Source organism: Myotis nattereri, assembly GCF_964212035.1.
Source record: "Myotis nattereri genome assembly, chromosome: 18".
Classification (NCBI taxonomy): Eukaryota; Metazoa; Chordata; class Mammalia; order Chiroptera; family Vespertilionidae; genus Myotis; species Myotis nattereri.
Genome location: NC_138093.1, coordinates 293,374 through 434,677, shown reverse-complemented (window position 1 = coordinate 434,677; position 141,304 = coordinate 293,374). Strand labels below are relative to the sequence as shown.

The 141,304-nt window shown below is 49.7% G+C and overlaps 8 protein-coding genes across 8 annotated transcripts in view; all 8 read left to right on the top strand.

Moving 5' to 3' along the window:
• The window catches only part of LOC308533889 (butyrophilin subfamily 3 member A3-like), a gene marked incomplete at its 5' end in the record, with an annotated part of 19,634 nt that extends 19,568 nt beyond the window's left edge, over positions 1-66 (top strand). The window contains one exon of the mRNA XM_081112083.1: positions 1-66. This exon is cut by the window's left edge and continues 1,657 nt beyond it.
• A 5,982-nt stretch (positions 67-6,048) lies between these two features.
• LOC308534675 (butyrophilin subfamily 3 member A1-like) lies at positions 6,049-22,296 on the top strand (the record flags this gene model as incomplete). Its single annotated transcript, XM_081113243.1, has 8 exons — positions 6,049-6,158; positions 8,311-8,444; positions 8,663-9,004; positions 10,591-10,872; positions 17,617-17,817; positions 18,026-18,052; positions 19,641-19,667; positions 21,584-22,296. The coding sequence occupies 8 exons, from the start codon at positions 6,049-6,051 to the stop codon at positions 22,294-22,296; spliced, it is 1,836 nt and encodes a 611-aa protein (XP_080969369.1).
• Positions 22,297-29,008: 6,712 nt separating this feature from the next.
• LOC308534674 (butyrophilin subfamily 3 member A1-like) lies at positions 29,009-40,258 on the top strand (the record flags this gene model as incomplete). The annotated part of the gene is given in 12 exon segments (XM_081113242.1): positions 29,009-29,071; positions 29,073-29,119; positions 31,540-31,566; positions 31,568-31,668; positions 31,887-32,228; positions 33,825-34,106; positions 35,605-35,826; positions 36,016-36,042; positions 37,212-37,235; positions 37,629-37,655; positions 39,597-40,123; positions 40,127-40,258. Coding segments are annotated over 12 exon segments (1,821 nt in total).
• Positions 40,259-46,482: 6,224 nt separating this feature from the next.
• On the top strand, positions 46,483-57,470 carry LOC308533888 (butyrophilin subfamily 3 member A1-like; the record flags this gene model as incomplete). Its single annotated transcript, XM_081112082.1, has 9 exons — positions 46,483-46,592; positions 48,979-49,112; positions 49,332-49,673; positions 51,272-51,553; positions 52,812-53,075; positions 53,266-53,292; positions 54,460-54,483; positions 54,880-54,906; positions 56,809-57,470. 9 exons carry the CDS (start codon positions 46,483-46,485, stop codon positions 57,468-57,470), a joined length of 1,872 nt encoding a protein of 623 aa, XP_080968208.1.
• Positions 57,471-67,095: 9,625 nt separating this feature from the next.
• LOC308534673 (butyrophilin subfamily 3 member A3-like) lies at positions 67,096-86,075 on the top strand (the record flags this gene model as incomplete). The annotated part of the gene is given in 9 exon segments (XM_081113241.1): positions 67,096-67,208; positions 69,423-69,556; positions 69,763-70,104; positions 71,703-71,750; positions 71,753-71,983; positions 81,543-81,692; positions 81,817-81,837; positions 81,922-82,164; positions 85,414-86,075. Coding segments are annotated over 9 exon segments (1,944 nt in total).
• A 7,899-nt stretch (positions 86,076-93,974) lies between these two features.
• LOC308534516 (butyrophilin subfamily 3 member A1-like) lies at positions 93,975-107,257 on the top strand (the record flags this gene model as incomplete). The annotated part of the gene is given in 12 exon segments (XM_081113034.1): positions 93,975-94,136; positions 95,475-95,608; positions 95,827-96,168; positions 97,765-98,046; positions 102,663-102,857; positions 102,967-102,987; positions 103,066-103,092; positions 104,254-104,277; positions 104,673-104,699; positions 106,596-107,122; positions 107,126-107,215; positions 107,219-107,257. Coding segments are annotated over 12 exon segments (1,758 nt in total). The 5' UTR covers positions 93,975-94,086.
• Positions 107,258-113,235: 5,978 nt separating this feature from the next.
• On the top strand, positions 113,236-132,489 carry LOC308534494 (butyrophilin subfamily 3 member A2-like). Its single transcript, XM_081113010.1, has 12 exons — positions 113,236-113,290; positions 115,735-115,854; positions 118,912-119,045; positions 119,264-119,605; positions 121,447-121,728; positions 126,357-126,548; positions 126,658-126,678; positions 126,758-126,784; positions 127,958-127,981; positions 128,373-128,399; positions 130,526-130,701; positions 131,600-132,489. The coding sequence occupies exons 2-12, from the start codon at positions 115,805-115,807 to the stop codon at positions 131,807-131,809; spliced, it is 1,485 nt and encodes a 494-aa protein (XP_080969136.1). The 5' UTR covers positions 113,236-113,290; positions 115,735-115,804; the 3' UTR covers positions 131,810-132,489.
• A 4,296-nt stretch (positions 132,490-136,785) lies between these two features.
• LOC308534492 (butyrophilin subfamily 2 member A2-like) overlaps positions 136,786-141,304 on the top strand; it is a 5,920-nt gene continuing 1,401 nt past the window's right edge. Inside the window, exons 1-5 of the mRNA XM_081113008.1 lie at positions 136,786-137,128; positions 137,919-138,197; positions 138,494-138,694; positions 139,232-139,258; positions 141,225-141,304. The exon at positions 141,225-141,304 is cut by the window's right edge and continues 1,401 nt beyond it. Of these exons, the coding sequence (XP_080969134.1) occupies positions 136,822-137,128; positions 137,919-138,197; positions 138,494-138,694; positions 139,232-139,258; positions 141,225-141,304 (894 nt within the window). The 5' untranslated portion in view covers positions 136,786-136,821. The remainder of the gene's footprint in view (positions 137,129-137,918; positions 138,198-138,493; positions 138,695-139,231; positions 139,259-141,224) is intronic.

The following is a 141,304-nucleotide window of genomic DNA, read 5'->3' as shown; positions in this document are numbered from 1 at the left end:
CCACATTTTCACAAAATCCTTATTGTATCAGCTCTGTAAGCTGCTGTAATAAAAACCACAAATTTCATGACCTAATGCATCACAGATTCCTTACTGCACATGTCTGTAGGTGGGAAGCCCAGCGTGGCTCTGGCCGGGCTGACATCCAGGTGTGTGCAGGCTGGCTCCTTTCTGGAGGGTCCAGGGAACGGTCTGTTTCTTGCTAATTCTGATTGTTGGCAGAACTGAGTTTCCTGCAGTGGTGGGACCCAGGTTGCCATTCCTTCCTGGCTCAGGAGAAGCTGGGGACACTCCAGGCTGGGAGCATCCGGAGTTGTTTTCCCAGGAGGCAGATGTGAGGGAACAATTCAGGTGAAGGGAATGGGGACCAGAGACCAGGCCCGGAGTCACTGCTAGTGGGGCTGTTGCTCCTGTGCAAACTGGTGTCAAAATTAGTCAGAAGGTAGTGGAGGCTCCAGAGAAAGCATTTAGGCACAGGTGGGGGTGGTATGAAATGTGCATTGGGAAGGTTATTCTAGAAGAAATGTACACAGTGGCCCGATTGGGGTCTGTGGGCCCAGGAAGGAGCTTTGGGTGGGTGTGGGGGTGCTGGACCCACCAGAACATCCACTGGCAGGCAGGAGCCTGTGCCAGCTGCCATGGTCCTGTTTGCTGCCTCCTGAGAGAGAGAAAGGGCTTTGGCCTGTCAGTCTCCCAAGGACTCTGAGTGTTTTCTGAATGAGTCACAAGTGTCCATAACAACTGCTGTCTGGCTCTGCTCTTTACCCCACAGCCCCTCCTGGTGTCCCCCAATATCTTCCCTGCCCCCCACAAGTCTAGCAACTTGAATGAAATTCTTTACCTTTCGGAAGAGGGTACTTATGTTCACCTCAACACATGCCTGTCCCCAACCCCACTCACAAACACACACACACACACACACACACACACACACACACACACACACACATTACCAATTCCTCCCAATAGAGAAAAAGGAAATAAAAAGGCCAGATAATGTCAAAAGGCTATTAACAGTGCATTTTTTCATGCTGAAACAAGTTTTTTTTGTCTTCTACCTAGAAATTAGTCAGGAGTAGACTTGGCCTGGGGATCTAGAAATGTTTTCTCTGTCAAGCACCGGGTGTTAATACTTTGGCTGTGCGGACCCCGGGGTCTCCTCCACAGCCCCTCCTGTAGCACAATCATCGATGGGAGGGTTGGCTGCTTCTAGTAAACCCTCATGTATGGGCTGCCATTTGAATTTCATAAGATTGGGACATGTCGCCCAATGAGTTTGTTTCCCCGTGTCTCTAGAACAGGAAAGACCACAAGGAGGAGGGCTGCAGAGTGCTGCTGCCTCCTAAACTTGGGACTTTTTTGTTGACTGAGAAAATTGTTATTGTTTAAGCCAATAACACAATCTGACAGGACACCCCAGGGTGGTGGTTGGAGAGCTGAGGCCTTCAGAGCCTCAAGCCCATTCTCCCACACCTACCACCCTCATTAATGTCAGTCTTCTCTCTCCTTCACTCGTGTGTAGTTAAAATATGAAGTAAAACAACTCAGAGATGAGACTTTCCAGGGGTGATGGTATCACAGCTGAGTTAAATCCAGAGAGGACCTTCTCACTGACCACTTAGTGGGATTCCCATCACCTGCTGCATTTAGCAAGAACTCAGGGCTGACCCAGCTTCTTCTTCATGGGAACAGGATAAAGACACGCTTCTCAGGAAGAACCATGTGAAAGAGAAGGTGGGGACAGGGCTATGCTTCCACCACCAGGAAATGCCAAGACTGCCAGAAACCCCTGATACTAGAGCACAAGTCAGACCACCCTGTGGGGATCCAAAGCTCTGGCTTCCAGCCTCCAGAACTGAGATACAATTATCTTCTTTTGAAGCCGCCCAGTTGGTGGCACTTTGTGCATCAGACAGACCTAGGGAACAACGTGCAGCTGTACAGTGGGTGCCATGGGTGTGTGGTGTGGAGTGATCCATACAGAGATGGGGACAGAGGGGAAAGAACCCTTAGCCCGTGTATTTATCCTTCTGCATCAGAAAACTCCCTGCACTGCCTCATGAGCAGTGAAAGGTTCTTAAACATTAACATGAATAGAAGTACATGTTTCTCTTTAAAAATTATTTAACAATCCTTGTCAACAACTATAACATGAAGGTAAATGTTTGAGGGTCCAAGTCCTGTCTGTGGACAACAAAAGCAGAGCCCACAGGATGCGGGGCCTAATGTTTCTGCCATAAAACAACCGTCATGGAGCAGTACTCCTCCACTGCAGGTTCTGGGCCATTGATGGGGTATGAAATCAATATATTGGGTAAAAAACAAATTTAAACACAAAAATGGAACTATGAGAGCATACAGTATATATATACTGAGTGGCCAGATTATTATGACCGGCCAGATTATTATGACCACCCATCAGTACTTCATTGACACGTCCAAAAATACTGAATATTGAAAACTTCCTAAGCAAATACCCTCAAGGTTTTATTATTATTATTATTATTATTATTATTTGCATAACTAATTCACTTCATTGTACTGATGGGGTGGTCATAATAATCTTGCAGGTCATAATAATCTGGCCACTCAGTGTATGTGTGTGTGTCCTCAGTTACATTATAAAATGTATTTCTTACTGTGGATCACCGTTTAAAATAAAAAAACTAAGAAGGTTTTATTTAGTTTTTAAAAAATATATTTTATTGATTTTTTACAGAGAGGAAAGGAGAGAGATAGAGAGTTAGAAACATCGATCAGCTGGCTCCTGCACACTCCCCACTGGGGATGTGCCCGCAACCAAGGTACATGCCCCTGACCGGAATCGAACCTGGCACCTTTCAGTCCACAGGCCCACGCTCTATCCACTGAGCCCAACCGGTACTGGCAAGAAGGTTTTAAAAGATGTGGGAACTTGGTGGGAGGACCTGGTGGAGGGAGAGGTGGACTCCCTTCCCAGCTGCACAGGGTGCAGTGATGCGCTGCGGCCACTAGGGGTGAGAGGTCTAAAGATCATCATCTGAGAAGTTAGAGGAAGAGGGAGGAGGAGGAGGAGAAGGGAAGGGGGACAGGAACCTGAAAAGTGGGGAGAGATACTGGGATGGGGGAGTTGGAGGAGGAAGAGGACGGAGGGAAGAGGAGGAAATGAAGACCGTGTCCTGCATCTCCTGGTCCCAGAATGAAGAGACCTCTGGAACTGACAGGAACCCAACCTGCAGCCCTGACTCCAACCCAGTTAGCCAGGCCCAGGCAGCCCACCAGGACCAGCTGCACCCTGTCCCCTGTAGACTCACGAAGGAGAAAATAAATGTTGATAAAATCTCCTGAGATGTTCGGTGTTTGTTTTGAGGCATAATTGCTGTTTTGAGGCATGATTGTAATAGAATCCTGTGTAATACACACACACACACACACCTGTTACCCTCATAACAAGTTGGTCATTCATATTAATAATAGGGAAGGGGCAAAGGGGAGGCCAGACATAAGCAAGGTCATCTGGGCAGCCTCTCCAGGAAGCTGCAACTTGACACTCCCCAGGGAGCCAGTCTATTCCCTGGAAGTCACTGGGGAAGGGCTCCACAAAGGGAAGATGGGCACATGGGCAGTGAAGACAGGGACATGGTTGAAGGGAATGGGCCTGTCTGTCAGTCTAATCTGGGCACAAAGATTATTGGCTGAAAGGGTGGACCCAATGCAAGCCCATCAACTTTTGGGAATACAGTCACCAGGCTGAGAACTCTCTCTCTCTGTTGCTCTTGCTTGCTCCCCTGTTTCTTTCTTGCTAGTGACCCCTGCTCGGCTGCCATGAGGTCCTAGAAGCTGAATGGAGCATGGCCATGCAGACCCCACACGCCATGGACTACAGCTGGGAGCACAAGCTCCCCCAGCCAGATGCTGGACTGGACAGGACTGTGCAAATATGGAGCAGACACTCTGGGAATGGCTGCAATCCTGGTTCTTCTGAAGACAAAATGGGGCTTTTTCATGACAGAACGGAGGGAGATGGGCCCTTAGAAACTCAGGGGTTTAATTCCACAGAAATAAAACTTCCCCAGCACCTCATCCTCCTGTGGGGCCTCAGGGAATGATTGTTTCCCAGCACCCCAAGAACTCCATTCCCACTAGGAACAGGTGGAGACTTGTAGAGCACCCCACCTATAACACACCCAGAGCAAAGTAAAGGTTATTATCATTTTTTTCTAACAAGTCCTTTCAAAGAGGGACTTTGCACTTTTTCTCCTCCTGAGCAAGCTTTCTTTTCCCCACCCTTTCCTCCAGATCAGAGACTCAACTGCAATGAAGACCTAAGGAGGGCCTTTGTTCTGTGGTTTTCAGCTGAAAGTGCCAACTGTAAGTGGGGGGAATTGGTAAAAGCCAGGGCCCCAGGTCTCTTTAGGAGAAAGGCTGATAAGCTGGGTGAGCCTTCAGGTGGGGACATGGTGAGACCTCATTGGCAGGGCAAGGTAAGGCCTGAACTCAGAAATCTGTGGGAGGGAGACAACCGGAATGAATGAGCTTGACAACTGCATGTTCCTAAGAACTTACTGTGGTCATTAAGGCCTCTGACAGGTCATTAAGGCCTCTGACAGGCTCTCCTGCTTCTCTAAGAGATTCTAAAAGACAGGTTGATACTGAACCCAGGTGCAACTGCCTGCCACTTGAAAGACCACATAGAGATCATGGGACTGGTGGGAGGAATATTGATTTATTCTAGAGCCTGGAGCTTCAGAAGATGGAAGACTCATGGTACAAAGACAGTTGGATACAGGGAGGGGTTTTTGTGAGGGAGAGGAGAGGAGGGAAGAACAATCTATACTAATAAAAGGGAAATATGATAATTAGACCAGGAGACCTTCCTGACGTCCTTCTGGACAAAGCCATGGTGGCGGGGCCAAGGCAGAGGTGGTTAGGGGTGATCAGGCCAGGAGGGGAGGGTAGTTGGGGGTGATCAAGCTGGCGGTGGGGCAGTTGGGGGTGAGCAGGCTGGCAGGGTGAGGGCAGTTGGGGGTGAGCAGGCTGGTGGGGGTAAGTTGGGGGTGAGCAGCCAGCAGGCAGGTGAGTGGTTAAGAGCCAGTGGTCCTGGATTGCGAGAGGGATGTCCGACTGCCCTAAAGGGGGTGTGGCCAGCCTGAAAACAGCCAGCAGCCCCTCACTGAGGCTGGCCAGGCACCCTAGTGGGGACCCCCCACCCTGAAGGGGGTGTGACCAGCCTGCAAACAGCCATCAGACCCTCATCCAGGCTGGCCAGGCACCCCAGTGGGGACCCCCACCCTGAAGGGGGTGTGACCAGCCTGCAAACAGCCATCATACCCTCACCCAGGCTGTCCAGGCACCCCAGTAGGACCCCCACCCTGATCTGGGACACCCTTTAGGGCAAACCAGCCAACCCCCAACCATGCACTAGGCCTCTATCCTATATAATAAAAGTGTAATAAGCAAACTGACCCTAACAGCAGAACGACTGGGAATGACTGGTCACTATGACACACACTGACCACCAGGGGGCAGACGCTCAATGCAGGAGCTGCCCCCTGGTGGTCAGTGCGCTCCCACAGGGGGAGCTCTGCTCAGCCACAAGCCAGGCTGACGGCTGCCAGTACAGCTGGGGTGGCAGGAGCCTCTCCCGACTCCTCAGCAGCGCTAAGGATGTCCGACTGCAGCTTAGGCCTGTTCCCCACTGGCATGTAGACATCCACCGAGGGCTCTTGGCCTGCCAGAGGGATGTCTGATTGCCAGCTAAGGCCCAATCTCCTGGGGGAGTGGGCTTAAGCCAGCAGGTGGTCATCCCCCGAGGGGTCCCAGACTGTGAGAGGGCACAGGTCAGGCTGAGGGATCCCCCGCCCCCACCCCGAGTGCACAAATTTCTGTGCACTGGGCCTCTAGTGTACATAAAAGTGTAATATGCTAATTAGCCTGGATGGTCGAACAGCCTTATGAACGAAGCCAGGGCTGCAAGGGCTGAGGGCCAAGGCAGCCGCTGTGGCTGTGAGTGCCGAGCCCCTTGCACGAATTTCATGCATTGGGCCTCTAGTTTTAATATAAAAATATATGAGACAGCATACGTATACAACAGTTGAAGAATGGATAAACATCACATTGTCTGACAGTAGAGGGTTTCCAATCCATATGCCTGTTGGCCATCTGTACCTGCTCTTTAGGTAAATGTCTATTCAGGTCCTCTGCCCCTTTTTAAGTTGTATTGTGTTTTTTTTTTTTCTGTTAAATTGTATGAGTTTTTTAAAATAAATTTTGGATATTAACTTCTTATTGGATGTATCGTTGGCTAATATATTCTTCTCTTCAGTAGGTTGTCTTTTTGTGTCATATGGTCCCATTTGTTTATTGTACATACTCCTGCCCTTGCCCGAGGACACACATTGAAAACATATATTACTAAGTTGAATGTCAGATGTTCACTTCCTCTGTTTTCTTCTAGTTTTATAGTTTTGGGTCTCACATTTAATCTTCAATACATATTGTGTTTATTCTTAATTTGGTGAAAGAAAGTGAGCCAATTACATTTTTTTTTGCATGTATCTGTCCAGTTTTACCAGCACCATTTTGAAAAGACTGTCTTTACCCCACTGCATATTTTTGCCTCCTTTGTCATAGATTAATTGACCATATAAGTGAGGGTTCTTTTCTGGGCTCTGCCTGTCCCATTGAACTGGGTGTCTGTTTATATGCCAGTGCCATGCTGTTTATTAGTGTGGACACTTTTGTATAGTTTGATATCAGGGAGTAGGATGCTTCCAACTCTGTTCTTTCTCAAGACTTCTTTGGACATTAGGGGTCTTTGTGGTTCCATATAAGTTTAGGATGAGTTGTTCTATCTCTGAGAAGAAGGCCATTGGTGTTTTAATAGGGATTGCATTGAATGTGGATATTGCTTTAGGCAGTAAGCACATTTTAACAATGTTAATCCTTCCAACCCATGAGCATGGCGTATCCTATCCTTCTATTCATTTGTATCCTCTTCCATTTCCGTCTTCAGTGTCTTATAGTTTCAGTCTATAGGTCTTTCATTTCTTTGGTTAAATTTATTCCTGAATATTTTATGCTTTGTGGGTAAACTTGTAAATGAGATTTTTAAATTTTCTCCTCCTGACTATTCATTATTGCTGTACAGAAATGCAACAGGTTTCTGATTTTTTATCCTCCAACTTTACTGAACTCATTGATTGGTTCTGATGGGCTTTTTTGTTGGAATCTTCACGTTTTTCTATGTATTGTATCATGTCCTTTGCAAAGAGTGAGAGTTTTGCTTCTTCCTTCCTGATTTGTATGCTTTCTATTCCTGTGTTTTGTCTGATTGCTGTGGCCAGGACTTCCAATACTGTGAGAGCACAAGTGGTGAGAGTGGACATCCTTATCCTCTTCTTGACCTTAATTATTAGAGAATAACTATTCAGCTTTTCACCATTGAGTATGATCATAACTGCAGGTGTAGAAATCATGTTTTTAATAAAAAATTTTTGTTATTATTACAAAATTGGATCCAATTTTGGAATTTAAATTATATCTACATTTTGGTATTGTAGAATTTACTACAATGAACAGTGTTAAATATAAAACTTTGTGTTAATGCCTGATATTTTTTCTTTAGGAGAACAAAACATTTTAAGGTATATATATATATATATATATATATATATATATATATATATATCCAGAAACATATTTGCATTCATACGTAGCAAAGTATGTGGTTGCCATGATAAATTCTTTAAATTTGACTTATTTTTATTTTGAAATAGTTTATAATCAAGAAAAAAACAATAACTATCCCCCCAAATCAGTGGAAATATATTCCTCTCTCTGAGATCTTAAAATTTCAAACGTTCAGAAAACTTAGAAAGTGCAGGGAGCAGAGGACTCCAGCTCCTGCTCTGAGGGCAGTGGGAGCCTCTGGAGGTTGAGGAGAGGCGTGAAGTGAGGCAGGCAGGAACGGTCAGGCTGTGGTGTGAAGCAGAGACTGAGGGGCCCCAGTGGAATAAGGGCTCAGAGAAGGGGGCCCTGCGTTAATCAGAGTGAGATGCTGGAGGCACGGACAGGCTGTCCAGGACGTGTGGGCAAGTGGAAGCTTGTGAGCCCATTGGACACAGAGCCCAGGACTCCCAGGTGGCCAGGGCCAAGGGACGGACATTAAGGTTACAGACTTTAGGGTGGTTTTCCATGTTGGAGTCAAAGGTGAAGAGACTCCCAAGCAGACATTTCAGAGGAGGATCTGGGGTCACCAGTGATGGGGCTGCACCGGGACTCGGCCCTGGGGAGGCAGAGGTCTCATGTGGATTCTCCATCTTCCTCCAGGTCGTCATTTCTACCAGCTCCTTCTGGTGTCTCTCTGTCTGCACAACAGCCCACAATGGTGAGGCCACTGGCCTTCCATCTGCTCCACCTGCCTGTCTGCCTCGCCTTGGTCCTGCTGCTCACACCCTGCTCAGGTAGGGACCATCTGCATTTATGTACCTGGAGCAGTTACCTATAGTGCCCAGTCAGAACCATGGACTCCTCCCAAACCTGGGAGGCCCAGCCAGACTGTACACTTGTCAGAACTGAGTCCCTGTCTAGGTGTTTCTTACCTCACCCTCCCTACCTCGGACACCCCTTTACCTGCTGGCCTCCAGCTTCCTCTGACGGAGCACCCCTTTCTGCTGACCAGCTCAGTTTGCTGTGATTGGACCCCCCGAGCCCATCCTGGCCATGGTGGGTGAAGTCGCTGAGCTGCCCTGTCACCTGTCCCCGAAGATGAGCGCTGAGACCATGGAGCTGATGTGGCTGCGATCTGCCCTCAGGCAGGTGGTACGTGCATATGCACATGGCAAGGAAGGAACAGAGATAGCAGAGTATCGAGGTAGAACATCGATTTTAAGAGAGGACATTGCTGAGGGGAAGGCTGCTCTGCGGATTCACAAGGTCAGAGTCTCTGACAGTGGGACCTACCAGTGTTATTTCCAAGATGGCGATTTCTTTGCAAAAGCCCTGGTGGAGCTGAAGGTTGCAGGTGAGCCTGAGGTTGTTCTGAGCTCCTTCTTCTGTGGGGCCTGGGGACACAGGCTCCAAGCCCACCTCACGGACTTTTGCCTATACCCCATCAGCTGCCTCCCTCCCTCTGCTTCCCTGGGCCCTTGACTCATGTTTTCCTGCCGGAAGGGTTCCTCCTGAACCAAGTGAAGACGTCCCTCCTGCAGCCACCAGGGTCTCAGCAGGGATGTGTGGTCGGGGCAGGAGGCTGAGAAAACCTACCCTCATGGGTGGCACACAGTTCAGTGGGTTCAGCTGTGTTCCAGGCAGTGGACCTGGGCCCCCCAGGTGCTCTCTGCTGTGGGTCCAGGGAGGCTGAGCAGCAGGGACATCACCTGTGCTTCCAGGTCCTCCAACCAAGACCCCAGGATCACTCCTGCAGTTGAACAAGTTGAGCTCAGGACTAGTTCCAGTGAGGAGAACACACAGTGTGGAAACATGGGGTGTCCCCATGAGCGGGTGTCAGGGAGACTTGGTATAACTTTTGGGGTGATAGGGGCCTAGGAGAGGGTTTATGGAAGTAGGGCTTTGCTCTGGATCAGATGCTGTCAGGATGGTGTGGGGGTAACTGATCACTCACACGTAGGACAGGGGATGATTGCTCACTGCTGTGGTCTGGACACTGTTGATGTTTTATTCTGTGTTCAGATATGATGACTGAGTGGTCTTGATTTGTCCTGACCCATCACAGGGACAAAGCATCCTTGTCTGATGCTGCTGTTCCATGACATTGTTCACGTCCAACATCATTTCTCTTTCTCAGGGCACAGCCCTGCCTTGCACAGGAAGGAAGGAAGGTGAAGGTGGGAGGTCCTGGCTTTCTCCCTGCAGGGCCTCCTCAGCTGTATTCCTTCCTGAGACCACAGCTCCTCTTAAGAAACCCCTCCCTACAGGACTGGGTTCTTGCCAAGTCTTCAAAAGGCTTCCTCTCACCTCCCCTTGGGTTAAGAGTTTAGGGACTGGTGGTGACAGCTCACTGTTCCTGGCCCTGGGTCAGCTCTCTCCCATGTAGTCTTTCCCCTTCCACAACCACAAAATAAAAATTCCCCTGAGTCCAAAGATCCGAAAAGGAGGCTATAAACTCTAGACTCATGATATCAAGAGTTCACCACGGTGACTCTCATACCAGGAACAGCATGGGCTGCAGCAATAGAACGTGCATATCCTCCCCACCACTTGGCAAAGCCTAAAGCTCACAAGGGCAGGCAGGATAGATATGGGACTGGGGCATGACCCGCCCAGATAAGGGGAATGAGTTACATGCCTGGGGCGGGTGAGGGCCAGTTCCAGGAACCAGCACTGGGCAGGTGGAGGATCCAAGTGTCCCTGAGGGCATCCCTGGGAAGCAGTCTCTGTTCTGGCCCAGATCCAGCTGGATCGAGCACGAGGGTCCACGAGGGTCAGGCAGTGTTCATGTCATGGAACAGTCTCCCCCGCACAGCACACGTGGTAAACAGCTCCTCTGTGAGCCCTGCCTGCGTGATCTAGTGGAGTGAGCCCCCATTCCTGATGGACTCACCAACACAGAGGCCTCCCCATGACTCAGGCTCACTTTTCCTTCCCCAGCCCTGGGCTCTGATCTTCACATTGAAATGAAGGACAATGAGGATGGACGGATTCGTGTGAAGTGCACGTCTGCAGGCTGGTACCCGCAGCCCCACGTAGAGTGGAGAGGTGACGGAGCGGAGAGCTTGCCCACCATGGCAGGGCCTGGGGCAGCAGATGGAGACGGTCTGTACGCAGCAACATCATCTGTGATCCTGAAAGGCGGCTCTGGGAAGGGGGTCTCATGTGTCATCAGAAACCTCCTGCTCAGCCAGGAGAAGACAACCAGGGTCTCCATTGCAGGTGAGTGCCTGGCCCCACACTGAGCTCAGCTGTGGCCACTGGAAGAAGGAGGCCTGAGTGTCTGCTGCTGACCTGGGTCTGTGCAGCGAACACAAGGCTCAGAGCAGGGACCTGGGTACCCTTTGCCCCTTGAAGCTGTTGATGTCACAGACATTTTCTGAGCATCCCTGCTGCCTCCACCTGGGACAGGCGATGGGGATGGGCAAATGGTAAAGGTCAGCAAACACATGACAAAGTGGGGAAAGTGTGTGCAGACACGTCCTGGAGAAAGGGCCGATTTCCTCAAAACATGGAACAGCTCAGTACAGAAATGAATGGTTCCCAGAAGCAAATACCTTGGGGAAGGATGTCCAGTCTCACTGAGCAGGGAGACGTCTCCACCTGTGAGATGGGAAGCAAACAAACCATGTAGTTGGCATCACTCATGGCAGGACTGTGGGGAGACAGACACTCTTAGACGTTTGTTTCTATAATTTGGTATACTTTTTTATAAATTGACGAAGCTTATATTGGGAAGGGGGTGGAGTAGAACAATCTTAGTCCAAACTACTTATTTATTGACAATATCCCAGTTGTAGGAATATATCTGCCAGATAAGCTCAGGGTTGTGTGAAATAACTGAAGAACACAAAGTTATTTCCTTTTAAAAAATATATTTGTATTGATTTCAGAGAGGAAGGGAGAGGGAGAGAAAGAGAAGAACATCAATGATGTGAGGGAATCATCGCCTGCCACCTGCACGCCCCACATTGGGGACCAAACCCACAACCCAGGCATGTGCCTTTAACTGGAATCAAACCAGGGGACCGTTCAGTGCACAGGCCAATGCTCTATCCACTGAGCCAAACCAGCCAGGGCACAATGTTATTTCTTAGAGCATCAGTTATAATAACAAAAGTCACAGATAGTTCAGATGCCACCCATGGGGGCTCCTGTGCAGTGGAGGCTGCCCTGTGGGAGAAAACACAGACGTGCTCTCCATGCTGAGAGGGAAAGGACCCGGGACCCACAATGCACTGAGAAACGAGCTGCGGAGCAGCTTGCGTGGATGCTGCCTGTGGTTTGAACAAGAAAAATAAGATGTTTATTATATTGGCATTGACTTAAGAAGAATCGCCGCAGTATTGAAGGCAAAAGGTAGCCCAAAGAAGTACTGATGGGGTGGTCATAATAATCTGGCCACTCGGTATATATATACAAATATATATATATATATATATATATATATATATATATATATATATTTATATATATAAATATATATTTATAATATAATATAAAATATATATATGAGGTTGCAGTACAGGCATTATTATTATTTTAATGTAATGCAATTTCTTTTCTTTTTTATTGTCTAAAGTTTTACATATGTCTCCATTTTCCCCGATTGACAGCCTCCCAGCCATTCCTACCCTGGCAAACCCCCACCGCCCCAGTGTCTGTGTCCATTGCTTATGCTAATGTGCATGCATACAAGTTCTTTGGTTGCTCTCTAGCCCCCCACCTCCCCTGCCATTTGTCTCTGGATCTATTTTTGTTCATCAAATTATGTTGATCATCATATCCCACGTATGAGTGAGATCATGTTATGCTTATCCTTCTCTGACTGGCTTATTCCGCTTATCATAATGTTCTCCAGTTCCATCCATGCTGTTGCAAATGGTAAACGTTCATTCATTTTTATAGCAGCATAGTATTCCATTGTGTAGATGTACCACAGTTGTTTAATCCACTCATCTTCTGATGGGCACTTAGGTTGTTTCCAAATCTTAACTATTGTAAATTGTGCTGCTATGAACATAGGGGTGCATATATCCTTTCTGATTGGTATTTCTGGTTTCTTGGGATATAGTCCTAGAAGTGGGATCACTGGGTCCAATGGGAGTTCCATTTTTAACTTTTTGAGGAAACTCCATACTGTCTTCCACAGTGACTGCACCAGTCTGCATTCCCACCGGCAGTGCACGAGTGTTCCCTTTTCTCCACATCCTCGCCAGCACTTGTCCTTTCTTGATTTTTTGATGATTGCCATTCTGACAGGTGTGAGATGGTACCTCATTGTCGTTTTGATTTGCATCTCTAGGATGATTACTGACTCTTGGCCTTCTGTATGTCCTCTTTAAAAAAGTGACTACTTAGGTCCTTTGCCCATTTTTTTTATTGGATTGTTTATCTTTCTTCTGTTAAGTTGCATGAGTTCTCTATAAATTTTGGAGATTAAACCCTTATCTGAAATAGCATTCACAGATATGATCTCCCATGCAGTGGACTTTCTTGTTGTTTTGTTGATGGTTTCTTTTGCTGTGCAGAAGCTTTTATTTTGATGTAGTCCCATTTGTTTATTTTCTCCTTAGTCTCCATTGCCCTAGGAGCTGTGTCAGTAAAGATATTGCTACAACATATGTCTGCTACTTTGCTGCATATGGAATCTTGTAGGATTTTTATGGTTTTCCATCTCATATTTAAGTCCTTTAGCCATTTTGTGTTTGTTTTTGTATATGGTGTAAGTTGATGATCTAGTTTCATTTTTTTGCATGTATCTGACCAAATTTCCCAGCACCACTTATTGAAGAGACTGTCTTGACTCCATTGTATGCTCTTGCCTCCTTTTTCAAATATTAATTGAGCATAATGGCTTGGGTGGATTTCTGGGTTCTCTGTTCCGTTCCATTGGTCTTTTTGTCTGTTCTTGTGCCAGTACCAGTAAGTTTTGAGAACTGTAATTTGGTAATATAGCTTGATATCTGGTATTCTGATCCCTCCAACTTTGTTCTTCTTTCTCAAGATTGCCTATGGCTATTTGGGGTCTTTTTTAATTCCAGATGAATTTTTGGAGAGTTTTTTCTAAGTCTTTGGAATAAGACATTGATATTTCAATGGGGATTGCATTGAATTTGTAGATTGCTTTGGGTAGTATGGACATTTTAATGATGCTGATTCTACCAATCCATGAACATGGTATGTTGTTCCATCTGTTGATGTCTTCCTTTATCTCCTTTTTCCAATGTCCTGTAGTTTTCTGAGTACAGGTCTTTTACTTCCTTATTTAAGTTTATTCCTAGGTATCTTAATTTTTTTGGTGCAGTGGTAAATGGGATTTTTTTTTTCTTTCTCTTTCTGTGAGTTCATTATTGGTGTATAAAAAGGCCATAGATTTCTGGGTGTTATTTTTGTATCCTGCTACATTGCCGAATTCATTTATTAGGTGTAGTAGTTTTATGATGGAGTCTTTGGGGTTTTCTATGTTCAGTATCATGTCATTTGTGAATGAAGACAGTTTTATTTCTTCTTTTCCAATTTGGATGCCTTTTATTTCTTCTTCTTGTCTGATCGCTATGGCTAGCACTTCCAGTACTATATCAAACAGGAGTGATGAAAGTGGGCATCCCTGTCTTATTCCCATTCTTATGGGCAATAAGTTTAGCTTTTGCCCATTGAGTATAATGTTGGCTGTAGGTTTGCCATAGAAGGCTTTTATTATGTTCAGGTATGATCCCTCTATTCCCACTTTAGTGAGAGTTTATATCAAGAATGGGTGTTGGGTTTTGTCAAATGCTTTTTCTGTATCGATTGATTTGGTTATGTGATTTTTGTCTCTCAGTTTGTTTATGTGATGTATCACATTAATTGATTTGCAGATATTGTACCATCCTTGCATCCCCAGAATAAATCCCACTTGGTCATGGTATATGGTCTTTCTAATGTAATGCTGGATGCAATTTGCTAGAATTTTGTTGAGGATTTTAGCATCTAAGTTCATCACTGATATTGGTCTGTAGTTTTCTTTCTTTGTGGTATCTTTATCCAGTTTTGGAATTAGGGTAATGCTGGCTTCATAGAAAGAACTTGGAAGTGCACCTTCCTCTTGAATATTTTGGAATTGTTTGAGGAGGATAGGTTTTAGTTCTTCTTTGAATGCTTGGTAGAACTCCCCAGTAAAGCCATCTGGACCAGGCCTTTTGTTTGCTGGAAGATTTCTGATCAGTGCTTCAATTTCTTCAGTGGTTCTCGACCTACTCAGGTTTTTTTATTTTTCCTGATGGAGTTTTGGGAGCTTGCATTTTTCTAAAAATATGTCTATTTTGTCTAGGTTGTCCATTTTGTTGGAATAGAGTTGTTCCTTGTGTTTTTTCATAATCCTTTGTATTTCTGTGGGATCAGTTGTTACTTCACCTCTTTCATTTCTGATTTTGTTTATTTGGGTCCTCTCTCTTTGCTTTTTGATGAGCCTGGCTAGTGGTTCATCAATCTTGTTTATCCTTTCAAAGAAAAACCTCTTGTTTTTTTATTTTTTTATTTTTTGTTATTGTTTTTTTGGTCTCTATGTCGTTTATTTCCACTCTGATCTTTACTATTTCTTTCCTTCTGCTTATGCTGGGCTTTTCTTGTTGCTCTCTTTCTAACTCTTTGAGTTGTAGGGATAGATAATTTATTACTATTTTTTTCTTGTTTGTTTTGTCGTAGGCCTGTAGAGCTATGAACTTCCCTCTCAAGACTCCTTTAACTGTGTCCCATAGATTTGGATAGTTGTGTTTTCATTGTCGTTTGTTGGCATGATGCTTCTTATTTCTTCTTTGATCTCTTTGGTAACCCAGTAATTGTTAAATAGCATGCTATTTAGCCTCCAGGTGTTTGATTTTTTTTCATTGTTTTTATCGTAGTTGATTTCTAATTTTATGCCATAGTGATCTGAGAAGATGTTTGATATGATTTCTATCTTTTTCAATTTGAAGAGACTTTACCAGTGCCCCAATATGTGGTCTATCTTTGAAAATGACCCGTGTGCACTTGAGAAGAATGTATATTCTGTGGCTTTGGGTGAAATGTTCTGAAGATGTCAATTAATTCCATCTCATCTAGTGAGTCATTTAGTATTGATGTTTCTTTGCTGATTTTTTGTTTAGAGGATATATCCAGTGGTGTTAGTGGTATATTAAAGTTCCCTACTATGATTGTATTGCTGTCAATCTCTCCCTTGGTATCTCCCAGAAGTTGTTTTTTGTTGTTTTTTTTTGTTTTGTTTGTTTTTTTAATGTATTTGGGTGCTCCTGTGTTGAGTGCATATATGTTTACCAGAGTTATATTTTTTTGTTGCATTGCTCCCATTAGTATTATGAACTGGCCTTCCTTATCTCTTGTTATGGCCTTCACTTTGAGGTCTAATTTTTCAGATATAAATATTGCTATCCCAGCCTATTTTTTTTTCTTTTCCATCTTCCTGAAAAGCCTTTTTCCATCTCTTAACCACCAGTCTGTGTGAGTCCTTTTCCCTGAGGTGGGTCTCCTGTAGACAGCAGATATATGGGTCACGTTTTCTTATCCATTCAGCTACTCTATGTCTTTTGATTGGGGCATTTAATCCATATACATTTAAAGGTAGTATTGATAGGTACTTGTTTGTCACCATTTTATTCTTCATGCCTGTGTTCCTTCTTCCCTACAATTTCTTCTTCTTCTTTTTTTTTTAAAATATGTTTTATTGATTTTCTACAGAGAGGAAGGGAGAGGGATAGAAAGTTAGAAACATCGATGAGAGAGAAACACCGATCAGCCGCCTCCTGCACGCCCCCCACTGGGGATGTGCCCTTGACAGGAATCAAACCCAGGACCTTCGAGTCTATAGGCCGACGCTCTATCCACTGAGCCAAACTGGTTCTGGCAACAATTTCTTCTTTTGACAGCAGACCCTTTAGCATTTATTTCATTACTGGCTTGGTGGTAATAAACTCCCTTAGTTCTTTTTTGTCTGTGAAGCTCCTGATTTCACCCTCAACTTTGATTGATAGCCTTGCTGGGTACAGTATTCTTGGATTCAGATGATTGCTTTGTATGACTTTGTATATTTCATTCCATTCCCTTCTGGCCTGATGTGTTTCTGTTGAGAAATCAGTCAATAGTCTCATGGGAGATCCCTTGCAGGTAACTTTCTGTGTCTCTCTGGCAGCCTTTAAGATTCTTACTTTGTCTTTGGTGTTTGCCAATTTAATTATAATGTGTCTTGGAGTCGGTCTTTTTGGGTTCATCTTGTTTGGGATTCTGTGAGCTTTTCTGACTTGTGTGAATTTTTTCTTCCCGATATTGGGGATGTTTTCTGTCATTTTTTCTTCAAACAGGTTTTCTAATCATTGCTCATTTTCCTCTCCTTCTGACACCCCCCTGATGCAGATGTTGTTTTGTTTCATGTTGTCCCAAAGTTCCCTTAGGCTCTTCTCCTGTTTTCTAAGTTTTTTTTTCAGTTGCTGCTCTGCTTGGGTATTTTTTTTTCCTATCTTGTCTTCTAGCTCACTGATGCTATGCTCCACTTCTTCTAGTCTACTGTTGATACTTTATATTGTGTTCTTTATCGCAGCGATGAATAAACTCTCGCATGGCACTTATATCGTGTCAGGGACTTTAGAAGCATTAATTTAATGCTCTGCCTATTATGACACCGAGAACAGAAAGGCTAAGTCATTAGTTCAAGGTCACAGAGCTGCTCAGGCAGAAGACCCAACCCCAAAGTTCACCTTCTGAGTCAGCAGTGAATACACTGATGAGACATGATAAATGGGGGAGGGAGTGGAGAGGAGACTCCAATGACTGTATGTACATTATATTCTAACTGTTCCCATGTGAGAGCCAGACATTAGGACACTAGTCTGTGTGACAGGAAGAGTTCTGGGCACTTTGGGAAGTGAATGGTCACTTCCCCTCCTGGAGACCCTGCGCCCTTTCCGGCCAGTGGCTGAAGCTTTCCCTCCCCAGGCCCCTTCTTCTCCAGCCCGAAGCCCTGGCAGGTAGCCTTGGGGGTAACCCTTCTGGCTATGCTGGGGCTCCTGGCCTGGATGGTGATCTCATGGTGGCAACAGCAGAAGAGAATCTGGGCCTTGAGCCAAGAGACTGATAGGGAGCGAGCTGAGAAAGAAGCAGCGCTGGAGGAGAAGCAGCGGGAGCAAAGGGCGAAAGGTGAGGCTGGCTGCAGGTGGGGGGACCTTCCAGCCCCAGGCCGCCCATCCACTGCGCGGGTTCCCCTTCCATCCCCATGGCAGCACCTTCTCTTTCTGCTTATTTCCAGAGACGCTGGAGTGGTTGCTCAGTAAGTCCTGATCCCCCACCAAGCGGTTTCTGGGGTTCCTGGTTACCCGCTCACTGAACCCTCCCATTTCCACTGCAGGGAGGACAAAGGAGCAGATCATGGCACGTGAGTACCTAGACCTGAACCTGCCTCTGAGACTCTGCTGGGACCTGTCCAACCCCTTCCTCACCCCTGACCGCCCAGGGGAAGGAATGAGGACGCTGATGGGGGAGGTCGGCAGGATTTCCTCCCTGGAGAAAGGGGTCAGGCTCTCTCCACCAGGACGCACGCACCCGGATGTCCAGGGAACCCCAGCAAGGAGAGGGGAGATGGATTCATGATGTGAGTCCTCCCTCCCTGGCTCCTGTACAGAATCTACAGGCTGCTGAGAGGAAACCAGGAGAGAGAACATTCTCTTCTAAGGAGGAGGGACTGGTGTCAGTTGCCCCAGATTTATCATAACTGCTGAAAAGTCGAGTCTGAAATTTTCACATTAAGTCGCCGAATTCTTTTTGCAACATGGCAGGAAATCATGCAGATTGAGATGGATGGATTCAGCACACATATGCATACATGTATGCACACGGCAAGACTAGCCAGGTACAGGAGTAAGACAGTCACTTCATATGCCAGGTGCGTGGGATTCAAGACCCAGTGGGTGCCTGGCCCACGGATAGCACCACACCCTGTGCAGAGCAGGTTCCTCCTTCTCACTTAAAGGAAGGCTTCTCATTGCCACACCCCACTGGCCAGCGTCACTGCAATGATCGGTCATTATTGAGTAACATCAGGGGGCTTTCACACCAGCCCTGTGATGCTGAGGCCGATCTGACCACAGAGCCAGCTCCTCAGTGACTAAGTGGCTCATGGGAGGAACACAGGGTGGACATGCTGGGCACAGATGGTTCTCAGGTTGGCATGTCAGAGACGGATGGCACAGAATTTCATCATAACTATGCGGAAGGATGTGCAATTTAAAACTTATGATTTGCTTTTTTCTGGAATTTTCCATGTAATATTTTCCATCTGTGGGTGACAGAGGGTAACTGAAACTTCAGAAAGTGAAACGATGGTTACAGGTGACTGCTGTACAGACACGTACAGGACAGACCTGCAGGTGCAGCTGGGAAAGCCCCACTCGGTGCCTGCAGGTCACTAGGTGCAGGTGACTCTAAAGAGGAGGGGGAGCAGGTAACTGAACAGGCAGAGGGAGAAGAGGGTGAGGAGTCAAATGAAAGAGAAAGGAAAGGACTCAGAAATGACAGTGGAGGTGACCCTGCCTGTCTTCCTTTGCAGGGGGGAGGTCTCAGGCCTATGCTGGTGAGTGACTCATGCTCTCTGGTTCCTGCACTTGTGTACAAAGCCCTTCAACCCTTTCTGTGCTGGTGAGGGGTCATCAGACCCTGCTCAGAGCTCCTGTTCTGTGGACGACCACCCTGCCTCCTGGACACCCAGAGAGGACCTCCCAGCTCCAGCGTCCCCTCACCTGCTGCCACACATGCCCACACCTGGGCACAGCCTGGCCCCGTCACCCACAGCCCCACGTGATGGAGGGAAGCCCAACATTCTGAGAGCTTTTGTGCCTCCTCCTCAGAGCTGTGGAGGAAGGAAACTAGATATTGGTGGGAAGGAGAGGGAAGAGGCTCAGTGAGGAGAATGGTGAGGGGAGAACAGAGGTGATGATCTTTTCTTGCCTGTGTCTCCTTCCTTTCAGAGTGGAAGATGGCCCTTTACCAACCTGGTGAGTGAATCACTGTGTTCCCTGGGACAACAACTCAGGGGCCTGGATCCCTTTTTCTTCTCCATCTCTTGACTGGGAGACTTCTGGGTGGGTGGCATGAGGTCCCCACAGTGTGCCTATCTGCTGCCAAGAGAGCCAGGGACAGCTGCTGCCGTGGGCTTCCCCCGGTTTGTGTGGGAAGGAGGAGGCATGAGGGGTGGAGCTGGGGGCAGGGGCTGGAGAGAGAGGGAGGAGGTGACCTGGCCCAGCTGCTGCCCCTCCTGCCCTGAGCCTCCTCAAGGTGTGCAATGTCTCTGAGTCCCTTTGAGGTGATGGTGGTCATTCCTACTATGTGAAGGTGGAGGTAAGACTAGAGGAGATAATGGGTGTGTATTGGTCAAAACTCCAAGAGGGAAGGGATGGCCTGTTTATAAAGGGTGTGTGTCTAAAGGTAGTGACCACCGTCAGGAGAAGGTTCTTAAGACCTAGAAGTGATGTAGGCAACTCCTTATATTAAAACAGACTGTATTATAGAGTCATTTACTCACAGGGGTGTGGGGTTGGAGTGGACAGAATAGGTGTCAGTCTGCACAGACTTTTCACCACTCATGGACCTGTTACAGTACTTGTTTAACACACAACTCGGGTACTAATGGTTGTCAGGACAGAGGGACAAGGAGTGTGGCAGCACCAGCCATGCCTTCTGGGGGTCTTGTGGTGGAAGGTTCTTTATAATCGGTACCATCACGTTTGGTGTTGACCTCCTTGTCATGTCGTTCTAGTGTTACTAACAGAACTGTTTATGGCTACATTTTAAGGACCACACATCATCATCACCCTGAAAGCTTTGGTGTGCCTGCTGAGGACAGGGGGGTTGGTCAAAGGTCACAGCATGAGAAGATGAAGGAAATCCGGGCACAGAGATGGAGTTGGGTTGATTCAGCCACATCTGCCCAATGATTACAGAGGGTTTAGGGAAGGACCTACTCCAGAGGCAGTGGTGGCATTAAGGGAAACCCCAAGGAATAGCAGTGCCCAAGGCTCACAGCAGTGGGAGCCGTCACCCCCCCCCCCCCCAGGGCCAAGGCAGAGGGACAGGGAGCAGTCACTGAATCCCTGAGGAGGCTGTGGCTCAGGAAGAGGCTGCCTGAGAGGAGGCGTGCTCTGTTAGAGCCTCTCCATTGCAGGAAGTGGGGAAGTCAGGTCTGTGCCTCTCTTTCCTTCCTTCCAGTCTTCAGCCAGCACTGCCCTTGGCCAAAGCCAACAGGTGACCAGAGGCAAGAGAGCCCAGTGATGATGCCCAAAGAGGAGGATTCCTGGGCAAAGAGGGTGGGGCAGGTGGGGAGTGAAGATCACATAGACCCCAGCATGGCCCCAGCACAGCAGGGAGCTGGTCCCTATGATCACACCAGATGCTTCCTCCATGCCTGGCCTTGGGCTACATACCGCTCACTTTCTGTTTTATTCTACCCTGGAGTTGAGCATTTTTATTCCCATTTACAGTTATCACATTGAGACTTGCAACATTACATAGAGTGTGTGTGTGTGTGTGTGTGTGTGTGTGTGTGTGTGTAAAGAGACCGTGCGGAACAGGAAGTCATCCAACTTGGGAGGGTAAAGCAAGGGCTGGAAATGGAATCCATGTGACTATGCAGCATAGGTGGGCACAGTCATTCTGGGGAGGAAACAGGAGGAAGATAGAAGGAAGGTGGCCACTTGAGATGGCAGGTTAGGCAGACGCCAGCCCTCCTCACCCTCCCTTCCTCACTGAACAGCAGGCTCTGTGGTGTCTCTTGGCTTTGCTGAGGGTCACACTCAGGGCAGCTGGAACCCCAGGCTCTGGGCTCAGGTCTCACCAACCAGAACCAAGCCTTGGAGCCTGAGGTTCTCAGATCCTGAAACCATGGCTGACCCCACACCGTTGGAACTCTCTGCAGCGGACGTGATTCTGGATCCGGACACTGCGCACCCCAACCTTCTTATTTCCGAGGACCAGAGGAGCCTGAAGTGCACATACACAAGGAAGAGCCTGCCAGACAACCCCAAGAGATTTCATGATCGGTCCTGTGTGCTGGGCCGTGAGAGCTTCACATCAGGGAGACATTTCTGGGAGGTGCAGGTGGGAGACAGGAAACAGTGGAATTTAGGGGTGTGTAGGGAGAATGTAGAGAGAAAACTTCCTGTTAAAATAACACCCCAGAATGGATTCTGGACAATAGCACTGTTGGATGGGCATGACCTCCAGGCTCAAACCAATCCCTGGAGCAAACTCACAATTGTCAAACCTCCTAAAAGAGTGGGGGTTTTCCTGGACTATGAAAAGGGGGAGGTCTCCTTCTATGATGCCATCGATGGATTGCCCATCTACACCTTCTCACAGGCTTCCTTCTCAGGGCCTCTCTTGCCTCTTTTCAGGATTTTGTCAGAGGAGTCCACTGCCTTGAGCATTTGCCCAGCACAAGAAGGAGTGGGGAGTTCCCTTGTGTGTGACCCACTGCCTGACCCTTCCCTGGAGGCCCCAGTGGCCTCAGGCTCAGCTGATGACAATGAGGACCCTCAGGCAGAAGGAAGGTCTTTGCTTCCCTCTGCCCAGCCCTCAGCTGAGGGCCTGTTTAAAGGCCAAACCTCACAGCAGGAACATACTTACTAAAAACTCACTGAGTGAAGCAGTTTACTAGTTATCTTTCAACTTTTCCACATGACAGATGAGGAGACCAGGGTGGAGGAAGATAACTTTCCAAAGGTGACTCATCTCCCTGTCTGTAGCCATAACTCACATTCACAGGTAATATAGAAGGTGGTGGGTGCTGGGCTAAATGCTTCAGGTGAATCTCACTCCCCAATCCTCACAACACCCCTGTGAGGTGGTCTCATTGAAAGTGTGGAAAGGGAGGCAGGGCCCAGGGAAGTGACATATAATTCATGCAGAAACTAGTGCTGCTGGGAGGTGTTTGACCTCTGACCCTCCCTCTACCTCCAGTCTGTTCTTTTGCTGCCAGTTGTTCTTGTTGGGAAAGGTAATGGGCAGCCTGAGGTTCCCTTCCCAGGGCCCCAGGGTGAAGGTCACTGTAGGTGACTCTGAAGGCCACACCCACCTGGTTCCTTCAAGGGGGACTGTCAGAGCCATGGTCCACTCTCCATTGGCCGGCTGTCTATGATGATGTGGTCCACAGAACGAATTCACAGTGACCGCATCACATGGGGCAGAGAAGGGACTAGAGCAGGGGTGGGCAAACTTTTTGACTCGAGGGCCACAAGGGGTTCTTAAACTGGACCAGAGGCCGGAACAAAAGCATGGATGGAGTGTTTGTGTGAACTAATATAAATTCAAAGTAAACATCATTACATAAAAGGGTACGGTCTTTTTTTTTTTTTAGTTTTATTCATTTCAATCGGGCCGTAGTTTGCCCACGGCTGGATTAGAGCCACACTCCTAACCAGCTTGAGACCTGTGATCATGAAGCTGAACCAACCCTCCAGCTTCATCCCTAAAGCTCATGTGTGAGGCATGAATTTGGGGGAAGGGAGCCAGGTGAACTGCAGTGGAAGTTTTATCACACTGTAGCCCCATCTCTGGGAAAGGGACACTCCACGCTGAGCATGTGCTGATGTTCCCGGAGGTTCCTGTAACTGCTGGGTCCTGGGGAAAAGCCACTCCATCACCGTCACTGTGATCAGTCACCACTGTGTCTCCTTCCTCGGCAGGTGGTGGTCAGGTTACGTTTGTTAAATAAATTGGTTAATGGTCTTCACTCTGCATCTGAGCTTCTTCTAAATTTTCACCCCTACAGTTTATCCACCACATTTTCACAAAATCCTTATTGTATTAGCTTTGTAAGCTGCTATAATAAAAACCACACATTTCATGACCTAATGCATCACAGATTCCTTACTGCACATGTCTGTAGGTGGGAAGCCCAGTGTGGCTCTGGCCGGGCTGAAATCCAGGTGTCTGCAGGCTGGGCTCCTTTCTGGAGGGTCCAGGGAATAGTCTGTTTCTTGCTAATTCTGGTTGTTGGCAGAATTGAGTTCCCTGCAGGGGTGGGACCCAGGTTGCATTCCTTGCTGGCTGTCAGGAGAAGCTGGGGACACTCCAGGCTGGGAGCATCCGGAGTTGTTTTCCCAGGAGGCAGATGTGAGGGAACAAGTGAAGGGAATGGGGACCAGAGACCAGGCCTGGAGTCACTGCTAGTGGGGCTGTTGCTCCTGTGCTGACTGCAGTGTCCAACTTAGTCAGAAGGTAGTGGAGGCTCCAGAGAAAGCATTTAGGCACAGGTGGGGAATGGTATGAAATGTGCCTGGAGAAGGTTATTCTAGAAGAAATGTACACAGTGGCCGGATTGGGGTCTGTGGGCCCAGGAAGGAGCTTTGGGTGGGTGTGGGGGTGCTGGGCCCACCAGACCATCCACTGGCAGGCGGGAGCCTGTGCTGGCTGCATGGTCCTGTTTGCCTCCTGAGAGAGAGAAAGGGCTTTGGCCTGTCACTCAGTCTCCCAAGGACTCTCACTGAGTGTTTTCTGAATGAGTCACAAGTATCCATAACAACTGCTGTCTGGCTCTGCTCTTTACCCCACAGCCCCTCCTGGTGTCCCCCAATAACTTCCCTGCCCCCCACAAGTCTAGCAACTTGAATGAAATTCTTTACCTTTCGGAAGAGGGTACTTATGTTCACCTCAACACATGCCTGTCCCCAACCCCACTCACACACACACACACACACACACACACTACCAATTCCTCTGAAAAGAGAAAGAGGAAATAAAAAGGCCAGATAATCTCAAAAGGCTAGTAACAGTGCATTTTTCATGCTGAAGCAATTTATTTGTCTTCTACCTAGAAATTAGTCAGGAGTAGACTTGGCCCAAGATCTAGAAATGTTTTCTCTGTCAAGCGCCGGGTGTTAATACTTTGGCTGTGCGGACCCCGGGGTCTCCTCCATAGCCCCTCCTGTAGCACAATCTTAGATGGAAGGGTTGGCTCTTCTAGTAAACCCGCATGTATGGGCTGCCGTTTGAATTTCATAGGATTGGGACATGTCGCCCAATAAGTTTTAGTTTCCCTGTGTCTCTAGAACAGGCAAGACCACTGGGAGGAGGGCTGCAGAGTGCTGCTGCCTCCTAAACTCAGGACTTTTTTTGTTAACTGAGAAAATCTCTATTGTTTAAGCTAATGACACAACCTGACAGGACACCCAGGGTGGTGGTTGGAGAGCTGAGGCCTTCAGAGCCTCAAGCCCATTCTCCCACACCTACCTCCCTCATCAATGCCAGTCTTCTCTCTCCTTCACTCGTGTGTAGTTAAAATATGAAGTAAAACAGCTCAGAGATGAGACTTTCCAGGGGCGATGGTATCACAGCTGAGTTAAATCCAGAGAGGCCTTCTCACTGACCACCTAGTGGGAGTCCCGTCATCGGCTGCATTTAGCAAGAACTCAGGGCTGACCCAGCTTCTTCATGGGACACAGGAGAACCAGGTGAGAATGAAGGTGGAGACAAACCAGGAAAAGCCTAGACTGCCAGGAACCCCAACACTAGGGCAGATCCTGGACCACCCTGTGGGGATCCGGAGCTGAAGCTGAGAAGACAACGCTCTGGGGCTGAAGCCGCCCAGTTGTGGCACTTTGTGCACCAGACAGACCTAAGGAACCAACGTGCAGCTGTACAGGGGCTGCCGTGGGTGTGTGGTGGGGACTGATACAGAGATGGGGAGGGTGGGCAAGAACCCTGAGCCCAAGTATTTAACCTTCTGCCTCAGAAAACTCTCTGCACTGCCTCATGGCCAGTGAAAGGGCCTTCAACATGAACATGAAGAGAAGTATATTTTTCTCTTTCTAAATTATTTCACAATCCATGTCAAAAACTCTAGCATGAAGGTAGAGGTTTGAGGGTCCAAGTCCCATCTGTGGACAACAAAAGCAGAGCCCACAGGACGTGGGGCCTAATGTTTCTGCCATAAGACAACTGTCATGGAGCAGTTCTCCACCTGCAGGTCCTGGGCCACTGATGGTGCAGGAAATCAATATATTATGTAGAGACCAAACTTCAATACACACGAATGGAACTATGAGAGCATGCAGTATATATAATCGTGTGTGTCCTCAGTTACATTATAAAATGTATTTCTTACTGTGGATCACAGTTTTAAAATTTTAAAAAAGGTTTTAGATTAAAGGTGTGGGAACTTGGCGGGAGGACCTGGTGGAGGGAGGGAGAGGTGGGTTCCATTTCCAGCTGCACGGGGTGCAGTGATGCGCTGCGGCCACTAGGGGAGGAGAGGACTAAGACAGCGGTTCTCAACCTTCCGATTGCCGCGACCCTTTAATACAGCTCCTCATGTTGTGGTGACCCCCAACCATAAAATTATTTTCCTTGCTACTTCATCACTGTAATTTTGCTACTGTTATGAATCATAATGTAAATATGTGATATGTGGGATGTACTTTCATTGTTACAAATTGAACATAATGAAAGCATAGTGATTAATCACAAAAACAATATGTAATTATATATTCAATATGTGTTTTCTGATGGTCTTAGGGGACTCCTGTGAAAGGGTCATTCGACCTCCAAATGGGTCGCGACCCACAGGTTGAGAACCACTGTCTCTAAGATAATCATCTGAGAATTTGGAGGAAGAGGTGGGGGGGGGGGGGCGAAGGTGGGGAGAGGAGGGGGCAAGGGGGACAGGAACCGGAAAAAGAGGGAGAGATACTGGAATGGGAGAGTTGGAGGAGAGAGGGGTGAGGGGAGGGGGGAGGATGAAATGAAAATGTGTCCTGTAGCTCCTGTTCCCAGAATGACAAGACCTCTGGAACTGACAGGAACCCAACCTGCAGCCTTGAGACCAACCCAGTTAGCCAGGCCCAGGCGAGCCCACCAGGACCAGCTGCACCCTGTCTGCCTGTCGACCCACGAAGGAGAAAATAAATGTTGATAAAAATCTCCTGAGACTTTCGGTGTTTGTGTTGAGGCCTGGTTGCTGTTTTGAGGCATGATTGCAGTAGAATCCTGGGTAATACACACACACCTGCTACCCTCATAAGTAGCTGGTCATTCATATTAAAAATAGGGAGCAAAGGGGAGGCCAGTCATAATAAGCAAGGTCATCTGGGCAGCCTCACCAGGAAGCTGCAACTTGACACTCCCCAGGGAGCCAGTCTATTCCCTGGAAGTCAGAGGGAAGGGCTCCACAAAGGGAGGATGGCACATGTGCAGTGAAGTCGGGGTGACATAGGGAAGGGGCCTGCCTGTCAGTCTAGCCTGGGAACAGAGGTCATTGGCTAAAAGGGTGGACCCCAATGCAAGCCCATCAACTTTTGGGAATACAGTCACCAGGCTGAGAACTCTCTCTCTCTGTTGCTCTTGCTTGCTCCCCTGTTTCTTTCTTGCTAGTGACCCTGCTAGGCTGCCATGTGGTCCTAGAAGCTGAATGGAGCATGGCCATGCAGACCCCACAGGCCATGGACTACAGCTGGGAGCACAAGCTCCCCCAGCCAGATGCTGGACTGGACGGGGCTGTGCAAATATGGAGCAGACACGCTGGGAATGGCTGCAATCCTGGTTCTGCTGAAGACAAAAGGCGACTTTTTCATGGCAGGACAGAGGGAGATGGGCCCTTGGAAACTCAGGGGTTTGATTCCACAGAAATAAAGCTTCCTCAGTATCTCATCCTCCTGTGGGGCCTCATGACATTTTTGCTCCCGTGGCACCCCAAGAACTCCACTCCCACCAGGAACAGGTGGAGACTTGTAGAGGACCCCACCGATCACACACCCAGAGCAAAGTAAATGTTATTATCATTCTTTTTATAACAAGTGGTTTCAAACAGGGACTTTGCACTTTTTCTCCTCCTGAGCAAGCTTTCTTTCCCCACCCTTTCCTCCAGATCAGAGACTCACCTGCAATGAAGACCTAAGGAGGGCCTTTGTTCTGTGGTTTTCAGCTGAAAGTGCCAACTGTAAGTGGGGGGAGTTGGTAAAAGCCTGGGCCCCAGGACTCTTTAGGAGAGAGGCTGATAAGCTGGGTGAGCCTGCAGGTCAGGACATGGTAAGACCTGGTTGGCAGGGCAAGGTAAGGCCTGAACTCAGAAATCTGTGGGAGGGAGACAACTGGAATGAGTGAGCTTGACAACTGCATGTTCGTAAGAACTTACAGTGGCCATTAAGGCCTCTGGCAGGCTCTCCTGCTCCTCTCTGGGATGTGTTCTAAGAGATTCTAAAAGGCAGGTTGATACTGAACCCAGGCTCAACTGCCTGCCACTTGAAAGATCAAATCGAGATCATGGGACTGGTGGGAGGAATGTCCGTTTGTTCTAGAGCCTGCAGCTTCAGAAGATGGTAGACTCATGCTGCAAAGATAATTGGACATGGGCAGGGGGTTTTGTGAGGAAGAGGTGAAGGGGGAAGAACAATAAAGGAATAAAAAGGAGGGGTTGAGAGTTTTCCGTTGGGGGACTAAGTGCCAGCCAACACGGTCTGTTCAGATTACTGGTTGAAGGTCAGCAAATCTTCCGGAGATGGAATGTCTGGAGGTTGGAGTCTGCTATTCCTGAAGTTAGTTCCTAGAATTCTTAAGCGAACAGGCTGTTTATGTGCAGTCACATTTACAGAAATAATGTTAAAATAATGGTGGGGTAGGCTACAAGATGTGTGGCTTAAAGATTTATATGAAAAGATGTTCACTACAGAATTATATGTAATCTAGAATAATAAAAGGGTAATATGCTGATTAGACCAGATGACTAAACTACCTTCCTGACAAAGCCAGGGCTGTGAGGGCCGAGGGCTGAGGCAGCTTATGTGACTGCAGGTGCCGAACCCCTTGCACTAATTCCATGCATTGGGCCTCTAGTATTCTATATAATAAAAGGCCAACAACTATAATGACCAATCTACCAGTTGGTATGAGGTACATTGACCACCTCTTGGTCCTTCTCTTCAGCCCCCAGGCTCTGATCACTGGATGGCCAACAGGGAACCACAGGGAACTGGGGTGGGTGGCCGTGGGGCGGGACTGGGGACTGGCAAGTGGGCGGAATGGCCGACCTTTTGGTCCCTCCCTGTGGCCCACAGGCTTCGATAGATCCCCAGATGGTGAACTGGGAACTGGGGTGGGTGTCCATGGGGAGGCGGGACTGGGGACAGGCGAATGGGTGGAATGGCCAACCTCTTTGTATCTCCCCCTGCTCTGCAGGCTCCGATAGATCGCCAGATGGCGAACGGGGAACCGGGGTGGGTGTTGGCGGAGGTGTGGGACTGGGGACTGGCAACACATGAAAGATGGCCCTGATCGCAGGCTAGGCCTAGGGACCCTACCCGCGTATGATATCGTGCGCTGGGCCTCTAGTATTGTAATATAAAAATATATGATACAGCATAGCTATACAACAGTTAGAGAATGGATAAACATCACATTGTCTGATAGGAGAGGGGTTTCCAATCCATATGTCTGTTGGCCATCTGTACCTGCTCTTTAGATAAATGTCTATTCAGGTCCTCTACCCCTTTTTATGCTGTATTGTTTGTTTTTTTGCTGTAAAATTGTATAAGTTTTTTTAAATAAATTTTGGATATTAACTCCTTATTGGATGTATTGTTGGCTAATATATTCTTCCCTTCAGTATGTTGTCCTTCTGTGTCATATGGTCCCATTTGTTTATTGTTTATTTTCTTGCCCTTGACTGAGGACACACATTGAAAAAATATATTACTAAGAGGAATGTCAGATGTTCACTTCCTCTGTTTTCTTCTAGTTTTATAGTTTTGGGTCTCACATTTAATTTTTAATCCATATTGTGTTTATTCTTTTTTTTTTTTAAATATATTTTATTGATTTTTTACAGAGAGGAAGGGAGAGAGATAGAGAGTTAGAAACATCAATGAGAGAGAAACATCGATCAGCTGCCTCCTGCACATCTCCCACTGGGGATATGCCCGCAACCCAGGTACATGCCCTTGACCGGAATCGAACCCGGGACCTTTCAGTCCGCAGGCCAACGCTCCATCCACTGAGCCAAACCGGTTTCGGCTTTTTTAAAAAAATATATTTTATTTATTTTTTACAGAGAGGAAGGGAGAGAGATATAGAGTTAGAAACATCGATCAGCTGCCTTCTGCACACCTCCTACTGGGGATGTGTCCACAACCAAGGTATATGCCCTTGACTGGAATCTAACCTGGGACTCTTCGATCCTCAGGCTGACACTCTATCCACAGAGCCAAACCAGGTAGGGCAGTAAGGACATTTTAACAATGTTAATCCGGACTCTCATAGCCAGTTAGCCTGGAGGTCAAATCACCCCTGGTATTACCGACAACAATCAAGGCTTAACTACAAGACTGCGCACAAAGACCACTAGGGGGTGCACCAAGAAAAGATGAAAAAAATGCGGAGACAAAGAAACAGGACGCAAATGTCAGAAATGGAAGATATAGAGCTCAAAACCACACTTTTAAGGTCTCTCAAGAACTGTCTAGAAGCTGCTGATAAACTTAGTAAGGCCCTCAAAAAGACTGGTGAGACCGCCGATAAATGTAGTGAGATCCTCAAGAAATCTAATGAGACCCTCGATGTTGTGATAAAGAACCAACTAGAAATTAAGCATACACTGACTGAAATAAAGAATATTATACAGACACCCAACAGCAGACCAGAGGAGTGCAAGAATCAAGTCAAAGATTCGAAACGCGAAGAAGCAAAAAACACCCAACTGGAAAAGCAAAATGAAAAAAGAAACCGAAAATACAAAGATAGTGTAAGGAGCCTCTGGGACAGCTTCAAGCGTACCAACATCAGAATTATAGGGGTGCCAGAAGATGAGAGGGACCAAGATATTGAATACCTATTTGAAGAAATAATGACAGAAAACTTCCCCCACCTGGTGAAAGAAATAGACTTACAGGTCCAGGAAGCGCAGAGAAACCCAAACAAAAGGAATCCAAAGAGGACCACACCAAGACACATCATAATTAAAATGCCAAGAGCAAAAGACAAAGAGAGAATCTTAAAAGCAGCAAGAGAAAGAAACCCAGTTACCTACAAGGGAATACCCATACGACTGTCAGCTGATTTCTCAGCAGAAACTTTGCAGGCCAGAAGGGAGTGGCAAGAAATATTCAAAGTGATGAATACCAAGAACCTACAACCAAGATTACTTTATCCAGCAAAGCTATCATTCAGAACGGAAGGTCAGATAAAGAGCTTCACAGATAAGGAAAAGCTAAAGGAGTTCATCACCACCAAACCAGTATTATATGAAATGCTGAAAGGTATCCTTTAAGAAGAGGAAGAAGAAGAAAAAGGTAAAGATACAAATTATGAACAACAAATATGCATCTATCAACAAGTGAATCTAAGAATCAAGTGAATAAATAATCTGGTGATCATAATAGAATCAGGGACATAGAAAGGGAATGGACTGACTATTCTTGGGGGGGAAAGGGGTGTGGGAGATGCGGAAAGAGACTGGACAAAAATCGTGCACCTATGGAAGAGGACAGTGGGTGGGGAGTGAGGGCGGAGGGTGGGGCGGGAACTGGGAGGAGGGGAGTTATGGGGCGAAAAAAGAGGAACAAATGTAATAATCTGAACAATAAAGATTTAATTAAAAACAAAACAAAACAAAACAAAAACAATGTTAATCCATCCAACCCATGAGCATGGTATATCCTACCATTCCATTTATTTGTATCCTTTTCAATTTCTTTCTTCAGTGTCTTATAGTTTTCAGTCTATAGGTCTTTCATTTGTTTGCTTAAATTTATTCCTGGATATTTTATGCTTTGCGGGTAAACTTGTAAATGAGGCATTTCAGAGGAGGCTCTGGGGTCACCAGTGATGGTGGCTGCACCCGGAGTCGGCCCTGGGGAGGCAGGGGTCTCCATGTGGATTCTCCAGGTCATCATTTCTACCAACTCTTCTGGTGTTTGTCTGCACAACAGCCAACAATGGTGAGGTCCCTGGCATTCCATCTGCTCCACCTGCCTGTCTGCCTCGCCTTGGTCCAGCTGCTCACGCCCTGCTCAGGTAGGGACCATGTGCATTTATGTACGTGGAACAGTTACCTAAAATGCCCAGTCAGAACCTTGGGCTCCTCCCCACACCTGGAGGCCCATCCACACTGTACACCTGTCAGAACTGAGTCCCTGTCCAGGTGTTTCTCACCTCACCCTCCCTACCTGGGACACCCCCTTACCTCTGGCCTCCATCTCCCTCTGATGGAGCATCCCTTTTCTGCTCACCAGCTCAGTTTGCTCTGGTTGGACCGCCCGAGCCCATCCTGGCCATGGTGGGTGAAGTCGCTGAGCTGCCCTGTCACCTGTTCCCGAAGATGAGCGCTGAGACCATGGAGCTGATGTGGGTGCGATCCGGCCTCAGGCAGGTGGTGCGTGCATATGCAGACGGCAAGGAAGAAACAGAGATAGCAGAGTATCGAGGGAGAACGTCGATTTTAAGAGGAGACATTGCTGAGGGGAAGGCTGCTCTACGGATTCACAAGGTCAGAGTCTCTGACAGTGGGACCTACCAGTGTTATTTCCAAGATGGCGATTTCTTTGGAAAAGCCCTGGTCGAGCTGAAGGTTGCAGGTGAGCCTGAGGTTGTTCTGAGTTCCTTCTTCTGTGGGGCCTGGGCACACAGGCTCCAAGCCCACCTCAGGCACTTCTGTCTACACCCCAGCAGCTGCCTCCCTCCTCCACCTCTGCTTCTCTGGGCCCTTGACAGACACAGGTTTTCCTGCAGGAAGGGTTCCTCCTGAACCACGTGGAGACGCCCCTCCTGCAGCCACCAGAGTCTCAGCAGGGATGTGGGGTCAGGGCAGGAAGGCTGAGAAAACCTCCCCTCAGTGGGAGGCACACAGTTGAGTGGGTTCAGCTGTATTCCAGGCAGTGGACCTGGGCCCACCAGGTGCTCGCTGCTGTGGGTCCAGGGAGGCTGAGCTGCAGGGACATCACCTGTGCTGCCATGTCCTCCAACCAAGACCCCAGGATCACACCTGCAGTTGAACAAGTTGAGTTTGGTACTAGTTCCAGTGAGGAGAACACACAGTGTGGAAACATGGGGTGTCCCCATGAGGGAGTGTCAGGGAGACTTGGTATAACTTTGGGCTGAGAGGGGATTAGGGGAGGGTTTATGGAAGGAGGGCTTTGCTCTGGATCAGATGCTGTCAGGATGGTGTGGGGGTAACTGATCACTCACACCTAGGACAGGGGATGATTGCTCACTGCTGTGGTCTGGACACTGTTCATGTGTTATTCTGTGTTCAGACCTGATGACTGAGTGGTCTTGATTTGTCCTGACCCATCACAGGGACAAAGCATCCTCTCTGATGCTGCTGTTCCGTGACATTGTTCATGTTCAACATCATTTCTCTTTCTCAGGGCACAGCCCTGCCTTGCACAGGAAGGAAGGAAGGTGGGGGTGGAGGTCCTGGCTTTCTCCCTGCAGGGCCTCCTCAGCTACATCCCTTCCTGAGACCACAGCTCCTCTTAAGAAATCCATCCCTACAGGACTAGGTTATTGCAAGTCTTCAAAAGGCTTCCTCTCACCTCCCCTTGGGTTAAGAGTTTAGGGACTGATGGTGACAACTCACTGTTCCTGGCCCTGGGTCAGCTCTCTCCCATGTAGTCTTTCCCCTCCCACAACCACAAAATAAAAATTCCCTGAGTCCAAAGACCTGAAAAAGAGGCTGTAAACTCTAGATTAATGATATCAAGAGTTCTCCACGGTTACTTTAATACCAGGAACAGCATGGGCTGCAGAAATAGAACGTGCATATCCTCCCTCCACCTGGCAAAGCCTAAAGTTCACACAGAACAGGCAGGATAGATAGGGGACGGGGGCATGAGCCTCCCAGAAAAGGGAGAATGACGTACATGCCTGGGGCAGGTGAGGGCCAGTTCCAGAAACCAGCACTGGGCAGGGGTAAGGGTCCAGGTGTCTCTGAGGGGATCCCTGGGAAGCTGTCTGGGTTCTGGTCCAGATCCAGCTGGATTGAGCTCGAGGATCCATGAGGGTCAGGCAGTGATCATGTCACAGAACAGTCTCCCCTGCACAGCACACGTGGTAAACAGCTCCTTCGTGAACCCTGCCTGCGTGATCTAGTGGAGTGAGCCCCCGTTCCTGATGGACCCTCACCAACACAGAGGCCTCCCCATGACTCAGGCTCACTCTTCCTTCCCCAGCCCTGGGCTCTGATCTTCACATTGAAATGAAGGACAATGAGGATGGATGGATTCGTGTGGAGTGCACGTCTGCAGGCTGGTACCCGCAGCCCCACGTAGAGTGGAGAGGTGACACGGGAGAGAGCTTGCCCACCAAGACAGCACCTGGGACTGCAGATGGAGAGGGTCTGTACGCAGTCACATCATCTGTGATCCTGAAAGGCAGCTCTGGGAAGGGGGTCTCCTGTATCATCAGAAACCTCCTGCTCAGCCAGGAGAAGACCGCCAGGGTCTCCATTGCAGGTGAGTGCCTGGCCCCACACTGAGCTCAGCTGTGGCCACTGGGAGAAGGAGGCCTGACTGTCTCCTGTTGACCTGGGTCTGTGCAGTGATCATAAGGCTCAGCCCCTTGAAGCTGTTGATGTCACAGACATTTTCTGAGCATCCCTGCTGCCACCCACTGGGACAGGCGATGGGGATGGGCAAATGGTAACTGTCAGCAAACACATGACAAAGTGGGGAAAGTATGCGCAGACAAGTCCTGGAGAAAGGGCTGAGCTCCTCAAAACATGAAACAGCTCAGTACAGAAATGAATGGCTCCCAGAAGGAAATACCTCAGGGAAGGATGTCCAGTCTCACTGAGCAGGGAGACGTCTCCACCTGTGTGATTGGCAGCAAACAAACCATGTAGTTGGAAACACTGATGGCAGGACTGTGGGGAGACAGTCACTCTTAGACGTTTGTTGGTATCAGTTGGTATATTTTTGTATAAATTGGCACAGCTTTTATTCGGGGGGGGGGGGGGGAGGAGTAGTACAATCTTAATATAAACTACTTATTTATTGACCCAAAATCCAACTTCTAGGAATATATCTGATATATCACCTTGGGGTTTTGTGAAATAACTGATGGAAAAAGTTATTTCTTTTATAAAGATATATTTTTATTGATTTCAGAGAGGGAGAGGGAGAGAAAGAGAGGATCATCGGTTCCATAGTGTAATGGTTAGCACTGTGGACTCTGAAAGAGAGGATCATCAATGATGTGAGGGAATCATCGGCTGCCTCCTGATTGGAACCAAACCCACAACCCAGGCTTGTGCCTTTGACCAGAATCTTCTGTGGACCCTTCAGTCCACAGGCCAATGCTCTATCCACTAAGCCAAACCAGCCAGGGCACAAAGTCATTTCTTAGAGCATCAGTTATAATAACAAAAGTCAGAGACAGTTCAGATGCCACCCATGGGGGCTCCTGTGCAGAGGAGGCTGCCCTGTGGAAGGAAACACAGATGTGCTCTCCATGCTGGGAAGGGTCCCCACTGAGAAATGAGCTGCAGAGCAGCCTGTGTATATGATGCCTGTGGTGTAAGCAAGAAATATAAGAAGATGTTTATGTTTTTTGTTTTAATATATTTTATTGATTTTTTACAGAGAGGAAGGGAGAGAGATAGAGAGTTAGAAACATCGATGAGAGAGAAACATCAACCAGCTGCCTCCTGCACACTCCCCACCAGGGATGCACCAGCAACCAAGGTACATGCCCTTGACCGGAATCGAACCTGGGACCTTTCAGTCCGCAGGCCGACGCTCTATCCACTGAGCCAAACCGGTTTCGGCTATGCTTTTTATGTATATATACTACAGGCACGTTGCAGGAAGATTCCTGCAAGAATAGGGCTTCCTGCGGCCCTAGTATATGTAACGGGAAGAGTTCTGGGAACTTTGGAAAGACAATGGTCATTGCCCCTATTGAGAGACCCCGTGAGCCTTCGGGCCAACAGCTGAGACATTCCTTCCCCAGACCCCTTCTTCCACAGCACGAAACCCTGGCAGGTGGCCTTTGGGGTGACCCTGGTGGCTCTGCTGGGGCTTCTGGTTGGGTTGGTGATCTCACGGCGGCGACAGCAGAAGAGAATCCGGGCCTTGAGCCAGGAGAAGGAGAGGGAACGAGCCGAGAAAGAAGCAGCATGGATGAAGGAGCAGCTGGAACAAAGTGCCAAAGGTGAGGCCTGGCTGCAGGTGGGTGGGACATACCTGTCCCAGGCAACCCACCCAGGTGCGGTCCCCCTTTCCATCTCCTTGACAGCACCTTCTCTTTCTGCTTATTTCCAGAGAAGCTGCAGGAGGAGCTCAGTAAGTCCCAATCCCCTGCCAGGAGGGTTCTGGAGTCCCTGGTTACCTGCCTCACCAACCCCTCCTGTTTCCCCTGCAGGGTGGAGGAAGCAGCAGTACCTGGCACGTGAGTACATGGACCTGCATCTGACACTCTCTGCTGGGATTTGTCCAGCCCCTTCCTCACCCCTGACCGCCCAGGGGAAGGAATTAGGACGCTGATGGGGGAGGTCGGCAGGATTTCCTCCCTGGAGAAAGGGGTCAGGCTCTCTCCACCAGGCCACTCGCACCCGGATGACCAGGGAACCCCAGAAAGGAGAGGGGGAGATGGATTCATGATGTGAGTCCTCCCTCCCTGGCTCCTGTACAGAATCTACAGGCTGCTGAGAGGAAACCAGAAAGAGAGAGAACATTGTCTTCTAAGGAGGAGGGGCTGGTGTCAGCTGTCCCAGATTTATCATAACTGCTGAAAAGCAGTGTCTGAAATTTTCTCATTTAGGCACCCAATTCTTTTTGGAAAATGGCAGGAAATCATGCAGATTGAGATCAATGGATTTCAGCACACATATGCATACACATATGCACATGGCAAGCCCAGCCAGGTGCAGGAGGAGGACAGTCACCTCTGATGCCAGGTGCATGGGCTCCATGACCCCAGTGGGTGTCTGGCCCACGGATAGCACCACACCCTGTGCAGAGCAGGTTCCTCCTTCTCACTTAAAGGAAGGTTCTCATTGCCACACCCCACTGGCCAGCATCACTGCAATGATGGGTCATTATTAAGTAACATCAGGGGGACTTTCACACCAGCCCTGTGATGCTGAGGCCGATCTGACCAAAGGCCGGCTCATCAGTGACTGAGTGGCTCATGGGAGGAACACAGGGTGGACATGCTGGGCACAGGGATGGTTCTCAGGTTGGCATGTGAGAGACGGATGGCACAGGTGTCATCACACTGCTCAGAATGATGTGCATTTAAAGCTTATGAATTGCTTATTTCTGGAATTTTCCATGTAATATTTTCCAACTGTAAGTGACAGAGGGTAACTGACACTTCAGAAAGTGAAACAATGGTGAAAGGTGACTGCTGTACAGACACGTACAGGACAGACCTGCAGGTGCAGCTGGGAAAGCCCCACTCAGTGCCTGCAGGTCACTAGGTGCAGGTGAACTTAAAGAGGAGGGGGGATCAGGGAACTGAACAGGCAGAGGGAGAGGGAGGTGGGGGTCAAAAGGAAGAGAGAGGGAAGGACTCAGAAATGACAGTTGAGGTGACCCTGCCTCCTTCCTTTGCAGGTGACAGGTCTCAGGCCTATGCTGGTGAGTGACTCATGCTCTCTGGTTCCTGCACTTGTGTACAAAGCCCTTCAACCCTTTCTGTGCTGGTGAGGAAGCATCAGACCCTCTCAGAGCTCATGTTCTGTGGACGACCACTCTGCCTCTCTGGACACCCAGAGAGGACCTCCCAGCTCCAGCGTCCCCTCACCTGCTGCCACACACACCCACACCTGGGCACAGCCTGGCCCCGTCACCCACAGCCCCACGTGATGGAGGGAAGCCCAACATTCTGAGAGCTTTTATGCCTCCTCCTCCAAGCTGTGGAGGAAGGAAACTAGATATTGGTGGGAAGGAGAGAGAAGAGGCTCAGTGAGGAGAATGGTGGGGGAGAACAGATATGATGACCTTTCCTTGCCTGTGTCTCCTTCCTTTCAGAGTGGAAGATGGCCCTTTACCAACCTGGTGAGTGGATGACTGTGTGTTTCCTGAGACAACAAGAGAGGTGCCTGGCTCCCTATTTCTTCTACAGCTCTTGACTGGGAGACTTCTGGGAGGATTACATGAGCTCCCCACAGTGTACCCATCTGCTGCTAAGAGTGCCAGGCACAGCTGCTGCCCTGTGTTTCCCCAGTCGGTGGGGGAAGGAGGAGTCATGAGGGGTGGAGCTGGGGGTAGGGGCTTAAAGGAAGTTGGTGACCTCTCCCAGTTGCTGTCCCTCCTGCCGTGTACCTCTTCAAGGGGTGCCATGTCTCTGCATCCCTTTGAGGTGATGGTGGTCATTCCTACTATGTGAGGGTGGAGGTAAGACTAGATGAGATGTTGAGTGTGTGTTGGTCAAAACTCCAAGAGGGAAGCCATGGCCTGTTCATAATGGGTGTGAGTCTGACGGTAATGACCACAGTCAAGAGAAGGTTCTTAAGACGTAAAAGTGATGTAGGCAACTCCTTAGATTATAACAGACTGTATTATAGAGTCATTTACTCACAGGGGTGTGGGGTTGGAGCGGACAGAATAGGTGTCAGTCTGCAGACACTATTCACGACTCACAGACCTGTTACAGTACTTTTTTTTTAACACACAACTCGGGTACTAACAGTTGTCAGGTCAAAGGGACAAAGAGGGTAGTAGCACCAGCCTTACCTCCTGGGGGTCTTGTAGTGGAAGGTTCTTTATAATCGATACCATCACGTTTGGTGTTGACTGTCGTTGTCATGTCGTTCTAGTGTTACTAACAGAACTTTTTATGGCTACATTTTAAGGACCACACATCATCATCACCCTGAAGGCTTTGGTGTGCCTGCTAAGGACAGGGAGGTTGGTCAAAGGTCACAGCATGAAAAATAAAGGAAATTGAGGCAGAGAGGTGGAGTTGGATTGATTCAACCACATCTTCCCAGTGATTACAGAGGGTTTAGGGAAGGACCTACCTCCAGAGGCAGGGGTGGCGTTAAGGGAATCCACAAGGAAGAGCAGTGCCCCAGGCTCACAACAGTGGGAGCTGCCACCACCCCAGGCCCAAGGCAGAGGGACAGGGAACAGTCACTGGAGCCCTGAGGAGGCTGTGGCTCAGGGAGAGGCTGCCTGAGAGGAGGCTGCTCTGTTAGAGCTTCTCCATCACAGGAAGTGGGGAAGTCGGGGCTGTGCCTCTTTCCTTCCCTCCAGTCTTCATCCTGTACTGCCCTTGGCCAAAGCCAGCAGGTTACCAGACGCAAGAGAGCCCAGTGATGCTGCCCAAGGAGGACGACTCCTAGGCAAAGAGGGAGGAGCAGGTGGTGAGTGAGGATCATATAGAGCCCAGCATGGCCCAGCACAGCAGGTACCTGGTCCCTGTGACCACACCAGATGCTCGTCGATGCCTGGCCTTAGGCTAAATATAGCACAAATTCTGTTTTATTCTACCTCAGAGATGCGTATTTTTATTCCCATTTACAGATATTACATTCAAACTTGCGACATTGCATAGTGTGTGTGTGTGTGTGTGTGTGTGTGTGTGTGTGTGTGTGTGTGTGTGTTTGTAAAGAGACCCTGCAGAAAAGAAAGTCGTCCAGCTCAGGAGGGTAGAGCAATGGTTGGGACCCTTGGGATCCATGTGAGTAGGAAATGGAATCCATGTGACTATTCAGCACAGGTGGGCACAGTCATTCTGGGAAGGAAACAGGAGAAAGATAGAAGGAAGGTGGCCACTTGAGATGCGGGTTAGTCTGACCCCAGTCCCCCTCACCCTCCCTTCCTCACTGAACAGCAGGCCCTGTGGTGTCTCTTGGCTTTGCTGAGGGTCACACTCAGGGCAGCTGGGACCCCAGGCTCTGGGCTTAGTCTCACCAGTCAGACCCAAGACTTGGAGCCTGAGGTTCTCAGATCTGGAAACCATGGCTGACCCCACACCATTGGAACTCTCTGCAGAGGACGTGATTCTGGATCCCGACACGGCACACCCCAACGTCCTCATTTCTGAGGACAAGAGGAGCCTGAACTGTACAGATACAAAGCAGAGCCTGCCAGACAACCCCAAGAGATTTCAGCATCGTTTCTGTGTGCTGGGCCGTGAGAGCTTCACGTCAGGGAGACACTTCTGGGAGGTGGAGGTGGGGGACAGGAAAGAGTGGCATTTAGGGGTGTGTAGGGAGAATGTGGAGAGAAAACTGTATGTTACAATGACTCCCCAGAATGGATTGTGGACTATAGCACTGTTGGGTGGGCATGACTTCCAGGCTCGAACGGATCCCTGGAGCAAACTCACAATTGCCAACCCTCCTAAAAGAGTGGGGGTTTTCCTGGACTATGAGAGAGGGGAGGTCTCGTTCTATGATGCCATCGATGGATCACACATCTTCACCTTCCAACAAGCTTCCTTCTCTGGGCCTCTGTGGCCTTTTTTCAGGGTTTCGTCAGAGGATCCCACTGCCTTGACCATTTGCCCAGCACAAGAATGAGTGGGGAGTTCCCTTCTGCCTGACCCACTGCCTGGTCCTTCCCTGGAGACCCCAGTGGCCTCAGGCTCAGCTGATGGCAAAGAGGACCCTCAGGCAGAAGAAACGTCTTTGCTTCCCTCTGCCCAACTCTGAGCCGAGGGCCTGCTTAACAGCAAAACCTCACAGCAGGAACATATTTACATCAGGAGCATACTTACTAAAAACTCACTGAGTGAAGCACTTTGCTAGTTATCTTTCAACTTTTCCACATGACAGATGAGGAGACCAGGGTGCAGGAAGATAACTTCCCAAAGGTGACTCAGCTCCCTCCCTGCAACCATAGCTCATAGTCACAGATAAAATAGAAGGTGGTGGGTGCTGGGCTAAATGCTTCAGGTGAATCTCACTCCCCAGTCCTCACAACACCCCTGTGAGGTGGCCTTATTGAAAGTGTGGAAAGGGAGGCAGGGCCCAGGGAAGTGACATAATTCATGCAGAAATTAGAGCTGCTGGGAGGAGTTTGACCTCTGACCCTCCCTCTACCTCCAGTCTGTTCCTTTACAGCCAGTTGTTCCTGTTGGGCAGGGTCATGGGCAGCCTCAGGTTCCCTTCCCAGGGCCCCAGGGAGAAGGTCACTGTAGGTGACACCCCACCTGGTTCCTTCAAGGGGAACTGTCAGAGCCATGGTCCACTGCTCCACTGGCTGGCTGTCCATGATGACGTCGTCCACAGAATGAACTCACAGTGACCACATCACCCGGGGCTGAGAAGGCACTAGACGCCAAACTCCTCACCAGCTTGAGACCTGTGATCATGAAGCCCAACCAACCCTCAAGCTTCATCTCTAAAGCTCTTGTGTGAGGCATGAATTTGGGGGAAGGGAGCCAGGTGAACTGCAGTGGAAGTTTTATCACACTGTAGCCCCATCTCCAGGAAAGGGACACTCCACGCTGAGCATGTGCTGATGTTCCAGGAGATTCCTGTAACTGCTGGGTCCTGGGGAAAAGCCACTCCATCACCATCACTGTGATTGGTCACCACTGTGTCCCCTCCACCCGGCAGGTGGTGGTCAGGTTACATTTGTTAAATAAACTGGTTAATGGTCTTCCCTCTGCATCTGAGTTTCTAGATTTTCACCCCCAGTTTACCCACCACATTTTCACAAAATCCTTATTGTATTAGCTTTGTAAGCTGCTGTAATAAAAACCACACATTTCATGACCTAATGCAACACAGATTCCTTACTGCACATGTCTGTAGGTGGGAAGCCCAGCGTGGCTCTGGCAGGCTGACATCCACGTGTCCGCAGGCTGGCTTCTTTCTGAAGGGTCCAGGGAATGGTCTGTTTCTTGCTAATTCTGGTTGTTGGCAGAACTGAGTTCCCTGCAGGGGTGGGACCCAGGTTGCCATTCCTTGCTGGCTGTCAGGAGAAGCTGGGACCCTCCAGGCTGGGAGCATCTGGAGTTGTTTTCCCAGGAGGCAGATGTGAGGGAACAATTCAGGTGAAAGGAATGGGGACCAGAGTCCAGTCCTGGAGTCGCTGCTAGTGGGACTATTGCTCCTGTGCTGACTGCAGTGTAAAACTGAGTCAGAAGGTAGTGGAGGCTCCAGAGAAAGCATTTAGGCACAGGTGGGAGTGTTATGAAATGTGCCGTGAGAAGGTTATTCTAGAAGAAATGTACACAGTGGCCTGATTGGGGTCTGTGGGCCCAGGAAGGAGCAGGAGGTGGGTATGGGGGTGCTGGCAGACCATCCACTGGCAGGCGGGAGCCTGTGCTGGCTTCCATGGTCCTGTTCTTCTCCTGAGAGAGAGAAAGGGCTTTGGCCTGTCACTCAGTCTCCCAAGGACTCTCACTGAGTGTTTTCTGAATGAGTCACAAGTGTCCATAACAACTGCTGTCTGGCTCTGTTCTTTACCCCACCGCCCCTCCTGGTGTACCCCAATAATTTCCCTGCCCCCCACAAGTCTAGCAACTTGAATGAAATTCTTTGGCTTTGGGAAGAGGGTACTTATGTTCACCTCAACACATGCCTGCCCCCAACCCCAATCACACACACACACACACACACACACACACACACACACACACACACGCATTACCTATTCCTCTGAAAAGAGAAAGAGGAAATCAAAAGGCCAGATAATCTCAAAAGGCTAGTAACAGTGCATTTTTCATGCTGAAGCAATTTATTTGTCTTCTACCTAGAAATTAGTCAGGAGTAGACTTGACCCGGGATCTAGAAACGTTTTCTCTGTCAAGGGCCGGGTGTTAATACTTTGGCTGTGCGGACCCCGGGGTCTCCTCCACAGCCCCTCCTGTAGCACAATCTTAGATGGAAGGGTTGGCTCTTCTAGTAAACCCGCATGTATGGGCTGCCATTTGAATTTCATAGAATTGGGACATGTCACCCAATAAGTTTTAGTTTCCCTGTGTCTCTAGAACAGGCAAGACCACTGGGAGGAGGGCTGCAGAGTGCTGCTGCCTCCTAAACTCAGGACTTTTTTGTTAACTGAGTAAATCTCTGTAGTTTAAGCCAATAACACAATCTGACAGGACACCCCGGGGTGGTGGTGGGAGAGCTGAGGCCGTCAGAGCCTCAAGCCCATTCTCCCACACCTACCATCCTCATCAGTGTCAGTCTTCTCTCCCTTATGCGTGTGTAGTTAAAATATGAAGTAAAACAGCTCAGAGATGAGACTTTCCAGGGGCGATGGTATCACAGCTGAGTTAAATCGAGAGAGAACCTTCTCACTGACCAGCTAGTGGCATTCCCATCATCGGCTGCATTTAGCAAGAACTCAGGGCTGACCCAACTTCTTCATGGGACACGGGAGAACCAGGTGAGAATGAAGGCAGAGACAAACCAGGAAAAGCCTAGACTGCCAGGAACCCCAACACTAGGGCAGATCCTGGACCACCCTGTGGGGATCCGGAGCTGAAGCTGAGAAGACAGCGCTCTGGGGCTGAAGCCGCCTAGTTGTGGCAAGTTGTGCACCAGACAGACCTAGGGAACCAACGTGCAGCTGTACAGGGGCTGCCATGGGTGTGTGGTGGGGACTGATACAGAGATGGGGAGGGTGGGCAAGAACCCTGAGCCCAAGTATTTAACCTTCTGCCTCAGAAAACTCTCTGCGCTGCCTCAGGCCCAGTGAAAGGTTCTTCAACATGAACATGAAGAGAAGTACATTTTTCTCTTTCAAAATTATTCCACAATCCATGTCAACAATTATAACATGAAGATAAAGGTTTGAGGGTCTAAGTCCCGTGTGTGGACAACAAAAGCAGAGCCCACAGGACGTGGGGCCTAATGTTTCTGCCATAAAACAACCGTCATGGAGCAGTTCTCCACCTGCAGGTCCTGGGTCACTGATGGGGCATGAAATCAATATATTACATAGCAACCAAAATTAAATACACACGAATGGAACGATGAGAGCATGCGGTATATATAATTGTGTGCGTCCTCAGTTACATTATAAAATGTATTTCTTACTGTGGATCACAGTTTTAAAATTTTAAAGAAGGTTTTAGATGAAAGGTGTGGGAACTTGGCGGGAGGACCTGGTGGATGAAGAGAGAGGTGGGCTCCATTCCCACTGCACGGGGTGCAGTGATGCGCTGCGGCCACTAGGGGAGGAGAGGACTAAGACAGTGGTTCTCAACCTTCCTAATGCCGCGACCCTTTAATACAGTTCTTCATGTTGTGGTGACCCCCAACCATAAAATTATTTTCGTTGCTACTTCATCACTGTAATTTTGCTACTGTTATGAATCATAATGTAAATATGTGATATGTGGGATGTACTTTCATTGTTACAAATTGAACATAATGAAAGCATAGTGATTAATCACAAAAACAATATGTAATTATATATTCAATATGTGTTTTCTGATGGTCTTAGGGTACTCCTGTGAAAGGGTCGTTTGACATCCAAAGGGGTCGTGACCCACAGGTTGAAAACCACTGGTTCTAATATAATCAACTGAGAAGTTGGAGGAAGAGGTGGGGGGGATGGTGGGTAGAGGAGGAGGGAAGCGGGACAGGAACTGGAAAAGGAGGGAGAGATACTGGGATGGGGGAGTTGGAGGTTAGAGGGGTGAGAGGAGGGGGGAAGAGAAGGAAATGAAAATGTGTCCTGTAGCTCCTGGTCCCAGAATGAAGAGACCCCTGGACCTGACAGGAACCCAACCTGCAGCCTTGAGTAAAATCCAGTTAGCCAAGCCCAGGCGAGCCCACCCGGACCAGCTGCCCTGTCCCCCTGTAGACCAATGAAGGAGAAAATAAATGTTAATAGAATCTCCTGAGACGTTCAGTGTTTGTGTTGAGACCTGGTTGCTATTTTGAGGCATGATTGCAGTAAAATCCTGTCTAATACACATGCACCTGTTACCCTCATAAGTAGCTGGTCATTCATATTAATAATAGGGAAGGAGCAAAGGGAAGGCCAGACATAATAAGCATGGTCATCTGGGCAGCCTCACCAGGAAGCTGAAACAACACTCCCCAGGGAGCCAGTCTATTCCCTGGAAGTCCCTGGTGAAGGCTCCACAAAGGGAAAATGGGCACATGTGCAGTGAAGTCGGGGTGACATAGGGAAGGGGCCTGCCTGTTAGTCTAACCGGGGAACAAAGATCATTGGCTAAAAGGGTGGACCCAATGCAAGGCCATCAACATTAGGGAATACAGAGTCCCCAGGCTGAGAACTCTCTCTCTCTCTCTGGTTGCTCTTGCTTGCTGTCCTGTTTCTTCCTTGCTAGTGACCCGCCAGGCTGCCATGTGATCCTAGAAGCTGAATGGAGCCTGGCGATGCAGACCCCACACGCCATGGACTACAGCTGGGAGCACAAGCTCCCCCAGCCAGAAGCTGTACTGGACGGGGCTGTGCAAATATGGAGCAGACACGCTGGGAATGGCTGCAAGACCTGGTTCTGCTGAAGACAAAATGGGACATTTTTCATGTCAGGATGGAGGGAGATGGGCCCTTGGAAACTCAGGGGTTTGATTCCACAGAAATAAAGCTTCCCCAGAACCTCATCCTCCTGTGGGGCCTCAGGGAATGTTTGTTCCCCAGCACCCAAAGAACTCTAGTCCCACCAGCAACAGGTGGAGACTTGTAGAGGACCCCACCGATCACACACCCAGAGCAAAGTAAAGTTTATTATCATTCTTTTTATGACAAGTGCTTTCAAACAGGGACTTTGCACTTTTTCTCCTCCTGAGCAAGCTTTCTTTCCCCACCCTTTCCTCCAGATCAGAGACTCACCTGCAATGAAGACCTAAGGAGGGCCTTTGTTCTGTGGTTTTCAGCTGAAAGTGCCAACTGTAAGTGGGGGGAGTTGGTAAAAGCCAGGGCCCAGGTCTCTTTAGGAGAGAGGCTGATAAGCTGGGTGAGCCTTCAGGTGAGTACAGGATGAAAGCCTGAACTCAGAAAACTGTGGGAGGGAGACAACTGGAATGAGTGAGCTTGACAACTGCATGTTCCTAAGAACTTACTGTGGTCATTAAGGCCTCTGACAGGCTCTCCTGCTCCTCTCTGGGATATGTTCTAAGAGATTCTAAAAGACAGAACCCAGGTTTAACTGCCTGCCACTGGAAAGACCAAATCGAGATCATGGGACTGGTGGGAGGAATGTTGGTTTATTCTAGAGCCTGTAGCTTCAGAAGATGGTAGACTCATGCTGCAAAGACAGTTGGACACGGGCAGGCATTTTTGTAAGGAAGAGGAGGGGGGGGGGACGAATAATCCTATATAGTAAGAGAGGAATATGCTAATTATCCATACGCCATAATGTCAGGACCAATCTACAAGTGGTGGAGAGCTACAGGAGGGTGGGGCAGCAGGCAGAGAGCTACAAGGGGTGGGAGAGCTACCAGCAGCAGTGGGTGGATGGCCAGCTGAGGCAAGCCACAGCGATCTACTTGCACACGGATTCGTGTGCAGGGCTACTAGTAAAGGAATAAAAAGGAGGGGTTGAGAGTTCTCCGTTGAGGGGACTAAGTGCCAGCCAACACGGTCTGTGCAGATTACTGGTTGAAGGTCAGCAAATCTTCCGGAGATGGAATGTCTGGAGGTTGGAGTCTGTTTTTCCTGAAGTTAGTTCCTAGAATTCTTAAGCGAACAGGCTGTTTATGTGCAGTCACATTTACAGAAATAATGTTAAAATAATGGTGGGGTAGGCTACAAGATGTGTGGCTTAAAGATTTATATGAAAAGATGTTCACTACAGAATTATATGTAATCTAGAATAATAAAAGGGTAATATTCTAATTAGACCAGAGGGTCGAACAACCTTCCGGACGAAGCCGGGGCTGCGAGTGCCGAGCCCCTTGCATGAATTTTCTGCATTGGGCCTCTAGTTGTAATATAAAAATATATGAGACAGCATACGTATACAACAGTCGAAGAATGGATAAACATCACGTTGTCTGACAGTAGAGGGCTTCCAATCCACATGTCAATTGGCCATCTGTACCTGTTCTCTAGTTAAATGTCTATTCACGTCCTCTGCCCCTTTTTAAATTTATTGTTTGGGGGGTGTTTTTTTTGCTGTTAAATAGTATGAGTTTTTTAATAAATTTTGGATATTAACTCTGTATTGGATGTATCGTTGGCTAACATATTCTTCCCTTCAATAGGTTGTCTGTTTGTGTCATATGGTCCCATTTGCTTATTGTTTATTTTTCTGCCCTTGCTTGAGGATACACATTGAAAACATATATTACTAAGAGATATGTCAGATGTTCACTGCCTGTTTTCTCCTAGTTTTATAGTTTTGGGTCTCACATTTAATCTTTAATCCATATTGTGTTTATTCTTGTATATGGTTTAAGAAAGTGACCAATTACTCTTTTTTTGCATGTATCTGTCTAGTTTTACCAGCACCATTTTGAAAGGACTGTCTTTGCCCCACTGCATATTCTTGCCTCCTTTGTCACAGATTAATTGACTGTATAAGTGAAGATCCTTTCCTGGGCTCTCTGCCTGCCCCCATTGAACTGGGTGTCTGTTTGTATGCCAGTGCCATGCTGTTTATTAGTGTAGACACTTTTGTATAGTTTAATATCAGGGAGTAGGATGCCTCCAACTTTGTTCTTTCTCAGGACTTCTTTGGGTCTTTGTGGTTCCATATAAGTTTAGGATGAGTTGTTCTATCTCTGAGAAGAAGGCCATTGGTGTTTTAATAGGGATTGCATTGAATGTGGATATTGCTTTAGTCAGTAAGCGCATTTTATCAATGTTAATCCTTCTAACCCATGAGCATGTATATCCTATCCTTCCATTCATTTGTATCCTCTTCAATTTCTTTCTTCAGTGTCTTATAGTTTCAGTCTATAGGTCTTTCATTTCTTTGGTTAAATTTATTCCTGGATATTTTATGCTTTGTGGGTAAACTTGTAAATGCGATTTTAAAATTTTCTCCTCCTGATTATTCATTATTGCTGTACAGAAATGCAGCAGGTTTCTAATTTTCTATCCTGCAACATTACTAAACTCATTGATTGGTTCTGATGGTGTGTTTTTTTGGTGGAATCCTCAGGTTTTCTACATACTGTATCACATTCTTTGCAAATAGTGAGAGTTCTACTTCTTCCTTCCTGATTTGTATGCTTTCTATTCCTTTGTCTTGTCTGACTGCTGTGGCCGGGACTTCCAATACTGTGGGAGCACAGGTGGTGAGAGTGGGCGTCCTTGTCTTCTTCCTGACCTTAGTGATTAGAGAATAACTTTTCAGCTTTTCACCAATGAGTATGATCACAGCTGCAGGTTTAGGAATCAGGTTTTTATAAAATTTTTGCTATTATTACAAAATTGGATCCAATTTGGGAATTTAAATTGTATCTACATTCTGGTATTGTAGATTTTACTATGATGAACAGCATCAAATATAAAACTTTGTGTTAATGCCTGATTTTTCTTTAGGAGTAATTCCTTAAAGAGATATTTTTGGGTTAAAGAATAAAACTTTTTAAGGCAAATATATATCTCTCCAAAATATGTCCAGAAATATTTACATTCATATGTAGCAAAGTATGTGGTTCCCATTATGATTTATTTAAATTTGACTTATTTTTATTTTGAAATAGTTTATGATCAAGAATAAAAACAATAATTATCCCCCCAAATCAGTGGAAATATATTCCCCTCTCTGAAAATTTAAATTTCAAACATTCAGATAATTTAGGAAGTGAAGGGACCAGAGGACTCCAGCTCCTGCTCTGAGGGCAGTGGGAGCCCCTGGAGGCTGAGGAGAGGCGTGAAGTGAGGGAGGCAGGAGCATTCGGGCTGTGGTGTGGAGCAGAGACTGAGGGGCCCCAGTGGAACTGGGGCTCAGAGCGGGGGGTCCTGCGTTAATCAGAGTGAGATGTTGGAGGCGCGGACAGGCTGTCCAGGACGTGTGGGCAAGTGGAAGCTTGTGAGCCCATTGGCCACAGAGCCCAGGACTCCCAGGTGGCCAGGACCAAGGGACGGACACTTAAGGTTCATCCTTTAGGGCAGCGGTTCTCAACCTCTGGGTTGAGACCTCTTTAGGAGTCAAATGACCCTATCACAGGGGTCGCCTAAGACCATAGGAAAACACATATAGAATTATATATTGTTTTTGTGATTAATCACTATGCTTTCATTATGTTCAATTTGTAACAGTGAAATTGGAGGTCACCACAACATGAGGAACTGTACTAAAGGGTCGCGGCATTAGGAAGGTTGAGAACCATTGCTTTAGGGTGATTTTCCATGTTGGAGTCAAAGGCGAAGAGACTCCCAAACAGAAATTTGAGAGGAGGCTCTGGGGTCACCAGTGATGGTGGCTGTACCAGGAGTCGGCCCTGGGGAGACAGAGGTCTCATGTGGATTCTCCATCTTCCTCCAGGTCGTCATTTCTACCAGCTCCTTCTGGTGTCTCTCTGTCTGCACAACAGCCCACAATGGTGAGGTCCCTGGCCTTCCATCTGCTCCACCTCCCCGTCTGCCTTGCCTTGTTCCAGCTGCTCAACCCCTGCTCAGGTAGGGACCACCTGCAATTATGTACCAGGAGCAGTTACCTATAGTGCCCAGTCAGAATCTTTGACTCCTCCTCACACCTGGGAGGCCCATCCACACTGTACACCTGTCAGAACTGAGTGCCTGTCAAGGTGTTTATTACCTCACCCTCCCTGCCTGGGACACCCCCTTACCCTCTGGCCTCCAGCTCCCTCTGATGGAGCACCTCTTTCTGCTGACCAGCTCAGGTTGCTGTGATTGGACCCCCTGAGCCCATCCTGGCCATGGTGGGTGAAAATGCTGAGCTGCTCTGTCATTTGTCCCCGAAGATGAGTGCTGAGTCCATGGAGCTGATGTGGCGGCGATCCGGCCTCAGGCAGGTGGTGCGTGCATATGCACACGGCAAGGAAGAAACAGAGATAGCAGAGTATCGAGGGAGAACGTCAATTTTAAGAGAGGACATCACTGAGGGGAAGGTTGTCCTGCGGATTCACAAGGTCAGAGCCTCTGACAGTGGGACCTACCAGTGTTATTTCCAAGATGACGATTTCCTGGCAAAAGCCCAGGTGGAGCTGAAGGTTGCAGGTGAGCCTGAGGCTATTCTGAGCTCCTTCTTCTGTGGGGCCTGGGGGCACAGGCTCCAAGGCCACAGCACAGACTTCTGCCTACACCCCAGCAGCTGCCTCCCTCCTCCACCTCTGCTTCTCTGAGCCCTTGACAGACTCAGGTTTTCCTGCCAGAAGGGTTCCTCCTGAACCAAGTGAAGACGTCCCTCCTGCAGCCACCAGGATCTCAGCAGGGATGTGGGGTCAGGGCAGGAAGGCTGAGAAAACCTTCCCTCGTGGGGGGCACACAATTGAGTGGTTCAGCTGTGTTCCAGGCAGTGGACGTGGGCCCCCCAGGTGCTCCCTGCTGTGGGTCCAGGGAGGCTGAGTAGCAGGGACATCAACTGTGCTGCCAGGTCCTCCAACCAAAGGCCCCAGGATCACACCTGCAGTTGAACAAGTTGAGTTTGGTACTAGTTGCAGTGAGGAGAACACACAGTGTGGAAACATGGGGTGTCCCCATGATGGAGTGTCAGGGAGACTTGGTGTAACTTTTGGGGTGATAGGAGATTAGGAGAGGGTTTATGGAAGGAGGGCTTTGCTCTGGATCAGATGCTGTCAGGAGGGTGTGGGGTGTAACTAGTCACTCTCACCTATGATGGGGGATGATTGCTCACTGCTGTGGTCTGGACACTGTTTATATTTTATTCTATGTTCAGACCTGATGGCTGAGTGGTCTTGATTTGTCCTGACCCATCACAGGGACAAAGCGTCCTTGTCTGATGCTGATATTCCATGAAATTGTTCATGTCCAACATCATTTCTCTTTCTCAGGGCACAGCCCTGCCTTGCACAGGAAGGAAGGAAGGTGAAGGTGGGAGGTCCTGGCTTTCTCCCTGCAGGGCCTCCTCAGCTGCATCCCTTTCTGAGACCACAGCTCCTCTTAAGAAATCCCTCCCTACAGGACTAGGTTACTGCAAGTCTTCAAAAGGCTTCCTCTCACCTCCCCTTGGGTTAAGAGTTTAGGGACTGATGGTGACAACTCACTGTTCCTGGCCCTGGGTCAGCTCTCTCCCATGTAGTCTTTCCCCTCCCACAACCACAAAATAAAAATTCCCTGAGTCCAAAGACCCGAAAAAGAGGCTGTAAACTCTAGATTAATGATATCAAGAGTTCAGCACGGTGACTCTCATACCAGGAACAGTGTGGGCTGCAGCAATACAACATGCATATCCTCCCCACCACCTGCCAAAGCCTAAAGCTCACAAGGGCAGGCAGGATAGATATGGGACTGGGGCATGACCTGCCCAGATAAGGGGAATGAGTTACAAGCTTAGGGCGGGTGAGGGCCAGTTCCAGGAACCAGCACTGGGCAGGGGGAGGGTCCAGGTGTCTCTGAGGGCATCCCTGGGAAGCAGTCTCTGTTCTGGCCCAGATCCAGCTGGATACAGCTCGAGGGTCCATGAGGGTCAGGCAGTGGTCACCTCATGGAATAGTCTCCCCTGCACAGCACACGTGGCAACCAGCTCCTCAGTGAACCCTCCCTGCGTGATCTAGTGGAGTGAGCCCCTGTTCCTGATGGGACCCTCACCAACACAGAGGCCTCCCCATGACTCAGGCTCACTCTTCCTTCCCCAGCCCTGGGCTCTGATCTTCACCTTGAAATGAAGGGCTATGAGGATGGAGGGATCCGTGTGGAGTGCACGTCTGCAGGCTGGTATCCGCAGCCCCACGTAGAGTGGAGAGGTGACAGGCGAGAGAGCTTGCCCACCATGGCAGCGCCTGCAAATGTAGATGGAGAGGGTCTGTACGCAGTCACATCGTCTGTGATCCTGAAAGGCGGCTCTGGGAAGGGGGTCTCCTGTGTCATCAGAAACCCCCTGCTGAGCCAGGAGAAGACCGCCAGGGTCTCCATTGCAGGTGAGTGCCCGGCCCCACACTGAGCTCAGCTGTGGCCACTGGGAGAAGGAGGCCTGACTGTCTGCTGCTGACCTGGGTCTGTGCAGTGAGCACAAGGCTCAGAGCAGGGACCTGGGTGCCCTTTTGCCCCTTGAAGCTGTTGATGTCACACACATTTTCTGAGCATCCCTGCCGCCTCCACCTGGGACAGGCGATGGGGAAGGACAAATGGTAATGGTCAGCAAACACATGACAAAGTGGGGAAAGTATGTGCAGACACGTCCTGGAGAAAGGGCTGAGCTCCTCAAAACATGGAACAGCTCAGTACAGAAATGAACGGTTTCCAGAAGGAAATACTTCGGCCAAGGATGTCCAGTCTCACTGAGCAGGGAGACGTCTTTACCTGTGAGATGGGCAGCAAACAAACCATGTAGTTGGAAACACTGATGGCAGGACTGTGGGGGGACAGACACTCTTAGACGTGTGTTGGTATCAGTTGGTATATTTTTGTATAAATTGACACAGCTTAAATTGGGGAGGGGGGGAGTAGAAGAATCTTAATCCAAACTACTTATTTACTGACCCAAAATCCCAGTTCTAGGAATTTATCTGACAAATCAGCTTGGTGTTGTGTGAAATAACTGATGGACAAAGTTATTTCTTTTTAAAAAATATATTTTTATTGATTTCAGAGAGGAAGAGAGAGGGAGAGAAAGAGAGGAACATCAATGATGTGGGGGAATCATGGGCTGCCTCCTGATTGGGACCAAACCCATAATCCAGGCTTGTGCCTTTGACAAGAATCTTCTGTGGACCCCTCAGTCCACAGGCCAATGCTCTATCCACTGAGCGAAACCAGCCAGGGCACAATGTTATTTCTTAGAGCATCAGTTATAATAACAAAAGTCACAGACAGTTCAGATGCCACCCATGGGGGCTCCTGTGCAGTGGAGGCTGCCCTGCGGGAGGAAACACAGATGTGCTCCCCATGCTGAGAGGGAAAGGTCCCCAGGGCCCACGATGCACTGAGAAACAAGCTGTGGAGAAGCTTGCATAGATGCTGCCTGTGGTGTGAACAAGAAAAATAAGATGTTTATGTTTTTTATTTATATATACCAGAGGCCCATTGCAGGAAGATTCCTGCAAGAATAGGGCTTCCTGCGGCCCTAGTATATGTGACAGAAAGAGTTCTGGGAACTTTAGGGAAGACAATGGTCATTGCTCCTCTGGAGAGACCTCGTGACCCTTCGGTCCAACGGCTGAGGCTTTCCTTCCCCAGGGCCCTTCTTCTCCAGCACGAAGCCCTGGCAGGTGGCCTTTCGGGTGACCCTTGTGGCTCTGCTGGGGCTTCTGGCTGGGTTGGTGATCTCATGGTGGCAACAGCAGAAGAGAATCAGGGCCTTGAGCCAGGAGAAGGAGAGGGAACGAGCCGAGAAAGAAGCAGCGCTGGTGGTGAAGGAGCATGAGCGAGCTGAGAAAGAAGCAGCATGGATGAAGGAGCAGCTGGAGCGATGCACCAAAGGTGAGGCCTGGCTGCAGATGGGTGGGACCTCCCTGCCCCAGGCCACCCACCCAGGTGCGGGTCCCCCTTTCCATCTCATTGACAGCACCTTCTCTTTCTGCTTATTTCCAGAGAATCTGCAGGAGGAGCTCAGTAAGTCCCAATCCCCCGCCAGGAGGGTTCTGGGGTCCCTGGTGACCCACCTCACTGACCCCTTCCATTTCTCCAACAGGGTGGAGGAAGAAGCAGTACCTGGAGCGTGAGTACCTGGACCTGCCTCTTAGACACTCTGCTGGGACCTGTCCAGCCCCTTCCTCACCCATGACCACCCAGGGGAAGGAATGGGGAAACTGATAGGGGAGGTCGGGCAGGGGGGTCCTCCCTGTAGAAAGGGGTCAGGCTCTCTCCACCAGACCGATCACATACGGATGTCCAGGGAACCCCAGAAAGGAGAGGAGGAGATGGACTTGGATGTGAGGGCCACCTTCCCTGACTGCTCTACAGAATCTAAAGGCTGCTGAGAGGAAACCAGAAGGAGAGAGAACATTCTCTTCTAAGGAGGAGGGGTTGGTGTCAGTTGTCCCAGATTTATCATAACTGCTGAAAAGTAGTGTCTGAAATTTTCTCATTAAGTCACCTAATTCTTTTTGGAAAATGTTAGGATATCATGCAGATTCAGATCAATGGATTTCAGCACACATATGCATACACGTATGCACATGGCAAGCCCAGCCAGGTACAGGACAAAGACAGTCACCTCATATGTCAGGGGCATGGGATACATGACCCCAGTGGGTGCCTGGCCCACGGATAGCACCACACCCTGTGTATAGGAGGTTTCTCCTTCTCACTTAAAGGAAGGCTTCTCATTGCCGCACCCCAATGGCGAGCATCACTGCAATGATGGGTCATTAATAAGTAACATCAGGGGACTTTCACACCAGCCCTGTGATGCTGAGGCCGATCTGACCACAGAGCTGGCTCCTCAGTGACTGAGTGGCTCATGGGAGGGACACAGGGTGGACATGCTGGGCACAGGGATGGTTCTCAGGTTGGCATGTGAGAGACGGATGGCACAGGTGTCATCACACTGCTCAGAATGATGTGCATGTAACACTTATGAATTGCTTGTTTCTGGAATATTTAATATTTTCCAACTGTGGGTGACAGAGTGTAACTGAAACTTCAGAAAGTGAAACGATGGTTAAAGGTGACTGCTGTACAGACACATACAGGACAGACCTGCAGGTGCAGCTGGGAAAGCCCCACTCGGTGCCTGCAGGTCACTAGGTGCCAGCGACTTTAAAGAGGAGCGGGGAGCAGGGAACTGAACAGGCAGAGGGAGAGGGAGGTGGGGTTCAAAGGGAAGAGAGAGGAAAGGACTCAGAAATGACAGTGGAGGTGACCCTGCCTCCTTCCTTTGCAGGTGACAGGTCTCAGGCCTATGCTGGTGAGTGACTCATGCTCTCCGGTTCCTGCACTTGTGTACAAAGCCCTGAAACCCTTTCTGTGCTGGTGAGGGGTCATCAGACCCTGCTCAGAGCTCCTGTTCTGTGGACGACCCCCCTGCCTCTCCGGACACCCAGAGAGGACCTCCCAGCTCCAGTGTCCCCTCACCTGCTGCCACACACGCCCACATCTGGGCACAGCCTGGCCCCGTCACCCACAGCCCCACCGTGATGGAGGAAAGCCCAACATTCTGAGAGCTTTTATGCCTCCTCCTCAGAGCTGTGGAGGAAGGAAACTAGATATTGGTGGGAAGGAGAGGGAAGAGGCTCAGTGAGGAGAATGGTGGGGGAAGAACAGAAATGATGACCTTTCCTTGCCTGTTTCTTCTTCCTTTCAGAGTGGAAGATGGCCCTTTACCAACCTGGTGAGTGAATCACTGTGTTCCCTGGGACAACAACTGAGGGGCCTGGCTCCCTCTTTCTTCTACAGCTCTTGACTGGGAGAATTTTGGGTGGGTTACATGAGCTCCCCACAGTGTGCCCATCTGCTGCTAAGAGTGCCAGGGACAGCTGCTGCCCTGGGCTTCCCCAGGTCTGTGTGGGGGAAGGAGGAGTCATGAGGGGTGGAGCTGGGAGCAGGGGCTGGAGAGAGAGGGAGGAGGTGACCTGGCCCAGCTGCTGCCCCTCCTGCCCTGAGCCTCCTCAAGGTGTGCCATGTTTCTGAGTCTCTTGGAGATGATGGTAGTCATTCCTACTATGTGAGGGTGGAGATAAGACTAGACGAGGAGATGGGTGTGTGTTGGTCAAAACTCTAAGAGGGAAGCCATGGCCTGTTCTTGATGGGTGTGTGTCTGACGGTAATGACCACAGTCAGGAGAAGGTTCTTAAGACGTAAAAGTGATGTAGGCAACTCCTTAGATTATAACAGACTGTATTATAGAGTCATTTACTCACAGGGGTGTGGGGTTGGAGCGGACAAAATAGGTGTCAGTCTGCACAGACTGTTACAGTACTTTTTTAAACACACAATTCGTGTGCTAATGATTGTCAGGACAAAGGGACAAGGAGTGTGGCAGCATCAGCCATACCTCCTGGGGGTCTTGTGGTGGAAGGTTGTTTATAATCGATACCATCACATTTGGTGTTGACCTCCTTGTCATGTCGTTCTAGTGTTACTAACAGAACTGTTTATGGCTACATTTTAAGGAACACACATCATCATCACCCTGAGGGCTTTGGTGTGCCTGCTAAGAACAGGGAGGTTGGTCAAAGGTCACAGCATGAGAAGATGAAGGAAATCAGAGACACAGAGATGGAGTTGGTTTGATTCAGCCACATCTGCCCAGTGATTACAGAGGGTTTAGGGAAGGACCTACTTCCAGAAGCGGGGGGTGGGGGGATGTTAAGGGAAACCACAAGGAAGAGCAGTGCCCCAGGCTCACAACAGTGGGAGCTGCCACCACCCCAGGCCCAAGGCAGAGGGACAGGGAACAGTCACTGGAGCCCTGAGGAGGCTGTGGCTCAGGGAGAGGCTGCCTGAGAGGAGGCTGCTCTGTTAGAGCCTCTCCATCACAGGAAGTGGGGAAGTCGGGGCTGTGCCTCTTTCCTTCCCTCCAGTCTTCAGCCAGCACTGCCCTTGGCCAAAGCCAACAGGTGACCAGAGGCAAGAGAGCCCAGTGATGCTGCCCAAGGAGGAGGATTCCTGGGCAAAGAGGGAGGGGCAGGTGGGGAGTGAGGATCACATAGAGCCCAGCATGGCCCAGCACAGCAGAGACCTGGTCCCTGTGACCACACCAGGTGCTTCCTCCATGCCTGGCCTTGGGCTAAATACAGCTCACATTCTGTTTTGTTCCACCCTAGAGATGAGTATTTTTATTCGCATTTTACAGATATCACATTGAGACTTGCCACATTGCAGTGTGTGTGTGTGTGTGTGCGTGTGTGTGTGTGTGTGTGTGTGTGAAAAGAGACCGAGCAGAAAAGGAAGTCGTCCAGCTCAGGAGGGCAGAGCAAGGGTTGGGGCCCTTGGAATCCATGTGACTCTGCAGCACAGGTGGGCACAGTCCTTCTGGGGAGGAAACAGGAGAAAGATAGAAGGAAGGGGGCCACTTGAGATCGGGTTAGTGTGACCCCAGTTTCCTAACCCTTCCTTCCTCACTGACCACCAGGCCCTGTGGTGTATCTTGGCTTTGCTGAGGGTCACACTCAGGGCAGCTGGGACCCCAGGCTCTGGGCTCAGGTCTCACCAGCCAGACCCAAGCCTTGGAGCTTGAGGCTCTCAGATCCCAAAACCATGGCTGACCCCACACCATTGGAACTCTTTGTAGCGGACGTGATTCTGGATCCGGACACCGCGCACCCCAACCTCCTCATTTCTGACGACCAGAGGAGCCTGAACTGTACACTAGAAAGGCAGAGCCTGCCAGACAACCCCAAGAGATTTCAAGATCGTTTCTGTGTGCTGGGCTGTGAGAGCTTCATGTCAGGCAGACACTTCTGGGAGGTGCAGGTGGGGGACAGGAAACAGTGGCATTTAGGGCTGTGTAGGGAGAACGTGGAGAGAAAATATTATGCTACAATATCACCGGAGAATGGATTCTGGACAATAGCACTGTCGGGTGGGCATGAATTCCATGCTCGAACGGATCCCCGGAGCAAACTCACAATTGCCAACCCTCTTAAAAGAGTGGGGGTTTTCCTGGACTGTGAGATGCGGGAGGTCTCGTTCTATGATGCCATCGATGGATCACACATCTTCACCTTCCAACAAGCTTCCTTCTCTGGGCCTCTGTGGCCTTTTTTCAGGATTTGGTCACATGAGTCCACTGCCTTGACCGTTTGCCCAGCACCAAAAGGAGTGAGGAGTTCCCTTGTGTCTGACCCACTGCCTGGCCCTTCCCTGGAGACCCCAGTGGCCTCAGGCTCAGCTAATGGCAATGAGGACCCCCAGGAGGAAGTAATATCTTTGCTTCCCTCTGCCCAGCCCTGAGCTGAGGGCCTGCTTCACAGCCAAACCTCACAGCAGGAACATACTTTCATCAGGAACATACTTACTAAAAACTCACTGAGTGAAGCACTTTACTAGCTGTCTTTCAACTTTCCCACATGATTAATGAGGAGACCAGGGTGCAGGAAGATAACTTTCCAAAGGTGACTCAGCTCCCTTCCTGCAGCCATAGCTCAATTCACAGGTACTTAGAAGGTGGTGGGTGCTGGGCTAAGTGCTTCAGGTGAATCTCACTCCCCAGTCCTCACAACACCCCTGTGAGGTGGCCTCATTGAAAGTGTGGAAAGAAAGGCAGGGCCCAGGGAAGTGACATATAATTCAGGCAGAAACTAGTGCTGCTGGGAGGTGTTTGACCTCTGACCCTCCCTCTACCTCCAGTCTGTTCCTTTGCAGCCAGTTGTTCCTGTTGGGCAGGGTCATGGGCAGCCTGAGGTTCCCTTCCCAGGGCCCCAGGGAGAAGGTCACTGTAGGTGACTCTGAAGGCCACATCCCACCTGGTTCCTTCAAGGGGGACTGTCAGAACCATGGTCCACTGCTCCATTGCCTGGCTGTCCATGATGACGTCGTCCACAGAACGAACTCACAGTGACCACATCACACACGGCTGAGAAGGGACTAGAGGCTAAATTCTTAACCAGCTTGAGACCTGTGATCATGAAGCTGAACCAACTCTCCAGCTTCATCCCTAAAGCTCATGTGTGAGGCATGAATTTGGGGGAAGGGAGCCATGTGAACTGCAGTGGAAGTTTTATCACATTGTGACCCATTTCCCGGAAAGGGACCGTCCACGCTGAGCATGTGTTCATGTTCCCGGAGGTTCCTGTAACTGCTGGGTCCTGGGGAAAAGCCACTCCATCACCATCACTGTGACTGGTCACCACTGTGTCTGTCGCCTTCCCCGGCAGGTGGTGGTCAGGTTACATTTATTAAATAAATTGGTTACTATTCTTCATTCCTCAACTGAGCTTCTTCTAGATTTTCACCCCCATAGTTTACCCACCACATTTACACAAAATCCTTATTGTATCAGCTTTGTAAGCTGCTAATAAAAACCGCAAATTTCATGACCTAATGCAACACAGATTCCTTACTTCACATGTCTGTAGGTGGTAAGCCCAGTGTGGCTCTGGCCGGACTGACATCCAGGTGTCTGCAGGCTGGCTCCTTTCTGGAGGGTCCAGGGAACAGTCTGTTTCTTGCTAATTCTGGTTGTTGGCAGAACTGAGTTTCCTGCAGTGGTGGGACCGAGGTTGCCATTCCATCCTGAATGCTGCAGGCTGGGATTATCTGGACTCCTTCTGCCAGCTGGCAGATGTGACGGAAAAATTTAGGTTAAAGGAATGGAATGGGGAACAGAGTCCAGAAATAACAGCTAGTGGGGTCATTGCTAGAGTGCTAATTTCAGTGTCAAATTGAGTCAGAAGGGAATTAGAGGCCTCCAGAGAAAGCATTTAGGAATGGGCGGGATATGTTAAGAAATGTGCCTTGGGCCCAGCTGGTGTGGCTTTTTGGTTGAGCGTCTACCTATGAACCAGAAGGTCGAGGTTCTTTTCCCCAATCCCAGTCAGGGCACATGCTCCGTGAGGGCTCCATCTTCAGTGGGGGGCGTGAAGGAGACGGCTGGATATGAATCATGCCTGGCTCTCTCCTCCAACCAACCCCTGATTCTCTCTACCACCAAATTGCTTGTATTTGCACTTCTTCTGATTCTATTTCATTTTTGATCTAGGTTTCTGCATATATATAAAAAAGAGACTTTGGGGGACTTTTATTGTTTTTGTTGGTCACTGGAGTGTAGAGTGGGGGAGGCAAGGGATCTGGGTGAGGGTCGTGTTGGGCTTTCAGAAAATAAATGACCTGGGGAGGAAGGAGTCTGCAGGTCTGGTGTTGCCAGAGAATCCAGAATCACCAGCTGTTGACTGAAAACTGAAATGTGCACTTTCCTCACCTGCCCCAAAGGCTTGCTGTGAATTTACATGGGCCACGTGCTTAGAAGAATGCCTACCCACACACGGCGCGCTCTCAATAAATGCTGGTGCAGTTACTGTCGGTGCAAAGGTTGCTGAAATCCTTACATGCATTTGCCCACATCGCCAGAGATTGTGGATAAAAGTTACATTTGTCAATAGTTCATTTCTTCCATAGATTTAGAGTTTGATGTTATAAAATAATTAAATTGGCTGTAAGCAGTTGGCTCAGTGGATAGAGTGTCGGCCTGCGGACTGAAAGGTCCCAGGTTCGATTCTGGTCAAGGGCATGTACCTTGGTTGTGGGCGCATCCCCAATAGGGGGCGTGCAGGAGGCAGCTGATCGATGTTTCTAACTCTCCCTCTCCCTTCCTCTCTGTAAAAAATAAAAATTAAAAAACAATTAAATTGGCTTAATTCTATGTTAGAATTATTTTTTTTAAATAAGGCAAAGAAAAAATAGTCAATAAAAAATGTCCCCACCTTAGTTTCAAATGCAAAAAAGAAGTTGCAAAACTATTTTTTCTTAAAAGCATTTCAGATCCTGCTTCCCCAGCATGTGTCATCAGTTTGGCTGAAATAAACTCGTGAATTTTTTTTTAATGGCTATTGTCCCTGGTTGCAGCTAAAATCAGAGAGGGCATTTGCAAAATAGGGCCCCAGGTGAACCTGGACGTTAGCATCAGCTCTAATTGGCAACTGGAATAAAACAATCAGTGAAAAACCTGAACTCAAAGAAGTTTCTTTACTCATTGTTTTTTGTTGCTATCAATCTATACAAAACAGTAATATGCAAATCGACCCAACGGCAGGACGACAGGTTGCTATGACCCAGACGGACCACCAGGGGGCAGACGCTCCACGCAGAAGCTGCCCCATGGTGGTCTGTGGGCTCCCACAAGGGAAGACCCGCTCAGCCAGAGCCAGGCTCCCCGCTGTGATGGCAGAGGCGGTGGCGGGAGCCCCTCCTGCCTCCCGGCAGCCTAAGGAGCTGGCAGGCGGGAGGTAGGGAGCAGCGAGCCACGCGGTAAGGCGCGAGCGGCGGGCGGTTAGGAACGAGGGGTCCCGGGTTGAGAGAGAGCGCAGTCGGGCTAGGACCCCCTCCCTCCCCCCCGCCCCCCCCCCCCCCCACACCGGCACAAGGTTCATGCACCAGGCATCCAGTTCAATGATCATTCACGTCACAGCCGCTTTGTCTGGTCGTTTACAACCATCGGCTGCAAGTCCGGGTAACATTTCAGCGATGAGCCTGCTGCTCGTCTCAGTGACAGGTTCCCGGGTGCGCAGCCTGCGGGGCCCTTTCTCTCCGGAGCTGGAGACCCCGTGCGGGCGGTGCCCCGCGGGTGTGCTGACCCCCCCACCCCGGTGCCCCTGAGCCCCGGCCTAGCGCTTCCTCCGACCCCGGGGGGCTGGGGCTGGTTGTGACCTCCGACCCGGTTCTGAGAGCGGACTGTGTCCGTGTTCCCGCTCCTAAGAGGAGGAGGGAGAAACCGGAACCTTAACGCAAACCACTCACCGGAAACAAGGCGTGGGGGCCGACTTCCGGGGGCACTTCTCCAGGGAGCGGAAGTTCAAAGGTAACGTTCGTCAGCCTGGCTTCCTTCCGGACCCCGACTCCTTTCGGGGTTCCTGGGATGAGCGACCCCGTTTTAGTTCACAGAAGTGTCAACGTCGGGACAACAACTCGCAGGAGAGCGCTGCCCGCTGCGGGGACCTGGGCTGCTCTCCGGGAGGGGCCGCGGGGACGGGTTCGCTGCGCGGCCGGTCGCCGCCATAGCCGCTCTGGTGGCGGCCGCAGGCGGATGCGGGGGCGTCTGGTGACCTCGAGGGACGGGCTGCGCTTGAACTTCATAGACTTGGGACGTTTTAATTTCCCAATAGTTTTTAGTTTCCTCGTGTCTCCCACAGGAAGAGCCGCTGGGAGGAGGGTGCAGGGCTGTGTGTTACCTGAGAAAAACCTTTAACATATACCAGGTGTATCCGTTAATAATGCGGATTTTGTAATCAAAGAAAACACGATAATTTCTAGAGAAACATCAAAAGTGCTTTATTCAAAGTCATGTCCATCGCTGGCTACACATTCCCCATCTTTCAGGTAACTTGTGGAGACCGTCCCAATAGAACTTCTCTTGTTTTGGAGCAGACCATTCAGAGACCCAGTTGTCCACCTCTTCCTACGTGTTGATATGCCGCTCAGAAAGCGCGTGCGCCGTCGATCGGATTGAGCGGCCATCTGAGGGAGCGAGGGCTGGTGAACATGGCGGGTGGGTTCATACTTCCCAGGCAAGATCTTCTAACGTGTCTGTAACCGGTTCTGAAGTGTGTGATGGTGCGTCATCATGAAGCAAAATTACTTTGCCGTGTCTTCTGGCCCATTCTGGTCATTTCACGATCAAAGCGTGGTTCAAACTGATTATTTGTTGTTGGCAGCGATCAGTATTAACAGTTTTACCTGCTTTTAGAAGCTCATAATACACCACACCTTCCCGATCCCACCAAACACAGAGCATTGTCTTCTTTCCCAAGTGATTTGGCCTCGCAGTCGATGTTGATGGTTGACCTGGGTCAACCCATGATTTTGTACGTTTGGGATTCTCAAAATAAATCCACTTTTCATTGCCAGTCACATTTTCATGCCAAAAAGACTTTCTTGTGTGCCGTTGAAGCCACATTTTACTGATGACTTTTCGGTTTTCCATTTGGCTTTGCTTCAGCTGATGTGGCACCCATTTTGCTTCCTTTAAAATCTTTCCCATTGCTTGTAAACAACCAGAAATTGTTTGCTGAGCAACATTGAATCTTTCTGCAAGTTGTTTTTGAGTTTAACCCGGATCTGCATCTAATAATGCTTGTCATTGTTGGTCTTCAAACTCTTTTGGTTGACCTGGACGTTCCTTGTCTTTCACATGGAAATCCTCACTTTTAAAGTGTTTAAACCAGTGTTCACAAGTATCTTGAGATGGAGTGAGTTCACCATTAGCTTTCCGAAGTATATGATAACTTTCAGCAGCACTTTTCTTCAAAATAAAGTAATGAATTAAAACTTCCCACAAATGCTCTTTTTTGGCATGAAATTCAACATTTTTAAGTGCAAAAATATCTATGATGTTAACACCTTCAGAAAATTTGACATATGAAGTTTTAAAGCTTGTTGTCAATACAACAAAATAGCATAAATATCAAATCGCATATATATCAACATATGTGTAACTCCATTTAATGAAAAAATCCGCATTATTAACCAGTTCACTTAGTATATATATTATTGACTTCAGAGAAGAGGGGAAAGGGAGAGGGAGATAGAAACATCAACAATGAGAGAATCTCAGATCGGCTGCCTCCTGCACACCCCCCACTGGGGATGGAGCCCACAACTTGGGCCTATGCCCTGACGGGGAAAGGAAGGGTGATCTCCTGTTTCATAGGTTACCAGGGGTGGGCAAACTTTTTGACTCGAGGGCCACAATGGGTTCTTAAAGTGGACCGAAGGGCCGGAACAAAAGCATGGATGGAGTGTTTGTGTGAACTAATATAAATTCAACGTAAACATCATTACATAAAAGGGTACGGTCTTTTTTTTTTTTTTTTTTTTTTTTTTAGTTTTATGCATTTCAAACAGGCCGGATCCAGCCCGCGGGCCGTAGTTTGCCCACACCTGGGTTAGACGCTCAACCACTGAGCCATGCTGGCCGGTGATGAGAAAAATCTTTATTGTTTAAGCCAATAACACGATCTGACAGGACACCCCAGGGTGGTGGTTGGAGGGTGGAGGCCTTCAGAACCTCAAGCCCATTCTCCACACCTGCCACCTCATTAATGTCAGTCTTCTCTCTCTCCTTCACGCGTGTGTAGTTAAAATGTGAAATAAAACAACTCAGAGATGAGGCTTTCCAGGGGCGATGGTATCACAGCTGAGTTAAATCAAGAGAGGCCTTTTCATCCGCCAGTGTGGCTCAGTGGTTGAGTGTAGACCTATGAACCTGGAGGTCGCCGTTCGATTCCCTGTCATGGCACACGCCCAGGTTGTGGGCTCAATCAGCCGTGCAGGAGGCAGCCGGTCCATGATTCTATCTCATCATGGATGTTTCTATCTCTCTCCCCCTCTCCCTTCTTCTCTGAAGTCAATAAAAGATACATTAAGAGAGACAGAGGGGGAGAGAGGGCCTTCTCGCCGACCACCCAGTGGCATTCCCGTCATTGGCTGCATTTAGCAAGAACTCGGGGCTGACCCAGCTGCTTCGTCATGGGAAACAGGACAAAGACATGCTTCTCAGGGCGAACGCCGTGAGAATGAAGGGGGGGACAGGGCTCAGCCTCCACCACCAGGAAATGCCCAGAAGCCAGCGAACCCCCAACAGGAGGGCAGAGGCTGGACCACCCTGTGGGGATGGGGAGTCAGAGATGGGAGGGCGGGCAAGAACCCTGCGCCCATGTAGTTATCTTTCTGCATGGAAAACTCTCTGCGCTGCCTCAGGCCCAGTGAAAGGTTCTTCAACATTAACACGAAGAGAAGTACATCTTTCTCTTCCAAAATTATTTAACAATCCATGTCAAATCCTATAACAGGAAGGTAAATGTTTGAGGGCCCAAGTCCTGTCTGTGAACAACAAAAGCAGAGCCCACGGGACGTGGGGCCTAATGTTTCTGCCATAAGACAACTGTCATGGAGCAGTTCTCCACCTGCAGGTCCTGGGCCATTAATGGGGCATGAAATCAATGTATTATGTAGCGACCAAATTTAAATACGAATGGAATTATGAGAGCATGCAGTATATATAAATGTGCATGTCATCAGTTACATTATAAGATGTATTTCTTACTGTGCATTGCAGTTTTAATATAAAAAAGATTTAGATTAAAGATGTGGGAACTTGGTGGGAGGACCTGGTGGAGGGAGAGGTGGGCTCCTGACCCAGCTGCACAGGGTGCAGTGATGCGCTGCGGCCACTAGGGGCGGAGAGGTCTAAAGATCATCATCTGAGAAGTTAGAGGAAGAGGGAGGAGGAGGAGGAGGAGGGAAGGGGGACAGGAATCTGAAAAGGGAGGAGAGATACTGGGATGGGGGAGTTGGAGGAGGGGAGGGAAGGGAAGAGGGGCGGGGAAGAAGAGGAGGAAATGAAGAACGTGCCCTGTAGCTCCTGGTCCCAGAAATGGAGAGACCTCTGGGAATGACAGGAACCCAACTTGCAGCCCTGAGTCCAACCCAGTTAGCCAGGCCAGGCGAGCCCACCCGGACCAGCTGCACCCTGTCCCCCTATAGCAGTGATAACGAACCTTTTGAGCTCAGCGTGTCAGCATTTTGAAAAACCCTAACTTAACTCTGGTGCCATGTCACATATAGAAATTTTTTTATATTTGCAACCATAGTAAAACAAAGACTTATCTTTTTGATATTTTATATATTTAAATGCCATTTAACGAAGAAAAATAACCCAAAAAAATGAGTTTGCGTGTCATAGGTTCGCCATCACTGCCCTATAGACTCACGAGGAGAAAATAAACGTTGATAAAATCTCCTGAGATGTTCGGTGTTTGTTTTGAGGCATGATTGCTGTTTTGAGGCATGATTGCAATAGAATCCTGTGTAATACACACACACCTGCTACCCTCATAAGTAGCTAGTCATTCATATTAATAATAGGGAAGGAGCAAAGGGGAGGCCAGACATAAGCAAGATCATCTGGGCAGCCTCACCAAGAAGCTGCAACTTGACACTCCCCAGGGAGCCAGTCTATTCCCTGGAAGTCACTGGGGAAGGACTCCTCAAAGGGAAGATGGGCACATGTGCAGTGAAGACGGGGTGACATAGGGAAGGGGCTTCCTGTGAGTCTAACCGGGGAACAAAGATCATTGGCTAAAAGGGCGCACCCAATGCAAGCCCATCAACATTGGGAATACAGAGTCACCAGGCTGAGAACTCTCTCTCTCTCTCTCTCTCTCTCTTTCTCTCTCTCTCTCTCTCTCTCTCTGTTGCTCTTGCTTGCTCTCCTGCTTCTTCCTTGCTAGTGACTCGCCAGGCTGACATGTGGTCCTAGAAGCTGAATGGTGCATGGCCATGCAGACCCACACACCATGGACTACAGCTGGGAGCACAAGCTCCCCCAGCCAGATGCTGGACTGGACGGGACTGTGCAAATATGGAGCAGGCACTCTGGGAATGGCTGCAATCCTGGTTTTGCTGAAGACAAAATGGGACTTTTTCATGGCAAAATGGGACTTGGAAACTCAGGGGTTTGATTCCACAGAAATAAAGATTCCCCAGAACCTCATCCTTCTATGGGGCCTCAGGACATTTTTGCTCCTGGGCACGCCAAGAACTCCACTCCCACCAGGAACAGGTGGAGACTTGTAGAGCATCCCACCTATAACACACCCATAGCAAAGTAAAGGTTATTATCATTCTTTTTATAACAAGTGCTTTCAAAGAGGGATTTTGCACTTTTTCTCCACCTGAGCAAGCTTTCTTCACCCCACCCTTTCCTCCAGATCAGAGACTCACCTGCAATGAAGACCTAAGGAGGGCCTTTGTGCTGTGGTTTTCAGCTGAAAGTGCCAACTGTAAGTGGGGGGAGTTGGTAAAAGCCAGGGCCCCAGGTCTCTTTAGGAGAGAGGCTGATAAGCTGGGTGAGCCTTGAGGTGAGGACGTGGTGAGACCTCATTGGCAGACCTCAAGGTAAGGCCTGAACTCAGAAATCTGTGGGAAGGAGACAACTGGAATGAGTGAGCTTGACAACTGCATGTTCCTAAGTACTTACTGTGGTCATCAAGGCCTCTGACAGGCTCTCCTGCTTCTCTCTGGGATGTGTTCTAAGAGATTCTAAAAGACAGAACCCAGGCTCAACTGCCTGCCACTTGAAAGATCAAATCGAGATCATGGGACTGGTGGGAGGAATGTTGGTTTATTCTAGAGCCTACAGCTTCAGAAAATGGTAGACTCATGCTGCAAAGACAATTGGACACGGGCAGGCATTTTTATAAGGAAGAGGAGAGGGGGGAAGAATAATCCTATATAGTAAGAGAGGAATATGCTAATTATCCATTACATCCTAGTGTCAGGACCAATCTAAAAGTGGTGGAGAGCTACAGGAGGGTGGGGCAGCAGGCAGAGAGCTCCAAGGGGTGGGAGAGCTACCAGCAGCAGTGGGCGGATGGCCAGCTGAGGCAAGCCACAGCAAGCTACTCGCGCAAGGATTCATGTGCAGGGCTACTAGTAAAGGAATAAAAAGGAGGGGATTGACAGTTCTCCATTGAGGGAACTAAGTCCAAGCCAACACAGTCTATTCAGATCACTGTTTGAAGGTCAGCCAATCTTCCGGAGATGGAATGTCTGGAGGTTGGAGTCTGCTTTTCCTGAAGTTAGTTCCTAGAATTCTTAAGCGAACAGGCTGTTTATGTGCAGTCACATTTACAGAAATAATGTTAAAATAATGGTGGGGTAGGCTACAAGATGTGTGGCTTAAAGATTTATATGAAAAGATGTTCACTACAGAATTATATGTACTCTAGAATAATAATATGCTAATTAGATCAGATGGCCAAACGACCTTCCGGACGACCTTCCAGATGAAGCCTGGGCTGCGAGTGCCGAGCCCCTTGCATGAATTTTATGCATTGGGCCTCTAGTTGTAATATAAAAATATATGAGACAGCATACGTATACAACAGTTGAAGAGTGGATAAACATCACATTGTCTGACAGTAGAGGGCTTCCAATCCATATGTCAGTTGGCCATCTGTACCTGCTCTTTAAAATGTCTATTCAGGTTTTTTGCTGTTATATTGTATGATTTTTTAAAATAAATTTTGGCTATTAACTCCTTATTGGATGTATCCTTGGCTAATATATTCTTCCCTTCAGTAGGTTGTCCTTTTGTGTCATATGCTCCCATTTGTTTATTGTATATTTTCATGTCCTTGCCTGAGGACACACATTGAAAACATATATTACTAAGAGGAATGTCAGATGTTCACTTCCTCTTTTTTCTTCTAGTTTTATAGTTTTGGGTCTCACATTTAATCTTTAATCTGTATTGTGTTTATTCTTAATTTGGTGTAAGAAAGTGAGCCAATTACATATTTTTCATGTATCTGTACCGTTTTACCAGCACCATTTTGAAAGGACTGTGTTGATGTTCTTTGTGAGTAGCCCTCTGCTTCTCTAAACTTAATCCTGCACGCCAAGCTCATCGCAGCATCACCGTTCACAAAGAACATCAACAGGACTCTCTTTGCCCCACTGCATATTCTTGCCTCCTTTGTCACAGATTAATTGACCATATAAGTGAGGGTTCTTTTCTGGGCTCTCTGCCTGTCCCATTGAACTGGGTGTCTGTTTATTTGCCAGTATCATGCTGTTTATTAGTGTAGACACTTTTGTATAGTTTGATATCAGGGAGTAGGATGCTTCCAACTCTGTTCTTTCTCAAGACGTCTTTGGACATTAGGGATCTTTGTGATTCCATATAAGTTTAGGATGAGTTGTTCTATCTCTGAGAAGAAGGCCATTGGTGTTTTAATAGGGATTGCATTGAATGTGGATACTGCTTTAGTCAGTACATTTTAACAGTGTTAATCCTTCCAACCCATGAGCATGGTATAGCCTATCATTCTATTTATTTGTATCCTCTTAAATTTCTTTCTTCAGTGTCTTATAGTTTCAGTCTATAGGTCTTTCATTTCTTTGGTTAAGTTTATTTCTGGATATTTTATGCTTTGTGGGTAAACTTGTAAATGCGATTTTTAAATTTTCTCCTGAGTATTCATTATTGCTGTATAGAAATGCAACAGGTTTCTGATTTTCTATCCTGCAATGTTACTGAATCATTGATTGGTTCTGGTAGGTTTTTTGGTGGAATCCTCAGGTTTTATATATATTGTATCATACCCTTTGCAAATAGTGAGAGTTCTACTTCTTCCTTTCTGATCTGTATGCTTTCTATTCCTTTGTCTTGTCTGACTGCTGTGGCCAGTGAGAGCACAAGTGGTGAGAGTGGGCGTCCTTGTCTTCTTCCTGACCTTAGTGATTAGAGAGTAACTTTTCAGCTTTTCACCATTGAGGATGATCATAGCTGCAGGTTTAGGAATCATGTTTTTAATAAAATTTTGTTATTATTACAAAATTGGATCCAATTTGGGATTTTAAATTGTACCTATATTTTGGTATTGTAGATTTTACTATCATGAACAGCATTAAATATAAAACTTTCTGTTAATGCTTGATATTTTTTTTAGAAGTAATTCTGCAAGAGGTTAAAGAATAAAACATTTTAAGGCATATATATATATATATATATATATATATATATATATATATTCCAACATATGTCCAGAACTATTTACATTCATATGAAACAAAGTATGTGGTTGCCATTATAAATTATTTAAATTTTACTTATCTTTATTTTGAAATAGTTTATAATCAAGAATAAAAACAATAACTATCCCCCCAAATAAGTGGAAATATATTCCCCTCTCTGAAATCTTAAAATTTCAAACATTCAGATAACTTAGAAAGTGCAGGGAGCAGAGGACTCCAGCTCCTGCTCTGAAGGCAGTGGGAGCCCCTGGAGGCTGAGGAGAGGGGTGAAGTGAGGGAGGCAGGAGCATTCGGACTGTGGTGTGGAGCATAGACTGAGGGGCCCCAGTGGAACCAGGACTCAAAGAGGGGGGCCCTGTGTTAATCAGAGTGAGATGCTGGAGGCCCGGACAGGCTGTCCAGGACGTGTCGGCAAGTGGAAGCTTGTGAGCCCATTGGACACAGAGCCCAGGACTCCCAGGTGGCCAGGACCAAGGGACGGACACTTAAGGTTACAGACTTTAGGATGGTTTTCCATGTTGGAGTCAAAGGTGAAGAGACTCCCAAGCAGGCATTTCAGAGGAGGACCTGGGGTCACCAGTGATGGTGGTTGCACCCGGAGTAGGCCCTGGGGAGTCAGAGGTCTCATGTGGATTCTCCATCTTCCTCCAGGTCATCATTTCTACCAACTCCTTCTGATGTCTCTCTGTCTGCACAACAGCCCACAATGATGAGGTCCCTGGCCTTCCATCTGCTCCTCCTCCCTGTCTGCCTCCCCTTGGTCAAGCTGCACACACCCTGCTCAGGTAGGGACCATCTGCATTTATGTACCTGGAGTAGTTACCTATAATGCCCAGTCAGAACCTTGGACTCCTTAGCACATCTGGGAGGCCCATCCAGACTGTACACCTGTCAGAACTGAGTACCTTTCTAGGTCTTTCTTACCCTGGGGCGCCCCCTTACCCTCTAGCCTCCAGCTCTCTCTGATGGAGCACCCCTTTCTGCTGACCAGCTCAGTTTGCTGTGGTTGGACCCCCTCATCCCATCCTGGCCATGGTGGGTGAAGTCGCTGAGCTGCCCTGTCACCTGTCCCCGAAGATGAGCGCTGAGACCATGGACCTGATGTGGGTCCGACCCGGCCTCAGGCTGGTGGTGCGTGCATATGCACATGGCATGGAAGAAATAGAGATAGCAGAGTATCGAGGGAGAACGTCGATTTTAAGAGAGGACATTGCTGAGGGGAAGGCCGTCCTGCGGATTCACAAGGTCAGAGTCTCTGACAGTGGAATCTACCAGTGTTATTTCCAAGATGGCGATTTCCTTGCAAAAGCCCAGGTGGTGCTGAAGGTTGCAGGTGAGCCTGAGGTTGTTCTGAGCTCCTTCTTCTGTGGGGCCTGGGGACACAGGCTCCTGGCCCACCTATGGACTTCTGCCTACACCCCAGCAGCTGCCTCCCTCCTCCACCTCTGCTTTTCTGAGCCCTTGACAGACACAGGATTTCCTGCAGGAAGGGCTCCTCCTGAACCAAGTGAAGACGTCCCTCCCGAAGCCACCAGGGTCTCAGCAGGGATGTGGAGTCAGGGCAGGAAGGCTGAGAAAACCCCCCCTCGGTGGGGGGCACAGAGTTGAATGGGTTCAGATGTGTTCCAGGCAGTGGACCTGAGCCCCCCAGGTGCTCGCTGCTGCGGGTCCAGGGAGGCTGTTCTTCAGGGACATCACCTGTGCTGCCATGTCCTCCAACCAAGACCCCAGGATCACTCCTTTAGTTGACTTTAGTACTAGTTGCAGTGAGGAGAACACAGTGTGGAAATATGTGGTATCCCTATGAGGGGGTGTCAGGGAGACTTGGTGTAACTTTGGGCTGACTGGGGACTAGGGGAGGGTTTATGGAAGGAGGGCTTTTCTCTGGAACAGATGCTGTCAGGAAGGTGTGGGGATAACTGATCACTCACACCTAGGACAGGGGATGATTGCTCACTGCTGTAGTCTGGACACTGTTCATGTGCTATTCTGTGTTCAGATATGATGACTGAGTGGTCTTAATTTGTCCTGACCCATCACAGGGACAAAGCATCCTTGTCTGATGCTGCTGTTCCATGACATTGTTCATGTCCAACATCATTTCTCTTTCTCGGGGCACAGCCCTGCCTTGCACAGAAAGAAAGGAAGGTGGGGTGGGAGGTCCTGGCTTTCTCCCTGATGGGCCTCCTCAGTCAACTTCAGTCTCTTCCTGAGACCACAGATCCTCTTAAGAAATCCCTCCCTATATGACTGGGTTCTTCCAAGTCTTCAAAAGGCTTTCTCCCACTACCCGACCCTCTTGCGTTAAGAGTTTAGGGACTGGTGGTGACAGCTCACTGCTCCTGGCCCTGGGTCAGCTCTCTCCCATGTAGTCTCTCCCCTTCCACAACCACAAAATAAAAATTCCCTGAGTCCAAAGACCCGAAAAAGATGCTGTAAACTCTAGATTAATGATGTCAAGAGTTCACCACGGTGACTCTCATAACAGGAACAGCGTGGGCTGCAACAATAGAATGTGCATATCCTCCTCCTCCAACTGACAAAGCCTAAAGCTCACACAGGACAGGCAGGATAGATAGGAAACTGGGGCATGACCTGCCCAGATAAGGGGAATGAGTTACAAGCTTAGGGTGGGCGAGGGCCAGTTCCAGGAACCAGCACTGGGCAGGGGGAGGGTCCAGGAGTCTCTGAGGCAACCCAATGGGAAGCAGTCTCTGTTCTGGCCCAGATGCAGCTGGATCTAGTTTGAGGGTCCACGAGGGTCAGACAGTGGTCACCTCATGGAACAGTCTCCCCTGCACAGCACACGTGGCAAACAGCTCCTCAGTGAACCCTCCCTGCGTGATCTAGTGGAGTGAGCCCCCATTCCTGATGGGACCCTCACCAACACAGAGGCCTCCCCATGACTCAGGCTCACTCTTCCTTCCCCAGCCCTGGGCTCTGATCTTCACCTTGAAATGAAGGGCTTTGGGGATGGAGGGATCGTGTGGAGTGCACGTCTGCAGGCTGGTATCCACAGCCACACGTAGAGTGGAGAGGTGACAGGCGAGAGAGCTTGCCCGCCATGGCAGTGCCTGGGACTGTAGATGGAGAAGGTCTGTATGCAGTCACATCATCTGTGATCCTGAAAGGCAGCTCTGGGAAGGGGGTCTCCTGTGTATTCAGAAACCCCCTGCTGAGCCAGGAGAAGACCGCCAGGGTCTCCATTGCAGGTGAGTGCCCGGCCCCACACTGAGCTCAGCTGTGGCCACTGGGAGAAGGAGGCCTGAGTGTCTCCTGCTGACCTGGGTCTGTGCAGTGAGCATAAGGCTCAGAGCAGGGACCTGGGTGCCCTTTGCCCCTTGAAGCTGTTGATGTCACAGACATTTTCTGAGCATCCCTGCTGCCACCCACTGGGACAGGCGATGGGGATGGGCAAATGGTAAAGGTCAGCAAACACATGACAAAGTGGGGAAAGTATGTGCAGACACGTCCTGGAGAAAGGGCTGAGCTCCTGAAAACATAAGACAGCTCAGTACAGAAATGAATGGTTCCCAGAAGCAAATACCTCGGGAAAGCATGTCCAGTCTCCCTGAGCAGGGAGACATCTCCACCTGTGAGATGGGCAGCAAACAAACCATGTAGTTGGTATCACTGATGGCAGGACTGTGGGGAGACAGTCACTCTTAAACGTGTGTTGGTATCAGTTGGTATATTTTTTTGAATAAATTGACACAGCTTATGTTGGAGGAGAGTAGAACAATCTTAATCCAAACTATTTATATATTGACCCAAAATCCCAGTTCTAGAAATTTATCTGAAAGATCAACTCGGGGTTGTGTGAAATAACTGGTGGACAAAATTATTTCTTTTTTAAAAATATATTTTTATTGATTTCAGAGAGGAAGGGAGAAGAAGAGAAAGAGAGGAACATCAATGATGTTAGAGAATCATCAGCTGCCACCTGCACCCCCCATGCTGGGGACCAAACCCACAACCCAGGCTTGTGCCTTTGGCCCCAATCATACCTGGGACCCTTCAGTGCACAGGCCAATGCTCTATCCACAGAGCCCCACCAGCCAGGGCACAAAGTCATTTCTTAGAGCATCAGTTATAATAACAATAGTCACAGACAGTTCAGATGCCAGCCATGGGGGCTCCTGTGCAGTGGAGGCTGCCCTGTGGGAGGAAACACAGACGTGCTCCCCATGCCGAGAGGGAAAGGTCCCCAGGACCCACGATGCACTGAGAATTGAGCTGCGGAGCAGCTTGCGTAGATGCCGCCTGTGGTGTAAGCAAGAAAAATAAGAAGATGTTTATGTTTTATACATTTATGAGGTTCCAGTCCAGGCATTATTATTATTTCAATGTAATGCAATTTATTTTTTTATTGTCTAAAGTTTTACATATGTCTCCTTGTTTTCTGATTGACTCCCCCCGTCCCAGCCATTCCCACCCCGGCCAAGACCCACCGCCTCAGTGTCTGTGTCCATTGGTTATGCTGATATGCATGCATACAAGTCCTTTGGTTGCTCTCTATCCCCCCACCTCCTTGCCATTTGTCTCTGGATCTATTTTTGTTCATCAAATTATGCTGATCATTATATCCCACATATGAGTGAGATCATGTGATATTTATCTTTCTGTGATTGACTTATTTCACTTAGCATAATGCTCTCCAGGTCCATCCATGTTGATGCAAATGGTAGGAGTTCCTTCTTCTTTACAGCAGCATAGTATTCCATTGTGTAGATGTACCACAGTTGTTTAATCCACTCATCTGCTGATGGGCACTTAGGCTGTTTCCAGATCTTAGCTATTGAAAAATGTGCTGCTATGAACATAGGGGTGCATATATCCTTTCTGATTGGTGTTTCTGATTTCTTGGGATATAGTCCTAGAAGTGGAATCACTGGGTTAAATGAGAGTTCTGCTTTTAGTTTTTTGAGGAAACTCCATACTGTCTTCCACAGTGGCTGCACCAGTCTGCATTCCCACCAGCAGTGCACAAAGGTTCCTTGTTCTCCACATCCTCACCAGCACTTGTTTTCTGGAGTTTTTTTGATGATAGCCATTCTTACAGGTGTGAGATGGTACCTCATTGTTGTTTTGATTTGCATCTCTCAGATGATTAGGGACTTTGCGAATGTTTTCATATGTCTCTGGGCCTTCTGTATGTCCTCGTTAAAGAAGTGTCTACTTAGGTCCTTTGCCCATTTTTTGACTGGGTTGTTTATCTTCCTTTTGTTAAGTTGTATGAATTCTCTGTAAATTTTGGAGATTAAACCCTTATCTGAAATAGCATTGGTAAATATGTTCTCCCATGCACTGGGCGTTCTTGTTGTTTTGTTGATGGTTTCTTTTGCTGTGCATAAGCTTTTATATTGATGTAGTCCCATTTGTTTATTTTCTCCTTAGTCTCCATTGCCCTAGGAGCTGTGTCGGTAAAGATATTGCTACGACACATGTCTGCTACTTTGCTGCCTATGGAGTCTTGTAGGATTTTTATGGTTTCCCATCTTACATTTAAGTCCTTTAGCCATTTTGAGGGGTTTTTTCGTGTATGGTGTAAGTTGGTGATCTAGTTTCATTTTTTTGCATGTATCTGACAAATTTTCCAGCAGCATTTATTGAAGAGACTGTCTTGACTCCATTGTGTGCTCTTGCCTCCTTTGTCACATATTAATTGAGCATAATAGCTTGGGTGGATTTCTGGGTTCTCTGTTCTGTTCCATTGGTCTATATGTCCATTCTTGTGCCAGTACCCGGCAGTTTTGAGAAGTGTAGTTTGGTAATACAGCTTGATATCTGGTATTCTGATCCCTCCAACTTTGTTCTTCTTTCTCAAGATTGCCTATGGCTATTCAGGGTCTTTTTTTATTACAGATGAATTTTTGGAGAGTTTGTTCTAGATCTTTGGAATAAGACATTCATATTTTAATGGGGATTGCATTGAATCTGTAGATTTCTTTGGGTAGTATGGACATTTTAATGATGTTGATTCTACCAATCCATGAACACGGTATGTTCTTCCATCTGTTTATGTCTTCCTCTATCTCCTTTTTCAATGTCCTTTAGTTTTCTGAGTACAGGTCTTTTACCTCCTTAGTTAAGTTTATTCCTAGGTATTTTAATTTTTTTTGGTGCAATGGTAAATGGAATTGTTTTTTCATTTCTCTTTCTGTGAGTTCATTATTGGTGTATAAAAAGGCCATAGATTTCTGGGTGTTAATTTGTATCCTGCTACATTGCTGGATTAATTTATCAGGTGTACTAGTGTTTTGATGGAGTCTTTGGGGTTTTCACTGTATAGTAACCTGTCATCTGGGAATAAGGACAGTTTTACTTCTTCTTTTCCAATTTGGATGCCTTTTCTTTCTCCTTCATGTCTGATCACTATGGCTAGCACTTATCTAATCTAATAAAAGAGAAACATGGTAATTAGTGTCACTCCGCTACCCTTCCCATTGGCTAATCCCCCTGTCACTCACAGAGTAGGGCAGAGATATGCAAATTAACTGGCAGCCAAGATGGCGGCCGGCAGCCAGGCAGCTGATGCGAACAGGGAGGCTTGCTTGCTTCAGTGATGGAGAACTCCAACGTTCCCCGCCTGACTTGCCGGCCTGTCAGCTGCAACTCTAAGCAACTATGTTGTGAATAAAGAAGCTAAAAAAACCTCAGAAACCTGCTTTACTCAGCGGGGCTTCAGCCAGCCAGACCGCAACATTGTATCAAATACAGACGGTAAACAAAGGCCAGAAACTTGTTTTCAGTAGCCGAGGCCTCAGAGCTAAAGCTGGCCCAGAATAAAAAAAAGAAAAAAGAAAAAAAGGAGCAGTTGGGAGCTTCAGTCCCAGCCTGAAAACAGCCCTCAGCCCCTCAGCCAGACTGGCCAGGCACCCCAGTGGGGACCCCCACCCTGATCCAGGACACCCTTCAGGGCAAACCAGCCAGCCCCACCCATGCACCAGGCCTCTATGCTATATAGTAAAAGGGTAATATGCCTCCCAGCACCGGGATCAGTGTGACAGGGGGCAGCGCCCAAACCCCCTGATCGCCCTGCAGCTCTGTGTGTGACAGGGGGCGGGGCCCCAATCCCCCCCCACACACACACACGGGCCCTGCTCTGTGTGTGATGGGGTAGAGCCATAACCTCCCCATTGGCCCTGCCCTGAGTGTGACAGTGGTGGCGCCCCAACCCCCTGATCCGCCCTGCCCTGAGTGTGACAAAGGGCGGTGCCCCAACTCCCCTATCGGCCCTGCTCTGTGCGTGACAGGGGGGAGCTCCCCAACCCCCTGATTGACCCTGCTCTGTGCATGACAGGGTATGGAGCCCCAACCCCCCTGATGGGCCCTGCTCTGTGAGTGACAGGGGGCAGCGCCTCAACCTCCCCATCGACCCTGCCTTGAGTGTGACAGGGGGGAGTGCCCCAACCCCCCAATCGACCCTACCCTGAGCATGACTGAGGGTGGCATCGCAACCTCCCAATCTGGCCTGCTCTGTGCATGACAGGGGGCGGCGCCCCAACTCCCCAATCAGCCCTGCTCTGAGCCCTACCAGGGGCTGCACCTAGGGATTGGGCCTGCCCTCTGCCACCCGGGAGCAGGCCTAAGCCAGCAGGTCGTTATCTCCCGAGGGGTCCCAGACTGCAAGAGGGCACAGGCCGGTCTGAGGGACCCCCCCCCCTTCCCCCGAGTGCACAAATTTTTGTGCACCGGGCCTCTAGTAGTACTATATCGAACAGGAGTGGTGAAAGTGGGCATCCCTGTCTTATTCCCATTCTTAGGGGAAATGAGTTTAGTTTTTGCCCATTGAGTATGATGTTGACTGTAGGTTTGTCATAGAAGGCTTTTATTATGTTGAGGTATTATCCCTCTATTCCACTTTGCTGAGAGTTTTTATCAAGAAAGGATGTTGAGCCCTGGCCGATTTGGCTCAGTGGATGGAGCGTCGGCCTGCGGACTGAAGGGTCCCGGGTTCGATTCTGGTTGGGGGCATGTGCCTTGGTTGCGGGCACATCCCTAGTGGGGGCTGTGCGGGAGGTGGCTGATCGATGTTTCTCTCTCATTGATGTTTCTAACTCTCTATCCCTCTCCCATCCTCTCTGTAAAAAATCAATAAAATATATTTTTTTAAAAAAGAAAGGATGTTGGGTTTTGTCAAATACTTTTCCTGTATTGATTAATTTGATTATGTGATTTTTGTCTCTCAATTTGTTTATGTGATGTATCACATTTATTGATTTGTGGATATTGTACCATCCTTGCACCCGCGGAATAAATCCCACTTGGTCATGGTGTATGATCTTTCTAATGGAATGCTGAATCCCATTTGCTAGAATTTTGTTGAGGATTTTAGCATCTATGTTCATCAAGGATATTGGCCTGCAGTTCTCTTTTTTTGTGGTGTCTTTATCTGGTTTTGTAATTAGGTTAATGCTGGCTTCATACAAAGAGCTTGGAAGTGTGCCTTCCTCTTGAATTTTTTGGAATAGTTTCAGGAGGATAGGTTTTAGTTCTTCTTCGAATGTTTGGTAGAACTCCCCTGTAAAGCCGTCCGGACCAGGGCTATTGTTTGCTGTAGGATTTCTGATCAGTATTTCAATTTCTTTGGTGGTTATCGGCCTATTCAGGTTTTTTAATTCTTCCTCATTGAGCTTTGGGAGCTTGTATTTTTCTAAAAATATGTCCTTTTTGTCTTGGTTGTCCATTTTTTTGGAATAGGCTGTTCATTGCTTTGTTTCATAATCCTTTGTATTTCTAGGACAGTGATGGCGAACCTATGACATGCGTGTCAGAGGTGACACTTGAACTCATTTTTTTGGTTGATTTTTCTTTGTTAAATGGCATTTAAATATATAAAATAAATATCAAAAATGTAAATCGTTGTTTTACTATGGTTGCATATATCAAAATATTTCTATATGTGACATGGCATCAGAGTTAAGTTAGAGTTTTTCAAAATGCTGACACGCCGAGCTCAAAAGGTTCGCCATCACTGCTATAGGATCAGTTGTTACTTCACCTCTTTATTTCTGATTTTGTTTATTTGGGTCCTCTCTCTTTGCTTCTTGGTGAGCCTGGCCAGAGGTTCATCAGTCTTGTTTATCCTTTTAAAGAATCATCTCTTGGTTTTGTTGATCTTTTGTATTGTGTTTTTGATCTCTATGTCGTTTATTTCCACTCTGATCTTTATTATTTCCTTCCTTCTGCTTACACCGGGGTTTTCTTGTTTCTCTCTTTCTAACTTTTTGAGTTGTAGGGTTAGATAATTTATTTCCATTTTTTCTTGGTTTTTGAGGTAGGCCTGTAGAGATATGAACTTCCCTCTCAATGCTCCTTTAGCTGTGCCCATATATTTTGGATTTATTGCCATGATGCTTTTTATTTCTTCTTTGATCTCTTTGGTAACCTAATCATTGTTTAATAGCATACTATTTAGCCGCAGGTATTTGATTTCTTTCATTGTTTTTATTGTAGTTGATTTCTAATTTTCTGCCATTGTGATCTGAGAAGATGCTTGATATGTTTTCTATCTTCTTCAATTTAAAGAGACTTTGCCTGTGCCCCAATATGTGGTTTATCATTGAAAATGACCCCTGTGCACTTGAGAAGAATGTATATTCTGTGGCTTTGGAGTGAAATGTTCTGAAGATGTCAATTAATTCCATCTGATCTAGTGAGTCACTTAGCATTGATGTTTCTTTGCTGATTTTTTGTTTAGAGGATTTATCCAATGGTGTTCGTGGGGTATTAAAGTCTGCTACTATGACTGTATTGCTGTAAATCTCTCCCTGGATATTTTCCAGAAGTTTTTTCATGTATTTGGATGCTCCTGTATTGGGTGCATATATGTTTAGCAGAGTTATATCTTCTTGTTGAATTGCTCCCTTTAGTAAGTGGCCTTCCTTATCTCTTGTTATGGCATTCCCTTTGAGGTCTAATTTGTCAGATATCAGTATTGCTATGCAGCTTTTTTTTTTTTCATTTCCATTTGCCTGAAAAGACTTTTTTCATCCTTTCACCATCAGTCTGTGTGAATCCTTTGTTCTGAGGTGGGTATCCTGTAGACAGCAGATATATGGGTCATATTTTCTTATCCATTCAGCTAATCTATATCTTAAATTGGGGCATTTAATCCATTTACATTTAAAGTTATTATTGATAGGTACTTGTTTGTCACCATTTTATTCTTCATGCCTGTGTTCCTTCTTCCCTTCCTATTTCTTCTTTTGACAGCAGACCCTTTAGCATTGCTTGCATGGCTGGTTTGGTGGTAATAAACTCCCTTAGTCCTTTTTTTGTCTGTGAAGCTCCTGATTTCACCCTCAACTTTGATAGCCTTGCTGGATACAGTATTCTTGGATTCAGACCCTTGCTTTGCATGACTTTGTATATTTCATTCCATTCCCTTCTGGCCTGATGTGTTTCTGTTGAGAAATCAGTTGATAGTCTGATGGGAGATCCCTTGTAGGTAACTTTCTGTGTCTCTCTGGCAGCCTTTAAGATTCTTACTTTGTCATTGGTGTTTGCCGATTTAATTATAATGTGTCTTGGTGTCAGTCTTTTGGGGTTCATCTTGTTTGTGACTCTGTGAGCTTCTTAGACTTGTGTGAGTTTTTTCTTCCTGATATCAGGGAAGTTTTCTGACATTATTTCTTCAAACAGGTTTTTTTTTTTTTCTTACTCAGTTTCCCTCCTTCTGACACCCCTCTTATGCAGATATTGTTTCATTTTGTGTTGTCCCAAAGTTCCCTTAGGCTCTCCTCCTGTTTTTTAAGTTTTTTTTTCCAGTTGCTTCTCTGTGTGGGTAGTTTTTCCTACCTTGTCTTCCAGCTCACTGATGCTGTCCTCCGCATCTTCTAGTCTACTGTTGATGCTTTCTATTGAGTTCTTTATTGCAGTGATGTCATTCTTCATTTCTTCTTGGTTCTTCATTTCCTCTTGATTCTTACACATATTATTTAATTTGTCTTCCATCCTTTTCAGTGTCCTTATGACCATTGCTCTGAATTATTTCTCTGACAGATTGCTTGCCTGCATTTCGTTTATTTCCTTTTACAGTGATTCCTCTTTTCTTTTGTATGGGGGCTGTTTCTTTGTCTCCCTATGTTCGCTCCTCTCAGGGTGTCTGGTTATAGTGTCCTCTCTCTCCTGCATTAACTTAAAGGCACAAAATACAACACCACAAGACACAACACACAGGGCACCAAACACAAATGTATTCACTATACCAATAACTTCAAATAAAGTGACCACCAGAGAAAAGAGAATTAGGGGAGAGAAAAGAGTGCAAAAATGATATTGAGAAAAGGAAAAAATGTAAAGGAGGGGAAAAAAGGAGAAGAAAAAAGAAGGGAAAAATATATATGTATATGGGGAGAAAACTCCAAAAAAACAACAACTAATCCAAAAAAATGCCAACAAAACACCCAGAGAAGACTGCAAACAACAAATTACAACTAATCCAAAAACTGCAAACAACAAACACCCAAACAACACCCAGATGAACCTGAAGAGGCAGAGCTTATTTCTCTCTCTAGGTCAGTGGTTCTCAACCTGTGGGTCGCGACCCCTTTGGGGGGTCTAACGACCTTTTCACAGGGGTCGCCTAAGACTATCGGAAAAACACATCTATAATTACATATTGTTTTTGTGATTAATCACTCTGCTTTAATTATGTTCAATTTGTAACAATGAAAATACATCCTGCATAAAAGATATTTACATTATGAATCATAACAGTAGCAACATTACACTTATGAAGTAGCCACGAAAATAATTTTATGGTTGGGGGTCACCACAACATGAGGAACTGTATTAAAGGATCGCGGCATAGGAAGGTTGAGAACTGCTGCTCTAGGCGATCTCTGACCTTTCTGTTCACGGATTTCCTCTCCAGCTGTGTTTAATTCTCCAATCCCGGGTGGGTGTTATTGATGCAGATGTTCCTTCCATCTGCTCTGTGAGCAGGCGCAGGACCCGTCCGTGTATTCAGCTGCCAGCTTGTCTCCCCCTGGACACACTTTTTAGGTGCCCGTGTCCGGGGAGGCCGGAGTCCCGGTGTTCGTGGGTTCGCAGCTGAGGCAGCTGGTCCCTGGGCGATGCGGTTGTCCGGTCCCGGGAGGTATCTGAGGTCTCCCGGGTGGAGATGAGGCTGGGCTCCCAATCACAGCCGCTCTCCCCTTCAAGACGGTGCATTCCTTGCCGCTCCGGGAGAGGTTTCAGCAGCAGCAGAGGCTGCCCGCTGGGGAGCCCGGTCCGCCAGTCCCCACAGTCCTGTGGAACACAGCTGTCCCTCCCTCCCTCACACACCCAGACCCTCCCGCCGTCCACGCCCTCCCTCCCGCTCTCTCACTATCTTGCAGCCTGGGGTGCCCATGGTCGCCTTCTTGGGTCTCTAAGACGTTTATGTTTGTAAAATGAATAAACTCTCGCGTGGCACTGACATCGTGTCTGGGACTTTAGAGCATTAACCTCATGCTCTGCCGATGAGGACACTGAGGACAGAAGGGCTATGTCACTGGTTCAAGGTCACCCTCCAACCCCAAAGGTCACCTCTGAGTCAGCAGGTTAAGCCCCTGATGAGACGCTGATACACGGGGGAGGGGGGGAGAGGAGACGCCAGTGACTGTCTGTACATTATACTCTAACGGTTCCCATGTGAGAGCCAGACATTCGGACACTAGTCTCCGTGACGGGAGAGTTCTGGGCACTTTGGGAAGAGCAATGTCGCTTCCCCTCCCGGAGTCCCCGCCCCTTCCGGCGAGCAGTGAGGCTTTCCCTCTGCAGGCCCCTTCTTCTCCAGCCCGAAACCCTGGCGGGCGGCCTTCGGGGTGACCGTTCTGTCTCTGCTGGGGATCCTGGTCGGGGCGGTGATCTCATGGTGTCGGCAGCAGAAGAGAATCCGGGCCTTGAGCCAGTGGGAGCAAATCGCCAAAGGTGAGGCCTGGCTACAGGTGACTGGGACCTCTGCGCCCCAGGCCGCCCACCCACTGCGCGGTTCCCCCCCCCCCCCCCCCGTTCCATCCCCATGACAGCACCTTCTCTTTTTGCTTATTTCCAGAGAAGCTGCAGGAGGAGCTCAGTAAGTCCCGACCCCCAACTCCCGCCTCCCGGGTTCTGGGGTCCCTGGTTACCCCCTCACCGAGGCCTCCTGTTTCCCCTCCAGGGAGGATGAAGCAGCAGTACCTGGCGCGTGAGTACCTAGTCCTGGACCTGCCTCTGAGACTCTGCTGGGACCTGTCCAGCCCCTCCCTCACCCCTGACCGCCCAGGGGAAGGAATGAGGACGCTGATGGGGGAGGTCGGCAGGGTTTCCTCCCTGGAGAAAGGGCTCAGGCTCTCTCCACCAGGACGCTCCCACCCGGATGTCCAGGGAACCCCAGCAAGGAGAGGGGAGATGGACTCAGGATGTGAGTCCTCCCTCCCTGGCTGCTGTACAGAATCTATAGGCTCTGAGAGGAAACCAGAAGGAGAGAGAACATTCTCTTCTAAGGAGGAAGGGCTGGTGTCAGCTGTCCCAGATTTATCATAACTGCTGAAAAGCAGTGTCTGACATTTTCTCATTAAGTCACCCAATTCTTTTTGGAAATAGGCAGGAAATCATGCAGATTGAAATGGATGGATTTCAGCACACATATGCATACACGTACACACTCAGCAAGCTTATGCCAAGTACAGGAGTAAGACAGTCACTTTGTATGCCAGGGGCATGTGATCCAAGACCCAGTGGGTGCCTGGCCCACGGATAGCACCACACCCTGTGTATAGTAGGTTTCTCCTTCTCACTTAAAGGAAGGCTTCTCATTGCCGCACCCCAATGGCCAGCGTCACTGCAATGATCGGTCATTATTAAGTAACATCAGGGGGACTTTCACACCAGCCCTGTGATGCTGATTCCGATCTGACCAAAGGCCGGCTCATCAGTGACTAAGTGGCTCATGGGAGCAACACAGGGTGGACATGCTGGGCACAGGGATGGTTGGCATGTCAGACATGGATGGCACAGGTGTCATCACACTGATCGGAATGATGTGCAATTTAACACTTATGAATTGCTTATTTCTGGAATTTTCCATTTAATATTTTCCAACTGTGGTTGACAGAGGTAACTGAAACTTCAGAAAGTGAAACGATGGTTAAAGGTGCCTGCTGTACAGACACGTACAGGACAGACCTGCAGGTGCAGCTGGGAAAGCCCCACTCGGTGCCTGCAGGTCACTAGGTGCAGGTGACTTTAAAGAGGAGGGGGGAGCAGGGAACTGAACAGGCAGAGGGAGCCGGAGGTGGGGTGGTCAAAAGGAAGAGAAAGGAAAGGACTCAGAAATGACAGTTGAGGTGACTCTCCCTTCTTCCTCTGTGGATCATAAGTCTCAGGCCTATGCTGGTGAGTGACTCTGCTCTCTGGTTCCTGCACTTGTGTACAAAGCCCTTCAACCCTTTCTGTGCTGGTGAGGAAGCATCAGACCCTGCTCAGAGCTCATGTTCTGTGGACGACCACCCTGCCTCTCCGGACACCCAGAGAGGACCTCCCAGCTCCAGCGTCCCCTCACCTGCTGCCACACACGCCCACACCTGGGCACAGCCTGCCACCCACAGCCCCACCGTCATGGAGGGAAGCCCAACATTCTGAGAGCTTTTCTGCCTCCAACTCAGAGCTGTGGAGGAAGGAAACTAGATATTGGTGGGAAGGAGAGGGAAGAGGCTCAGTGAGGAGAATGGGTGGGCGGAGGACAGAGGTGATGACCTTTCCTCGATGGCCCTTTACCAACCTGGTGAGTGAGTCACTGTGTTCCCTGGGACAGCAACAGAGGGTCCTGGCTCCCTCTTTCTCTCCAGCTCTGACTGTTGGACATCTGTGTGGGTAACCTGAGGTCCGCACAGTGTGCCCATCTGCTGCCAACAGAGCCAGGCACAGCTGCTGCCCTGGGCTACCCCAGGTCCGTGTGGGAAGGAGGAGGCATGAGGGGTACAGCTTGGGGCAGGGGCTGGAGGGAGAGGGAGGAGGAGACCTGGTCCAGGTGCTGCCCCACCTGTCCTGAGCCTCCTCAAGGTATGCCATGTCTCTGAGTCCCTTTGAGGTGATGGTGGTCATTACTACTATATGAGGGTGGAGGTAAGACTAGAGGAGTTGATGAGGGTATGTTGGTCAAAATTACAAGAGGGAAGCCATGGCCAGTTTATGATGGGTGTGTGTCTGACGGTGATGACCACAGTTAGGAGAAGGTTCTTAATACCTAAAAGTGATGTAGGCAACTCCTTAGATTATAACAGACTGTATTATAGAGTCATTTACTCACAGGGGTGTGGGGTTGGAGCGGACAGAATAGGTGTCAGTCTGCACAGACTGTTACAGTACTTTTTTAAACACACAACTCGGGTACTAATGGTTGACAGGACAAAGGGACAAGGAGTGTGGCAGCACCAGCCATGCCTCCTGGGGGTCCTGTGGTGCAAGGTTCTTTATAATCGATACCATCACATTTGGTGTTGAGCTCCATTGTCATGTCGTTCTATTGTTACTAACAGAACTGTTTATGGCTACATTTAAAGGAACACACATCATTGTCACCCTGCAGGCTTTGGTGTGCTTGCTAAGAACAGGGAGGTTGGTCAAAGGTCACAGCATGAGATGATGAAGGAAATCCAAGACATAGAGATGGAGTTGTGTTGATTCAGCCACATCTACCCAGTGATTACAGAGGGTTTAGGGAAGGACCTACCTCCAGAGGCAGGGGTGCCATTAGGGAAACCACAAGGAAGAGCAGTGCGCCAGGCTCACAACATTGGGAGTAGCCACCACCCCCAGGCCCAGGGCAGAGGGGCGGGGAACAGTCACTGGAGCCCTGAGGAGGCTGTGGCTCAGGGAGAGGCTGCCTGAGAGGAGGCGTGCTCTGTTAGAGCCTCTCCATCACAGGAATTGGGGAAGTCGGGGCTGTTCCTCTTTCCTTCCCTCCAGTCTTCAGCCAGCACTGCCCTTGGCCAAAGCCAACAGGTGACCAGACGCAAGAGAGCCCAGTGATGATGCCCAAGGAGGAGGATTCCTGGGCAAAGAGGGTGGGGCAGGTGGGGAGTGCGGATCACATAGAGCCCAGCATGGCCCCAGCACAGCAAAGACCTGGTCACTATGACCACACCAGATGCTTCCTCCATGCGTGGCCTTGGGCTACATACCGCTCACTTTCTGTTTTATTCTACCCTAGAGATGAGTATTTTTATTCCTGTTTTACAGATAGCACATTGAGACTTGGGACATTACATAGTGTGTGTGTGTGTGTGTGTGTGTGTGTGTGTGTGTAAGGAGACTGTGCAGTAAAGGAAGTCGTCCAGCTCAGGAGGGCAGAGCAAGGGCTGGAAATGGAATCCATGTGACTCTGCAGCACAGGTGGTCACAGTCGTTCTGGGAAAGAAACAGGAGGAAGATAGAAGGAAGGTGGCCACTTGAGATGGCAGGTTAGGCAGACCCCAGCCCTCCTCAACCTCCCTTCCTCACTGATGACCAGGCCCTGTGGTTTCTCTTGGCTTTGCTGAGGGTCACACTCAGAGCAGCTGGGACCCCAGGCTCTGGGTACGGTTCTCATCAGCCAGACCCAAGCCTTGGAGCCTGAGGCTCTCAGATCCTGAAACCATGGCTGACCCCACACCATTGGAACTCTCTGCAGCCGATGTGATTCTGGATCCCGACACCGCGCACCCCAACCTCCTTATTTCTGAGGACCAGAGGAGCCTGAAGAGGATAAAACAAAGGCAGAGCCTGCCAGACAACCCCCGGAGATTTCAATATCGTTTCTGTGTGCTGGGCCGTGAGTGCTTCACGTCAGGCAGACACTTCTGGGAGGTGGAGGTGGGGGACAGGAAACAGTGGAATTTAGGGGTGTGTAGGGAGAACGTGGAGAGAAAACGTGATGTTAAAATAACACCCCAGAATGGATTCTGGACAATAGCGCTGTTGGGTGGGCATGCCTTCCATGCTCGAACCGATCCCTGGAGCAAACTCACTATTGTCAAACCTCCTAAAAGAGTGGGGGTTTTCCTGGACTATGAGAGGGGGGAGGTCTCTTTCTATGATGCCATCGATGGATTGCACATCTACACCTTCTCACAGACCCCCTTCTCTGGGCCTCTGTGGCCTGTTTTCAGGATTTTGACTCAGGAGCCCACTGCCTTGACCATTTGCCCAGCACTAAAAGGAATGAGGAGTTCCCTTCTGCCTGACCCACTGCCTGACCCTTCTCTGGAGACCCCAGTGGCCTCAGGCTCAGCTAACAGCATTGAGGACCCTCAGGCGGAAGTGAAGTCTTTGCTTCCCCCTGCCCAGCCCTGAGCTGAGGGCCTGCTTCACAGTCAAACCTCACAGCAGGAACATACTTACATCAAGAACAAACTTACTAAAAACTCACTGAGTGAAGCACTTTACTAGTTATCTTTCAACTTTTCCACATGATTAATGAGGAGACCAGGGTGCAGGAAGATAACTTCAAAAAGGTGAAAAGTTTGCTCATCTCCCTTCCTGCAACCATAGCTCAGAGTCACAGATAACTTAGAAGGTGGTGGGTGCTGGGCTAAGTGCTTCAGGTGAATCTCACTCCCCAGTCCTCACAACACCCCTGTGAGGTGGCCTCATTGAAAGTGTGGAAAGGGAGGCAGGGCCCAGGGAAGTGACATATAATTCAGGCAGAAAGTAGTGCTGCTGGGAGGTGTTTGACCTCTGACTCTCCCTCTACCTCTAGTCTGTTCCTTTGCAGCCAGTTGTTCCTGTTGGGCAGGGTCATGGGCAGCCTGAGGTTCCCTTCCCAGGGCCCCAGGGAGAAGGTCACTGTAGGTGACTATGAAGGCCACAGCCCACCTGGTTCCTTCAAGGGGAACTGTCAGAGCCATGGTCCACTGCTCCATTGGCTGGCTGTCCATGATGACGTCGTCCACAGAACGAACTCACAGTGACCACATCACATGGGGCTGAGAAGGGACTAGAGGCCAAACTCCTAACCAGCTTCTGACCTGTGATCATGATGCTGAACCAACTCTCCAGCTTCATCCCTAAAGCTCATGTGTGAGGCATGAATTTGGGGGAAGGGAGCCAGGCGAACTGCAGTGGAAGTTTTATCACATTGTACCCCATCTCTGGGAAAGGGACACTCCACACTGAGCATGGGCTGATGTTCCCGGAGGTTCCTGTAACTGCTGGGTCCTGGGGAAAAGCCACTCCATCACCATCACTGTGATTGTTCACCACTGTGTCCCCTCCACCCGGCAGGTGGTGGTCAGGTTACATTTGTTAAATAAATTGATTAATATCTTCACTCTGCATCTGAGCTTCTTCTAGGTTTTCACCCCCACGGCTTACACACCACCTTTTCACAAAATCCTTATTTATCACCTTTGTAAGCTGCTGCTAATAAAAACCACACATTTCATGACCTAATGCAACGCAGATTCCTTGCTGCACATGTCTGTAGGTGGGAAGCCCAGCGTGGCTCTGGCCGGGCTGACATCCAGGCGTCTGCAGGCTGGGCTCCTTTCTGGAGGGTCCAGGGAACAGTCTGTTTCTTGCTAATTCTGGTTGTTGGCAGAACTGAGTTTCCTGCAGGGGTGGGACCCAGGTTGCCATTCCTTGATGGCTCAGGAGAAGCTGGGACCCTCCAGGCTGGGAGCATCAGGAGTTGTTTTCCCAGGAGGCAGATTTGAGGGAACAATTCAGGTGAAGGGAATGGGGAACTGAGTCCAGTCCTGGAGTCACTGCTAGTGGGACTGTTGCTCCTGTGCTGATTGCAGTGTCAAAATTAGTCAGAAGGTAGTGGAGGCTCCAGAGAAAGCATTTAGGGACAGGTGGGGAATGGTATGAAATGTGCCTTGGGAAGGTTATTCTAGAAGAAATATACCTAGTGGCCCAATTGGGGTCTGTAGGCCCAGGAAGGAGCTTTGGGTGGGTGTGGGGGTGCTGGACTCACCAGACCATCCACTGGCAAGCCGGAGCCTGTGCTGGCTGCCATGGTCCTGTTCGCTGCCTCCTGAGAGAAAGGGCTTTGGCCTGTCACTCAGTCTCCCGAGGACTCTCACTGAGTGGCTTTGGGAAGAGGGTACTTATAGTTCACCTCAACACATGTCTGCCCCCCAACTCAGTCACACACACACACACACACACACACACACACACACACACACACACACCATTGCCTCTGAAAAGAGAAAGAGGAAATTAAAAGGCCAGATGATCTCAAAAAGCTATTAACAGTGCATTTTTCATGCTGAAGCAATTTTTTTGTCGTCTACCTAGAAATTAGTCAGGAGTAGACTTAGCATCTAGAAATGTTTTCTCTGTCAAGCGCCGGGTGTTAATACTTTGGGTGTGCGGACCCCGGCGTCTCCTCCATAGCCCCTCCTGTAGCACTATGATGGAAGGGTTAGCTCTTCTAGTTAGGGTTGGCCCTTAGATGGAAGGGTTGGCTCTTCTAGTTAACCCTCATGTTTGGGCTGCCATTTGAATTTCATAGAATTGGGACATGTTGCCCAATAAGTTTGTTTCCCTGTGTCTCTAGAACAGGAAAGACCACAAGGAGGAGGGCTGCAGAGTGCCGCTGCCTCCTAATCTCAGGACTTTTTGTTAACTGAGAAAATCTCTATTGTTTAAGCCAATAACACAATCTGACAGGTCACCCCAGGGTGGTGGTTGGAGAGCTGAGGCCTTCAGAACCTCAAGCCCATTCTCCCACACCTACCACCCTCAATAAGTCAGTTGTCTCTCTCTCCCTCACGCGTGTGTAATTAAAATATGCAGTAAAACAGCTCAGAAATGAGGCTTTCCAGGGGCGATGGTATCACAGCTGAGTTAAATCAAGAGAGGACCTTCTCACTGATCACCTAGAGCAGTGGTTCTCAACCTTGGCTGCACATTAGAATCACCTGGGAATCTTTTTAAAATCCTGATTTCTGGGCCTCATCCTCCGGAAATTCTGTTTCTTTGTTACTAATGTTGTGGCCCCGCCCCATAACAAAGAAACAGAATTTCCGGAGGATGAGGCCCAGAAATCAGGATTTTAAAAAGATTCCCAGGTGATTCTAATGTGCAGCCAAGGTTGAGAACCACTGACCTAGAGGCATTCCCATCATCGGCTGCATTTAGCAAGACCTCAGGGCTGACCCAGCTTCTTCATGGGACACGGAGGAACCAGGTGAGAATGAAGGCAGAGACAAACCAGGGAAAGCCTAGACTGCCAGGAACCCCAACACTAGGGCAGATCCTGGACCACCCTGTGGGATCCAGAGCTGAAGCTGAGAAGACAGCGCTCTGGGGCTGAAGCCGCCCAGTTGGTGGCACTTTGTGCACCAGACAGACCTAAGGAACCAACGTGCAGCTGTACAGGGGCTGCCATGGGTGTGTGGTGGGGACTGATACAGAGATGGGGAGGGTGGGCAAGAACCCTTAGCCCAAGTATTTAACCTTCTGCCTCAGAAAACTCTCTGCGCTGCCTCAGGCCCAGTGAAAGGTTCTTCAACATGAACATGAAGAGAAGTGCATCTTTCTCTTCCAAAATTATTTCACAATCCATGTCAAATCCTATAACAGGAAGGTAAATGTTTGAGGGCACAAGTCCCGTCTGTGGACAACAAAAGCAGAGCCCACAGGACTTGGGGCCTAATGTTTCTGCCATAAGACAACCGCCATGGAGCAGTTCTCCACCTGCAAGTCCTGGGCCATTGATGGTGCAGGAAATCAATATATTACGTAGAGACCAAACTTCAATACACACGAATGGAACTATGAGAGCATGCAGTATATATAAGTGTGTGTGTCCTGAGCTACAATATGAAATGTATTTTATATTGTGGGTCACAGAGGAATAAAAAGGTTTGAGATTGCCAAAACCGGTTTGGCTTGGTGGATAGAGCGTCGGCCTGCGGACTGAGAGGTCCCAGGTTCGATTCCGGTCAAGGGCATGTACCTGGGTTGCGGGCATATCCCCAGTAGGAGATGTGCAGGAGGCAGCTGATCGATGATTCTCTCTCATCGATGTTTCTAACTCTCTATCTCTCTCCCTTCCTCTCTGTAAAAAATCAATAAAAAATATTAAAAAAAAAAGGTTTGAGATTTTATTAATCAAAGATGTGGAAACCTGGTGGAGGGAGAGGGGGGCTCCCTTCCCAGGAGCACGGGTGCAGTGATGCGCTGTGGCCACTAGGGGAGGGGAGGCTTGAGGATTCTCATCTGGGAAGTTAGAGGAAGAGGTGGGAGGGGGAGAAGGGAGAGCTGATGGGAACCAGAAAAGGGGGAGGAGAGAGAGAAGGAGGTGGGGAGGGGGAGGCCGAAATGAAGCACCTGTCCTGTAGCTCCTGGTCCCAGAATGAAGAGACCCATGGAACTGACTGGAACCCAACTTACAAACTAAAGTCCAACTCCGGTCAGCCAATCACAGGCGAGCCCACCCAGCCCAGCTACACCCAGGTCCCCCCTGTAGACCCACGAAGGAGAAAAATAATGTTGATATAATCTCCTGAGATGTTCGGTGTTTGTTTTGAGGCATGATTGTAATAGAATCCTGTGTAACACACATGTACCTGCTGCCCTCATAACAAGCCAGTCGTTCGTATTAATAATAGGGAAGGAGCCCTATCTGGTTTGGCTCAGTGGATGGAGCGTTGGCCTGTGGACTGAAGGGTCCAGCTTCAATTCTGGTCAAGGGCATGCACCTTGGTTGCAGACACATCCCCAGTAGGAGGTGTGCAGGAGGCAGCGGATGGATGTTTCTCTCTCATTGATGTTTCTAACTCTCTATCCCTCTCCCATCCTTTCTGTAAAAAATCAATAAAATACATTTTAAAAAAATAATAGGGAAGGAGCAAAGGGGAGGCCAGACACAATAAGCAAGGTCATCTGGGCAGCCTCACCAAGAAGCTGCAACTTGACACTCCCCAGGGAGCCAGTCTATTCCCTGGAAGTCACTGGGGGAGGACTCCACAAAGGGAAGATGGCACGTGTGCAGTGAAGACGGGGTGACGTAGGGAAGGGGCCTGCCTGTCAGTCTAACCTGTGAACAAAGATCATTGGCTAAAAGGGTGGACCCCAATGCAAGCCCATCAATATTGGGAATGCAGAGTCACCAGACTGAGAATTCTCTCTTTCTCTGTTGCTCTTGCTTGCTGTCCTGTTTCTCCTTTGCTAGTGACCCGTGTTAGCACACCCTGCAGCCCCCACACACAATGGGCTGCAGCTGGGAACACAAGCTCCCCCAGCCAGGTGCTGGACTGGATGGGACTGTGCAAATATGTAGCAGGAACTCTGGGAATGGCTGCAATCCTGGTTCTGCTGAAGACAAAATGGGACTTTTTCATGGCAGGACAGAGGGAGGTGGGCCCTTGGAAATTCAGGGGTTTGGTTCCACTGAAATAAAGCTCCCCCAGAACCTCATCCTCCTGTGGGGCCTCAGGGAATGTTTGTTCCCCGGGCACCCTGAGCCCCCCTCCACCAGCAACAGGTGGAGACACGTAGAGCACCCCACTGATCACACAGCCAGTACAGAGTAAATGTTATTATCATCATCATTTTTTTAATAACCTGCTTTCAAAGAGGGTTTGTGCACTGTTTTTGTCCTGAGCAAGCATTCTTTCCCCCACCCTCTTCCAGATCAGAGACTCAGCTGTAATGAAGACCTATCAGGTGCCTTTATTCTGTGGTTTTCAGCTGGGAGTGCCAAGGGTAAGTGGAGGGAGTTGATAAAAGCCAGGGCCCCAGGGCTGCTTAGGAAAGAGGCTGAGAGCCTGTAGGGCGTTCCTCACCCAGAGAAGGAGTGTGATGCTGTGAGGACTCAGGTGGGGGTACGCACTCAGGGCAAGGTAAGGCCTGAACTGGGAAATCTGTGAGAGGGAGAGAATGGGGATCAGTGAGCCTCTCAGCTGCATAGCAAAGGCCTCTTACAGTGTCTCCTGCTTCTCTCTGGGAATGTGATCTAAGAAATTCCAAAGGACAGGTTGATAGGGAACCCAGGATTGGCTGCCTGCCCCTGGAAAGCCCATAATGGAGAGGCTGGGGCTGGTGGAGGGAAGGTAGTTTCTCCTAGACCCACAGCGTGAGAAGATGGTGGACTCATGCTGCACAGACCATCTTAACAACTGGCCATGGGCAGGGGGTTTGTAAGGAGGGAGAAAGAAGTGGTGGGTGGGGGAACCAGAACAAAGGGAACAAAAGGAGGAGGTTGAGGGTTCTCCTTTGAGGGGACTAGTGGAAGCCAACACGGTCTGTGCAGGTTACTGGTTGAAGGTCAGCAAACCTCCCGGAGCAGGAAGTCTGAAGGATGGAGTCTGCTTCTTTTGAAAATGGTTGCTGGAATTCTGAAGCAAACAGGTGGTTTATGTGCAGCCACATACTAGTGAGAGGTCATCGTTTACAGAACTAATGTTAAAAGAATGGTGGGGCAGGTTGCAAGGTGTGTGTCTTAAAGATGCAGAGGTAATGATGTTCATTACAGAATTATTTGTAATATAGAAAAATCTAGAACTGCATACATGTACAAGAGTTAGAGAATGGATAAACAGCACGCTGTCTGACAGTAGAGGGGTTTCCAATCCATAAGTCTGATGGCCATCTGTACCTCCTCTTTGGAAAAATGTCTATTCAGACTCTTTGCCCATTTAAAAAAATGAATTATTGGGTTTGGTGGTGGTAAGTTGTAAGAGTTCTTTATAAATTTTGGAAATTAATCCTGCATGGGACGTATCATTGGCAAATATCTTCTTCCATTCAGTAGGTTGTCTTTTTGTTTTATTGATGGTTTCCTTTGCTGTGCAAAAACGTTTTAGTTTGACATGATCTCATGTTTATTTTTCTTCTGTTGCCTTTGCCCAAGGAAACGTGTCTAAAAGGACAATACTAAGAGCAATGTCAGAGAATTCACTGCCCATGTTTTCTTCTAGTTTTATAGTTTCGGGCCTCACATTTATATCCTTAATCCATTTTGTGTTCATTCTTGTATAAGGTGTAAGAAAGTGATCCAGTAACGTTCTTTTGCGTGCATCTGTCCAGCGTTCCCAACACCATTTTGAAGAGACTGTCTTTACCCTGTCATATACTCTTGCCTCTTTTGTCACAGATTAATTGACCATACCTGGTATGAGTGAGAGTTCCTTTCTAGGCTTTCTGTTTTGTCCCATTGAACTATGTGTCTGTTTCCATGTCAGTCCCATGCTGTTTTTATTCATGTAGCCTTGTAGTATAGTTTATATCAGGGAGGGTGATACCCCAGCTTTGTTCTTTCTCAAGATTTCTTTGCTTATTCGCGGTCTTTTGTGGTTTCATATAAATTTGTTGTTCTACTTCTGAGAAGAAGGCCATTGGTGTTTTAATAGGGATTGCATTGAATGTGGATATTGCTTTAGGCAAGGACATTTTAACAATATTAATCCTTCCAACCCATGAGCATGTATATCCTATCCTTCCATTTATTTGTATCCTCTTCAGTTTCTGTCTTCAGTGTCTTATAGTTTTCAGACTCTAGGTCTTTCACCTCTTTGGTTAAATTTACTCCTGGGTATTTTATACTTTGTGGGTAAACTTGTAAATGAAGTTTTTAAATTTTCTCCTTCTGATTATTCATTATTACTGTATAGAAATGTAACAGGTTTCTGATTTTCTATCCTGCAACCTTAGTGAATTTATCGATTGGTTCTAATCATTTTTGTTTTTGTTTTGTTTGGTGGAGTCCTCAGGTTTTCTATATATGGCATCACATCCTCTGCAAATAGTGGAGTTCTACTTCTTCCTTTCTGATTTGTATGCTTTTAATTCTTTGTCTTGTCTGACTGCTGTGGCCAGGACTTCCAATACTGTGGGAGCAGGAGTGGTGAGAGTGGGCATCCTTTTCTTATTGCTGACCTTACAGGAAAGGCTTTCAACTTTTCACCATTGAGTCTTATCTTAGCTGTAGGTTTAGGAATCGTGTTTTAATAAAGTTATTTGTTTATAATTATAACAAACTTGGATCCAATCTGGGTATTTAAATTGTCTATATTTTGTTATTACAGATTTTACTATGATGAGCAGAATTAAACATAAGACATTTTGTTAATGCCCGGTTTTCTTTTTCTTTAAGAGTAATTTCTGTAAGTGGAATTTGTGGGTCAAAGAATAAAACATTCTTAAGGCATCTGATATATATCCCCCAGATGTATGCATACCCTTTGAATAATTATCAAGACAGTGTTTATTAAAATATTTAATTTTCTTTTTTGTTTTTATTCTTCACTGGAGAATTTTTTTCCCCCCATTTATTTTTAGGGAGAGTGGAAGACAGAGAGAAAGACAGAGAAACATCAATGTGAGAAAAAGACATCGATTGTTTTGCCTCATGGATTTGCCTGGACCTGGGCCCGGACCAGGGAGGAGACTGCAATCAGGGTATGTGCCCTTGACTGGAATTAAAACTGGGACCCTTCAGTCCATAGGTCAATGCTCTATCCACTGAGCCAAACTGGCTAAGGCAAAATACATTTAATTTTCAAAATTGAGCTATCAACTGTTAAAGTGTATACATATTTCTTTGGGACACCCTGTAAAATATATAACCCAGGTAGTACACTGAGAAATCCTATATAATAAAAGCCTAATATGCTAAGTGTCCAGCCATTCATTCAACCAATCAAAGCATTATATGCTAATGATATGCTAGGGCCACTCAACTGCTCACAATGACACGCACTAACTACCAGAGGGCAGACAGTCCACTGGTCGACCAGCATCTATGACATGCACTGTCCACGAGGGGGCAGATGCTCCGACTGGTAGCTTAGCTGGCTGCTGAGTTCTGGCCAATCAGGACTGAGCAAGAGCGGCTGGACATGCCCTGGAGCCCTTCCAGGGTCCCTTCCCACTGGTCAACTTCTGGCATCCCTCCCCGGTCCGATCATGCACTGGTGGGGTCCCTAGGGGTGGCCTGAGCCCTCTCAAAATCTGGGACCCCTCGGGGGATGTCAGAGTGCCAGTCAGCCCGATCCCGCAGGCCAGGCCGAGGGACCCTACCGGTGCACGAATTCATGCACCGGGCCGCTAGTATATATAATATATATATATTCTGCAAAATAGGTCCAGAAATATTTACATTCATATGACGCAAAGTATAGCATTAACACTGTAAATTATATAAATTTTATTTTTATGAGTCTTTTCATTTTAAAGTTGTTTATAACAAGGAATAAAATGCAATAACTATGCCTGAAAATCAGTGGAAATATATTCCTCTCTCTGAGATCTCAAAATGTCAAACGTTCAGATAACATAGAAAGTACAGGGAGCAGAGGACTCCAGCTCCTGCTCTGAGGACAGGGGGAGGCCCCTGGAGGCTGAGGAGAGGCGTGAAGTGAGGAAGGCAGGAGCATTCGGGCTGTGGTGTGGAGCAGAGACCGAGGGGCCCCAGTGGAATCGGGGCTCAGAGAGGGGGGGCCTGCGTTAATCACAGTGAGATGCTGGAGGCACGGACAGGCTGTCCAGGAAGTGTGGGCAAGTGGAAGCTTGTGAGCCCATTGGACACAGAGCCCAGGACTCCCACGTGGCCAGGGCCAAGGGACGGACACTTAGGGTTACATCATTTAGGGTGGTTTTCCATGTTGGAGTCAAAGGTGAAGAGACTCCCAAGCAGACATTTCAGAGGAGGCTCTGGGGTCACCAGTGATGGTGGCTGTACCAGGAGTCGGCCCTGGGGAGGCAGAGGTCTCATGTGGATTCTCCATCTTCCTCCAGGTCGTCATTTCTACCAGCTCCTTCTGGTGTCTCTCTGTCTGCACAACATCCAACAATGGTGAGGACCCTGGCCTTCCGTCTGCTCCACCTGCCTGTCTGCCTCGCCTTGGTCCAGCTGCTCACGCCCTGCTCAGGTATGGACCATCTGCATTTATGTACCTGGAGCTGTTACCTATATGCCCAGTCAGAACCTTGGACTCCTCCCCACACCTGGGAGGCCCATCCAAACTGTACACCTGTCAGACCTGAGTCCCTCTCCAGGTGTTTCTTACCTCACCCTCCCTACCTGGGACACCCCCAAACCCTCTGGCCTCCAGCTCTCTCTGATGGAGCACCCCTTTCTGCTCACCAGCTCAGTTTGCTGTGGTTGGACCCCCTGAGCCCATCCTGGCCATGGTGGGTGAAGTAGCTGAGCTGCCCTGTCACCTGTCCCCAAAGATGAGCGCTGAGACCATGGACCTGATATGGGTGCGATCCGGCCACAGGCAGGCGCTGTGTACATATACAGATGGCAAGGAAGGAACAGAGATAGCAGAGTATCGAGGGAGGACCTCCATTTTAAGAGGAGACATTGCTGAGGGGAAGGCCGTCCTGCGGATTCACAAGGTCAAAGCCTCCGACAGTGGAACCTACCAGTGTTATTTCCAAGATGACAATTTCCTTGCAAAAGCCCAGGTGGAGCTGAAGGTTGCAGGTGAGCCTGAGGCCGTTTTGAGCTCCTTCTGTGGGGCCTGGGGACACAGGCTCCAAGCCCACCTCACAGACTTCTGCCTCCACCCCAGCAGCTGCCTCCCTCCTCCACCTCTGCTTCTCTGGGCCCTTGACAGACTCGGGTTTTCCTGCGGGAAGGACTCCTCCTGAACCAAGTGAAGATACCTCTCCTGTAGGCACCAGGGTCTCAGCAGGGATCTGGGGTCAGGGCAGGAGGCTGAGAGAACCTCCCTTCGTGGGGGAACCACAGTAGAGTGGGTTCAGCTGTGTTCCAGGCAGTGGATGGGCCCCCCAGTGCTCGCTGCTGTGGGTCCAGGGAGGCTGAGCTGCAGGGCATCACCTGTGCTTCCATTTCCTTCAACCAAGGGCCCCAGGATCACTCCTGCAGTACAACAATTTAAGTTTGGTACTAGTTGCAGTGAGGAGAACACAGTATGGAAACATGGGGTGTCCCAATGAGGTGGTGTCAGGGGGACTTGGTATAACTTTGGGCTGACAGGGGACTAGGGGAGGGTTTATGGAAGGAGGGCTTTGCTCTGGATCAGATGCTGTCAGGATGGTGTGAGGTGTAACTGGTCATTCACACCTGGGACAGGGGATGATTGCTCACTGCTGTGGTCTGGACACTGTTCATGGTTTATTCTGTGTTCAGACCTGATGACTGAGTGGTCTTGATTTGTCCTGACCCATCACAGGGACAAAGCATCCTTGTCTGATGCTGCTGTTCCGTGACATTGTTCATGTCCAACATCATTTCTCTTTCTCGGGCACAGCCCTGCCTTGCACAGGAAGGAAGGAAGGTGGGGGTGGAGGTCCTGGCTTTCTCCCTGCAGGGCCTCCTCAGTCATCTTCAGTCCCTTCCTGAGACCACAGCTCCTCTTAAGAAACCCCTCCCTACAGGACTGGGTTCTTGCAAGTCTTCAAAAGGCTTCCTCCCACCCCCCGACCCCCTTGGGTTAAGAGTTTAGGGACTGTTGCTAATAGTTCACTGCTCCTGGCACTGGGTCAGCTCTCTCCCATGTAGTTTATCCCCTTTCACAACCACAAAATAAAAATGCCCTGAATCCAAAGACCCGAAAAAGAGGCTGTAAACTCTAGATTAATGATATCAAGAGTTCACCATGGTGACTCTCATACCAGGAACAGTGTGGGCTGCAGCAATACAACGTGCACATCCTCCCCACCACCTGGCAAAGCCTAAAGCTCACACGGGACAGGCAGGATAGATAGGGGACTGGGGCTTGACCCGCGAAGATAAGGGGGAATGACTACATGTTAGGGCGGGTGAGGGCCAGTTCCAGGAACGAGCACTGGGCAGGGGGAGGGTCAGGTGTCTCTGAGGGGATCCATGGGAAGCAGTCTCTGTTCTGGCCCAGATCCAGCTGGATACAGCTCGAGGGTCCATGAGGGTCAGGCAGTGGTCACCTCATAGAACAGTCCCCCCTGCACAGCACACGTGGCAACCAGCTCCTTAGTGAACCCTGCCTGTGTGATCTAGTGGAGTGAGCCCCCGTTCCTGATGGGACCCTCACCAACACAGAGGCCTCCCCATGACTCAGGCTCACTCTTCCTTCCCCAGCCCTGGGCTCTGATCTTCACCTTCAAATGAAGGACAATGAAGATGGACGGATTCGTGTGGAGTGCATGTCTGCAGGCTGGTACCCGCAGCCCCATGTAGAGTGGAGAGGTGACGGGGGAGAGAGCTTGCCCGCCATGGCAGCGCCTGGGGCTGCAGATGGAGAGGGTCTCTATGCAGTCACATTGTCTGTGATCCTGAAAGGCGGATCTGGGAAGGGGGTCTCCTGTGTCATCAGAAACCCCCTGCTCAGCCAGGAGAAGACAGCCAGGGTCTCTATCACAGGTGAGTGCCCAGCCCCACACTGAGCTCAGCTGTGGCCACTGGGAGAAGGAGGCCTGACTGTCTGCTGCTGACCTGGGTCTGTGCAGTGAACATAAGGCTCAGAGCAGGCACCTGGGTGCCCTTTGCCCCTTGAAGCTGTTGATGTCACAGACATTTTCTGAGCATCCCTGCTGCCTCCACCTGGGACAGGCGATGGGGAAGGGGCAAATGGTAAAGGTCAGCAAACACACGACAAAGTGGGGAAAGTGTGTGTAGACACATCCTGGAGAAAGGGCTGAGTTCCCCAAAACATGAAACAGCTCAGTACAGAAATGAATGGTTCCCAGAGGAAATACCTCGGGAAAGCATGTCCAGTCTCACTGAGCAGGGAGACGTTCCCACCTGTGAGATGGGCAGCAAACAAACCATGTATTTAAAAACACTGATGGCAGGACTGTGGGGAGACAGACACTCTTAGACGTGTGTTCATGACAGTTGGTATATTTTTGTATAAATTGACACAGCTTATATTGGAGGAGAATAGAGCAATCTTAATTTAAACTACTTATTAATTGACCCAAAATCCCAGTTCTAGAAATTTATCTGAAAGATCAGCTTGGGGTTGTGTGAAATAACTGATGGACAAAGTTATTTCTTTTTTAAAAATATATTTTTATTCATTTCAGAGAGGAAGGGAGAGGTAGAGCAAGAGAGGAACATCAATGATGTGAGAGAATCATCGACTGCCACCTGATTGGGACCAAACCCACAACTCAGGCTTGTGCCTTTGACCGGAATCAAACCTGGGACCCTTCAGTCCATAGGCAGTGCTCTATCCACTGAGCGAAACCAGCCAGGGCACAAAGTTATTTCATAGAGCATCAGTTATAATAACAATAGTCAGAGACAGTTCAAATGCCATCCATGGGGATTCCTATGCAGTGGAGGCTGCCCTGTGGGAGGAAACACAGACGTGCTCTCCACGCCGAGAGGGAAAGGTCCCCAGGACCCACGATGCACTGAGAATTGAGCTGCGGAGCAGCTTGCGTAGATGCCGCCTGTGCTGTAAGCGAGAAAAATAAGAAGATGTTTAATATATATATTTAACAGGTTCCAGTCCAGGCATTATTATTATTTCAATGTAATGCAATTTTTTCTTTGTTTTTTTATTGACTAAAGTTTTCCATTTGTCTCCTTTTTCCCCGATTGACTCCCCCCGCCCCAGCCATTTCCACCCCGGCCAAGCCCCCACCGCCCCAGTGTCTGTGTTCATTGGTTATGCTAATATGCATGCATACAAGTCCTTTGGTGGCTCTCTAACCCCCCACCTCCCCTGCCATTTGTCTCCGGATCTATTTTTTTCTTTTTTAAAATTTTTTATTGATTTAGTTATTCCATATGTGTCCATATCACACGTTTCCCCCTATACCCCCACTCATGCCCTCACCCCCCTGTTGTCTGTGTCCATTGGTTAGGTCTATATGCTTGCATATAAGTCCTTTGGTTGATCTCTCCCCTTTACCCCCACCCTCCCCTACCTTCCCTCTGAGGTTTGACGGTCTGATCGATGCTTCTCTGTCTCTGAATCTGTTTTTGTTCATCAGTTTATCTGGATCTATTTTTGTTCATCAAATTATGTTGATCATAATATCCCACATATGCGTGAGATCATGTGATATTTATCTTTCTCTGACTGGCTTATTTCTCTTAGCATCATGCTCTCCAGTTACATCCATGCTGTTGCAAATGGTAGGAGTTCCTTCTTCTTTACAGCAGTGTAGTATCCCATTGTGTAGATGTACCACAGTTGTTTAATCCACTCATCTGCTGATGGGCACTTGGGCTGTTTCCAGATCTTAGTTATTGTAAAGTGTGCTGCTGTGAACATAGGGGTGCAGATATCCTTTCTGATTGGTGTTTCTGGTTTCTTGGGATATAGTCCTAGAAGTGGGATCACTGGGTCAAATGGGAGTTCCACTTTTAAGTTTTTCAGGAAACTCCATACTGTCTTCCACAGTGACTGCACCAGTCTGCATTCCCACCAGCAGTGCACGAGGGTTCCTTGTTCTCCACATCCTCGCCAGCACTTGTTGTCTGTTGATTTGTTGATGAGAGCCATTCTGAGAGGTGTGAGATGGTATCTCGTTGTTTTGATTTGCATCTCTCAGATGATTAGTGACTTTGCAAATGTTTTCATATGTCTCTGGGCCTTCTGTATGTCCTCTTTAAAGAAGTGTCTACTTAGGTCCTTTGCCCATTTTTTGATTGGGTTGTTTATCTTCCTTTTGTTAAGTTGTATGAGTTCTCTGTAAATTTTGGAGATTAAACACTTATCTGAAATAGCATTGGTAAATATGTTCTCCCATGCAGTGGCCTTTCTTGTTTTGTTGATGGTTTCTTTTGCTGTGCAGAAGCTTTTTATTTTGATGTAGCCCCATGTGTTTATTTTCTCCTTAGTCTCCATTTCCCTAGGACAGTGGTAGGCAAACCGAAGCTCACGAGCCACATGGGACTCCTTGGCCCCTTGAGTGTGGCTCTTCCACAAAATACCGCGATGGGGCATGCAGGTACAGTGCGATTGAAACTTCGTGGCCCATGTGCAGAAGTCAGTTTTTGCCCTGGGCGAGTCTATTTTGAAGAAGTGGTGTTAGAAGAAGTCGGGGGTGTCCATCAGTCCAGCGGCAGGAGACGTGGTGCAGGCAGCCCGCGGGATACACAGCGTTGGGGGAGGCGCATGCAATTCATGCACGAGTTGAGTGTGGATGGGAGAGTTGGAAGGGGTCGACCTCAGCGAACGTACCTCAATCAGATTGAGGACATTTCTAGCAAAGGCCAGCTGAAGAGTACCCTAATTAAGTTAATAACAATGTACCTACCTATATAGTTTAAGTTTAAAAAATTTGGCCCTCAAAAAAATTTCAATCATTGTACTCTTGATATTTGGCTCTGTGGACGAATGAGTTTGCCGACCACTGCCCTAGGAGCTGTGTTGGTAAAGATATTGCTATGACATATGTTTGCTACTTTGCTGCCCATGTACTCTTGTAGGATTTTTATGGTTTCCTGTCATATGAGTTCTCTCTCTCCTGCATTGACTTAAAGGCACAAAATACAACACAACAAGACACAACACATAGGGCATCAAACACAAATGGATTCAGAATACCAATAACCCCAAATAATGGTGACCACCAGAGAAAAAAGAATTAGGGGAGAGAAAAGAGTGCAAAAAATGATATTGAGAAAAGGAAAAAAGGCAATAGAGAAAAGAAACAGAAGGGGGGAAAAAAGAGGAAAAATTATATGTATATTGGGAGAAAACTCCAAAAAACCAACAACCAATCCAAAAAATGCAAACAACAGACACCCAAACAACAGACACCCAGATGACTCTCAAGAGGCAGAGCTTATTTCTCTAGGTCCGTGGTTCTCAACCTTGGCTGCACATTAGATTCACCTGGGAATCTTGTTAAAATCCTGATTTCTGGGCCTCATCTTCCGGAAATTCTGCTTCTTTGTTACTAATGTTGTGGCCCTACCCCATCACAAAGAAACAGAATTTCCGGAGGATGAGGCCCAGAAATCAGGATTTTAACAAGATTCCCAGGTGATTCTAATGTGCAGCCAAGGTTGAGAACCACTGCTCTAGGTGATCTCTGACCTTTTTGTTCACGGATTTCCTCTCCAGTTGTGTTTAATTCTCCAATCCCGGGTGGGTGATATTCGATGCAGCTCTTCCTTCCATCTGCTCTGTGAGAAGGCGCAGGACCCATCTGTGTATTCAGCTGCCAGCTTGTCTCCCCCTGGACAAACTTTTTAGGTGCCCGTGGCTGGGGAGGCTGGAGTCCCGGTGTTCGTGGGTTGGCAGCTGAGGCAGCTGGTCCCTGGGCAATGCGGTTGTCCGGTCCCGGGAGGTATCCGAGGTCTCCCGGGTGGAAATGAGGCTGGGCTCCCAATCACAGCCGCTCTCCCCTTCAAGATGGCACAGACTCTGCGGCAGAGCCGCCGCTCGGGAGAGGTTTCAGCAGCAGCAGAGGCTGCCGGCTGGGGAGCCAGGTCTGCCAGTCCTCACGGTCCCGTGGAACATAGCTGTCCCTCCCTCACACACACAGACACTCCCGCCGTCCACGCCCTCCCTTCCGCTCTCTCACTCACACACTATATTGCAGCCAGCTGTCCTGTCGGTTGCAATCTTGGATCTTGAAGATGTTTATGTTTTTAAAATGAATAAACTCTCGCATGGCACTGACATTGTGTCTGGGACTTTAGAGCATTAACTTCATGCTCTGCCGATGAGGACACTGAGGACAGAAGGGCTAGGTCACTGGTTCAAGGTCACAGAGCTGCTCAGGCAGAGGACCCTGAATATGACCCCAGGACCTCCAGCCCCAAAGGTCACCTTCTGAGGCAGCAGGTTAAGCCGGTGATGAGACGCTGATACACAGGGGAGGGGGTGGAGAGGAGACTCCAGTGACTGTCTGTACATTATTCTCTAACGGTTCCCATGTGAGAGCCAGACATGAGGACACTAGTCTGTGTGACGGGAGAGTTCTGGGCACTTTGGGAAGAGCAATGTCGCTTCCCCTCCTGGAGACCCCGCGCCCCTTCGGGCGAGCAGTGAGGCTTTCCCTCCGCAGGCCTCTTCTCCTGTGCGAAGCCGTGGCAGGTGACTGTGGGGGTGACCCTTCTGGCTCTGTTTGGAACCCTGGTCGGGGCTGTGTTCTTCTGGCGGCAACACAAGAAAATCTGGGCCTTGAGCCAGGAGAAGGAGAGGGAGCGAGCTGAGAAAGAAGCAGCACAGGTGAAGGAGCAGCAGGAGCGAAGCACCAAAGGTGAGGCCTGGCTGCAGGTGGGTGGGTCCCCCGCCCCAGGCCGCCCACCCACAGCGCGGGTCCCCCTTCCATCCCCATGACAGCACCTTCTCTTTCTGCTTATTTCCAGAGACGCTTCAGGAGGAGCTCAGTAAGTCTTGATCCCCCACCAAGCGGGTACTGGGGTCCCTGGTTACCTATACACCGACCCCTCCCTTTTCCCCTGCAGGGTGGACAAAGGAACAGGTCATGGCAGGTGAGTACCTAGACCTGGACCTGCCTCTGAGACTCTCTGCTGGGAACTACCCAGCCCCTTCCTCACCCCTGACCGCCCAGGGGAAGGAATGAGGACGCTGATGGGGGAGGTCGGCAGGGTTTCCTCCCTGGAGAAAGGGGTCAGGCTCTCTCCACCAGGCCGCTCGCACCCGGATGTCCAGGGAACCCCAGCAAGGAGAGGGGAGATGGATTCATGATGTGAGTCCTCCCTCCCTGGCTGCTCTACAGAATCTATAGGCTGCTGAGAGGAAACCAGAAGGAAGAGAACATTCTCTTCTAAGGAGGAGGGGCTGGTGTCAGCTGTCCCAGATTTATCATAACTGCTGAAAAGTAGTGTCTGAAATTTTCTCATTAAATCACCCAATTGTTTTTGGAAATAGGCAGGAAATCATGCAGATTGAGTAGATGGGTTCTAGCACAAGTATGCACATGGCAATCCTAGCCAGGTACAGGAGGAAGACAGTCACTTCCTATGCCAGGTGCATGGGATCCAAGACCCAGTGGGTGCCTGGAACACAGATATCACCACACCCTGTATAGTAGGTTTCTCCTTCTCACTTAAAGGAAGGCTTCTCATTGCCACACCCCAATGGCCAGCATCACTGCAATGATGGGTCATTATTAAGTAACATCAGGGGGACTTTCACACCAGCCCTGTGACGCTGAGGCCGATCTGACCACAGAGCCGGCTCCTCAGTGACTGAGTGGCTCATGGGAGGGACACAGGGTGGACATGCTGGGCACAGGGATGGTTCTCAGGTTGGCATGTGAGAGACGGATGGCATAGGATTCCATCACGCTACTCGGAATGATGTGCAATTATAAACTTATGAACTGCTTATTTCTGGAATTTTCCATTTAATATTTTCCACCTGTGGTGACAGAGGGTCACTGAAACTTCAGAAAGTGAAACGATGGTTAAAGGTGACTGCTGTACAGACACGTACAGGACAGACCTGCAGGTGCAGCTGGGAAAGCCCCACTCATTGCCTGCAGGTCACTAGGTGCAGGTGACTTTAAAGAGGAGGGGGGAGCAGGGAACTGAACAGGAAGAGGGAGAGGGAGGTGGGGTTCAAAGGGTAGAGAGAGGAAAGGACTCAGAAATGACAGTGAAGGTGACCCTGCCTGTCTTCCTTTGCAGGTGACAGGTATCAGGCCTATACTGGTGAGTGACTCTGCTCTCTGGTTCCTGCACTTATGTACAAAGCCCTTCAACCCTTTCTGTGCTGGTGAGGAATCATCAGACCCTGCTCAGAGCTCATGTTCTGTGGAGGACTACCCTGCCTCCCTGGACACCCAGAGAGGACCTACCAGCTCCAGCGTCCCCTCACCTGCTGCCACACACGCCCACATTGGGCACAGCCTGGCCCTGTCACCCACAGCCCCACCGTGATGGAGGAAAGCCCAACATTCTGAGAGCTTTTATGCTTCCTCCTCAGAGCTGTGGAGGAAGGAACCTAGATACTGGTGGGATGGAGAGAGAAGAGGCTCAGTAAGGAGAATGGGCGGGGGGAGAACAGAAATGATGACCTTTCCTTGCCTGTGTCTCCTTCCTTTCAGAGTGGAAGATGGCCCTTTACCAACCTGGTGAGTGAATGACTGTGTTCCCTGGGAGAACAACTCAGGGGCCTGGCTCCCTGTTTCTTATCCAGCTCTTGACTGGGGGACATCTGGGTGGGTGGCATGAGGTCCCCACAGTGTGTCCATCTGCTGCCTGGGCTTCCCCAGGTCTGTGTGGGAAGGAGGAGGCATGAGGGGTAGAGCTGGGGGCTGGGGCTGCAGGGAGAGGGAGGAGGTGACCTGACCCAGCTGCTGCCCCTCCTGCCTTGAGGCTCCTCAAGGTGTGCCATGTCTCTGAGTCCCTTTGGGATAATGGTGGTCATTCCTACTATGTGATGGTGGAGGTGAGACTAGACGAGGTGATGAGTGTGTGTTGGTCAAAGCGCCAAGAGGGACGCCATGGCCTGTTCATAATGGGTGTGTGTCTGACAGTAATGACCACAGTCAGTAAAAGATGTTAAGACCTAAAAGTGATGTAGGCAACTCCTTAAATTATAACCGACTGTATTATAGAGTCATTTACTCACAGGGGTGTGGGGTTGGATTGGACAGACTATGTGTCAGTCTGCACAGACTATTCACCACTCAAGGACCTGTTACAGTACTTGTTTAACACACAACTTGGGTACTAATGGTTGTCAGGACAGAGGGACAAGGAGTGTGGCAGCACCAGCCATGCCTCCTGGGGGTCTTGTGGTGGAAGGTTCTTTATAATCGGTACCATCACGTTTCGTGTTGACCTCCATTGTCATGTCGTTCTCGTGTTACTAACAGAACTGTTTATGGCTACATTTTAAGGACCATACATAACCATCACCCTGAAGGCTTTGTTGTGCCTGCTAAGGACAGGGGGGTTGGTCAAAGGTGACAGGATGAAAAGATGAAGGAAATCAGAGACACAGAGATGGAGTTGGGTTGATTCAGCCACATCTACCCAGTGATTACAGAGGGTTTAGGGAAGGACCTACCTCCAGAGGCAGGGGTGGCGTTAAGGGAAGCCACAAGGAAGAGCAGTGCCCCAGGCTCACAACAGTGGGAGCTGCCATCACCCCCAGGCCAGGGCTGAGGGACGGGGAGCAGTCACTGGAGCCCTGAGGAGGCTGTGGCTCAGGGAGAGGCTGCCTGAGAGGAGGCGTGCTCTGTTAGAGCCTCTCCATCACAGGAAGTGGGGAAGTCGGGGCTGTGCCTCTCTTTCCTTTCTTCCAGTCTTCAGCCAGCACTGCCCTTGGCCAAAGCCAGCAGGTGACCAGACGCAAGAGAGCCCAGTGATGCTGCCCAAGGAGGACGGATTCTTGGGCAAAGAGAGAGGGGCAGGTGGGGAGTGAGGATCACATAGAGCCCAGCATGGCCCCAGCACAGCAGACCTGGTTCCTGTGACCACACCAGATGCTTCCTCCATGCCTGGCCTTGGCGTAAAAACAGCTCACATTCTGTTTTATTCTACCCTGGAGATGAGTATTTTTATTCCCATTTTACAGATATCACATTGAGACTTGGGACATTACATAGTGTGTGTGTGTGTGTGTGTGTGTGTGTGTGTGTGTGTGTGTGTGTGTAAAGAGACCGTGCAGAAAAGGAAGTCGTCCAGCTCAGGAGGGTACAGCAAGGGCTGGGGCCCTTGAAATTCATGTGACTCTGCAGCACAGGTTGGCACAGTCATTCTGGGGAGGAAACAGGAGAAAGATAGAAGGAAGGTGGCCACTTGAGATGGCAGGTTAGGCAGACCCCAGCCCTCCTCACCCTCCCCTCCTCACTGACCACCAGGCCCTGTGGTTCATCTTGGCTTTACTGAGGGTCACACTCAGGGCACCTGGGACCCCAGGCTCTGGGCTCAGGTCTCACCGGCCAGACCCAAGCCTTGGAGCCTGAGGCTCTCATATCCCGAAACCATGGCTGACCCCACACCACTGGAACTTTCTGCAGCGGACGTGATTCTGGATCCGGACACCGCACACCCCAACCTCCTTATTTCTGAGGACCAGAGGAGCCTGAACTATACGGATGCAAGGCAGAGCCTGCCAGACAACCCCAAGAGATTTCTGGATCGTCACTGTGTGCTGGGCCGTGAGAGCTTCACGTCAGGGAGACACTTCTGGGAGGTGGAGGTGGGGGACAGGAAACAGTGGCATTTAGGGCTGTGTAGGGAGAACGTGGAGCGAAAACATTATGTTACAATGACACCCCAGAGTGGATTCTGGACTATAGCACTGTTGGGTGGGCATGACTTCCACGGTCGATCTGATCCCTGGAGCAAACTCACAATGGTCAACCCTCCTAAAAAATTGGGGGTTTTCCTGGACTATGAGAGGGGGGAGGTCTCCTTCTATGATGCCATCAATGGATTGCACATCTACACGTTCTCACAGGCTTCCTTCTCTGGGCCACTCTTGCCTCTTTTCAGGCTTTTGTCAGAGGAGCCCACTGCCTTGACCATTTGCCCAGCACAAGAATGAGTGGGGAGTTCCCTTGTATCTGGCCCTCTGCCTGGCCTTTCCCTGGAGACCCCAGTGGCCTCAGGCTCAGCTGATGGCAAAGAGGACTTCTAGGAGGAAGTAAGGTCTTTGCTTCCCCCTGCCCAGCCCTGAGCTGAGGGCCTGCTCCACAGCCAAACTCACAGCAGGAACATACTTACATCAGGAACATACTTACTAAAAACTCACTGAGTGAAGCCCTTTACTGGTTATCTTTTTTTTTTTTTTTTCCACAAAGCTTAGAATTTTATTTTCTATGCAATGTCGGAAAAATTATCTTGAATACAAAGGTGTTCTTTCTTTTTTAAAAAAAATATATTTTTTATTGATTAAGATATTACATATGTGTCCTTATCCCCAAGTTACCCCCTACCCCCCCGCCCCCCATTGTCCATGTCCATTGGTTAGGCCTATATGCTTGCATATAAGTCCTTTGGTTGATCTTTCCCCCTTACCCCCACCCTCCCCTACCTTCCCTCCAAGGCCCGACAGTCCAATCAATGCCTCTCCGTCTCTGGATCAGTCCTTGTTCATCAGTTTATGTTGTTCATTATATTCCACAAATGAGTGAGATCATGTGGTATTTATCCTTCGCTGGCTTATTTTGCTTAGCATAATGCTCTCATTGCTGGTTATCTTTCAAGTTTTCCACATGACAGATGAGGAGATCAGGGTGCAGGAAGTTAATTAACTTTCCAAAGTTCCCTTCCTGCAACCATAGCTCACATTCACAGATAACTTAGAATGTGGTGGGTGCTGGGCTAAATGCTTCAGGTGAATCTCACTCACCAATCCTCACAACACCCCTATGAGGCACCCTCATTGAAAGTGTGGAAAGGGAGGCAGGGCCCAGGGAAGTGACATAATTCATGCAGAAACTAGTGCTGCTGGGAGGTGTTTGACCTCTGACCCTCCCTCTACCTCCAGTCTGTTCCTTTGCAGCCAGTTGTTCCTGTTGGGCAGGGTCCTGGGCAGCCTGAGGTTCCCCTCCCAGGGCCCCAGGGAGAAGGTCACTGTAGGTGACTCTGAAGGCCACACCCCACCTGGTTCCTCCAAGGGGGACTTTCAGAGCCATGGTCCACTCTCCTTTGGCTGGATGTCCATGATGACGTCGTCCACAGAATGAACTCACAGTGACCACCTCACCCGGAGCTGAGAAGGGACTAGGGGCCAAATTCTTAACCAGCTTGAGACCTGTGATCATGAAGCTGAACCAACCCTCCAGCTTCATCCCTAAAGCTCATGTGTGAGGCATGAATTTGGGGGAAGGGAGCCAGGTGAACTGCAGTGGAAGTTTTATCACATTGTGGCCCCATCTCCAGGTAAGGGACACTCCACACTGAGCATGCGATGATATTCCCGAAGGTTCCTTTAACTCAGCGGTTCTCAACCTGTGGGTCGAAACCCCTTTGGCGGTCAAACGACCCTGTCACAGGGGTTGCCTAAGACCATCCTGCATATCCAATATTTACATTACGATTCATAACAGTAACATTACAGTTATGAAGTACCAACAAAAATAATTTTATGGTTGGGTCACAACATGAGGAACTGTATTTAAAGGGCCAAAAGGTTGAGAACCACTGCTTTAACTGGTGGGTCCTGGGGAAAAGCCACTCCACCACCATCACTGTGATTGGTAACCACTGTGTCCCCTCCACCCGGCAGGTGGTTCTCAGGTGACATTTGTTAAATAAATTGGTTAGTGGTCTTCACTCTTCAACTGAGCTTCCTCTAGATTTTCACCCCACAGCTTACCCACCACATTTTCACAAAATCCTTATTGTATTAGCTTTGTAAGCTGCTGTAATAAAAACTACAAATTTCATGACCTAATGCAACACAGATTCCTTACTGCACATGTCTGTAGGTGGGAAGCCCAGCGTGGCTCTGGCCGGGCTGACATCCAGGTGTCTGCAGGCTGGGCTCCTTTCTGGAGGGCTCCGGGGAACAGTCCGTTTCTTGCTAATTCTGGTTGTTGGCAGAATTGAGTTCCCTGCAGGGGTGGGACCCAGGTTGCATTCCTTGCTGGCTGTCAGGAGAAGCTGGGAGCACTCCAGGCTGGGAGCATCTGGAGTTGTTTTCCCAGGAGGCAGATGTGAGGGAACAATTCAGGTGAAGGGAATGGGGACCAGAGTCCAGTCCTGGAGTCACTGCTAGTGGGACTGTTGCTCCTGTGCTGACTGCAGTGTCCAACTTAGTCAGAAGGTAGTGGAGGCTCCAGAGAAAGCATTTAGGGACAGGTGGGGAATGGTATGAAATGTGCCTGGAGAAGGTTATTCTAGAAGAAATGTACACAGTGGCCCGATTGGGGTCTGTGGGCCCAGGAAGTGAGCAGCAGGTGGGTGTGGGGGTGCTGGACCCACCAGAACATCCACTGGCAGGCGGGAGCCTGTGCCGGCTGCCATGGTCCTGTTTGCTGCCTCCTGAGAGAGAGAAAGGGCTTTGGCCTGTCACTCAGTGTCCCAAGGACTCTGAGTGTTTTCTGAATGAGTCACAAGTATCCATAACAACTGCTCTCTGGCTCTGCTCTTTACCTCACAGCCCCTCCTGGTGTTCCCCAATATCTTCCCTGCCCCCCACAAGTCTAGCAACTTGAATGAAATTTTTTGGCTTTGGGAAGAGGGTACTTATGTTCACCTCAACACATGCCTGCCCCTAACCCCAATCACACACACACACACACACACACACACACACACACACACACAAACACACCATTGCCTCTGAAAAGAGAAAAAGGAAATGAAAAGGCCAGATAATCTCAAAAGGCTAGTAACAGTGCATTTTTCATGCTGAATCAATTTATTTGTCTTCTACCTAGAAATTAGTCAGGAGTAGACTTGACCCGGGATCTAGAAAGTTTTCTCTGTCAAGCGCCGGGTGTTAATACTTTGGCTGTGTGGACCCCGGGGTCTCCTCCACAGCCCCTCCTGTAGCACAATCTTAGATGGAAGGGTTGGCTCTTCTAGTAAACCCTCATGTTTGGGCTGCCATTTGAATTTCATAGGATTGGGACATGTCGCCCAATAAGTTTGTTTCCCTGAGTCTCTAGAATAGGAAAGACCACTGGGAGGAAGGCTGCAGAGTGCTGCTGCCTCCTAACCTCAGGACTTTTTGTTAAGTAAGAAAATCTCTATTGTTTAAGCCAATAACACAATCTGACAGGTCACCCCAGGGTGGTGGTTGGAGAGCTGAGGCCTTCAGAGCCTCAAGCCCATTCTCCCACACCTACCACCCTCAGTAATGTCAGTTGTCTCTCTCTCCCTCACGCGTGTGTAGTTAAAATATGCAGTAAAACAGCTCAGAAATGAGGCTTTCCAGGGGCGATGGTATCACAGCTGAGTTAAATCAAGAGAGGACCTTCTCACTGACCACCTAGAGCAGTGGTTCTCCACCTTGGCTGGACATTAGAATCACCTGGGAATCTTTTTTTAAAATCCTGATTTCTGGGCCTCATCCTCCAGAAATTCTGTGTCTTTGTTACTAATGTTGTGGCCTCACCCCATCACAAAGGAACAGAATTCCCGGAGGGTGAGGCCCAGAAATCAGGATTTTAAAACGATTCCCAGGTGATTCTAATGTGCAGCCAAGGTGAGAGCCACTGACCTAGTGGCATTCCCGTCATCGGCTGCATTTAGCAAGACCTCAGGGCTGACCCAGCTTCTTCACGGGACACGGAGGAACCAGGTGAGAATGAAGGCGGAGACAAACCAGGGAAAGCCTAGCCTGCCAGGAACCCCAACACTAGGGCAGATCCTGGACCACCCTGTGGGATCCGGAGCTGAAGCTGAGAAGACAACGCTCTGGGGCTGAAGCCGCCCAGTTGTGGCACTTTGTGCACCAGACAGACCTAGGGAACCAACGTGCAGCTGTACAGGGGCTGCCATGGGTGTGTGGTGGGGACTGATACAGAGATGGGGAGGGTGGGCAAGACCCTGAGCCCAAGTATTTAACCTTCTGCCTCAGAAAACTCTCTGCGCTGCCTCATGCCCAGTGAAAGGTTCTTCAACATGAACATGAAGAGAAGTGCATCTTTCTCTTCCAAAATTATTTCACAATCCATGTCAAATCCTATAACAGGAAGGTAAATGTTTGAGGGCACAAGTCCCGACTGTGGACAACAAAAGCAGAGCCCACAGGACTTGGGGCCTAATGTTTCTGCCATAAGACAACCGCCATGGAGCAGTTCTCCACCTGCAGAACCTGGGCCATTGATGGTGCAGGAAATCAATATATTATGTAGAGACCAAACTTCAATGGAACATTCAATGGAACACGAATGGAACTATGAGAGCATGCAGTATATATAAGTGTGTGTGTCCTGAGCTACAATATGAAATGTATTTTATATTGTGGGTCACAGAGGAATAAAAAGGTTTAAGATTTTATTAATCAAAGATGTGGAAACCTGGTGGAGGGAGAGGGGGGCTCCCTTCCCAGGAGCACGGGTGCAGTGATGCGCTGTGGCCACTAGGGGAGGGGAGGCCTGAGGATTGTCATCTGGGAAGTTAGAGGAAGAGGTGGGAGGGGGAGAAGGGAGAGCTGATGGGAACCAGAAAAGGGGGAGGAGAGAGAGAAGGAGGTGGGGAGGGGGAGGCCGAAATGAAGCACCTGTCCTGTAGCTCCTGGTCCCAGAATGAAGAGACCCATGGAACTGACCGGAACCCAACTTACAAACTAAAGTCCAGCTCCGGTCAGCCAATCACAGGCGAGCCCACCCAGCCCAGCTACACCCAGTTCCCCCCTGTAGACCCACGAAGGAGAAAAATCATGTTGATATAATCTCCTGAGATGTTCGGTGTTTGTTTTGAGGCATGATTGCTGTTTTGAGGCATGATTGTAATAGAATCCTGTGTAACACACATATACCTGCTACCCTCATAACAAGCTAGTCCTTCATATTAATAATAGGGAAGGAGCCCTAACTGGTTTGGCTCAGTGCATGGAGCGTCGGCCTGGGGACTGAAGGGTCCCAGGTTCAATTCTGGTCAAGGGCATGCACCTTGGTTGCAGGCACATCCCCAGTAGGAGGTGTGCAGGAGGCAGCGGATGGATGTTTCTCTCTCATCGATGTTTCTAATTCTCTATCCCTCTCCCTTCCTTTCTGTAAAAAATCAATAAAATACATTTAAAAAAATAATAGGGAAGGAGCAAAGAGGAGGCCAGACACAATAAGCAAGGTCATCTGGGCAGCCTCACCAGGAAGCTGCAACTTGACACTCCCCAGGGAGCCAGTCTATTCCCTGGAAATCACTGGGGAAGGGCTCCACAAAGGGAAGAGGGGGCACATGAGCAGTGAAGACGGGGTGACGTAGGGAAGGGGCCTGCCTGTCAGTCTAACCTGTGAACAAAGATCATTGGCTAAAAGGGTGGACCCCAATGCAAGCCCATCAATATTGGGAATGCAGAGTCACCAGACTGAGAATTCTCTCTTTCTCTGATGCTCTTGCTTGCTCTCCTGTTTCTCCTTTGCTAGTGACCCGTGTTAGCACACCCTGCAGCCCCCACACACAATGGGCTGCAGCTGGGAACACAAGCTCCCCCAGCCAGGTGCTGGACAGGACAGGACTGTGCAAATATGGAGCAGGAACTCTGGGAATGGCTGCAATCCTTGTCCTGCTGAAGACAACATGGGACTTTTTCATGGCAGGACGGAGGGAGAGGGGACCTTGGAAACTCGGGGGTTTGGTTCCACAGAAAAAAAGCTCCCCCAGAATCATCCCCCTGTGGGGCCTCAGGAAATGCTTGTTCCCTGGACACCCTGAGCCCCCCTACACCAGCAACAGGTGGAGACACATAGAGCACCCCACTGATCACACACCCAGGACAGAGTAAATGTTATTATCATCATCATCTTTTTAATAACCTGCTTTCAAAGAGGGTCAGTGCACTGTTTTTGTCCTGAGCAGGCATTCTTTCCCCCACCCTCTTCCAGATCAGAGGCTCAGCTGTAATGAAGACCTACCAGGTGCCTTTATTCTGTGGTTTCCAGCTGGGCGTGCCAAGGGTAAGTGGAGGGAGTTGATAAAAGCCAGGGCCCCAGGGCTCCTTAGGAGAGAGGCTGAGAGCCTGTAGGGCGTTCCTCACCCAGAGAAGGAGTGTGATGCTGTGAGGACTCAGGTGGGGGTACGCACTCAGGGCAAGGTAAGGCCTGAACTGGGAAATCTGTGGGAGGGAGAGAACTCGAATCAGTGAGCCTCTCAGCTGCATAGCAAAGGCCTCTTACAGTCTCTCCTGCTTCTCTCTGGGAATGTGAACTAAGAGGTTCCAAAGGACAGGTTGATAGGGAACCCAGGATTGGCTGCCTGCCCCTGGAAAGCCCATAATGGAGAGGCTGGGGCTGGTGGAGGGAAGGTAGTTTCTCCTAGACCCACAGCGTGAGAAGATGGTGGACTCATGCTGCACAGACCATCTTAACAACTGGCCATGGGCAGGGGTTTTAAGGGCGGGGGGGGGGGGGGATGAAGTGGTGGGTGGGGGAACCAGAACAAAGGGAACAAAAGGAGGAGGTTGAGGGTTCTCCTTTGAGGGGACTAGTGGAAGCCAACACGGTCTGTGCAGGTTACTGGTTGAAGGTCAGCAAACCTCCCGGAGCAGGAAGTCTGAAGGATGGAGTCTGCTTCTTTTGAAAATGGTTGCTAGAATTCTGAAGCAAACAGGTGGTTTATGTGCAGCCACATACTAGTGAGAGGTCATCGTTTACAGAACTAATGTTAAAAGAATGGTGGGGCAGGTTGCAAGGTGTGTGTCTTAAAGATGCAGAGGTAATGATGTTCATTACAGAATTATTTGTAATATAGAAAAATCTAGAACTGCATACATGTACAAGAGTTAGAGAATGGATAAACAGCACGCTGTCTGACAGTAGAGGGGTTTCCAATCCATAAGTCTGATGGCCATCTGTACCTCCTCTTTGGAAAAATGTCTATTCAGACTCTTTGCCCATTTAAAAAAATGAATTATTGGGTTTGGTGGTGGTAAGTTGTAAGAGTTCTTTATAAATTTTGGAAATTAATCCTGCATGGGACGTATCATTGGCAAATATCTTCTTCCATTCAGTAGGTTGTCTTTTTGTTTTATTGATGGTTTCCTTTGCTGTGCAAAAACGTTTTAGTTTGACATGATCTCATGTTTATTTTTCTTCTGTTGCCTTTGCCCAAGGAAACGTGTCTAAAAGGACAATACTAAGAGCAATGTCAGAGAATTCACTGCCCATGTTTTCTTCTAGTTTTATAGTTTCGGGCCTCACATTTATATCCTTAATCCATTTTGTGTTCATTCTTGTATAAGGTGTAAGAAAGTGATCCAGTAACGTTCTTTTGCGTGCATCTGTCCAGCGTTCCCAACACCATTTTGAAGAGACTGTCTTTACCCTGTCATATACTCTTGCCTCTTTTGTCACAGATTAATTGACCATACCTGGTATGAGTGAGAGTTCCTTTCTAGGCTTTCTGTTTTGTCCCATTGAACTATGTGTCTGTTTCCATGTCAGTCCCATGCTGTTTTTATTCATGTAGCCTTGTAGTATAGTTTATATCAGGGAGGGTGATACCCCAGCTTTGTTCTTTCTCAAGATTTCTTTGCTTATTCGCGGTCTTTTGTGGTTTCATATAAATTTGTTGTTCTACTTCTGAGAAGAAGGCCATTGGTGTTTTAATAGGGATTGCATTGAATGTGGATATTGCTTTAGGCAAGGACATTTTAACAATATTAATCCTTCCAACCCATGAGCATGTATATCCTATCCTTCCATTTATTTGTATCCTCTTCAGTTTCTGTCTTCAGTGTCTTATAGTTTTCAGACTCTAGGTCTTTCACCTCTTTGGTTAAATTTACTCCTGGGTATTTTATACTTTGTGGGTAAACTTGTAAATGAAGTTTTTAAATTTTCTCCTTCTGATTATTCATTATTACTGTATAGAAATGTAACAGGTTTCTGATTTTCTATCCTGCAACCTTAGTGAATTTATCGATTGGTTCTAATCATTTTTGTTTTTGTTTTGTTTGGTGGAGTCCTCAGGTTTTCTATATATGGCATCACATCCTCTGCAAATAGTGGAGTTCTACTTCTTCCTTTCTGATTTGTATGCTTTTAATTCTTTGTCTTGTCTGACTGCTGTGGCCAGGACTTCCAATACTGTGGGAGCAGGAGTGGTGAGAGTGGGCATCCTTTTCTTATTGCTGACCTTACAGGAAAGGCTTTCAACTTTTCACCATTGAGTCTTATCTTAGCTGTAGGTTTAGGAATCGTGTTTTAATAAAGTTATTTGTTTATAATTATAACAAACTTGGATCCAATCTGGGTATTTAAATTGTCTATATTTTGTTATTACAGATTTTACTATGATGAGCAGAATTAAACATAAGACATTTTGTTAATGCCCGGTTTTCTTTTTCTTTAAGAGTAATTTCTGTAAGTGGAATTTGTGGGTCAAAGAATAAAACATTCTTAAGGCATCTGATATATATCCCCCAGATGTATGCATACCCTTTGAATAATTATCAAGACAGTGTTTATTAAAATATTTAATTTTCTTTTTTGTTTTTATTCTTCACTGGAGAATTTTTTTCCCCCCATTTATTTTTAGGGAGAGTGGAAGACAGAGAGAAAGACAGAGAAACATCAATGTGAGAAAAAGACATCGATTGTTTTGCCTCATGGATTTGCCTGGACCTGGGCCCGGACCAGGGAGGAGACTGCAATCAGGGTATGTGCCCTTGACTGGAATTAAAACTGGGACCCTTCAGTCCATAGGTCAATGCTCTATCCACTGAGCCAAACTGGCTAAGGCAAAATACATTTAATTTTCAAAATTGAGCTATCAACTGTTAAAGTGTATACATATTTCTTTGGGACACCCTGTAAAATATATAACCCAGGTAGTACACTGAGAAATCCTATATAATAAAAGCCTAATATGCTAAGTGTCCAGCCATTCATTCAACCAATCAAAGCATTATATGCTAATGATATGCTAGGGCCACTCAACTGCTCACAATGACATGCACTGACTACCAGGGGGCAGACATTCGACTGGCAGACCAGCCGCTATGACATGCACTGTCCACGAGGGGGCAGATGCTCCGACTGGTAGCTTAGCTTGCTGCTGAGTTCTGGCCAATCAGGACTGAGCAAGAGCGGCTGGACATGCCCTGGAGCCCTTCCAGGGTCCCTCCCCAGCTGGCTAACTTCCTGCATCCCTCCCGGGCTCCGATCATGCACTGGTGGGGACCCTCAGGCTGGCCTGCACCCTCTCACCATCTGGGACACCTCGGCGGATGTCGGAGTGCCAGTTTCAGCCCAATCCCACAGGCCAGGCCAAGGGAACCTACTGGTGCACGAATTCATGCACCAGGCCTCTAGTATGTAAATATATATATATATATATATATATATATATATATATATATCCTATCTAATAAAAGAGAAACATGGTAATTAGCGTACGACCACTACCCTTCCCATTGGCTAATCAGAGTGATATGCAAATTAACTGCCAGCCAAGATGGCGGCCGGCAGCCAGGCAGCTGGAAGCGAACATGAGGCTTGCTTGCTTCAGTGACTGAGGACTCCAACGTTCCCCACCTGCCACTGCCAGCCTCTGAGCTGCAACTCTAAGTAACTATGTTACAAATATAGAAGCTAAACAAAACCCCAGAAACCTGCTTTAGTTGCCGGGCTTCAGCCAGCAGGATTGCAACATTGTTTCAAATACAGAAGGTAAACAAAGGCCAGAAACCTGCTTTCAGCAGCGGAGGCCTAAGAGCTGGAGCCTCAGAGCTAAAGCTGGCCCAAAATAAAAAAAAGAAAAAGAGGAGCAGTTGGGAGCTTCAGTCACCCGCCAGTCTGAAAACAGCCCTCAGCCCCTCACCCAGACTGGCCAGGCACCCCTGTGGGGACCCCCACCCTGAAGGGTGTGTGACCAGCTGCAAACAGCCATCATCCCTTCATCCAGGCTGGCCAGGCACCCCAGTGGGGACCCCCACCCTGATCCAGGACACCCTTCAGGGCAAACCAGCCGGCCCCCACCCATGCACCAGGCCGCTATCCTATATAGTAAAAGGGTAATATGCCTCCCAGCACCGGGATCAGAGTGACGGGGGCAGAGTCCAAACCCCCTGATCGCCCTGCAGCTCTGTGTGTGACAGGGGGCAGGACCACAACCTCCCTATCCTCCCTGCTTTGTTCGTGACAGGGGAAGGCACCCCAACCCCCTGATCAGCCCTGCTCTGTGCCTGATAGGGGGGAGCTCCCCAACCCCCTGATTGCCCTGCAGCTCTGTGTGTGACAGGCTGCGGTGCCCCAACCCCCTGATTGGCCCTGCTCTGTGTGTGACAGGGTGTGGCACCCCAACCCCCCCACCCCCCACCAACCCCGCCACAGGCCCTGCTCTGTGTGTGACGTGGTAGAGCCATAACCTCCCCATCGGCCCTGCCCTGAGTGGGACAGGGTGCGGCGCCCCAACCCCCTGATCCGCCCTGCTCTGTGTGTGACAGGAGACAGTGCTCCAACTCCCCTATCGGCCCTACTCTGTGAGTGGCAGGGGGGACCTCCCCAACCCCCTGATGGGCCCTGCCCTGCTCTCATGACAGGGGGGAGCTCCCCAACCCCCTGATAGGCCCTGCTCTGTGCCTGACAGAGTACGGAGCCCCAACCCCCCTGATGGGCCCTGCTCTGTGAGTGACAGGGGGCAGCGCCGCAACTCCCTGATTGGCCCTGCTCTGTGAGTGACGGGGTGGCGCCGCAACCTGCCCATCGACTCTGCCTTGAGTGTGACAGGGGGCAGTGCCCCAACCCCCCAAACAGCCCTACCCTGAGCGTGACTGAGGGTGGCATCGCAACCTCCCAATCTGCCCTGCTCTGTGCATGACAGGGGCAGCGCCCCAACTCCCAAATCAGCCCTGCTCTGAGCCCGACCAGGGGCTGCATCTAGGGATTGGGCCTGCCCTCTGCCACCCAGGAGCAGGCCTAAGTCAGCAGGTCGTTATCTTCCAAGGGGTCCCAGAATGTGAGAGGGCACAGGCACGCCTGAGGGGCTACTCCTTCCCCCCGAGTGCACAAATTTTTGTGCACCGGGCCTCTAGTATATATATATGTATTCTGCAAAATAGGTCCAGAAATATTTACATTCATATGAAGCAAAGTATAGAATTAACACTGTATATTATATAAATTTTATTTTTATGAGTCTTTTCATTTTAAAGTTGTTTATAACAAGGAATAAAATGCAATAACTATGCCTGAAAATCAGTGGAAATATATTCCTCTCTCTGAGATCTTAAAATTTCAAACATTCAGATAACATAGAAAGTACAGGGAGCAGAGGACTCCAGCTCCTGCTCTGAGGACAGGGGGAGCCCCTGGAGGATGAGGAGAGGCGTGAAGTGAGGGAGGCAGGAGCGTTCGGGCTGTGGTGTGGAGCAGAGAATGAGGGGCCCCAGTGGAATCAGGGCTCAGAGAGGGGGGTCCTGCGTTAATCACAGTGAGATGTTGGAGGCGCGGACAGGCTGTCGAGGAAATGTGAGCAAGTGAAAGCTTGTGAGCCCATTGGACACAGAGCCCAGGACTCCCAGGTGGCCAGGGCCAAGAGACGGACACTTAAGGTTACTTCCTATAGGATAGTTTTCCATGTTGGAGTCAAAGGTGAAGAGACTCCCAAGCTGACATTTCAGAGTAGGCTCTGGGGTCACCAGTGATGGTGGCTGCACCAGGAGTCGGCCCTGGGGAGGCAGAGGTCTCATGTGGATTCTCCATCTTCCTCCAGGTCGTCATTTCTACCAGCTCCTTCTGGTGGCTCTCTGTCTGCACAACAGCCCACAATGGTGAGATCCCTGGCCTTCCATCTGCTCCACCTCCCCGTCTGCCTCGCTTTGGTCCAGCTGCTCACGCCCTGCTCAGGTAGGGACCATCTGCATTTATGTACCTGGAGCAGTTACCTATAGTGCCCAGTCAGAACCTTGGACTCCTTACCACACCTGGGAGGCCCAGCCAGCTGTACACCTCTCAGAACTGAGTCCCTTTCTACATATTTCTAATCTCACCCTCCCTACCTGGGACACCCCCTTACCCTCTGGCCTCCAGCTCCCTCTGATGGAGCACCCCTTTCTGCTCACCAGCTCAGTTTGCTGTGGTTGGACCCCCTGAGCCCATCCTGGCCATGGTGGGTGAAGTAGCTGAGCTGCCCTGTCACCTGTTCCCGAAGATAAGCGCTGAGACCATGGAGCTGATGTGGCTGCGATCCGGCCTCAGGCAGGTGGTATGTGCATATGCAGATGGCAAGGAAGGAACAGAGATAGCAGAGTATCAAGGGAGAACCTCCATTTTAAGAGGAGACATTGCTGAGGGGAAGGCCGTCCTGCGGATTCACAAGGTCAAAGCCTCCGACAGTGGAACCTACCAGTGTTATTTCCAAGATGCAGATTTCTTTGCAAAAGCCCAGGTGGAGCTGAAGGTTGCAGGTGAGCCTGAGGTTGTTCTGAGCTCCTTCTGTGGGGCCTGGGGACACAGGCTCCAAGGCCACCTCACAGACCTCTGCCTACACCCCAGCAGCTGCCTCCCACCTCCACCTCTGCTTCTCTGGGCCCTTGACAGACTCAGGTTTTCCTGCAGGAAGGGCTCCTCCTGAACCATGTGAAGACGCTCCTCCTGCAGCCACTAGGGTCTCAGCAGGGATGTGGGGTCAGGGCAGGAAGACGGAGAAAACCTCCCCTCATGGGGGGCACACAGTCGAATGGGTTCAGCTGTGTTCCAGGCAGTGGACCTGGGCCCCCCAGGTGCTCGCTGCTATGGGTCCGGGGAGGCTGAGCAGCAGGGACATCACCTGTGCTGCCATTTTCTTCAACCAAAGGCCCCAGGATCACACCTGCAGTTGAACAAGTTAAGTTTGGTACTAGTTGCAGTGAGGAGAACACAGTGTGGAAACATGGGGTGTCCCCATGAGGGGGTGTCAGGGAGACTTGGTATAACTTTGGGCTGACAGGGGACTAGGGGAGGGTTTATGGAAGGAGGGCTTTGCTCTGGATCAGATGCTGTCAGTATGGTATGGGGTGTAACTGGTCATTCACACCTAGGACAGGGGATTATTGCTCACTGCTGTGGTCTGGACACTGTTCATGGTTTATTCTGTGTTCAGACCTGATGACTGAGTGGTCTTGATTTGTCCTGACCCATCACAGGGACAAAGCATCCTTGTCTGATGCTGCTGTTCCGTGACATTGTTCACGTCCAACATCATTTCTCTTTCTCGGGCACAGCCCTGCCTTGCACAGGAAGGAAGGAAGGTGGGGGTGGAGGTCCTGGCTTTCTCCCTGCAGGGCCTCCTCAGTCATCTTCAGTCCCTTCCTGAGACCACAGCTTCTCTTAAGAAATCCCTCCCTACAGGACTGGGTTCTTGCAAGTCTTCAAAAGGCTTCCTCCCACCCCCCGACCGACTTGGGTTAAGAGTTTAGGGACTTGCCGAAACCGGTTTGGCTCAGTGGATAGAGTGTCGGCCTGTGGACTGAGGGGTCCCAGGTTCGATTCCGGTCAAGGGCATGTACCTTGGTTGCGGGCACATCCCCAGTGGGGAGTGTGCAGGAGGCAGCTGGTCGATGTTTCTCTCTCATCGATGTTTCTGACTCTCTATCTCTCTCCTTTCCTCTCTGTAAAAACTCAATAAAATATTAAAAAAAAAAAAAAAAAGAGTTTAGGGACTGGTGGTGACAGCTCACTGCTCCTGGCACTGGGTCAGCTCTCTCCCATGTAGTCTTTCCCCTTCCACAACCACAAAATAAAAATGCCCTGAGTCCAAAGACCTGAAAAAGAGGCTGTAAACTCTAGATTAATGATATCAAGAGTTCACCACAGTGACTCTCATACCAGGAACAGCATGGGCTGCAGCAATACAACATGCATATCCTCCCCACCACCTGGCAAAGCCTAAAGCTCACACAGGACAGGCAGGATAGATAGGGGGCTGCGGCTTGACCCGCGAAGATAAGGGGGAATGACTACATGTTAGGGCGGGTGAGGGCCAGTTCCAGGAACGAGCACTGGGCAGGGGGAGGGTCCAGGTGTCTCTGAGGGGATTCCGGAGAAGCAGTCTCTGTTCTGGCCCAGATCTTCCTGGATCGAGCTCGGGGGTCCATGAGGTTCAGGCAGTGGTCACCTCATGGAACAGTGTCCCCTGCATAGCACACGTGGCAACCAGCTCCTTAGTGAGCCTGCCTGCGTGATCTAGTGGAGTGAGCCCCTGTTCCTGATGGGACCCTCACCAACACAGAGGCCTCCCCATGACTCAGGCTCACTCTTCCTTCCCCAGCCCTGGGCTCTGATCTTCACCTTGAAATGAAAGACAATGAAGATGGACGGATTCATGTGAAGTGCACATCTGCAGGCTGGTATCCGCAGCCCCTCGTAGAGTGGAGAGGTGACGAGAGAGAGAGCTTGCCCACCATGGCAGCGCCTGCAAATGTAGATGGAGAGGGTCTGTACGCAGTCACATCGTCTGTGATCCTGAAAGGCGGCTCTGGGAAGGGGGTCTCCTGTGTCATCAGAAACCCCCTGCTCAGCCAGGAGAAGACCGCCAGGGTCTCCATTGCAGGTCAGTGCCCAGCCCAACACTGTGCTCACCTCTGGCCACTGGGAGAAGGAGGCCCAACTGTCTGCTGCTGACCTGGGTCTGTGCAGTGAACATAAGGCTCAGAGCAGGCACCTGGGTGCCCTTTGCCCCTTGAAGTTGTTCTTGTCGCAGACATTTTCTGAGCATCCCTGCTGCCTCCACCTGGGACAGGCGATGGGGAAGGACAAATGGTAATGGTCAGCAAACACATGACAAAGTGGTGAAAATGTGTGCAGACACGTCCTGGAGAAAGGGCTGAGCTCCTCAAAACATGAAACAGCTCGGTACAGAAATGAACGGTTCCCAGAAGGAAATATCTCGGGGAAGGGTGTCCGGTCTCACTGAGCAGGGAGACATTCCCACCTGTGAGATTGGCAGCAAACAAACCATGTAGTTGGAAACACTGATGGCAGGACTGTGGGGAGAGAGACACTCTTAGACCTTTATTGGTATCATTTGGTATATTTTTGTATAAATTGACACACCTTATATTGGGGAAGGGAGGGAGTAGAGCAATCTTAATCCAAACTACTTATTAATTGACCCAAAATCCCAGTTCTCGGAATTTATCTGACAGATCAGCTTGGGTTTGTGTGAAATAACTGATGGACAAAGTTATTTCTTTTTAAAAACTATATTTCTATTGATTTCAAAGAGGAAGGGAGAGGGAGAGAAAGAGAGGAACATCAATGATGTGAGGGAATCCTCGGTTGCCATCTGCACACCCCACACTGGGACCAAACCTACAACCCAAGCTTCTGCCTTTGACCGGAATCAAACCTGGGACCCTTCAGTCCATAGGCAGTGCTCTATCCACTGAGCGAAACCAGCCAGGGCACAAAGTTATTTCATAGAGCATCAGTTATAATAACAATAGTCAGAGACAGTTCAAATGCCATCCATGGGGATTCCTGTGCAGTGGAGGCTGCCCTGTGGGAGGAAACACAGACGTGCTCTCCACGCCGAGAGGGAAAGGTCCCCAGGACCCACGATGCAGTGAGGATTGAGCTACGGAGCAGCTTGCGTAGATGCCGCCTGTGCTGTAAGCGAGAAAAATAAGAAGATGTTTAATATATATATTTAACAGGTTCCAGTCCAGGCATTATTATTATTTCAATGTAATGCAATTTTTTCTTTGTTTTTTTATTGACTAAAGTTTTCCATTTGTCTCCTTTTTCCCCGATTGACTCCCCCCGCCCCAGCCATTTCCACCCCGGCCAAGCCCCCACCGCCCCAGTGTCTGTGTTCATTGGTTATGCTAATATGCATGCATACAAGTCCTTTGGTGGCTCTCTAACCCCCCACCTCCCCTGCCATTTGTCTCCGGATCTATTTTTTTCTTTTTTAAAATTTTTTATTGATTTAGTTATTCCATATGTGTCCATATCACACGTTTCCCCCTATACCCCCACTCATGCCCTCACCCCCCTGTTGTCTGTGTCCATTGGTTAGGTCTATAAGCTTGCATATAAGTCCTTTGGTTGATCGCTCCCCTTTACCCCCACCCTCCCTTACCTTCCCTCTGAGGTTTGACGGTCTGATCGATGCTTCTCTGTCTCTGGATATGTTTTTGTTCATCAGTTTATCTGGATCTATTTTTGTTCATCAAATTATGTTGATCATAATATCCCACATATGCGTGAGATCATGTGATATTTATCTTTCTCTGACTGGCTTATTTCTCTTAGCATCATGCTCTCCAGTTACATCCATGCTGTTGCAAATGGTAGGAGTTCCTTCTTCTTTACAGCAGTGTAGTATCCCATTGTGTAGATGTACCACAGTTGTTTAATCCACTCATCTGCTGAAGGGCACTTAGGCTGTTTCCAGATCTCAGCTATTGTAAAGTGTGCTGCTGTGAACATAGGGGTGCAGATATCCTTTCTGATTGGTGTTTCTGGTTTCTTGGGATATAGTCCTAGAAGTGGAATCACTGGGTCAAAGGAGAGTTCCACTTTTAAGTTTTTCAGGAAACTCCATACTGTCTTCCACAGTGACTGCACCAGTCTGCATTCCCACCAACAGTGCACGAGGGTTCCTTGTTCTCCACATCCTCCCCAGCACTTGTTGTCTGTTGATTTGTTGATGAGAGCCATTCTGAGAGGTGTGAGATGGTATCTCATTGTTTTGATTTGCATCTCTCAGATGATTAGTGACTTTGCGAATGTTTTCATATGTCTCTGGGCCTTCTGTATGTCCTCTTTAAAGAAGTGTCTACTTAGGTCCTTTGCCCATTTTTTGATTGGGTTGTTTATCTTCCTTTTGTTAAGTTGTATGAGTTCTCTGTAAATTTTGGAGATTAAACACTTATCTGAAATAGCATTGGTAAATATGTTCTCCCATGCAGTGGGCTTTCTTGTTTTGTTGATGGTTTCTTTTGCTGTGCAGAAGCTTTTTATTTTGATGTAGCCCCATTTGTTTATTTTCTCCTTAGTCTCCATTTCCTTAGGACAGTGGTTGGCAAACCGAAGCTCACGAGCCACATGAGACTCCTTGGCCCCTTGAGTGTGGCTCTTCCACAAAATACCGCGATGGGGCATGCAGGTACAGTGCGATTGAAACTTCGTGGCCCATGTGCAGAAGTCAGTTTTTGCCCTGGGCGAGTCTATTTTGAAGAAATGGTGTTAGAAGAAGTCGGGGGTGTCCATCAGTCCAGCGGCAGGAGACGTGGTGCAGGCAGCCCGCGGGATACACAGCGTGGGGGGAGGCGCATGCAATTCATGCACGAGTTGAGTGTGGATGGGAGAGTTGGAAGGGGTCGACCTCAGCGAACGTACCTCAATCAGATTGAGGACATTTCTAGCAAAGGCCAGCTGAAGAGTACCCTAATTAAGTTAATAACAATGTACCTACCTATATAGTTTAAGTTTAAAAAATTTGGCCCTCAAAAAAATTTCAATCATTGTACTGTTGATATTTGGCTCTGTTGACGAATGAGTTTGCCGACCACTGCCCTAGGAGCTGTGTTGGTAAAGATATTGCTATGACATATGTTTGCTACTTTGCTGCCCATGTACTCTTGTAGGATTTTTATGGTTTCCTGTCATATGAGTTCTCTCTCTCCTTCATTGACTTAAAGGCACAAAATACAACACAACAAGACACAACACATAGGGCATCAAACACAAATGGATTCAGAATACCAATAACCCCAAATAATTGTGACCACCAAAGAAAAAGGAAATAGGGGAGAGAAAAGAGTGTAAAAAATGATATTGAGAAAAGGAAAAAAGGCAATAGAGAAAAGAAACAAAAGGGGGAAAAAAGAGGAAAAATTATATGTATATTGGGAGAAAACTCCAAAAAACCAACAACCAATCCAAAAAATGCAAACAACAGATACCCAAACAACAGACACCCAGATGACTCTCAAGAGGCAGAGCTTATTTCTCTAGGTCCGTGGTTCTCAACCTTGGCTGCACATTAGAATCACCTGGGAATCTTGTTAAAATCCTGATTTCTGGGCCTCATCTTCTGGAAATTCTGCTTCTTTGTTACTAATGTTGTGGCCCTACCCCATCACAAAGAAACAGAATTTCCAGAGGATGAGGCCCAGAAATCAGGATTTTAACATGATTCCCAGGTGATTCTAATGTGCAGCCAAGGTTGAGAAACACTGCTCTAGGTGATCTCTGACCTTTTTGTCCACGGATTTCCTCTCCAGTTGTGTTTAATTCTCCAATCCCGGGTGGGTGATATTCGATACAGCTCTTCCTTCCATCTGCTCTGTGAGAAGGTGCAGGACCCGTCTGTGTATTCAGCTGCCAGCTTTTCTCCCCCTGGACAAACTTTTTAGGTGCCCGTGGCCGGGGAGGCTGGAGTCCTGGTGTTTGTGGGTTGGCAGCTGAGGCAGCTGGTCCCTGGGCAATGTGGTTGTAGGGTCCCAGGAGGTATCTGAGGTCTCCCGGGTGGAAATGAGGCTGGGCTCCCAATCACAGCCGCTCTCCCCTTCAAGATGGCACAGACTCTGTGGCAGGGCCTGCTGCTCAGGGAGAGGTTTCAGCAGCAGCAGAGGCTGCCGCTGGGGAGCCAGGTCTGCCAGTCCTCACGGTCCCGTGGAACATAGCTGTCCCTCCCTCACACACACAGACACTCCCGCCGTCCACGCCCTCCCTTCCGCTCTCTCACTCACACACTATATTGCAGCCAGCTGTCCTGTCGGTTGCAATCTTGGATCTAGAAGATGTTTATGTTTTTAAAATGAATAAACTCTCGCATGGCACTGACATTGTGTCTGGGACTTTAGAGCATTAACTTCATGCTCTGCCGATGAGGACACTGAGGACAGAAGGGCTAGGTCACTGGTTCAAGGTCACAGAGCTGCTCAGGCAGAGGACCCTGAATATGACCCCAGGACCTCCAGCCCCAAGGTCACCTGAGTCAGCAGGTTAAGCCCCTGATGAGCCGCTGATACACAGGGGAGGGGGTGGAGAGGAGACTCCAGTGACTGTCTGTACATTATTCTCTAACGGTTCCCATGTGAGAACCAGACATGAGGACACTAGTCTGTGTGACGGGAGAGTTCTGGGCACTTTGGGAAGAGCAATGTCGCTTCCCCTCCTGGAGACCCCGCGCCCCTTCGGGCGAGCAGTGAGGCTTTCCCTCCGCAGGCCCCTTCTGTGCGAAGCCCTGGCTGGTGGCCGTGGGGGTGACCCTTCTGGCTCTGTTTGGAACCCTGGTCGGGGCTGTGTTCTTCTGGCGACAGCACAAGAAAATCTGGGCCTTGAGCCAGGAGAAGGAGAGGGAGCGAGCTGAGAAAGAAGCAGCACAGGTGAAGGAGCAGCAGGAGCGAAGCACCAAAGGTGAGGCCTGGCTGCAGGTGGGTGGGTCCCCCGCCCCAGGCCACCCACCCACAGCGCGGGTCCCCCTTCCATCCCCATGACAGCACCTTCTCTTTCTGCTTATTTCCAGAGACGCTTCAGGAGGAGCTCAGTAAGTCTTGATCCCCCACCAAGCAGGTTCTGGGGTCCCTGGTTACCGGCCTCACCGACCCCTCGCTTTTCCCCTGCAGGGTGGACAAAGAAGCAGATCATGCCGGGTGAGTACCTAGTCCTGGACCTGCCTCTGAGACTCTCTGCTGGGACCTGTCCAGCCCCTCCCTCACCCCTGACCGCCCAGGGGAAGGAATGAGGACGCTGATGGGGGAGGTCGGCAGGGTTTCCTCCCTGGAGAAAGGGGTCAGGCTCTCTCCACCAGGCCGCTCCCACCCGGATGTCCAGGGAACCCCAGCAAGGAGAGGGGAGATGGACTCAGGATGTGAGTCCTCCCTCCCTGGCTGCTGTACAGAATCTATAGGCTGCTGAGAAGAAACCAGAAGGAGAGAGAACATTCTCTTCCCAGGAGGAGGGGCTGGTGTCAGCTGTCCCAGATTTATCATAACTGCTGAAAAGTCGTGTCTGACATTTTCTCATTAAGTCACCCAATTGTTTTTGGAAGTAGGCAGGAAATCATGCAGATTGAGTAGATGGGTTCTAGCACACGTATGCATACACATGTGCACAGGGTAAGCCTAGCCAGGTACTGGCGGAAGACAGTCACTTCCTATTCCAGGTGCATGTGATCCAAGACCCAGTGGATGCCTGGCCCACGGATAGCACCACACCCTGTGTATAGTAGGTTTCTCCTTCTCACTTAAAGGAAGGCTTCTCATTGCCACACCCCAATGGCCAGCATCACTGCAATGATGGGTCATTAATAAGTAACATCAGGGGGACTTTCACACCAGCCCTGTGACGCTGAGGCAGATCTGACCACAGAGCCGGCTCCTCAGTGACTGAGTGGCTCATGGGAGGGACACAGGGTGGACATGCTGGGCACAGGGATGGTTCTCAGGTTGGCATGTGAGAGACGGATGGCACAGGTGTCATCATGCTACTCGGAATGATGTGCAATTTAAAACTTATGAAAGGCTTATTCTGGAATTTTCCATTTAATATTTTCCACCTGTGGTGACAGAGGGTCACTGAAACTTCAGAAAGTGAAACAATGGTGAAAGGTGACTGCTGTACAGACACGTACAGGACAGACCTGCAGGTGCAGCTGGGAAAGCCCCACTCGGTGCCTGCAGGTCACTAGGTGCAGGTGACTTTAAAGAGGAGGGGGGAGCAGGGAACTGAACAGGCAGAGGGACAGGGAGGTGGGGTTCAAAGGGTAGAGAGAGGGAAGGACTCAGAAATGACAGTTGAGGTGACCCTGCCTCCTTCCTTTGCAGGTGACAGGTCTCAGGCCTATGCTGGTGAGTGACTCTGCTCTCTGGTTCCTGCACTTGTGTACAAAGCCCTTCAACCCTTTCTGTGCTGGTGAGGAAGCATCAGACCCTCTCAGAGCTCATGTTCTGTGGACGACCACCCTGCCTCTCCGGACACCCAGAGAGGACCTCCCAGCTCCAGCGTCCCCTCACCTGCTGCCACACACACCCACACCTGGGCACAGCCTGGCCCCGTCACCCACAGCCCCACTGTGATGGAGGAAAGCCCAACATTCTGAGAGCTTTTATGCTTCCTCCTCAGAGCTGTGGAGGAAGGAACCTAGATACTGGTGGGAAGGAGAGGGAAGAGGCTCAGTGAGGAGAATGGTGGGGGGAGAACAGAAATGACCTTTCCTTGCCTGTGTCTCCTTCCTTTCAGAGTGGAAGATGGCCCTTTACCAACCTGGTGAGTGAATGACTGTGTGTTCCCTGGGACAACAAGAGAAGGTCCTGGCTCTCTTTTTCTTATCCAGCTCTTGACTGGGGGACATCTGGGTGGGTGGCATGAGGTCCCCACAGTGTGCCCATCTGCTGCCAAGAGAGTCAGGGCTGCTGCCCTGGGCTTCCCCAGGTCTGTGTGGGAAGGAGGAGGCATGAGGGGTGGAGCTGGGGGCTGGGGCTGGAGGTAGAGGGAGGAGGTGACCTGGCCCAGCTGCTGCCCCTCCTGCCTTGAGGCTCCTCAAGATATTCGAGGTCTCTGAGTCCCTTTGGGATAATGGTGGTCATTCCTACTATGTGAGGGTGGAGGTGAGACTAGACGAGGTGATGAGTTTGTGTTGGTCAAAACGCCAAGAGGGAAGCCATGGCCTGTTCATAATGGATGTGTGTCTGATGGTGATGACCACAGTCAGGAGAAGGTTCTTTTTTTTTCTTTTTTAAAAAAATATATTTTATTGATTTTTTACAGAGAAGAAGGGAAAGGGATAGAGAGAAACACTGATTCAGCTGCCTCCTGCACACACCCTACTGGGGATGTGCCCCCAACCAAGGTACATGCCCTTGATCGGAATTGAACCTGGGACCCTTCAGTCCACAGGCCAAGGCTCTATCCACTGAGCCAAACCGGTTAGGGCAGGAGAAGTTTCTTAAGACCTAAAAGTGATGTAGGCAACTCCTTAGATTATAACCGACTGTATTATAGAGTCATTTACTCACAAGGGTGTGGGGTTGGATTGGACAGACTACGTGTCAGTCTGCACAGACTTTTCACCACTCATGGACCTGTTACAGTACTTGTTTAACACACAACTCAGGTACGAATGGTTGACAGGACAGAGGGACAAGGAGTGTGGCAGCACCAGCCGTGCCTCCTGGGGGTCTTGTGGTGGAAGGTTCTTTATAATCGGTACCATCACGTTTGGTGTTGACCTCCTTGTCATGTCGTTCTCGTGTTACTAACAGAACTGTTTATGGCTACATTTTAAGGACCACACATCACCATCACCCTGAAGGCTTTGTTGTGCCTGCTAAGGACAGGGAGGTTGGTCAAAGGTGACAGGATGAAAAGATGAAGGAAATCAGAGACACAGAGATGGAGTTGTGTTGATTCAGCCACATCTACCCAGTGATTACAGAGGGTTTAGGGAAGGACCTACCTCCAGAGGCAGGGGTGGCATTAGGGAAACCACAAGGAAGAGCAGTGCCCCAGGCTCACAGCAGTGGGAGCTGCCACCACCCCAGGCCCAAGGCAGAGGGACGGGGAGCAGTCACTGGAGCCCTGAGGAGGCTGTGGCTCAGGGAGAGGCTGCCTGAGAGGAGGCTGCTCTGTTAGAGCCTCTCCATCACAGGAATTGGGGAAGTCGGGGCTGTGCCTCTTTCCTTCCCTCCAGTCTTCAGCCAGCACTGCCCTTGGCCAAAGCCAGCAGGTGACCAGACGCAAGAGAGCCCAGTGACGTTTCCCAAGGTGGACGATTCCTGGGCAAAGAGGGAGGTGGGGAGTGAGGATCACATAGAGCCCAGCATGGCCCCAGCACAGCGGAGACCTGGTCCCTGTGAGCACACCAGGTGCTTCCTCCATGCTTGGCCTTGGCCTAAATACAGCTCACATTCTGTTTTATTCTACCCTGGAGATGAGTATTTTTATTCGCATTTTACAGATATCACGTTGAGACTTGCCACATTGCAGTGTGTGTGTGTGTGTGTGTGTGTGTGTGTGTGTGTGTGTGTGTAAAGAGACCGTGCAGAAAAGGAAGTCATCCAGCTCAGGAGGGCAGAGCAATGGCTAGAATTGGAGTCCATGTGACTCTGCAGCACAGGTGGGCACAATCCTTCTGGGGAGGAAACAGGAGAAAGATAGAAGGAAGGTGGCCACTTGAGATGGCAGGTTAGGCAGACCCCAGCCCTTCTTACCATCCCCTCCTCACTGACCACCAGGCCCTGTGGTTCATCTTGGCTTTACTGAGAGTCACACTCAGGGCAGCTGGGACCCCAGGCTCTGGGCTCGGGTCTCACCAACCAGACCCAAGCCTTGGAGCCTGAGGCTCTCAGATCCCGAAACCATGGCTGACCCCACACCATTGGAACTTTCTGCAGCGGACGTGATTCTGGATCCGGACACCGCACACCCCTCCCTCATTATTTCTGAGGACCAGAGGAGCCTGAACTATACGGATGCAAGGCAGAGCCTGCCAGACAACCCCAAGAGATTTCTGGATCGTCACTGTGTGCTGGGCCGTGAGAGCTTCACGTCAGGGAGACACTTCTGGGAGGTGGAGGTGGGGGGCAGGAAACAGTGGAATTTAGGGGTGTGTAGAGAGAACGTGGAGAGAAAACATTATGTTATAATGACACCCCAGAGTGGATTCTGGACTATAGCACTGTTGGGTGGGCATGACTTTCACGGTCGATCTGATCCCTGGAGCAAACTCACAATGGTCAACCCTCCTAAAAGAGTGGGGGTTTTCCTGGACTATGAGAGGGGGGAGGTCTCCTTCTATGATGCCATTGATGGATTGCACATCTACACGTTCTCACAGGCTTCCTTCTCTGGGCCACTCTTGCCTCTTTTCAGGCTTTTGTCAGAGGAGCCCACTGCCTTGACCATTTGCCCAGCACAAGAATGAGTGGGGAATTCCCTTGTATCTGGCCCTCTGCCTGGCCTTTCCCTGGAGACCCCAGTGGCCTCAGGCTCAGCTGATGGCAAAGAGGACTTCTAGGAGGAAGTAAGGTCTTTGCTTCCCCCTGCCCAGCCCTGAGCTGAGGGCCTGCTTCACAGCCAAACCTCACAGCAGGAACATACTTACATCAGGAACATACTTACTAAAAACTCACTGAGTGAAGCCCTTTTCTAGTTATCTTTCAAGTTTTCCACATGACAGATGAGGAGATCAGGGTGCAGGAAGTTAATTAACTTTCCAAAGTTCCCTTCCTGCAACCATAGCTCACATTCGCAGATAACTTAGAATGTGGTGGGTGCTGGGCTAAATGCTTCAGGTGAATCTCACTCCCCAATCCTCAGAACACCCCTGTGAGGTGGCCTCATTGAAAGTGTGGAAAGGGAGGCAGGGCCCAGGGAAGTGACATATAATTCAGGCAGAAAGTAGTGCTGCTGGTAGGTGTTTGACCTCTGACCCTCCCTCTACCTCTAGTCTGTTCCTTTGCAGCCAGTTGTTCCTGTTGGGCAGGGTCCTGGGCAGCCTGAGGTTCCCCTCCCAGGGCCCCAGGGAGAAGGTCACTGTAGGTGACTACAAAGGCCACACCCCACCTGGTTCCTCCAAGGGGGACTGTCAGAGCCATGGTCCACTCTCCTTTGGCTGGCTGTCCATGATGACATCGTCCACAGAACGAACTCACAGTGACCACCTCACCCGGGGCTGAGAAGGGACTAGAGGCCAAATTCTTAACCAGCTTGAGACCTGTGATCATGAAGCTGAACCAACCCTCCAGCTTCATCCCTAAAGCTCATGTGTGAGGCATGAATTTGGGGGAAGGGAGCCAGGTGAACTGCAGTGGAAGTTTTATCACATTGTGGCCCCATCTCCAGGTAAGGGACACTCCACGCTGAGCATGCGATGATATTCCCGAAGGTTCCTTTAACTCAGTGGTTCTCAACCTGTAGGTCGCGACCCCTTTGGCGGTGGAACAACCCTTTCACAGGGGTCGTCTAAGACCATCCTGCATATCGGATATTTACATTATGATTCATAACAGTAGCAACATTACAGTTATGAAGTAGCAACAAAAATAATTTTATGGTTGGGTCACAACATGAGGAACTGTATTTAAAGGGCCAAAAGGTTGAGTACCACTGCTTTAACTGGTGGGTCCTGGGGAAAAGCCACTCCACCACCATCACTGTGATTGGTAACCACTGTGTCCCCTCCACCCGGCAGGTGGTTCTCAGGTGACATTTGTTAAATAAATTGGTTAATGGTCTTCACTCTTCAACTGAGCTTCCTCTAGATTTTCACCCCACAGCTTACCCACCACATTTTCACAAAATCCTTATTGTATTAGCTTTGTAAGCTGCTGTAATAAAAACCACAAATTTCATGACCTCATGCAACACAGATTCCTTACTTCACATGTTTGTAGGTGGGAAGCCCAGCGTGGCTCTGGCCAGGCTGACATCCAGGTGTCTGCAGGCTGGGCTCCTTTCTGGAGGGTCCAGGGAACCGTCTGTTTCTTGCTAATTCTGGTTGTTGGCAGAATTGAGTTTCCTGCAGGGGTGGGACCCAGGTTGCATTCCTTGCTGGCTGTCAGGAGAAGCTGGGGACCCTCCAGGCTGGGAGCATCTGGAGTTGTTTTCCCAGGAGGCAGATGTGAGGGAACAATTCAGGTGAAGGGAATGGGGAACTGAGTCCAGTCCTGGAATAATTGTTAGTAGGGCTGTTGCTCGTGTGCTGACTGCAGTGTCGAACTTAGAAGGAAATCATCCGTCTCCAGGGAAAGCATTTAGGCACAGGTGGGGAATGGTATGAAATGTGCCTTGGGAAAGTGATTTTACAAAAAATGTACACAGTGGCCCGATTGGGGTCTGTGGGGCCCAGGAAGGAGCATCGAGTGAGTATGGGGGTGCCGGGCCCACCAGACCATCCACGGGCAGGCGGGAGCCTTTGCTGGCTGTGTGGTCTGCGACAGGGTGCCACCTCCCCATGGAAAGAGAGGGCTTCCTCCTCTTAAGCCTCTTCCCGTCTCACTCCATGGTTTCCGAGAGTCACAAGGTCTCCGTAGCAGCTGCTGGTTGTTCTCTACCCCCAGCCCTTCCCCAGCCCCCAGCTCCGGAGCCCCACCAGCCTAGCTGCGCTAAAGAGATTCCGTGGCTTTGGGAAGAAGGTGGTTACATTCACCTCAACCCCTGCCCACCTCCAACCCCAACCACACACACGTGTACACAGGCCTCCGTCACATAGCAGCGACGCCACAGCCCGCAGGTATGGCAAGGCTGAAGCATAAATTCCATTCCCGGGAGGAAAAGAAAAGGGCCCCGCTCAGCGGTTGAGGGTCAGCCTGTGAACATGGAGGTCGGGGTTCCACCCCTGGTGGGGGGCGTGCAGGGGGCACCCGGTCAGTGATTCCCTCTCCACGTGTCTCTCTCCTTCTCCCTTTCTCTCCAAAATCAATAAACACATCATTTTTTAAAAAGGAAGGAAAAGGAACTAAAAGTCCAGATCATCTCAAAAAGAGATTCGCAATTATGCCCGTTTGCTGCTTATTCTACCCAGCAACCGATGACGAACGGACTCGGGACGCCATTGGTTGGCTGACCCAGGACGGTCCCTGGCAATCTTGGGACTCGGGTCCCAGAGGACACAGGTCCCGGCCCCTGGCCCCCTGGCCCCCGGCCCCCCGGCCCCCCGGCCCCCCGGCCCCCCGGCCCCGGCTCCGTTGGGGGAGGAGGGAGTTTTCCTCCCCGCGTGCGGGACGGTTTGCTCTCGGGCGGGTTACAGAGGGAGAACCGGACCGTCACTGAGCGTCCGCGGAGGAAAGGAGATGCCGCCCTGAAGTCCGACAGGTGGGACCGAGGGCGCTGCGCTCCCGTGGGGGCGGGGCGGGAGGTCACCTGGGGGCGCACAGGCGGAGGGAGTGGGAGGAGGGGAAGGAGAAGGAGGGGGGAGGGGGAGGGGGAGGGGGCGAGGGGGAGGGGAGGGAAGGAGGAGGGGAAAGAGGGGGAAGGAGGAAGGGGAAGGGAAGGAGGAGCGGGGAGCGGGAGGGGAGGAGGAGGGGGAAGGGAGGGGGAGAAGGGGGACAGGGAGGGGGAGAGGGAGGGGAAGGAGAGGGGGAGGGGAGGAGGAGGGGGAAGGGAGGGGGAGAAGGGGGACAGGGAGGGGGAGAGGGAGGGGAAGGAGAGGGGGAGGGGAGGGAGGGGAAAGCTATCCGGTGACTCTGCGGAAGCCGAGCTCTGGCTGAGACGTGAGCCGAGCCGGGCGGAGGGAGATTCCTGGCTCCGGCCATGGAATGTTCTGGGTCCGGCGGTGGGGCGACCCTGACCCCGAGAGGAAGGGGGTGCCAGGACACACGTGGGGGCTCTGAGGGCACCAACACGAGTTACAGGGACGCCTGCAGATCAGGATGGCGGTGCAAGTCTCTGGCGACTCCCCAGGTCTGCGCCCCCGCCTCCCCGCCTCCCCGCCTCCCCGCCTCCCCGGGGTGACTGGTCCTCGGTGCCATGGAGCCGGCGGCTTCCCTGCGCGTCTCCCCGCCGGACCCCCTGCTCTTCTTCCCCCTCCTCGGCCTGTCTGCGCTGGTCTCAGGTGGGTGCCGGTCTCAGGTGGGCACTGGTCTCAGGTGGGCACTGGTCTCAGGTGGGGCTGGTCTCAGGTGGGCACTGGTCTCAGGTGGGTGCCGGTCTCAGGTGGGCACTGGTCTCAGGTGGGTGCCGGTCTCAGGTGGGCACTGGTCTCAGGTGGGCACTGGTCTCAGGTGGGCACTGGTCTCAGGTGGGTGCCGGTCTCAGGTGGGGCTGGTCTCAGGTGGGCACTGGTCTCAGGTGGGGCTGGTCTCAGGTGGGCACTGGTCTCAGGTGGGGCTGGTCTTAGGTGGGCACTGGTCTCAGGTGGGCGCTGGTCTCAGGTGGGGGCTGGTCTCAGGTGGGGGCTGCCACACTTCCCTCTGTGTGTGCTCACACCTTCGTGCACCTATTCGTTGAGTTCACGCCAGCGCCCCCAATTCAAAGGCACATAACCCCCAAGTAACCAAAATTTAATTCAAACTTTATCAGAGAGAAAAGGAGAGAGAGAGAGAGAGAGAGAGAGAGAGAGAGAGAGAGAGAGAGAGGCGCCAATGATGAGAGAGAATCATTGATTGGCTGCCGGGGCCGGAAGACCCTGAGCGATGATGGGCAGATGCTCTAACACAGTTTCTGTGAAAGAGGCTAAGGCACCACTTGGCTATCGCCACCAGGTAGCCCTGTTCGCCTGCCTCCTGGGCTTTTATTGCCCTAACAGCTTGAACTCAGATTAGCCTCTGGGTACAATCAGCAGGGCAGGCATCCTTGAGGAAGCACATGCTTCTACAAGGTCGGGTCTTAAAGACTAAACAGAGATTCTAGGAGAACGCCCCGGGGATCGGACTTGTTTGGAAAAGTCAAGGTAGGGGCTGCCGCCTTCAGCACGGTCCCCTCAGAGCCCTGACCTTTCGGAGAACCCTCCTCACAGACCTTCCAGCCAAGTCCCGTGCTTCCCCACAACTGGCTGCACCGGCTGGGCCTCATTCAAATTGTTGTTGTTAATCCTCACGGGAGGATAATTTTCCATTGATTTTTAAGGAGAGTGAAAGAGAGAGGGAAAGACAGAGAGAAACATCATCCATGTGAGAGAAACTCATTGATTGGTTGCCTCCTGCACCTCCCCAGCCAGGACCCGGCCGGGAAGGAGCCTGCAACCAAGGTACCTGCCCTTGATTGGGATGGAACCCGGGACCCTTCGGGTCAGGCCAGCGCTCTGTGCACTGAGCCACACCGTCCAGGGCTGTGTGTGCATTTCACACTGACAGCAGGTTTCAGTTGGGACTGGCTGGCGGCTACCCTGTTGGACATTCCAGTCCCAACCTCCCCCCAGGCCGGGGCTGGGCTGGGGGACAGGACAGCTCTGCGCACAGGGCCTGCGGGAGCTCCGTGTGGGCCTCTGTGCTCTGTTCACCAAGCACTAGCCGCCTCGGTAGGTACTTACTAGGCGTCCCCAGCTCCAGCCACGGCGACCGGCCCCCAGACCCCTCCGCCCAGGAGTAGCTGCCCCGAGAAGAGCCACTTCCTGTTGTGACCGGGAAACCCCCGGGTGGGCTCGGCTGCCTGTCGCTGTGTCCAGTCACGAAGGCAGGGTTGAGTCCCATAAGGCGTTTGTTTACTGAGAAGGGGCCCACCCAGCAGACAGGGCGTTTACACCCATCAAGTCCTGTCTCCCAGCAGGTGCAGGGACAGGACTATAAAGGGGAAGGGGCTGGGTGCTGTGTGCAGCCCTGGGGGCCTCAGCTGTCAGCTCTTGTCCTCAGTCCCCAGGTGATGAGATGCTGTTGCTGAGATGATGTTTTGGCCCCTGGTGACCCTACTCATGGGTTCTGCTTGCTGGACTCAGAACTGAGTCACCTCCCCAATCACTTCACACAGGGCTTGAAAGGGAAACAAGAAAAATGTAACCCCCTGCTCACATATAAGAAACTTAACCCCTGTTCACATCACCAGATACTTATACTGTTCACATAAGTATCTGTGTTCTAAGATTTAAAATAATAGGATTACTTTTCCGATTAATTCAGCTGCTCTATCTGCCAGATTGTAAGGCCCCTGTCACTTTCCTGCCCTCGATGTCCAATGGCCGGTGCCCTGCCTGAGCCTGTGCCTCTGTCGCGCAGCCCAGTTTACAGTCGTGGGACCGGATGAGCCCATCCTGGCTATGGTGGGAGAACACACCGTGCTCCGCTGCCACCTGTTGCCTGAGAAGAGCGCGGAGGACATGGAGGTGCGGTGGTGCCGGGCTCGGCTCTCCCCGGCGGTGCTGGTGTACGTGGGCGGGCGCGAGAGGCCCGAGGAGCAGATGGCACAGTACCGCGGACGGACCACCTTTGTGAGCGAGGACATTAGCAAGGGGAGGGTGGCCCTCGTCATTCACAACGTCACAGCCCACGACGACGGCGTCTACCGCTGCTACTTCCAGCGAGGCAGGTCCTACGACGAGGCCGCCATGCGCCTGGTGGTGGCAGGTGCGTCGTGTCGCTCCCTTCGGTGGCTTTTTCACAGAGTGACTCACTGAACCTTAGGCCCCGGCAGCCCAGTAGGTTTCTTTGTTTTGTTGTTAATATATATTTTTTAAAATGTATTTTTATTGATTTCGGAGAGGAAGGGAGAGGAAGAGAAAGAAACATCAATGATGAGAGAGAATCATTGATCAGCTGCCTCCTACATGCCCCCCATATGCAACCCAGGCATATGCCCTGACAGGGAATCGAACCATGAACTCCTGGTCCATAGGTCGACATTCAACCACTGAGCCACACTGGTCACGCCGTCCAGTAGGTTTTTGCCTAGAATTCCCTTCAACCTCGGAGGACAGCCTCCTCCTGCCCCAGGACCCAACCAGTGGCTTTGCCCTGCTGAGCTGTGGGCATGGAGTCCTGAGAAGCACACAGAACACAGCGGGAGCCTTGAGCAGGGAGAAAGTTTAATCCCTACAGCTTTTAAGAAACCTTTATTGTTGAAAATATTGCATATATCCCCTTTTCCTCCCACTGACCCCTCCAGGCCACCCCTCCCCACCCCACGCCCTCACCACCTATTGTCTGTGGCCGTGGGCCATGCACATATGCATACAAGGTCTTTGGTTGATCACCTTCCACCCACCGCCCTCCCCCTCCCTTCCCTCCGAGATGCTCAGTTCCATGCGTCCTAAACCCCACAGATGGTGCTGATGCTGCTCCTTAGAGACCTCTGAGTGTCTTTTACCAGGAACATGCTTCAGAAGTAGAGGTTTTAGATGTATCTCTCTGTCCCCAGGCCTGGGCTCCAAGCCCCTCATTGAGATGAAGGACCATGAGGATGGGGGCATCCGGCTGGAATGCACGTCGGAAGGGTGGTACCCCGAGCCCCACGCAGTATGGAGGGACCCGTATGGTGAGGTCACGCCCGCCCTGGAGGAGGCTTACGCCCAGGATGCTGATGGCCTCTTCACGGTCACCTTGGCCGTGATCACGGACAGCTCCGTGAGGAACATGACCTGCTCCGTCAACAACACGCTGCTCGGCCAGGAGAAGGACTCTGTGATCTTCATTCCAGGTTCGCTCCCTGCCCTCTGGGGGCCCAGCCCATGAGGGCAGGGTCCTCAGCGGACAGAGGGGAGCCCCAGCGAGGCTCGGGGAGGAGCTGCAGCGGGAGGGTCCTGGGCCCTGAAGAGCTGGGGCAGCAGCTGAGCTGAGGCCTCTCCCCGCATCACAAGGGGAACATAAAATATTCTCAAAACTCAGGAGTAGGAGCCTCTTCTCTGAGTGTAAATCTGATTTTCCTCCCTGTGATGGTTCTCACCCCGGCCTCCCTGGCCTCACTCACTGGGACTTCTCTGGCCCCCCTTCCAGAACCCTTGATCCCCAGCTCGTCTCCCTTCCCCTGGATGGAGGCCCTGGCTGTCGTCCTGCCTGCTCTGCTCCTCCTCCTCATCATCCTCGGCAGCGTCTGTCTCATCAGGAAACTCCGCAGGAGAAAAGAAGCTCTGGCCCTGGAAAAAGACCTTGAAAATAAACAGAAAGAAATGGCTCGTAAGGAGCAGGGGCAAGAACGTGTGGGGAAAGAGAGAAAGAACGGCTAACAAACAGTGAACGAGTAAGAGGGCCTTCACTGCCGTTCCCAGGACCCTGCTGGGCTGCAGGAGCCTGGGAGACAGGACGAATGGGACTGTCAGGGCTTGGGGCTCTGCGTCCCGGCCCCCTTCCCCCCCCCCCCCACCCCAGCTCCCTTTCGCCTTCCTCAGATGTTACATCCACCCACCTGGCTGCAGAGAGCGCCCTGTTGCTGAAAGAAAGCAAACCTCACTGAGCCAGGACAGTCCGGCCACCTGGTCCACCTCCTCTCTGGGACCTGGCGCGTCCTGAGAGGTGGGGGAGGGGGGTCACAGAAAGAGCTAGGCCTTCGTTTACCAGCGACTCACGTGCAGAGAACTACACACGCTGAGGGCGTCCGTTGTGTTTCTGTTTATTTTTTCAGAGCAGCTTCAGGAAGAATTGCGTAAGTCTCGCATTTCCTGAATGGCCCTGTGCACCGCATGCTTCCTGCTGGTCTCGGTCACCTCGGGAAGCTCACTGTCTGTCCCCTTGCAGGATGGAGAAGAGGCCTCCTACATGCTGGTGAGCACCCGGCCGTCCCTCACCTCCTGAGCCTCCCCCACTAGCCAGCAAAGGGACGGGTACGCTGAGGGGCACCAGGGCCACAGTGCGGGGGGGCCTGGGCTGGGGTCAGTTCACTCGCAGCATCCCACCCCCACCCAATGAGGCATCCCAGCTCTTCCCACAGGAATTCCCGGGGCTGATGTCAACTCTTCGCTTCCTTCCCACCCTCGTTTTTTAAAAACGGTGTTTTTATTCATTTCACAGAGAGGAAGGGAGAGGGAGAGAGAGATAGAAACAGCAATGATGAGAGAGAATCATTGAACAGCTGCCTCCTGCACACCACGCACTGGAGATCGAGCCCACAACCCGGGCCTGTGCCGGGACCGGGAATGGAACTGTGGCCTCCTGGTTCATGGGCCGACGCTGAACCCCTGAGCCAGGCCTGAGCCAGGAATGAGGGAACCACCCTTTCCTCAGTCTTGGCCAGTGTGCCTGCAGTTGCTTCGAAAACCAGTTCTGAGAGTGACTCGTGTGTCCCCGAGGGCTGTGCCCGGTCCTCAGGGGGAATATGAACAGCAGAGAAATTGCTGTCCTGCCTCCAGGAGCGGGAGAGGAGCCATTTTCCCGCCCTCGCTTTTCAGTGTCATTTGACCCCTGACTAAGGGAGGACAAGCAGGTCAGGCACAGAGCGGACCTCCCCGAGGTTATGGTTCAGGGGTCGGGACTCTTTGGACCCGGGGTTTACGTGAGGGAGGACACTGCTGGCTGAGATAGATGTAACCGGGGAAGGTGCAGGCTGCAGGGAGCTGCCAGGAGCTGCCTCAGGAAACGCCTCCCTGCCCAGGGGAGCCCTGATGCTGGGCGCAGCCCACAGGGACCGGGCCTGGGCAAGTGGGAGCCCACAGAGTCCTATGCGCTCCCTGCGCTGTGTGTGATTCAGCTCCCTCTGCCCAAAGGCCCCAAAGAGTCCAGGTTTTAGCAGACACCAAGGGGCTTGGCCCTTTCCTTCCTTGTTTGTTTATTTATTTATTGTTAATCCTCACCTGAGGACATTTTCCCACTGACCTTTAGAGAGAGTGAAAGGGGGAGGGAGCGACACGGAGAGAAACACAGATGTGAGAGAGACACATGGACTGGTGGCCTCCAAACGAACCCCCCAACCAGGGCCTGGGTTCGAGCCTGAGCCAAGGTACCTGCCCTGGACCGGGATGGAACCCGGGACCCTTCAGTCCGCAGGCCGTCGCTCTAACAGCTGGGCCCAGCCAGCAAGGGCTGGCCCTTTCCTCTTTGGGTGAATTTTACAACTGTCACCGTTGGACATACAAGATGGGGGAGGGAGAAGGCATTTTAACACGATGGACGCCGGCCGGTTCAGTCACGGAAGGGCAGGTGGGGAGGTCTGCGGAGCGCCCTTCGGCACCTCCCGCACCGGGAGAGGTCCCTTGGGCGCAGGTGTTAGCGCACAGCCGGTGGGAGCGGCCCGCCTCTGCCGGGCTCGCCTCTCGGGGGCAGTGGCTTCGGGGGCCTTGTCCTCCTTCGCCCTTTGAAGGGAGCCCTTGTCCGTCACTTACGTTGCCGCCACCCGGTTAACCCGGCGGACGCCGAGGACCCACCCGGGCTCCTGCCCGCGTGTGTGCGGGGAGTGATGGGCCCGAATGGCTTCCCTGGGGTGGGGCGGGGACGGGGTCTCTGCCAGCTCCCCGGCTAAGGAGAGTCTCAAGTCAGAGGTCCTGGCGAGAAAAGGGGGTTGGGGACCCGAGGATGCGGAGAGAGAGAAAGCGCTCCCTGCAGCGCACGCGCTGGGGCCGCCTCTCCCGGAGCCCGTTCTCCACCCGAGGCCACGCCACCCGCGCAGGTGGACGCGCAGGTCGGGAGTTCTCGCCTGGGCCGCCCGGGGCCTGGGATCCGGCCCTTCCGGGGGATCCCCGCGCAGGGGAGGGGCGTGTCCCCGCCTCTGCGGCCTGACCCGGGGCTTCCTCCGCAGCCGACGTGGTCCTGGACCCCGAGACCGCGCACCCCGAGCTCTTCCTGTCCGAGGACCGGAGGAGCGTGCGGCGGGGGCCC

Excerpts from the sequence above, each read along its gene's own strand:
- LOC308534494 (XM_081113010.1), top strand. The coding sequence starts at position 115,805 with ATGGATTTGCCTGGACCTGGGCCCGGACCAGGGAGGAGACTGCAATCA. Across the intron at positions 119,046-119,263 it reads GCTGCTCACGCCCTGCTCAG|CTCAGTTTGCTGTGGTTGGA; the intron begins GTAGGGACCATC and ends TCTGCTCACCAG. Across the intron at positions 126,679-126,757 it reads GACGCTTCAGGAGGAGCTCA|GGTGGACAAAGAAGCAGATC; the intron begins GTAAGTCTTGAT and ends TTTCCCCTGCAG.